General features: G+C 36.1%; 7 protein-coding genes across 7 annotated transcripts; 4 read left to right on the top strand and 3 right to left on the bottom strand.

The window, feature by feature from the left end:
• Nucleotides 1–199: 199 nt before the first annotated feature.
• On the top strand, nucleotides 200–2,740 carry LOC144445359 (sulfotransferase 1B1-like). The gene is made up of 3 exons (XM_078134898.1): nucleotides 200–427; nucleotides 1,995–2,139; nucleotides 2,619–2,740. Exons 1-3 carry the CDS (start codon nucleotides 200–202, stop codon nucleotides 2,738–2,740), a joined length of 495 nt encoding a protein of 164 aa, XP_077991024.1.
• An 8,815-nt stretch (nucleotides 2,741–11,555) lies between these two features.
• LOC144445983 (sulfotransferase 1E1-like) lies at nucleotides 11,556–15,210 on the top strand. The gene is made up of 5 exons (XM_078135639.1): nucleotides 11,556–11,623; nucleotides 11,791–11,935; nucleotides 12,468–12,562; nucleotides 13,006–13,195; nucleotides 14,367–15,210. The coding sequence occupies exons 1-5, from the start codon at nucleotides 11,582–11,584 to the stop codon at nucleotides 14,474–14,476; spliced, it is 582 nt and encodes a 193-aa protein (XP_077991765.1). The 5' UTR covers nucleotides 11,556–11,581; the 3' UTR covers nucleotides 14,477–15,210.
• Nucleotides 15,211–43,610: 28,400 nt separating this feature from the next.
• On the bottom strand, nucleotides 43,611–55,564 carry LOC144445358 (sulfotransferase 1E1-like). Its single transcript, XM_078134896.1, has 7 exons — nucleotides 55,499–55,564; nucleotides 52,701–52,844; nucleotides 51,362–51,621; nucleotides 50,559–50,703; nucleotides 46,628–46,722; nucleotides 44,488–44,677; nucleotides 43,611–43,720 (listed from the first exon to the last, which is right to left on the bottom strand). The coding sequence occupies exons 2-7, from the start codon at nucleotides 52,801–52,803 to the stop codon at nucleotides 43,611–43,613; spliced, it is 903 nt and encodes a 300-aa protein (XP_077991022.1). The 5' UTR covers nucleotides 52,804–52,844; nucleotides 55,499–55,564.
• Nucleotides 55,565–79,744: 24,180 nt separating this feature from the next.
• Nucleotides 79,745–86,126, bottom strand: LOC144446001 (BAG family molecular chaperone regulator 2-like). The gene is made up of 2 exons (XM_078135668.1): nucleotides 85,931–86,126; nucleotides 79,745–80,141 (listed from the first exon to the last, which is right to left on the bottom strand). The coding sequence occupies exons 1-2, from the start codon at nucleotides 86,124–86,126 to the stop codon at nucleotides 79,777–79,779; spliced, it is 561 nt and encodes a 186-aa protein (XP_077991794.1). The 3' UTR covers nucleotides 79,745–79,776.
• Nucleotides 86,127–86,824: 698 nt separating this feature from the next.
• LOC144445534 (ras-related protein Rab-23-like) lies at nucleotides 86,825–118,602 on the bottom strand. Its single transcript, XM_078135121.1, has 6 exons — nucleotides 118,377–118,602; nucleotides 97,600–97,877; nucleotides 96,568–96,653; nucleotides 93,382–93,538; nucleotides 92,986–93,152; nucleotides 86,825–91,940 (listed from the first exon to the last, which is right to left on the bottom strand). Exons 2-6 carry the CDS (start codon nucleotides 97,752–97,754, stop codon nucleotides 91,798–91,800), a joined length of 708 nt encoding a protein of 235 aa, XP_077991247.1. The 5' UTR covers nucleotides 97,755–97,877; nucleotides 118,377–118,602; the 3' UTR covers nucleotides 86,825–91,797.
• A 265-nt stretch (nucleotides 118,603–118,867) lies between these two features.
• On the top strand, nucleotides 118,868–135,021 carry LOC144445492 (ubiquitin carboxyl-terminal hydrolase 14-like). The gene is made up of 13 exons (XM_078135056.1): nucleotides 118,868–118,945; nucleotides 121,001–121,179; nucleotides 122,896–123,000; nucleotides 124,310–124,413; nucleotides 124,928–125,117; nucleotides 126,025–126,170; nucleotides 127,121–127,235; nucleotides 127,813–127,878; nucleotides 129,295–129,387; nucleotides 130,276–130,401; nucleotides 131,024–131,150; nucleotides 132,177–132,284; nucleotides 133,462–135,021. Exons 1-13 carry the CDS (start codon nucleotides 118,930–118,932, stop codon nucleotides 133,602–133,604), a joined length of 1,518 nt encoding a protein of 505 aa, XP_077991182.1. The 5' UTR covers nucleotides 118,868–118,929; the 3' UTR covers nucleotides 133,605–135,021.
• A 2,951-nt stretch (nucleotides 135,022–137,972) lies between these two features.
• On the top strand, nucleotides 137,973–139,637 carry LOC144445357 (uncharacterized). Its single transcript, XM_078134895.1, has one exon. The coding sequence runs from the start codon at nucleotides 137,973–137,975 to the stop codon at nucleotides 139,635–139,637; it is 1,665 nt and encodes a 554-aa protein (XP_077991021.1).
• Nucleotides 139,638–144,179: the final 4,542 nt, after the last annotated feature.

Here is a 144,179-nt window from a genome sequence, read left to right as displayed (position 1 = left end):
ATAGAAGTATTATTTTTTCAGGATTAGCATCAATTATCCAATTATCATTCTATGATTGGTACCATATATCAAATTATCATTTCACGATTAGCAATTATTTTCAAATTATAATTTCAGGATTAGCATCATTTATCAAATTGTCATTCCGATTATCAAAGTATCATTCATTCATATAGGAACACATTGGATTAAGCATATTATGAAACTGCTACTGAATAACGGAAATGTAGGCGATTCCATACCCGAGGAAACACGAGGCGGTCATTTGGAGGTGATAGTTACTGACGAAGATGACCATCCAAGTGTTTCAAGATTTAAAGAAGTGGGTCATCCTGACATGTGCGTTAATTTGGAGACAATGGCATCACCTCGATTCCTCATGACGCATATTCTACTTGATTGGTTACCTAGTCTTTCCAGTGCAAAGGTAAATCCTATAATTTCACCAGGCATGGATTGATTTGTTAAACCTGTACAGATGCAACTGGGAAATTTGTTTTCATCAAATAAGCTAAGATAAATTCACTAAAATTTGCTGTTTAACCATGGAATGTAAACTTAATTAATGTGTTCTGCACATACACATACATACACGCACACACACACACACACACACACACACACACACACACACACACACACACACACACACACACACACACACATACGTACCGGGTACATGCATGCATGCATACATACATACATACATACATACATACATACATACATACATACATACATACATACATACATACACACACACATACATACATACACACATACGTACATACAGTACAGCACAGAGCTATCCAAACAAGTTTGGAATTTGAAGGAAAGGAACCAACCATATAATATGAAGTGGGATATCATCACCCAAGCGGCTGCTTATACAAGTGGGATGAAACGTTGTAACCTCTGTTTAATTGAGAAACTTTTTTATAATCAATGCTGAAAAGAGTATTTTACTGACCATAAAATCCGAACTGGTCTAGAAATGTCGCCATGAAGGTAAATACTCGCTCACCAACTACTGAAGTAAATCGCCGCAAGGAATAGTTTAGTCGGACCATCTTGTTATTATGCAATATATACATACAAAAATTAAGTGTATGTACCGATTTTGACAATCCCAATTTAGTTGTCTGATGATCGCTAGAAGGGTGAAACCCTGAGTAACGACTTATTAGATTCTTATTCTTTTGAAGTGTCTATAATGCTCTGCTACTAATATTTGCATCACGCACCGTTCTTTCCAGCAAGACGCTTATATCCATATATATATATATATATATATATATATATATATATATATATATATATATATATATATATATATTTATATATATATAACTCGGTGTGAGTATCAATCTGCTAAGACAGTGCTCTATACCGCAGTGGCAGAGCGTAATATATACATGTATATATATACTGGAAGAATTAAATGACGTCCTCCTGTTGGTCACCAATTGGAAAGTAAGCAATTATCCCCATAAACTCATTGAAACCATTTGGTCATCTGTGTGTCATTTTACCGTCTGTCTAGACAATACTAGTTCTCTAGCAATATATATGTAAACATTTTTGTTCTTTATTTTGTCAAATCAGCTTTTTCAAAATAATTTTTAAAAATGCACATACAAATGAAATGCATGAAGTATTTCGTTGTGTAAAATACTATGTTTGTATATGTGCATGTGTTATGTGATTCAAGTAATTAATGAAGTTTGAGTTGGCAGATAGACAGAGGGTAAAATGACACAAACATGACCACACATGGTCTCAATGAGTTTATGAGGTTAATTGCTTACCTTCCAACTGATAACCAACAGGATTACTTGTCTGCTACATCAATTCGTCCAGTATATATACGATGTGAATGTCGTGATACAAGGCATTTCTAGACACTATGGCAATTCAATTCAATTTCCTGTACACTTATATTGATGAATACTCTTCAAATATCTTACGACTATTTTTCGTCTTTTCTTTACTAGGTTATATACCTTGCACGGAACCCAAAGGACGTACTTGTATCTTGGTATGCCATGGGTCTACTTTTGGACCCGGGGCGATCACCTGAGAAAAACCGTGAACTATTTGATCAAACAGTCGAGGGTTTTATTACTGGAACATTACCAAGTATGTTGACATCTGTACTTTAGTAACCAATATGTTTTATGTTTGATGTCATAAGGCACCATCATGCGTGTACACATATGTAGCATGTGCAACTACTAACATTCTGTGAATTTGAGTTTGAAAGGAATGCAATCTTTTCTTCATAACGCAAGAGACGGCAAGACATGCGTATTTGATTTCGTAGAGTACGATATTTAAACTAGAATACCAGCTAAAATAAAAGAGAATGAATACTGTCGAAACTGTTTAGCATATGTACAAATGATGTGTTCTGGACATGCTTACATGCAGGCATGTAGTCAGACAATAGCAGGCAGTACTAGTGGCAGGCGTGTGTTTGAGAGATGCGGGAGGCAGACATCGCATATATAGTGTTTACGTATTGGTAAAAGCCTGAACATATTATGTGATGATGTTGATATAGTAGGGCACATATTCAATTATTTTTTTTGTGTGTGTTTTGTTTTTCTGTTCAATAGTGGGTCTAGGGCTATGGCATGAACATGTACTTTCATGGTGGAAGAGAAGAGATGAGGACAGGATTCTCTTCTTGAAATATGAAGACATGAAGCGGGTATTGAATCATAATATCATATTGTAACAAGAAAGTGAAATATGAATCCATGGAGTGAATATTGTCCATAACGCAGGGATATCAAATTCTTGAATTCACATTGCCAAAAATATACAAATATTCTTTTTTCTGATTGATACAAAGTATGAAAGATACATGTTTGAACTAGTGGAATCATTCTTAAAATCAAGACGTGAATTCCTAATTATGTTATAAATCGTACTTTTCTTAATATAACAACATGGTAGGTAAAACTGTCCAATATTTAAAGAAATTGTTTTTGCGAATATTGATTAACCTAATTTGCATATAACGTTATAGCTCGCGCAGCGGCTCGATGACTAGTACGCTTGCGCGTCGTATATACTATGCGTAAAAAATTGGTGGTTATCCGGGGATGCATTGCGGGGCGCAGTGACTACGCATGCGCCTTCATATACTACGTGCATTCTCCACGCGCAACCGTATCATCGGCGACATACATGTAACATCACCATGCATTGCAATATTGTAACAGTAGGCCTGTTGGCACGATTATCGTAACGTTGAAACGAGTATCGAGGCATTACTGTACCTCAAGGAGAAATTGTTACACTATTTTGAAGTTTGATGCATGGCGGTACACGATATGGACCACTGATGACATAGCGCAGTTTAATTTCTGGGTTGTGCAAGTGTGGTTGTGACATTTATATTGTCGATAATTGATTTTTTTTACATGTTCTAAAAAGAATAACTACTTTCCTGTGTTTGTTGGTACAGTAACATTCCTAAATCATCGAGTTGAATTGAGAAATCGTGATGTTCGGCAACATGTCAACAAAACATTTGTCCAAAGACCAACGTATGTTGGTGGAGGGTCTATGATAAGTTGGCTGATTGAAAATGAACAATATTAATCTAATGGCTATGATGGTTTTTGAAACCAACAACTGCATAGAGTGTTGACATCTACCCTGCGCGAGCTTATGGGCTTTGCCTAGTTATGATATTATAATTTCAATTTTTTCTCATACCAAAGCCTTAGAATGAAACAATAGTTGACAAAGGTTGGTTTCAACCGGCTCCCTGTACCATGGCTGTTAGAGCTCGGGAGTTTATAACAGTTTGGAGGTCATGGGTTTGAACCCCTATTGAGAAATTGGGGTGCTCGTGTGACCTACCGAATTTTCTAAATATCATTATTTGAAACATCACTACATAATTATTTAGAGTAATTATTTTTTCCGATTTCAGGGTTTTTAATAATTCTTATATATATATATATATATATATATATATATATATATATATATATATATATATATATATATATATATATATATATCATCATCACCATTCCAGGATTTAAGAACTTCAGTTCAGAAGATTGCTGAGTTTATTGGGAAAAGTCCGTCAACTGAATTGATTGATAAGATAGTTCACCTAGCTACGTTTGAGACGATGAAACAGAATCCTCCGCCAGATCATGAGTTTGTCGCTAAAGGTGGCAAACTTAAGGTGAAACCTGGAGGTTCGGCTTTGTTAAGAAGCGGTAAGTAAACGTACTTTTGCATTGGTTGATGAACAGAGTGACAAGAAAATTCGTAAATTTCTTAAATACTAGCGCTGTGCTTGTAAGATCATTTAGTGATACGACAATGTATGACTTGATAATTATATAATTGTATTATTTTATACTATAAAGTATTACATCATATATCAAATGACCATGTGCTCATCTGTTCTCATGGTTCTGTTCTTCACAATTCAGTTGTGTTATACTCTATTCTGTTGCGTTCTGTTCTATCCAGTCGTGTCGTGTCCTGTCCTGTCCTCTATTCTATTCTATTCTATTCTATTCTATTCTATTCTATTCTATTCTATTCTATTCTATTCTATTCTATTCCATTTTGTTCTGTTCTGTTCTGTTCTATTATATTATATTCTATTCTATTCTTTCATATGCTATTCTATTCTAATCTTTTGAATTCTATTCAACAGGAAAAGTCGGGGAATGGAAAGATCATTTCACAGTGGCTCAAAATGAGTATTTTGACCAGCATTACAAAAAGTGGATGGAAGGAAGTGGTCTTGACTTTGAGTTTGAGTGATTCGCTAACTAGTTCGTTTCCAGTCACATTTGTACCTTAATTACTGACGCCCTCACAGGTGACATGTCATAGCTACATGTACTACTCATGATCATAAATTTACTAAAAACAATAATTAAAATACTAAACATAAACAATAAAATATAACGGAAAATGACTAACCATTAATGTAACGACATTTGAAAATAAAATTGATAAAATTGATCCGAAATATTATTATGAAATTATAATATTCACTTTCAGGTCATTAAACTTGTTCCAATACCAATTCTGTGTACGATGTATGTTTATGATGTTCCAACATCGAAGACGAGCTTTTTCATGAAATCATAAAGGTGAGAATAATGATGGTTGGATGGGTTAGTGAGTGAGTGAGTCAGTAAGTCAGTCAGTCAGTCAGTCAGTGATCTTTCTTTCTCTTTTTGAGACTAAGATGTTGTAAATATTTAGTATTTATGAGATGTGTCAATGGTTAATCGATGGGAGTTAGGAGGACAACTTTCTTGGTGTGATTCTAAAGTTTAGTCAAAAGAATTCAAGATAAGTCATGGTATTTCCATTACATTTAATGAACTCTCTGATTGACAATGGCAAGAAAGAAGACGTTAAATTATAATGTGGAGGCAGTCGCGTCGCGTGGTCCGGTGACAAACTGACAAAGGGTGTTTTATCCATGTTTTCTCTGATGACATGCTCACTGCCAAGGACGATGTATATAACAGTCTGGTCGATCAACCATGTTTGGAAGTGCTGACTGTGACTGTGCAACCCGTGAGAACAATCGTTAAAAAATGAACCGTTACATTAATGACAACTTCACTTTCAAAATAACCGTCACTGGAATTGTGCTTCTTTATTATTGTAGAGAGTGAGTATAGAATTACATGCGCAAATGAGCACTTCCAAATATGGTTGATCGACGAGACTGTATAAATGGATATTGCACTTTCTCAATCTTTCTTCCGACCATTGACTTTTGGACTCTAAATTCATTATTGGAAGTTGATCAGTGATCATCTGTTTTCGCTAGGTAATATGTACCTCCCTCTCCAATGTCAATTTACCGTAGAAATGTAGTAGACATTTCTTTGAAAATCAAATAGCCTAGATATTTGAAATTTAGTACGTCTGGTGTATGCAGAGTTGGTTTGTTTTGTTTCATATCTAGACAAGATCAAATGTCATCCATTGGTTGGTTTCGTTATTTGAAGCTTTCAAATATATTTAGTCTCGTGCAGGAGATTAATTTAATTTCAGTAAAAGTGGAGAAGATATTGAGAGAGCTAATGCTACAAATAACTATCTGTCCGTCAGTAAGAAAGAGAGATGTTTGGCAAGATAGTATCCTTTGGTTCGTATCATTAATGTGGGTGGGCTTATTTTCCACAAAGGGTCTTGAAAGGGCATCCAAATAACGCACGATGTCCCCCGTAGGGCAGTTACAAGCTGACGATGGGCATACCAGGAATATTAACCTTATATTGGCTAATAAATGAATACGGCTGTCCTAGGTCGACGGACTATAGGGTTACGTGCTTATGTTGGTAATTCGCCAGCGGATATAAAAGCGTTAACAATATCCATAATCTCGTAATCTTACCATCGGAAAACACATTGATCACCCCCCCCCCTTCAAAAGGTCTCGGAACAGGATGATTCCTCCTCCCCACAAAGAGAGACACTTGGAATTATTATACAATATGACGCTGTCTATAGGTTTGCCATTTAACTTGTTCCAAGGTCGAAAACAATCCACAAAGTATACAATTCACACAATCATCCAATAATTTGCAAAATGTGGTGGATGACAATCTCTACTTTAAGCAATTCTGAAATGATTTTTCCTGATCTGATCATTCAAGTCCAGTGTCAAAAATCATGGGTATAATAAGGGCATTGTGGGTTTCAAATGTGGGGAATTCACATCATTGTCACGGTGGTCATCTTCTCATTCTATTTTTAATTCCACACTCAATGTATAACATATTGTTTTTGTACAACGAATTTTAAGTTTTTGGATGTCTAAAGATTGTAAAATTTGCAATGAAAAGTATACACACAATTAAAATAAAACACATTTTTGGTGTTCGAGACAGAAAACAAATCTAAATTTGTTTCAACATATTTTATAATAAAAAGAAAGAAAATGGTTTACACGATAGTGAAAACGAATAATAAATAGTGTAAATTTCACAACGATTTGAATTTCAAGAAATCCATGTGATGCACAAGATATACATAGTTGGGATATGTACAGACAATGAAAAACGTAACTCAAAGTAAATAGTGTATTCTCAGCTGTACCTATATATAAACGTCATCATTACCGCCAAAAATTAAAAAGCTATGGTGTTGTGCGATCTGATAGCACAGTTTTGGAGACATCGGGAAAGATTAACATGTGCTCAGCGTATTTGTGACATTATTAATCCATAAGCAGGTGTCTGAACATTAAAGTATTGAGTAAACATTGTAAATATAAAGTCTCTAAAAATTAGTAAAATCATCTTCGTTTCGAATAAGAGTTCATTAACACAGTGGAGGTAAGAAACTCGCAAACAACGGCCTTTATATGGAGAAAGAGAACATTATACCGTGAAATGTATAACGAATACATGCATGCTACTAGGACTGCAATAAAGAGATGGAAAATAAAGGTAAAACAATCCTCTGAGATATAAGCGGATTTTACATCTTGGAGGACTGTTTTACCTACACCATTACCTCCAGACTAATACTCCGTAAAAAGTTCGACTATACTATATCGTACGAGCCGATTTATTTAATCATGCGCTTCAAAATGACACCAAACCAAATCAACTCACTGTATATCACCCCCATTTACCTTTGGTAAATGTTTAACCATGCATGTATCAGGAGTGTACCTCATAGTTACATACATGGTTCAACTGTCTGGGTCTCAAGTGTCGTCTCATTCTTAATATACAAATGACGTCAGAAAGGTGGAGGACGAAAGGTCACCTTCTGATCGGGCAGGAGAAGAGGCATACTATTACACGTATCAGGTGAGTGTAAACCTAAATATCACCAATAGCAATTGACCATGGTAGAGATATGACATTATTTTGTTCATATCTGTAAGCACATATACAAACTAGGTATATTGTATTGAGATGGACAAAGTCTTTAACAAAAAGTCTATACAAACAGTGTAACGCCTGGAGAAACTAAACTTGGTCATAGAATGCTTTCAAAGTCTAAACAGTTGGACAAAATTATGTATTCCGTTCGAAATAAGGCTAAGAGTACACGAAATCCTACAGTTAAATTTGACATCGTAAGCTCTTGACCTAACTCTTGAACAAAATTTACAGAAGCCATGCCAAGTAGACAGGTTATATGTAAGGCCATTATGTTGTGTTTGAATGAATACGCATTGAATGGCCTGCCATCTACCTTTAGGCCACCTTTCAACAGTGATATGAATTCTAACGATCTACAATCAAGATCGGAGTTGTATGGAAAGTGTAGTCTACACTACACCATTATGAATCAAACAACCTTTAGTTGTATTCTTTCAAAACGCGGCTCAGTGCAAAGAACATCGACTTATTGAGTCTAGTATTTGTTTGAGACTGCAACTTTAGTCAAAACAAAGATTGATATCAAATATCCAATCATGATCTGTTTACCAAACATAACAACCATGTCGAGGTTGGGTGACTTATTAGTGACCAGATAGGAGTGGTAAAGTGTAACTTACTTGTCTCACAGTTATAGATACATATAATTTAAAACCTACTGAGCAGATTCGGCTGAAATTAGGGAATATTTAGGGGTATATAGATCTATAACTATTAAGCAGATAATGATATCATCAGCGATATGCAAATTAAGTGTAAAAACGTGAACTTTGGTCAAAAACATATCTCAAAAAATACATGGTCAATGAGACTGGCATTTGATGAGATGTTTCTAGAAATATTATGCTGCAGAATTTGTTCGAAACATTTTGACACAATTGGCCCTAGCAACCATGACCACGCACTTAGCAACAACCAAATGCCATTGTATTTTGCTAAAATAACATCATCTGATTCACAAATTTAAGAAGATATCCCTAGCAACCATGACCACGCCCACTATAACAGTCAAACAATGGCGTATTTCACAAAGATAACAAGGGAGATTAATGGACAATTAAGTGTATACACATTCATAAAATGCATGTAAATGTGCCTAGCAACAAGACCACGCCTATAACAACATTCAAATGACCACGTGTATTGCAAAGATAACAGCAGGGATTAATATACAATGTGAATCAATACACATTCAAAGATGTATGCAAATATACCTAGCTACAAGACCATATCCATAGCAACAGCCATAGAAGATGGTATATCGCAAAAAGAACATTAGGTATTCATAGACAAGCGAGCGAACATTCAAAAAATGTATATGCAAATATTTCTAGCGTCATGACCACGCCCATAGCAAAGCCAAATGGTATTTTGCAAAGATAACTACAGGGATAGATAGGCAACTGGATAATCATTCAGCAAATGAACACCTGTGCCTAGCATGGATCAGCATGTGCAATAAAACATTTTTAAAATCTTTACAGTTGTGCTACACGTCATTGACATTGACGCTATTTTTTCATATTCCCTCTAATTATTTGCTTCACTAATTCTAGACTTGATTGACCTCTGACTGTTTCCGACGGGTATTAATGGCGTCAACTGATTATTGAACAATGCTTCGGGATTGAAGTCCTGACCTTATGTGTGTGATAACTGCACCCCCCCCCCCCCACACACACACAAGTCTGTTTTCATTGTAGACTACTCCTTTCAGGTATAGTTTGCCTCCCGTCACTTTCTGTGTACATCCCGAGGCTCTGTTAGTTAGAACCCATCAATATCTACTTGGTGTTCACTGCTGTTCGAAGGGGTCTTGTGCTTTGGAGCTACTACCAAGTTCCTGATTGTGCAGCGAGGCTTTGACAGTAACTGACTGTTATATATCTCATGGCTAAGACTGAGCATAGGGGAGCACAACCGTGTCAGAAGATTTAACTCAGTCCCTATCATCTAATTTAGTTATGCAAAAATACAAACGACTACAGCTATTGTATTTAAATGAACTGTTCATCTAATAAACTGTTAGTTCATCAGAATACCTGAGATTTTACATCCAGGTTGATATCATAAGTATTTCTGTCCTGGCCGACAACTTTCTTTCCATTTCTGCCATATCTCGTCAAATATAAAATCAATATAATTATTCCGAATTACATCGTGATACTCGGCTTCAATCTCCTTTCTGTAGTTTAACTACATGTCATTAAATTAACTCTTTTTTCTTGCCAATTTCAGAACAACTTTGGTAGGACACATTTGACGCGACTAAATGAAATGGACGACAAGGATTTCATTGTACAGTATCACCCAAGAGAAAAAGTAAAGAAGCTGAAAATACGCCCCGATGATCTGATCTCAATTACTTATCCTAAATCTGGTAAGAATTAAATATTATAATCTAATTCACTTGTCATCTTTTACTGATATTTCTTTGTTTTGAGATTATATCTTTCATTTCTATTTATCAGCTCCCAAACATAACAACCGTACCCATATGGCACAACAGTAATAATCAATGACCTTCATAAGTGTTTCTATACCGCCATGTGTCTGTCGTCGGACAGCTTTTTTTTCGACTTTCACTGATTGGTTATGTATGACCTTTACGCATCGTTTGATCAATTTTGCGTGAACGTAATTTTCAACCCGTACAGTACGCAGCATTTTGCGTTACCGCGCGAAAACTCTGACTATATTTTGCATGACTTCATCTAATGTTAATATTCTTTGCAATCAAGGCTTTACCACGCATGTATTTGCCATTACTTCCTAAAAACAATTGAATAATGATTTCTAGCTCAGGTTGCCAGGCCATCCACTTTTGTTAGTGCCATTGCATTGTATACTTTCAGGAACTTAGTGATAGCTGTAAATATAAATATAGATAGATGTTTACACTGAGGGGAATAAACACAGAAATCATGCATATTCATTATGCAACCATGGATATATTTTCAACCGACTGCCAGTACAGAGTACCCCACAGTAAAGATACCTTATAATCTCACGAAATCAACTTGATCTTACTTTGAAATCGCAAGAAATTGTAGGTGATATAAGATGACGAAATGACTCCCCAGATATAATATGTTCATAAACATTTTTTTTATTGTGTTGGGTTTATAAAGTGTGACTTGAAATGATATGTGACTTAACGTTCTCGGTTAAATGAAAATAAATGGTATAGATAAAAGTTATGCTGAGGGATTTCAACTCGTAGTAAGTGCTACATGTATTTTAATACTCGTGTAGACTTTAATTAACTGATTGTTGACTATTACACGATTGTCTATTTCCATATGGCATGCACGGTCAGTTATTGTATTTTGCAATTGTAAGTGGGATATTTGCAATATCTGCCAGTGAAGTATTTACTCTGAATACTGTGCGTGTTAACTTTGTTGTCGTATATTAAAATCAGTATTATTATGAAAGTATTATTTGGTGCAGGGACAAATTGGATCAAACACATTATAAGATTACTACTAAATAATGGGACTGTAGAAGACTCCGAATCGATACCTGAAGAAACAAGAGGAGGTAATTTGGAGCTTTTAGCCGCTGACGAAGATGATCATCCATCCGCCTATGCGTTTAAAAAAATGGGCCATCCTGATATATGTTTAAATATGGAGACTATGAAGTCACCTCGATTTTTTGGAACGCATATGAAAATCGATTGGTTGCCTGATAATCTTCCTAAGTCAAAGGTCAGATTTCATGATGTACTTTATTATCTGAATGAAAATTCAAACTTAATCATTCTTTTAAAAATCTTTTTAGATACATATGGTAAATCATTTTTTTTACCTTAATGTTCAAACCTAATCAAACTCCATTTACATTAACACACAAGTTTTCGTCTTCTCTTTTCCAGATAATATATCTCGCAAGAAACCCAAAAGATGTATGTGTGTCAATATTTTTCCTTATTCGATGTTTGGCAGCAGATCACAAAGTTGAGAAAGATCGTGAATTATTTGGTCAAACAGTTGATGGATTTATAAATGGCACACTGCCAAGTATGTGAACGATTTAAACAAATATGTTTTACTCACTGCATGATCTTTGATTTGATTTTTCAGACAGACAGACAGACAGACAGACAGACAGACAGACAGACAGACAGACAGACAGACAGACAGACAAAGTATGTTTACATACATACATATCAAATTATGTTTATTTCCGAAATACATTAAATCATTATGTACAGGTACAGTATTATTGGGTTCACACTGCATCTCGCAGGAAATATATCAAATTGCATTTGAACATGTTATCCACATCACAAGGCAGATGTAGTGTGTTAGTTGTTATAATGCTTGCATCGTTTTCTCCAGATATTACAAGAACCAATTATTGAACATACATACATACATACATACATACATACATACATACATACATACATACGTACGTACACATACATATATACATACATACATTCATACATTCATACATACATACATACATACATACATACATACATACATACATACAGATTGGAAATCAACTAACCCCATTTCATATTTCACACTTTTTGTCTTGCAGTGGAGCAGGGTATGTGGCATGAACATGTACTGTCATGGTGGGAGAGAAGAAATGAACAGAATGTTCTCTTTATTAAATATGAAGATATGCGACGGGTAGGAATATTTCCAAATACATACCATATTACGCACACACACACACACACAAACAAACACACACACAAACAAACACACACATACATTTTCTTACAGAGTTAGAATTTACGTGACAAATTGCATATCAGTAGAAAAGGGAGGCATATTTCAAAGTATCCACTACTTTAAATGTGTAGGAAAGTATAATAATGCTAACGTTCATATCAGCAATATTGTTGTCAAGAATGCAGCCCAGTCTCATTCGTTTGGGGATAGATGCTGTTTCTTCGTTTAAATCCAAAGAAGGACGTTTGATTTCAGACCAGATATACTTACACACTTTATTTTGATTTTTCATAAAGCTTTGTGCATTATACATGACTTTGCCAATTGTCTGAAACGATTTATTGTGTTTTTGAATGCAGCTCAAGTAAACTTGCAAGGTATATTTTGCATCTTTCCAGGATCTAAGATCTTCAGTTCAGGCGATTGCTGAGTTTATTGGTAAAAGTCCATCACCTGAATTGATTGATAAGATAGTTCACCTCGCTACATTTGAGACAATGAAAAAGAACCCTCCACCAGAGCATAAACTTGGGGCCGAAGTTATGAACCTTAATTTCGAGCCTAGGGAGTCAGTTTTCATCAGGAAAGGTAAATAGATTTATCATGTTTGTTTAGAGTTGGTTGAAATGAGAACACAACTGTCGCGAGAGAAGGACATTGGGTAACTTACTCCTATTTCATATCACTCCACTTTACGTGTCTAAAGCGTACAGTATAGTATTTACACAATTTCATCGACTTTGCATGATATTTCACTGGTTAGGTGCGATATCGAGATATTGCTAGAAAAATTATGCTTTTGTATTGAATATCAAATGAAAATTCGATACAGTGACATTAATTACAAGCATACTGTCTCAATCCTAGAGCATTAGTTTTTTGTTTTAACCTTTTCTTTTTTGAGGTTTTTATTCTTTATGTGTGTTTAGCACGCAACACTAGACTCAGTGCAAACCCAGGAACAATGAACAGCTCAAAAAACTAAAGACAAAAAACTAAACCCAAATACTACAATTGTTGCAAACATCTTCAACTGTACAAATTATGTTTATTCTAAGTAGATTTCAACGCCTACACCTTCGCAGGACTAAAGTGTATCCAAAGTCAGGGTCAAATACGAAAAAATTGTCAATTATACGATAAGGCTGTTTATCAAACAGTAGGCTGAGAATGGTGGTAAATGATGTCCCTAACTTGCTGATAATTTCCGTAGCTTTCGGCAAATTCAGAAGTTGATAAATGGAGAGAACATTCTATTAGAAAAATGTCAGTACAAGACAAGTGTTTGAAATAAAAAAATATACCAGACTTGGCACATGTAATACAACTACATTGATTGTTAATGAAATTGTGTACAATGTCCGAATAGTAAATACTATGGCTAATAATCAGACTTACTGAGGGGCGATAGTGATAGTTTTACAGTCAGAGGAATTACATAGGGTTTCCATGCTCAAAGAACTAGAACCGATTTCAGGTCTTGTCGGAACAAAACATTTGTACATAGTAAAGTTGGTTGCACTTAAATAATTGTAATGAATTATTGCATTTGTATATGTACCACTGTCTATTCTATTCTATTCTATTCTATTCTATTCTATTCTATTCTATTCTATTCTATTCTATGCTATTATATTCTTAGTATTCTATTCCACTCTTCAATTCTATTATTCTTTTTCATTCCACTCAACTATATTCTACTCTATTTTTATTATAGTCTATTCCAATCACATCTACTTAATTCTATTATTTTCAACAGGAAAAGTTGGAGGATGGAAGGATCATTTCACAGTGGCTCAAAATGAATATTTTGATGAGAATTACAAAAAATGGATGGAAGGCAGTGGTCTTGAATTTGATTTTGAATAACATCTCAGTGGACAGGAATTATTGAACTGATGCTGACAGAATAGAGAAGACGTCATTTCTACACTAAAACAACGTCTTTCAATACAATCAAATCACAGAAACAACAAGCTAGCTTGCTTGCAAACTTGAAAAATAACTGTAGTACACCCACGCGGGACACAATCTCTTTAAGGGGCGAGATCAATAGTTCAATGTAGGATAAACAAAAACCTAAATTCTTTTACTTTGTGAGTTTGGGGTTTGAGCCATTTTGGTTCCCATCCAATAAACTCAATTTAACCTTTAATAGATTTGTACCCCTAAATACAGATATTTGTAAAACATGTCAAAATGAGAAAGGGGAGCTTTTTTTTCTGTGGTAAATGCATGGAACTAGAATGAAATAAAGTGTTAGCTAAAGAATATTTCTTACTCACTACATACTGGCTTTATATTCATAGCATTACATATCACTACATCCTGCTTTAAAATTGATTGTGTGGTTTCACTTTTGGCCAGTTAATTTAGAAGGGGGTAACGGTCTGTGGCCTAAGTATAAGGATTTAGTTTCTTATGCTACTACTGATGTCACTCCTAAGGGACTCGATATGTGTTTTAGTGACTCTTCAATGTGTAGCAGTCTTTGAATTAATATACCTAATCGGGATACATTTTAATTACATACATGACTTTCTCCAGTCTTGAATGTTTTTTTGTTTGTTTGTAATGAGGTGGTAGTGAATGTGACTGTTGAATTTCCGTAGTTAGCATAACAAGTCTTCTGTATTCGAAGACATACTATTCAATACAACATGTATTGTGCTGTTAATTGATTTCAGATGTATGGTCCTAGAATTTTATCAGTGTAACAATTTGAATAGTGACCCTCTTAACAAGGTTAAAAATTACTTTATAGAGAATTTAAAACTGTCCTTGAAATAGAAGTTCAAGCTCAGACGTTCGTCAATATGTAACCTTAACTCTAACAATATAAGGGTACACATTGAAGGATGTCTGTAGGTATAACACTTGCGAAGGTTTTGAAGAATTCGCTATTTGACTTTGATGATGAAGGTCTGGGTCAAAGTGTAGCATCAGCCTTACAGCTTTGACTTGAGGAACATTGGTGCAGACATGTGAGTGGTGCCTCGAGATCCAAAACGGTAGGAGCGGTCATTTAAAGCAGGGTGAACTATATTTATATACAAGAAGACGTTTTTAACCGTCACTACTCACTTCCATATGTTGCTTTTTCAGCAAAATAAACGTAAAAGACCCTTTAGGTCTACCGAGAGTTTCACGGTTTACACATTATTTTGAGTTGGATTGTTTTATATATTTTAGTGGTCTAATTTTTCTGTAATCAAATTAAACTTTTTAAAGTTTTCTGTTTAATACAATGGTCCAAAGGGACCAAAATATGCTACACGAGAAAATGGACACTGATGATTCGAAGTTTCGTCCGTCGAAAATGATTTCTCGAGATCTAGAGATAACTTTTCGTTTTCCAAAAGCAAAAAAAAAAATATATCGAGATCTCAAGATAGTTTCTCGAGATAACTACAAGATATTATTACGAGTGCACAATATATATCTCCTCTGTTCCGAATTGAAAATACCGGGGTGAACATGATGTCAGTATATATAAAATGTGAGTGTTAGTGTTTTTCACTGCTAGTCATGATAGGTTAATATTTACATACATATAATGTAAGGTCATGAAATGTCCATGTTTCTCGATGTCAAGTTCAAATATGTAAAACATTACATTAAAATGCACGGAAAAGTTTACAACCTCTGCTTGAAAAACATAGGGTTATGGACCATTGCCTTTGTCTAATTGGGTCAAGGGGACTTGATTTGTAAGCACATTAAAACAACAATCACGTGCAGAGGAAGGCAAATACTGTCGCGACATGGTACATACCCGTACCTATTTACCTCGGTATATCAACTATCTAAGGTTCAAGCTGAGGTCAAACTGAACAGGTGTTGAGACACTAATGGTCAGACTGAGCAGGAGTTGACACACTGTCACACTAACCAGGTAAGTGTAAACCTATATATCGTCAATTAAATTGAACCTGGTGAACATATAATATTTTACCTCATTTTTAAACATCTGGTATGTAATCGTTTGGAAATGTTCAGGCAGAAAGGTCTATATAAACAACTTAACATTTGTAACAGAAATATAAATTAGTTCATGGAATACATTCTAAATGCTCTAGAAAAAAGCGACCATTGCACATAAATAAGCCTATAGGCAAACTATATATTTTAGTATCAGTTCGAAATTATCGTCAAAAACTGTACGACATGGGAGATTGAGAAAACATATGAAACGATGGTTAGACACTAGCACAGACTCCATGGACTATAACTCGTGTAAGCGGACTTTAGTATATGCGATATATGCAAATTAGTTGTTGTTATTGTATGCAAAACAATGAATATACTGTTAGAGTCACCTATATACGGGCAGGTTAGCTTTTGACCGATGACCGATGACCCGTTCCTTTACAGGCTTCAACATTAACAATTATCTTCAATACATTCCTTCTCTATCAATCAACTTCATTGATTACGTAGCCTATGTTTACTCTCATTTCCTTTGCACTACGATCCGTATCCAAATATCTGTTGCAAATGGCTGGGGGGGGGGGAGTGTAATTCAACTCGCCAAATATTTCCTATTTTACTCGCGTGAGGATATATTTTATATCAGGACATTATCCCCCCCTGTTGTTATGGTTTGCACACGTAAGGCCCGTCCTTGTGACTATAAGTACATGCTGACATTGGCCATTGCAGACTGGGGTAACGGTACGAGGTCATAGTGACACTTAATTAGGACAAAGTACAAACACTGAACTCATAGGTCATACATGTCACGTATACGTTTAGCAAAATAGCCGACGAAATCTGGGTAGTTTTATTGACAAAAGTAGGGTATATTTTAACGACAATTAAGTGAGTGAGATTGAGACAGGGAGTTGCGAAGAAAACATTCTTTATTTAAAAAATCGGGTCATGAACTACCCGTTATGAATGCAATATTCTCCAAGTAATTTCAGTTAACCATTAAGAAAATGATAGTATATTTTGGACTTAAGCCTTGTACATATAGGGCATATATTTGGTGGGTGGAGCTTGCAATTGTATTTGCCTAATCTGTATTACTAATGATTTTCAGTAATTAAAAGTTTACTTTCCTCCGTGGACAAAGTTACCATCCACATTCTATGTTATAAATTAGATGTACATGACTCTACAGTTACTGTAATTTACAGAGCTTTGTCGAGGATCACTTCCAACATATTAATGCAAACCAATTAGCTTGGTTACCCTGTCTTTCCAATGCAAAGGTAAATTATATCATTTTACTGGCACCGGGCATGGATTATATTTTTAAGCTAGTACAAGCTGCAAGTGTGACATTTTTATCATAAAATAAGCTAAGATATATTCACTAAAATTTGTTGTTTAACATGTAAACTTAATGTTTGCTTAATGTTTGCTGCAGGTACATACATACATACATACATACATACATACATACATACATACATACATACATACAGACAGACAGACAGACAGACAGACAGACAGACAGACAGACAGACAGACAGACAGACAGACAGACAGACAGACAGACAGACAGACAGACAGACAGACAGACAGACAGACAGACAGACAGACATACAGACAGACAGACAGACATACATACATACATACATACATACATACATACATACATACATACATACATACATACATACATACATACAGACATAGCGTATGTCACACACACAGAAACAAACAAACAAACAAACAAACAAACGAACGAACGAACGAACGAACAAACAAAGAATTATCATATATGACAGTATTAATTCTGTGTCAATTATTCTTTTATAAAAAATAACTTTTTACAATGAAAAGAATCTCTTCAAAGTAACGTAAATGTTCATAATTAATTAATTAAGTAATTACTTACTTAATTAATTAGGACTAATCATGCAATTCAATCGTCGTTTTCTAGTGCTGAAATAACGTTAACTAATTGACAAGAGTTATCTTCATCATCATCCTGGTAGGAAAGCTATAATCTTTAACCCCTAGCCCATCATATGAAAAAAATGGCGTATTTGAAGATGCAATTTCATATTTTATGAATGTATTCAATTATGTTTTTTTCCATTTAAGTCACTGTTATAAGCTTATAAGCTTGTCTTGTGAAGCAATCTTCTTTTCATAACACAAGGGATGGCAAGAGATGCTTATTTATCTCGTAGTGTACAGTGTTTAAACTAGAATACCAGCTAAAATAAAAGTGAATGAATACTGTCAAAACTGTTTAGTATAGTATGTACAAATAATGTGTTCTGCACGTGCTTACATGCAGGCACGTAGGCATGTAGTAGCAAGCAGGTAGGGGAGTGTGTGTATGTGGGGGGGGGGGGAGTAGACATCACATATATAGTATTAGTGTATACATATTTTTAAAAGCCTGAACAAAATATGTGGTGATGTTGGTATAGTACGGCACATATTCAGTTCGATTTTTTCTGTATGTGTGTTTTTTCTATCCTAAAGTGGGTCTAGGATTATGGCATGAACATGTACTTCCATGGTGGAAGCGGAGAAATGAAGACGGGGTTCTCTTCTTGAAATATGAAGACATGAAGCGGGTATTTAATCTTGATATTATATTGTAACAAGAAAATCAAATATGAATTAATGGAATGAATATTGTCCACTTCATGTGACGTAGAGATACTCAATTCTTGTATTCACATTGCCATAAATATACAGATGTGTGTTTCTGATTGGTACAAAGTACGAAACAGATATGTTTCAAATCGAATCATTTTCAAAATCAAGATTGGAATTCAAATATTATTTCAAATAACATCGTCATAAATCTCACTTTTATTAATATAACAAATGCATTTGTGCATATTAATTCACCTCATTGGCATATAATGTTATATAATTTGGACCATTTTCTCATATTAAAGCCTTAGAATGGAGGTCCGAGTTTCTAAATATTATTATTTGAAACACCACTACATGTTTCTGTAGAGTACATGTATTGTCAGATGACAGTTTTTTGGGTTTTTTTAAATTGAGACTAAAGGTCTAGTTCTCATCATTCCAGGACTTAAGAACTTCAGTTCAAAAGATTGCCGAGTTTATTGGTAAAAGTACATCACCTCAATTGGTTGATAAGATCGTTCATCTCGCTACGTTTGAGACAATGAAAAAGAACCTTCCACCAGAGCATAATCTTGGGGCCGAAGTTATGAACCCTAATTTCGAGCCTGGAGAGTCAATTTTCATCAGGAAAGGTAAATAGATTTATTATGTTTGTTTAGAGTTGGTAGAAAAGAGAACAAAATTATCGCGAGAGAGAAGGACATTGAATGACACTTCTATGTCTTATCCCACCACTTTATATGACTACACCATGTATTACATTATTTACACGATTTCATCGACTTTGCATAATATATTACCGGTTAGGTGCAATATCGAGATATTGCTAGAAACATTATGCTTTTGTATTGAATATCAAATGAAAATTCGATAAAGTGACATTAATCAGACCTAGAGCATTAGTGCTTCGTCTTTACCTTTTTTTTCTATTTTGAGGTTTTTATTCTTTCTGAGTTTAGTACTCAATACTAGACTCAGTCCAAACTCAGGAACAATGAACACCTCAAAAACTAAGGACAAAAACATTAATTATCAATCATACGATAAAGCTGTACATCCAAACAGTAGGCTGAGAATGGTGGTAAATGATGTCTCTAACTTGCTGATAATTTCCGTAGCTTTTGGCAAATTCAGAAATTGATAAATGGAGAGAACATTCTATCACAAAAAAAATCAGCACGAGACAGTGTTTGAAATTTAAAAAAAAAAACTATATCAGACTTGGCAAATGTAATACAACTGCACTGATTGTTAATGAAATGATGTACAATATCCCAGTGTTAAAGACCATGGCTAATAATCAGACTTACAGAGGTGATGAGGGGCGATAGTGATAGCTTAACAGTCAGAGGATTTACATAGGGTTTCCATGCTCAAAGAACTAGAACCGATTTCAAGTCTTGTTAGAAGAAAGTATTTGTATGTAAGATGTTTTAGTAAGTGGGTACACTTATATATCACGTTATTGAATTATTGTATTTCTATATGTACCACAGTCTATTCTATTTCTATTCAATTCTATTCTATTCCATTTCATTCCATTCCACTCTATGCTATTCTATTTTTATTATAATATATTGCAATCGCATATACTTAATTCTGTTCTTTTCAACAGGGAAAGTTTGAGGATGGAAGGATTATTTCACAATTGGTAAAGATAAATATTTTGATGAGAATGACAAAAAAATGGATGGAAAGCAGTGGTCCTGACTTTGATTTTAAATAACAGTTCAGTGGAAAGAAATCATTCAACTAATCATGACAGAATAAAGAAGACGTTATTTCGACACTAAAGCAATGTGTTTCAAGCGAAAATTGTCCTTACTTGAAATTGAAGTTCAAGCTCAGACGTTCGTTAACTTGTAACCTTACTTCTAACATTATGAGGGTACACATTGCAGGTATAAAACTTTCATAGGTTTTGAAGAATTCGCTCTTTGACCTTGATGATGAAGGGAAGGGCCAAAGTGTAACATCAGCCTTACAGCTTGACTTGAGAAACAGAGGTGCAGACATACGAGTGGTGTCTCGAGATCAAAAAAGGAGGAGCTATCATTTATAAACATAGTGAACTATATTTATATACAAGAAGGCGTTTTTAACAGTCATTTCTCATTTCCGTATGTTGTTTTCCAGCAAAATAAACGAAACGGACCCTTTAGGTCTACAAGAGAGTTTCACGGTTTACACATTATTTTGAGTTGGATTTTAAAAATATTTCAATGGCCTATTTTTTTCTGTTATCAAATTAAATTGATAATGTCTTTTTTAAAGTTTTCTGTTTAATACAATGGTCCAAAAGGGAGCACGATATGCTACACGAGAAAATGGGCACTGATGATTCAACATTTCGTCTGTCTAGAATGATTTCTCGAGGTAACTTTTCGTTTTCCGAAAGCAAAAAAAATTATATCGAGATCTCAAGATAGTTTCTCAAGATAATGACAGGATATTATCTCGCGTGCACGAGATATATCTCAAGCACACGACTTATCTTCTCTAGCGCACAATATATTTTTATTTGTTTTTGCTTTTGTAGCTGGCACTAACATGCTTTCATACATATCACGAGGTACGCGTCCCCTCTGTTCCGAATTAAAAATACCGGAGTGAACATCCCGTCAGTATATATAAAATGTGAGTGTTGGTGTTTTTCACTGCTGGTCATGATAGGTTAATATTAACATACATATAATGTAAGGTCATGAAATGTCCATGTTTCTCGATGTCAAGTTGAAATATGTAAAACATTACATTAAAATGCACGGAAAAGTTTACAACCTCTGCTTGAAAAAGATAGGGTTATGGACCATTGCCTTTGTCTAATTGGGTCAACGGGAAGTGATTTGTAAGCACATTAAAACAACAATCACGTGCACAGGAAGGCAGATACTGTCGCGACATGGTACATACCCGTACCTATTTACCTAGGTATATCAACTATCTGAGGTTCACAGCTGAGGTCAAACTGAACAGGTGTTGAGACACTAATGGTCAGACTGAGCAGGAGTTGACACACTGTCACACTGACCAGGTAAGTGTAAACCTATATATCGTCAATTAAATTGAACCTGGTGAACATATAACATTTTACCTCATTTTTAAGCATCTGGTGTGTAATCGCTTGGAATTTGTCGAGCAGAAAGATCTATATAAACAACTTAACATTTGTAAAAGAAAAATACATCAGTTCATGGAATACATTCTAAATGGTCTAGAGAAAAGCGACTATTGCACATAAATAAGCCTGTAGGCAAACTATGTATTTTAGTATCAGTTCGAAATTATCGTCAAAAACTGTACGACAAGGGAGATTGAGAAAACATATGAAACGATGGTTAGACACTAGCATAGACTCCATGGACTATTACTTGTGTAAGCGGATTTTAGTATATGCGATATATGCAAATTAGTTGTTGTAATTGTATGCAAAACAATGAATATACTGTTATAGTCACCTATATACGGGCAGGTCAGCTTTTGACCGATGACCGATGACCCGTTCCTTTACAGGCTTCAACATTAACAATTATCTTCAATACATTCCTTCTCTATCAATCAACATCATTGATTACAGTAGCCTATGTTTACTCTCATTTCCTTTTCACTACGATCCGTATCCAAATATCTGTTGCAAATGGCTGGGGGGGGGAGTGTAATTCAACTCGCCAAATATTTCCTATTTTACTCGCGTGAGGATATATTTTATATCAGGACATTATCCCCTCCTGTTGTTGTGTTATGGTTTGCACACGTAAGGCCCGTCCTTGTGACCATAAGTACACGCTGACATTGGCCATTGCAGACTGGGGTAACGGTACGAGGTCATAGTGACACTCAATTAGGACAAAGTACAAACACTGAACTTACATTCTCATAGGTCATACATGTCACGTATACGTTTAGCAAAATAGTCGACGAAATCTGGGTAGTTTTATTGACAAAAGTAGGGTATATTTTAACGACAATTAAGTGAGTGAGATTGAGACAGGGAGTTGCGAAGAAAACATTCTTTATTTAAAAAATCGGGTCATGAACTACCCGTTATGAATGCAATATTCTGCAAGTAATTTCAGTTAACCATTAAGAAAATGATAGTAGATTTTGGACTTAAGCCTTGTACATATAGGGCATACATTTGGTGGGTGGAGCTTGCAATTGTATTTGCCTAATCTGTATTACTAATGATTTTCAGTAATTAAAAGTTTACTTTCCTCCGTGGACAAAGTTACCATCCACATTCTATGTTATAAATTAGATGTACATGACTCTACAGTTACTGTAATTTACAGAGCTTTGTCGAGGATCACTTCCAACATATTAATGCAAACCAATTAGCTTGAAACCTATCAAAGAGAATCATCAAGCTGTCTGAATATAATTATAACTGTGACACAATGATTTTTTTTTCTTATTTCAGACTTAGGCTATCACACGGGAGCACCTCCTATTCATATCTGGCTGTACTCTCTGAGATTGATCATGGATGAAAAGGACACAGTTTCGCTAACATGGCCAATAGAAAAGCTGAGGAAGGTAGAAATACTGCATGGTGATGTCATTGCAACTACATTCCCCAAGTCAGGTAACAAACACATAATTGGAACACACTCATAATGCTTGCCTCTTATCTATGTCATTTGTGGTTTGTTCTTTATTTTGACAGTAGATATTCATCGTTCAGTATGTTAATTTACCCTTATTTGGTTCTATCTTTGCCTTGATCTGCCTGTCTGTCTGTCTGTCTGTCTGTCTGCATGCCTGCCTGCCTGTCTGTCTTTCTGACCATGCATTTATTTGAATGTCAGAGCATCATTAAATCTTAATTACTTGTTAAAATACAATGACATATATGCTCATTGTTTATTTTCTAATCAACAGTTTATAACAAATACGTAATGTGTCATTTGAAGCTTTATTTCTTACAGTATTTCCTACTGACCAAACTGTACTGTATTATTGCATTATATTATTGATGTACAAGAAGACTATTAGCAAAACCTAATCAACCCATGAAATTATATATATATCAAATCTAATTAGAATTAATGCTGTAACTTGACGTGTCAAAATTTAATAGAGAAAAATACAGACAGACAGCCAGACAGAGAGAACCATTCTGGTGTGGGTACTTTGAAGACATTCTTCACTCACTGATACGCGTATGGTTCTCCAATGATTAAAATTTTTCTTTTTTCTTTTTTTTCTTTCTTTGATATTTTTATTTTGTGAAAAAGGGATAAACAGTATTAAAAGTAACTAATATATTATTGTATTCAAGCTTGACTGATAGGATTGCATGGATCAAAGTACAAGAAACGTCATCGCTGATATATTGCATTATAGATGCAATGCACGGAAGATCCGTGTAGATTGAATAGCAGGTATTCTTGACACGGTCGTTAAACACGTGGATGTTATCGCCGAATACTCCAATGTTACGATCTGATGTAACTGGTGTAATGGGTCCAATGCCAATGTTGATATGATCAATTGGGTCTGGCAAGTGGCTGAATTTAGAAGGGGAGAGGTTATAGTTAGTTGTGTGTCATCTATTGATTTGTATCATAAACACATGTCTCCATTGAATGTGTCGCGGAAGAGTGTGGAAAAGCAAGGTATATTTCATTATCATCTGCATATTGATGAACTTCAAATTGTGACGACGTAATAATTCTCCCAGTGGTGTAATGTAAACTGTAAGCAAGAGTGAGGCCAAGTACTGATCCTTGTGGCACCCATGAGAGCTGACGGTTCACCTGTGATGTTTTCTATTGTTACTGTGGAGTCATGATGGGTGAATGGTTAGCGTGACCGCCATGGAATCTACAGCTTGCAGGTTCAAGCCCTGTCGCTGCCTGCTGTTTCTTTTTGAGTGGCTAAAGTCCTTGGGCAAGATTTGAACCACGACTGTGCCTCAGTCAACCCAGCTGTATAATTGGGGACCTGGTAGGATGTAGGTTGCAATGTGAAGGCTTAATCCTATGCACTGGAATGACTGCAATGGATTGTATGCTTCCCGGGGAGTTGAGGAAGATTGTTGTGACGTTCCGATCGAGCCAGGGGTAATAATTGTAAAGCTCTTTGAGCATGGCGTGGAAAAGTGCTATGTATAAGAACCCAAATTTATTATTGATACCTGTTCTTCAGATAGGCTGTAAACCATGGTTACGTATATTCCAGGGCCCAGTGATAAGAAGATATTCATTGGGAGCCTTTAAAAGGGATGTTTCTGTGCTATTGTGTTCCCGATATATGCTGACTGAAATGGTTTAAGGAGTGAACATATTGTGAGATTTTAAAGAAATTATCTCCTCGCGCAGGTACTTCGGTAGTTCTTGAGAATATTGTGATCCAGAGAAGATTTCTTGAGCAGTGGTGTGACGATTCCAAATTTGAAACTATATCATGATCAGGAGAACCCGGTTGGATGTAGTTTGCGAGCTACAGGTTGATAGTCAACAGAAAAAGACTTTTTTCCACACGTTCAAAGCCACCTGTATTGTCCACCACTGATAAACCGACGTTCTGATCACATTCGTTTGAATATAACTCCTGTAATGGTTGTAACTTGCGAAGTCATTGACCTTTATTATGAAATGGGATCTGGGCCCACTGTTTTAGGCCACATGAATCAATAATATCAGTGATTTACTTGGTATTAGAATTCTGAAGGTCATCAATATGAAAGTTGCAATTATATGAATTCACTTGCTCTAGCAGCGTATGGCTCCAAATGTAGTGAAGAATTGATGCAGAGTTAACTTGTTTTTAGCATTAGTTAGTGGGCGACACAGTATGATCAGTTTAATAGAGATGCCTTGGTATGTCAGAGTAGCCTCTGTTGCCTCAAAGGAGTTGAACTTGATTTGTAATTTCCAAGAAGACAGCTTCATAGATGACCTGAAAAAAAGTTTTAAGAGCAATGACACCACCTGGTAAACTGAGACGTGAGCTTTGCTTGAATGAGTGTCTTTTGACTATTATCAAAATTATAGTCTTTTGACTGTTATCTATTAACGATTAGCATCTATTATCAAATTGTCGTTCCAATTAACACGTATCATTCATTCATGCAGGAACACATTGGATTAAGCATATTATGAAACTGCTACTGAATAACGGAAATGTAGGCGATTCAATACCCGAGGAAACACGAGGCGGTCAATTGGAGGGGCTTGTCGCTGGCGAAGGTGACCATCCATCGTTTGCATCATGTAAACATTCGGAACATCCAGACCTTTCAATTAATTTGCTGACACTGAAATCACCTCGGTTCCTTATGACGCATGCTCCAATTGACTGGTTACCCAGTCTTTCCAATGCAAAGGTAAATCATATCATTTTACTGGCACTGGGCATGGATTATGTTAAGCTTGTACAAGCTGCAAGTGTGACATTTTTTCATAAAATAAGCTAAGATATATTCACTAAAATGTGTTGTTTACCATGGAATGTAAACTCAATGTATTCTGGAGATATATTTTTTTTACAAGTATCCATATTTGTTATAATGATACAATGAGCAATAAATATCTACCAAGATCTTGAAGACTTCAAGATTCTTGTCAAAAATGTTAATTTTGGGTGAAAAAAGTAAGAAAAATGACAGTTTTGGTCAAATTTACTAAATATGTGCAAATATTTTTTTGTAGAACATTTTAAATTTGGTATTAGCATACTATATACAAATAATATCTGCAAAGATCTTGTAGTCACCAAGACCCCCTACAACAAATTGACAGATTTAGGATCGGCCCACAGACTAATATGACAGTATTAATTCATTTCTGTGTCAATTATTCTTTTACAATGAAAAGAATATCTTCAAAGTTATGCAAATTTTCATCATTAATTAATTACTTACTTAATTAATTAATTAATTAAGACTAATCATACAAGTCAATCATCGTATTCTACTGGTGAACTAACTAATTGACAAGCGTTATTTTCATCATCATCCTGGTAGAAACGCTATAATCTTTAACCCCTAGCCCACCATATTAAAAAATTGTGTATTTAAAGATGCAATTTCATATTTTATGAACGTATTCAATTATGTTCTTTGTCGTTTAATTTAATAAGTCACCGTTGTAAGCTTATAAGCTTGTCTTGTGTGTATATAGTAATAATAATAATAATAATAATAATGAAGTTGTTTCTCTGGAGAGGACATTGGCAGTGCAGTATTAATAGCAGAGAAGAATAATACTCACACACACATATGTATGTAGATATTTTGATACACAAGACAAGCTTATAAGCTTATAACTGACAAATGAACAAACAACGAACAAACGAACGGTTCTACAAGGAAATACAACCGGATAATACATTTCAATTATATCTATGCCATCTAATTACATGAAATATATTTGGATGTCCTACTGACTCAAAATTAGTATTTTGTACAAATAGGCTTGGTTTGCTGTCCTTTGAAACATGTGCTAGGCCACACCCAAATTGCGACCTGTAGGTCCAGTACATCGCATATAGTGACTTAATTTTCGCTTGAAATTTAAACAGAACAAAACCTCACCTTAGACAGTAGCGTCTTCAGGGGACAAAGTTAGTTGGCCGCTGCTGTTGGCTATAATGACTCTGAGCATAAACTAAACTATACAAAACCTCTACATAAAGTTACAGACTAAAGCGGCCAATTTAAAAATTACTTCTGTACAGGTGTACGTATAGAAATCCAGCCAATCAGAGCAGCACTTACAATGTGAACGTCAAATATACGATGTGAATGTCATGATGTATTAATACAAGGTATTTAAAGACACTTTAGCAATTCATTATGAAATTATATTTATGAATACTCATCAAATATCTTATGACTGTGTTTCATCTTTTCTCTACTAGGTTATATATCTTGCACGAAACCCAAAGGACATAGTTGTATCTTGGTATGCCATGGGTCTACTTTTGGACCCGGGGCGATCACCTGAGAAAAACCGTGAAGTATTTGATCAAACATTCGAGGGTTTTATTACTGGAACATTACCAAGTATGTCAAATTTGTTGAAATTTGTACTATAGTAACCGATATGTTTTATCTAGCAGACTTTGATGTCATTAAGACACCACCATGCTTGTACATATACGTATGCAAAATGTACAATACTAGCATTCTGTAAATTTGAGTTTGAAAGGAAAGCAATCTTCCCTTCATAACAGAAGAGATGGCTAGAGATGCATATTGAATGTCGTAGTGCACTATATTTAATCTAGAATACCAACTAAAATCAAAGAGAATGAATACTGTCGAAACTAGTATGTACAAATAATGAGTTCTGCACATGCTTACATACAGGCACGTAGGCAGGCAGTAGCAAGCAGGCAGGGGAGTATGTGTGTGTGGGGGGGGGGAGCAGACATCATATATAATGTATACATATTGTTAACTGCCTGAACTTAATCTGTGGTGATGTTGGTATAGTACGGCACATATTCAGTTAGATTTTTTCTCTGTGTGTTTTTTTCTATCCTAAAGTGGGTCTAGGATTATGGCATGAACATGTACTTTCATGGTGGAAGCGGAGAAATGAAGACGGGGTTCTCTTCTTGAAATATGAAGACATGAAGCAGGTATTTAATCGTTATTATTATATTCCAACAAGAAAGTCAAATAGGAATCAATGGAATGAATATTGTCCACTGCATGTAACGTAGAGATACTCAATTCTTGTATTCACATTGCCAGTAATATACAGATATGTGTTTCTGATTGGTATAAATTACGAAACAAATATGTTTCAAATCGTGGAATCATTTTCAAAATCAAGATTGGAATTATAACTTCAAATGACATCGTCATAAATCTTACTGTTATTAATATAACATGTCAGGTAAAACTGTCCAATATTTAAAAAATGCATCTGTGCATATTAATTCACCTCAGAGCGGTAGTTTATAGCAGTCGGGAGGTCCGACGACAGGGTTTTTTAAAAATGAGATTATACGTCTATTATTTGTCAACATTCCAGGACTTAAGAACTTCAGTTCAGAAGATTGCCGAGTTTATTGGTAAAAGTCCATCACCTGAATTGATTGATAAGATCGTTCATCTTTCTACGTTTGAGACAATGAAAAAGAATCCTCCACCAGATCATAAGTTTATAGCTCAGCTTCTCAAACTTACTGTCAAACCTGGAGAGTCAGCTTTGATAAGAAATGGTAAGTAAAGATACTATAAATATTTACAGTTGGTCGAACAGAGTGGTATGAAAATTAGTAAAACTTCTTAAATGCTAGGGCTGCTCTTTTCAGATACGACAATGCATGACGCAATAATAAAATTGTATTATTTCATACTACACAGTATTATATGTATCATACATCAGATGATTTGTGTGCTCACCTGTTCTGTTCTTTACAATTCAAGTATATTATGTTCTGTTCTGTTTTCTTCTGTTGTGTTCTATCCAGTCGTGTCCTGTCCCGTACTCTATTCTGTTCTGTTCTATTTTATTTTATTTTATTTTATTTTATTTTATTTTATTTTATTCTATTCTATTATATTCTATTCTATTCTATTCTATTCTATTCTATTCTATTCTATTTAACAGGAAACGTCGGAGGATGGAAAGATCATTTCACAGTTGCTCAAAATGAATATTTTGACGAGAATTACAAAAAGTGGATGGAAGGAAGTGGTCTTGATTTTGATTTTGAGTGAGTGAGTGAGTGAGTGAGTGAGTGAGTGAGTGAGTGGGTGAGTGAGTGAGTGAAATGGAAGTGTTCTTTGAAAATATCCATGTAAGAATATATAATGGACTCTGGAATTGTATTTTACCAGTTCGTTTCCAGTAAAAATGTCTAACATACAGCTACGTATTGACAGCTGACACGCCATAGCGAGCATGTGCCTGCAGTACCGCATGACTAAAAAAATGAATTTGAATGATTCCCTCAGTGGGGAGGAATTGTTGAACTAGTACAAGCGAGAGAACATGAGTATTTTGACACGCAATAGCTGCTGTACCACTCATAAATGTAATAAAACAATAATTATAATGCTAATCATAAACAATAAAATATAACGAATAAATGTAATTCAATGACTAACCATGAATGTAATGACACTTAGCAATAAATGTAATAACATTTTGATCCGAAATACTATTATTGTATCCTTCACTTTCAATTCAATAAACTTGTTTCCACTTCTGTATATTCGTTGTACGTTTAAGATGTTCCAACATCGAAAACGAGCTTTAATGGTGAGAATAATGACGGTTGGATGGGTGAGTGAGTGAGTAGCCCTTACTGTTATTGATGCATATGAACCCTGAGGTGGAGCCAAACTTGATTAGCGAAAAACTATTTTTTTGACTCGAAATTGCCAATCTGTTTATTTATTTCCTGTCATTTTGTAATTGTAACTTACTTTAAAAATTGGCAATAAAATGAATGAATGAATGAATGAATGAATGAATGTGTGAGTGGGTGAGTGAGTGAGTGAGTGAGTGGGTGAGTGAGTGAGTGGGTGGGTGGGTGGGTGGGTGAGTGAGTGAATGAGTGATTGACTGAGTGATCTTTCTTTCTCTTTTTGTAAATGTTTTGTAATTTGTGCGATGTGTTTGGTTTTTACGAAGACAGACTTCTTGGTGTGATTCCAAAGTTTAATCAAAAGAATTCAAGATAAGTCGTTGGATTTCCATTGCATTTAATGAACTCTCTTGAATTGTGGAGGCAATCGCGTCGGAGATAAAGGGTATTTTATCCAGAATACTGTTTTCTCTGACGTCAAAGATGACATGCGCATTGCCAAGGACGAGGTATGTATGTTCATATTTCACTTTCTTAATCTATCTACCGACCACTGATTTTTGGACTCTAAATTTACTATTGGTAATCAATGGTCATCTATATTCGCTAGATTTGATGTGCCTCATTCTCCAACGTCATTTGCGGTAGAAATGTCGTACTATACATTTATATGAAAATAAAATAGCCAGGATATGCGTATTTTAGTACATCCGGTGAATGCAGAGTTTTGTTTCAATTCTGTCTCATTTCTAGAAGAGACTAAATGTCATCCATTGCTGGGTTTCGTTATTGGAATCTTTCAAAGATATAATTATAATTCAGTGCAGCAGATTTTTTTAATTCAAGAAAATTGAAGAAGATATTGAGAGCTATAATGCTACAAATGTCTGTTTGTTCGTCCGTCCGTCCGTCCGTCCGAAAGGAACATTCTTGGTAAGTTTCTTTACACTTGATTATAATTTTTGAGGTATCACATTCATCCATCGGCTAGATAGACAGACAGATGGTATACATGAAACAATCACAGTTGCTATTCGTGTCGGACTGACTAACATGACCTAAGTATGGTGTGACCCATGACATGATTAGGCAGCAAAATATGCAAGGGGTCAATCAAACCATAGGTTGTGTGGCATGTAGCTGTGATCACGGTGGACGAGGAGTACATTCCTCTTGGCAAATACAATTGCAAGCTCCGCCCGCAAAATGTATACAGATGTATTTAACGCTTTCTCTGATGAATACTTGGTCCAAAAGGGACCAAAATACACTACACGTGAAAATAGACACTGATTCTAACTTTAATCTGTGTAGACAGCTTTCTCTGACAATACGTATGTTGATATGCACATAAATGGCGTATCAAGGTACGTGTCCCCTCTGGTCAGCATTGAAAATACTGGGGCGAATATTACGTCAGTTTATATAAAATGTGTGCATTGGTGTTATTTACTGCAGGTCATGATGATAGCTTAATATTGACATAATGTAAGATCGTGAAATATCCATGGTTGTTAGCGTCACGCAATTTTATACACCTTTCGATGTCAAGTTCAAATATGTATTACATTAAAGTGCTTTGAAAAGTTATAGGCCTCTGCTTGAAAAAGGTACGGTCACGGACCATTGCTTTTGTTGTTTAATTAGGACAAGGGGATGTGATTTACAAGCACATGGAAACAACAATCACGTACAGAAGAAGGCAGATGCTGTCGCGACATGGCACGTACCGGTACTCATTTACCGAGGTATATCAAGTGTCTGAGTCTAAAGCGCCCTCACTTCAAACATTGCATACGTCAGAAAGGTCGAGTGTGAATTGATAAAGTTAGACTGAGCAGGAGTTTAGACACTGTCACAGTTACCAGGTAAGTATAAACCTACATATCGTCAATTAGATTGAGAAAATATATGAAACAATGATAAGACACTAGCATGGACTATAAGCAGTCTTTAGTAAATGTGATATATGCAAATCAGTTGATGCAATTGTATGCAAAACATGGAATATACTGTCATAGTATAAACCTATGTACGGGTAGGTCAATTTTAGACTAATGACCGATGGCTTTACAGGCTTAAACATTAAAATTTATCTTCAATAAATCCCTTCTCTATCGAATGGATCTACTTCATTGTTGACAGTAGCCCATGGTTACTCCTATTCCCTTCACACTATGATCCGTACTAAATTCATATATTCTTTGCAAAAGGCTTGGGGGAGTATAATTCAACTCGCCCAACATTTCCCATTTTACATGAATGAGGATATCTTTTATATCTGGACAATATCAACTCGTTTTGTTGTTTTACGGTTTGCATATATAAGGCCCGTCCTTGTGACTATAAGTGCAAGCTGACATTGCAGACTGAGATGGAAAGTACGAGGTCATAGTGACACTGAATTAGGACAAAGTACAAACACTGAACTCACATTCTCATGTTATGCATGGCATGTAGAAGTTTAGCAAAATAGCCGACGAAACCTATCGTCTGGGTAGTTTTATTGACAAAACTAGGATATATTTTAATCACAGTTAAATGAGTGAGATTGAGACTGGGGGTTGCGAAGAAACATCTATATTTTATAAATCGGGTCATGAATTAACTACCCATTATGAATGCCGTATTCTGCACGTAATATCAGTTAACAATTAAGAAAATGATGGTAGATTTTGACCTCAACCCTTGAACATATAGTGCATACATTTGATAAGCGGAGCTTGAAATTGTATTTGCCTAATTTGTATTATTAATGATTTTCAGTTAAAAGATTACTTTAAAAAACCATAACAATTCTATGTTATAAATTGATGGACATGACTTGACAGTTACTGTTATTTACATAGCTCTATCGAGGACCAATTACATCAAATTAATGCAAACCAATTAGCTTGAAACCTATCAAAGAGAATCATCAAACTGTCTGAATATAAGGCGTAAAATTATTTTTTTTTGTAGTTCCGATTACATTCAATTTCAAAATAGGTGGGGTAGGTAGATTTTTTATTTTGATTATATTTTTTTATGTGTGAGTGTCTAGTTCAGGTTTTCCATTGTTTTCCAAATGGTCTCTGTGTTGTTTATTTCTTCCTATCAGATGTACAACCATTACAGATTGGAAGAATAGTTTTGTATTGTCGTTTTAAGTTGATATCAGTTTCCGCACCCACTATTTCTTGCGAGACTTCACAGGTTTCGCGATTTTATTATTATTTTTCTCGAATGCGTAAAAAAAGTTTAGGATCGGCGTGAAAAACTAGGTTGGGTTGGGTAACCGGAACCAAATACCTTTTTTTATTTGGCCTAATTATAACTGTGATAAAATAATTGTTCTTTTATTTCAGACTTAAGCTATCACACAGGAGTACTTCCTATCCATATCTGGCTGTACTCTCTTTTGTGAAGAACATATTTAGGAGACTGATCATGGATGAAAAGGACACCATTACGCTAACATGGCCAGTAGAAAAGCTGAGGAAGATAAAAATACTGCATGGTGATGTCATTGCAATTACATACCCCAAGTCAGGTAACAAACACATAATTGGAACACATTCATAATGCTTGCTTCTTATCTATGTCATTTGTGGTTTGTTCTTTATTTTGACAATCGACATTCATTGTTCAGTATGTGAATTTACCTATATTTTGTTCTGTCTCTGCCTTGATCTGTCTGTCTGTCTGTCTGTCTGTCTGTCTGTCTAGTCGATCAGTCTGTCTGTCTGTATGTATGTATGTATGTATGTATGTATGTATGTATGTATGTATGTATGTATTTATGTCTGTCTGATTCTAATTTTAATATTTTTAAATCGAATCTCAAAACATACCTTTTTAAGGTATGATTGTTTTATTCACTTTCACTGATGTATTGTGTTTTAACGGTGTCTTAGTACTGTAAGGCGCTTTGAGATGTTTTTACATGGAAAGCGTTTGTCTTTTTAAGAAATAAATATTATTATTATTATTATTATTATTATTATTATTATTATTATTATTATTATTATTATTATTTTCTTTCAACCAGGTTTCAGTTGTGATTTCAGTTATGATTAGCACCAATCATCTAATTATTATTCCACGATTAGCATCAATTATCGAATTGTCATTCCAATTAACAAAGTACCATTCATCCATACAGGGACACATTGGATTAAGCATATTATGAAACTGCTACTGAATAATGGAAATGTAGGCGATTCAATACCCGAGGAAACACGAGGCGGTCATTTGGAGACGCTAGTAGCTGAAGGTGACAACCAATCTTTTGCATCATGTAGACAATCGGGCCATCCTGACATGTCGTTTAATTTGCTGTCACTGAAGTCACCTCGGTTCCTTATGACGCATACTCCAATTGATTGGTTACCTAGTCTTTCCAATGCAAAGGTAAATCATATCATTTTACTGGGCACCGTGCATGGATTATTCTTTTAAGCCTGTACAAGCTGCAAGTGTGACTTTTTTCATCAAATAAGCTAAGATAAATTCACTAAAATGTACTGTTTACCATGGAATGTAAACTTAATGTGTTCTGCACATACATACATACATACATACATACATACATACATACATACATACATACATACATACATACATACATACATACATACATACATACATACATACAAACATACATACATACATACATACATACATACATACATACATACATACATACATACATACATACATACATACAAACAATAAAGGAATTATCATATATGACTATTAATTCATTTCTGTGTCAATTCTTTTTTAAACAATCACTTTTATACCAATGTTCATCATTATTCAAAGTTATACCAATGTTCATCATTAATTAATTAATTAATTAATTAATTAATTAATTAATTAATTAATTAAATAATTAATTAATTAATTAAGACTAATCATGCAAATCAATCGTTGGATTCTACTGGTGAACTAACAATTGACAAGAGTTATCTTCATCATCATCCTGGTAGGAAAGCTATAATCTTTAACCCGTAGCCTACCATATGAAATAAATAGCGACAATAGCATTGTAGCACAACTGTACAGTTTTTAAAAATGTTTTCCAATATGCTGGTCGATGCTGGGTATAGGTGTTCATTTGCTGAATGAGTACCCATACAGTATTGAATGGTTATTCATTTGTCTATCAATTCCTATTGTTATCTATGCAATATACGTGACTATTTGGTTGTTGCTATGGGCGTGGTCTTGTTGCTAGACAAATTACATACATTTATAATACACCACCGATTGGCTGTTGCTTTGGATGTGGTTTTGTTACTAAGCAAATTTACATACATTTTTGGAATGTTCATTCCATTAACTATTAATCCCTGTTGTTATCATTGCAATATATCTGATCATTTAGCTGTTGATATGGGCGTGGTCTTGTTGCTAGGCATATTTGCATACATTTTTTGAATGATTATTCATTTGCCTATCAATTCCTGTTATCTTTGCAATATATGTGATTACTTGGCTGTTGCTATGGGCGTGGTCTTGTTGCTAGGCAAATTTACATACATTTTTGGAACGCTTATTCAGTTGTCTTTTAATCCCAGTGGTTATCTTTGTGAAATATCTCACCATTTGGCTGTTGCTATGGGCGTGGTCTTGCTAGGCACATTTGCAAACATTTTTTGAATGCTTAAACACCTCTAATAATGTTCCCACCAAATTTCTGACCGATCTGCCCAATAGTTTTTGAGGTAGTTTTTTGACCAAAAATTACATGTTTCGACTCAAATTGCACACCGGTAGTATGATCATTTTGATTTGAACAATTTCCCAACTAGACACCGTACCCAAGGTAGTACACCCATCAAATATCATGGCAATCGGTACATGCGGGAAATTTAACCTGCGAAACACAGTATGATCATGGAGGTCTTGATATGACTCTATTTTTCTTTCCCCCATAAAATGTGTGACTTCTTATTCTTTGTACAAACTGTTTTTTGGAATGCCCGAGGATTGTGCATCTATATGAACCTGTTTTAATCATAGTGTCTAAGATTTAATTCAGCTGTGCTAAAAACAGGCCTAGGTTGCCAAACAACCTTTAACAGATGTTAATCATTACGCCATTGACACTGGCATGTTAAGTAGCCCATAAAAGATTTAATTATTTCATTGCATCAATAAAACAAGAATCTTTCATTTCCAGGCTGAAATCAAAGCATTTTGTAATACAACAAATCATATTTCCAAACGTAAAATACACATTTCTGATGCGATCATTTTCACTAGAACAATTTCCCAACTAGACACTCAAGGTAATGAACCCACTAAATATCATGGCAATCGGTTCAGCGGTTTTTGACTTTAAGTTGTTTACACACACACACACACACACACACACACACACACACACACACACACACACACACACACACACAAACAGACAGACAGACAGACAGACAGACAGACAGACAGTGGCCTGTACTAAAAATGGCGTATTTAAAGATGTAATTTTATATTTTACGAACGTATTTAATTATGTTCTTTGTCATTTAATTTAATAAGTCACTTTTATAAGCTTGTCTTGTGTATCAATATATATATATATATATATATATATATATATATATATATATATATATATATATATATATATATATATATATATATATATATATACTCCGAGTTACAACCAAGAAAGAGTTCCAGTACTACCAAAACTATTGCGCTCTGCCACTGCGGTATAGAGCACTGTCTTAGCAGATTAATACTCACCGAGGTGTATATATATGTATATATATTTATATATATATGTATATATATACATGTGTGTATGTGTGTGTATTATGCTCTGCTATTAATACTGCATTGTCAATGTCCTCTCTATACGATGTGAATGTCACATATGATTAATACAAGGCATTTCTAAAAACACTACTAATTCATTATGAAATTATATTGATGAATACTCTTCAAATATCTTACGACTATTTTTCGTCTTTTTTACTAGGTCATATATCTAGCACGGAACCCAAAGGACATACTTGTATCTTGGTATGCCATGGGTCTACTTTTGGATTCGGAGCGATCAGCTGAGAAAACCCGTCAAATATTTGATCAAACAGTTGATGGTTTTATTACTGGAACATTACCAAGTATGTCAAACTTGTTGAAATTTGTACTTTAGTAACCAATATGTTTTATCTAGCAGACTTTGATGTCATTAAGGCACCATCAAGTGTGTACACGTATGTAACATGTGCAATACTAGCATTCTGTGAATTTGAGTTTAAAAGGACTGCAATCTTTTCATCATATCATATGGGATGGCAAGAGATGTTTATTTATCTCGTAATGTACTGTGTTTAAACTAGAATACCAGCTAAAATCAAAGAGAATGAATACTGTCGAAACTGTTTAGCATAGTATGTACAATTAATGTGTTCTGCGCATGCTTACATGCAGGCACGTAGGCATGCAGTAGCAAGCAGGCAGGGGAGTGTGCGTGTGGGGGGGGGACATCACATATATAGTGTATACATATTGTTAAAAGCCTGAACATAATCTGTGGTGATGTTGGTATAGTACGGCACATAACCAGTTAAATTTTTTCTGTATGTGTGTTTATTCTATCCTAAAGTGGGTCTAGGATTATGGCATGAACATGTACTTCCATGGTGGAAGCGGAGAAATGAAGACGGGGTTCTCTTCTTGAAATATGAAGACATGAAGCGGGTATTTAATCTTGATATTATATTGTAACAAGAAAATCAAATAGGAATCAAATGCAATGAAATGAATATTGCCCACTTCATGTAACGTAGAGGTACTAAATTCTTGTATTCACATTGCCAGTAATATACAGATATGTGTTTCTGATTGGTACAAAGTACGAAACAAATATGTTTCAAATCGTGCAATCATTTTCAAAATCAAGATTGGAATTCAAATGTTATTTCAAATAACATCGTCATAAATCTCACTTTCATTAATATAACAAATGCATTTGTGCATATTAATTCACCCCATTTGCATATAATGTTATAAAATTTGGACCATTTTCTCATATCAAAGCCTTGGAATGGAGGTCCGAGTTTTGAAATATTATTATTTGAAACACCATTGCATGTTTCTGTAGAGTACATGTTTTGTCAGATGACAGTGTTTTTTTACAAAAAGAATTGAGACTATAGGTCTATTTCTCATCATTCCAGGACTTAAGAACTTCAGTTCAAAAGATTGCCGAGTTTATTGGTAAAAGTCCATCACCTGAATTGATTGATAAGATCGTTCATCTTTCTACGTTTGAGACGATGAAAAAGAATCCTCCACCAGATCATGAGTTTGTGGCTAAGATTCTAAAACTTAATGTCAAACCTGGAGAGTCAGCTTTGATAAGAAATGGTAAGTAAAGATACTATGAATATTTACAGTTGGTCGAACAGAGTGGGAAGAAAATTAGTAAAATTTCTTAAATGCTAGGGCTGCTCTTTTCAGATACGACAATATATGACATAATATTATAATTGTCTTATTTTATACTACACAGCATTACATCATACATCAGGTGATTCGTGTACCCATCTGTTCTGTTCTTTACAATTCAATTATATTATGTTCTGTTCTCTTCTGTTCTGTTCTGTTTTGTTCTGTTCTGTCTGTTCTATTCAGTCGTGTCCTGTCCTGTCCTGTACTCTATTCTGTTCTATTATATTCTTTTATTTTATATTGAATTCTATTCAACAGGAAACGTCGGGGGATGGAAAGATCATTTCACGGTGGCTCAAAATGAGTATTTTGACGAGAATTACAAAAAGTGGATGGAAGGAAGTGGTCTTGATTTTGATTTTGAGTGAGTGAGTGAGTGAGTGAGTGAGTGAGTGAGTGAGTGAGTGAATGAGTTATTTGAAAATATTCATGTAAGAATATATAATGGACTGTGGAACTGTATTTTACCAGTTCGTTTCCAATAAAATTCCTAACATACTGCTGCATATTGACAAGTGACACGCCATAGCGAGCATGTGCCTGCTATACCACATGACTAAAACAATTGAATTTGAATGAGCCCCTCAGTAGAGAGGAATTATTGAACTAGTACAATCGAGAGAACATGTTTTTTTGACACGCCATAAGCTGTACCATTCAAAAGATTAAATGTAATAAAACAATAATTATAATATTAACCATAAACAATAAAAATATGACGAAAAAATTTAATAAAGTAACTAACCATGTAATGACATTTTGATCGGAAATACTATTGTTATATCCTTCACTTTCAATTCAATAAACTTGTTTCCAAAGTCATTTCTGTATATTCGCAGTACGTTTAAGATCTTCCAAAATTAAAGACGATTTTTTTTCATGCATGAGTGAGTGAGTGAGTGAGTGAGTGAGTGAGTGAGTGAGTGAGTGAGTGAGTGAGTGAGTGGGTGAGTGGGTGGGTGGGTGGGTGGATGGGTGGGTGGGTGAGTGAGTGACTGAGTGACTGAGTAAGTGAGTGAGTTAGTTAGTTAATGAATGGTATTTACGTAGACAAACTTCTTTGTGTGATTCCAAAGTATAATCAAAAGAATTCAAGATAAGTCATGGGATTTCCTTTGCATTTATTGAACTCTCTGATTGAGAATGGCAAGAAAAAGGGCGCTAAATTTGAATGTAAAGGCAGTTGCGTCGGACCGGAGACAAAGGGTATTTTACTGTTTTCTCTGACGTCAACGATGACATGCGCATTGCCAAGACGAGATGTGTAAATGGATATTTCACCTTTTCAATCTCTCTACCGACCACTGACTTTTGGATTTTTATTATTGGAAGTTGATCAATACGAAAATAGAATAACCAAGATATGTGTACTTTGGTAGAAAAGACTAAATGTCATCCACTGTTTGGTTTCGTTATTGGAATCTTTGAAAGATAATTGATCCAGTGCAGCAGATTTTTCAATTCAAGAAAATTGGAGAAGATATTGACAGCTATAATCTACAAATATCTGCCTGTCTGGCGATCTATCTTTCTGTCTGTCTGTCTGTCTGTCTGTCTGTCTGTCTGTCTGTCTGTCTGTCTGACTGTCTGTCTGTCTGTCTGTCTGTCTGTCTGTCTGTCTGTCTGTCTGTCTCTGTCTATCTGGTTGTATCACTGTCTGTCTGTCTGTCCGTGCGTCCGTCCGTCCGTCCGTCCGATATTGGTAAGTTTCTTTATATTTATTTGTAGTTTTTGAGGTACAGCATCTATCCATCCATAGGTCAGACAGACAGACAGACAGACAGACAGTCAGTCAGTCAGTCAGTCAGTCAGGCGATGTATATGAAACAATCACAGTTGCTAGTCATAATTGACTGACTAATTCCGGATTTTGATGGAATGTGCAGAACATATAGCCCCCTCCTTCAGTTTTTATCTACACAGAGTCTCTAAACCGATTCACTACCATCTGATTGGCAGTCAGATTTTAATACACCATTGATTAAAAAGAGAGATAGGTCATCACTATCATACCATCACTCTGTGTCTCTAACGTCAGCTTGTTGTAAATTTATGGAGCATGTCATTTTTAAAGGCATATTGAATCACTGTGAAACTCATAACATCAATAATGAAGTGCAGCATGCATTCGACAAAACCGTTCATGTGAATCACAAATCTTGGAAACAATTGACGACCTAGGTTACTATACAGACCGAGGAATCCAAAACGATATCATTGTGATGGATTTTTCGAAAAAACCTTCGACACACTCCCATGCCCATATGTCAAAACTAGCTCAACCAGGTATTCGTGGTTCAATATACAGTTAGCTAAAATCTGTTGTAAGCAAACAGTTGTTGTAGATGGTGCTAAATTCATAGCTGAAGACGAAGAAGTACATCTCTGGACACATCTGTCAGCAAGAGCTTTCTCACATTAACTTTTTACAATGACCTGTTCAGCGCCATAGAACAATTACGTCGAATTTAATTTTGGCGCACTACAAATTCTTTTGATTGATTGATTGATTGATTGATTGATTGATTGATTGATTGATTGATTGATTGATTGATTGATTGATTGATTGATTGATTGATTGATTGCATGCTTGCTTGCTTGCTTGCTTGCTTGCTTGCTTGATTGATTGATTGATTGATTGATTGATTGATTGATTGATTGATTGATTGATTGATTGATTGATTGATTAGTTGGTTGGTTGGTTGGTTGGTTGGTTGGTTGGTTGATTGGTTGATTGGTTATATTTCAAAGATATTTGTTCTAATCTACCAGTAGCGTTGAAGGACTAACACATCCCTACCCAATCTGTAGCCTTGCAGGACTAACATAGCCCTAGCCAACCTGTAGCATTGAAACAATAACACAGCCCTCGCCTACCTATAGCCTTGAAGGACTAACACAGCCCTAGCCTACCTGTAGCCTTGAAAACCTAACACATTCCTAGCCTACCTGTAGACTTTATAGGACTAACACCACTGTAGTAATTTAATTTCAATACGTTTAATAAATTTTGATTTTATAGATTCTTGTTTAAATTGTATGTTTGCATGCAATGTCGAGAACCAAAGTTTCAAATTTATAGTTGTTAACCTATGGTCAATGTTAATTGGCACGTCATTATACCGAGTTCAGGTTTTATATATTACAGGAGAACCGTTTGATTCCAACAGGCTACGCTGGGTGATATTCAGGATTTTCTTTTACAAAGGTTGTGACATGTATAGCTGCACCACTACGTATTATGGCAGCAACCGCTGGCCCTTCCTCGTCCCACACAGAGAAAAGACTAATCATAAGGTTAGTGGAGACAAGCATGTGTCAACAGTTAAGGGCACTGAACTTAGAACTTATTCATAATCAATTAATAAGACATTCATAGTACAGTAAAGCTGGTTTAATAAAACCAACAAAATAACAAGTTAAAATTGATTTAGAAAAAAATCAAACCAGATTTTCAAATCATCTCTTTATTACATGGAACCTTGCAGGGAAAAGATATTTTTAAAGAGCAAAAAAAGGTAAACAAACAAAAAACTAAATTTGTAAAGAAAGAAAGTAAACAATAAACAAAAACCTATTTGTAAACAAGTATGGCCAATTTCAAGCCCATGTGTCTGCACTTATGTTTCTTAAGGCAGGCTGTAAGGCTGAGTGTTAAGTTTTGACCCTGACCTTCATCTTCAAGATCAAATAGAGAATTCTTCAATAACTTTGGAAGTTTTATATATATCTAGAGACATCATTCAATAAGTACCTTAACATTGTTAGAGGTAAAGTTGCAATTTTGACGGACATCTGACCTTGAACTTCAACTTCTAGGACAATTTTAAAATTTGCTAAGTGACTGATTAACTTTGTTCATATGGTCACAATTCAAATTCTTACACTAATATAATGGGTAACCTTGCTGATAAGATTCTAGGACCATATATCTGAAATACACCATACATGTTGTGTTGGATGGTATGTCTCCGAATACAGAAGACTCCTTAAACTAATTATAACTACTGAAATACAACAGTCATATTTACTATCAACTCATTTAAAACACACACACACACACACACACACACACACACACACACACACACACACACACATTCAAGACTGGAAAAAAGTCAGGTATGTTATTAAAAGGTATAGATTTAGTGTCAGTATAAATTTGTTCTTGATTAGGTATATTAATTCAAAGACTGCTGCTACCCATTGAAGAGTGGCTAAAATGAAGGTCCAGTCCATTAGAGGTGAGATCAATAGTTCTTTGCAGGATAAACCACACAATCATTTTCAAAAGCGTATGTAGTAGTATGTAGTGCTTTGAATATAAAGGAATATAAAGGCAGTATGCAGTGAGTAAAAATGTTCTTTTGGTGACACTTTACTTTAGTGCAATGCATTTGCTATGAACAGCTTCCTTTTCTCATTTTTACAACATGTTTTAAAAATATTTGTATTTAGGGGTACAAAACATCCACTGAAAGTAAAATCTATTTTGTTAGATGAGAACTGAAATGCCTCAAACTGCCACCCACAAAGTAAAAGGATTTAGATTTTTTATCCTACATTGAATTATTGATTCGTCCCCGAGAGGTTGTGTCACGTATTGGTGTACTATAGTCATTTGATTTTATTGAAAGACATTGCTTTAGTCTCAAAATAAGATGTCCTCTCTAGTCTACTACTTCCACAATTTCTTTCCATTTAGATGTTACTCAAAATCAAAGTCAAGACCACTGCCTTCCATCCACTTTTTGTAATTCTCGTCAAAATACTCATTTTGAGCCACAGTGAAAAGATCCTTCCATCCTCCAACTTTTCCTGATGAATAGAATAGAATCAAGTAGATGCGATTGAAATAGAATATAATAAATAGTCTAGAATAGAATAGAGTGGATCCATTACAGAATGGAATGTAATAGAATAGAATAGAATATTGTAGTGATTAAACTACCATTTTTGGCATCATGGGAATGTCCCAGGTTCATTCCCTTTTAAGTTGGTTGTTCGCATGCGTGAATTCCAAGAAATGTTTTTTTCCCGGATTTTGGAAAAAAATGTGCTAGACCACTCATAATTAAACAATAATGTACGCCCTCCCAGCCCATAATGGACGAAAGCAAACTTTGAACGACATAATGGGCGAGGCGACAGCCGAGCCCATTATGGAGTGCAAAGTTTGCTTGAGTCCATTATGGACTGGGAGGGCATACATTATTGTTATTATTTTATAGTTTTGCCAATGCCAGTGAATTTGTAGCCCGAGAAACGCAAAACAACGTATAATATACTCAGCGCTGAACATCGTCTGCCATGTTCGGCCCGGAAGCTGAATACTAATCCTAGCGACACACGTACGTACATAAGCTTGTATTGTTATGCTCGTTCCAGGGCTGCGATGCCCAATAACGGAGTACATTATCAGTAATAATGTACAGCGATGACGTCACAAAATTCACTGGAATTGGTAATGCTATAATATAATAGAAGATAATAGAATAGTCAAAGAATATAATAATGCTCCCTCTATTGTTTTGTTCTCTATTCCACCAACTCAAAACAAATTAAAACATAAAGCATGCATTTACCTTTCCTGATGAAAACTGACTCTCCAGGCTCGAAATGAAGCTTTATAGCTTTGGCCGTCAGTTTATGCTCTGGTGGAGGGTTCTTTTTCATCGTCTCAAACGTAGCCAGATGAACTATCTTATCAATCAATTCAGGTGATAGATTTTTACCAATAAACTCAGAAATCTTCTGAACTGAAGTTCTTAAATCCTGGAATGATGACAAATAGCATAGTCCTCAAGTTGAGTTCAAATGCATTCATTAAACAAACTAAATTCAGACAGTGTGTAATGGGAACAACTCTATTTAAAGAATGTACATAAAATGTTTAAGTACATCTGGTCTAAAATAAATGAAACATCTTCCTTTCATTTTAAAGGAAGAATCAGCGTCTCTCTTCATCCAAACTCACTAAACCAATCGTACTAGGGCATTCTTGGACACAATATAGTGATTGATATGAACATATAACCTACATACTGTCTGACACATTTACCACAGACTTATTTACGTCACAGTCTTCTCATATCTTAAAGGTGGCTTCGGGTTATTGCAATAAAAGGATATATAGTCTGACGTGGTATTGTTATTTGAAAAATATAACTGTGTTCACTTAAGCTTCCCATTTAGGTTATTCATGTTGATATTCCGTACATGGCGCTATATTGCAACTAACTACAGCATGTTGTGGATACCTAGTAAGATGCATTCGTTTTTCACTGACATGGATTTTGTCACACAGTTGTTATCTCTGGTAATAAAATGTATGTATGTATGTATGTATGTATGTATGTAATTCATTTTATTTTTTTATAATTCATTTAATCTTAATTATTAATTCATTTAATCTATGTATGTATGTATGTATGTATGTATGTATGTATGTATGTATGTATGTATGTGAATAGGGAATGGTGGCTGTTGCATATAGTTTCGACTATACGTTGTCATGGAGATCGTTTCGTGGAACAACTCCGTCTCACCAGACAAAAGAATCGTAACTATCCTGTATCTGTGCATTCTGTTACTAACGATCATAGTGTATTAGATATGTCCATTTTAGGAATTTGTAAAGGCTTCTGGTAATGGGGATTGATTGAGGAGGAGGAAATCGTGTTCCATCTCGGAACGCTAGAACCCCATGGAATTAATAGATTAATAGATTCCCTAATATCTAACTACGCTTATTCTATCTTTCAGGCGTGTTCTGGGGTTCTTTTTGTGCATGTGACTTTTAGATCTTTCCTAGTGTATATTTTACCGTCATTCTATTCCATAACATTTAGATATACAGTCAAGTGATGACCTATGATAATTATATATCTTGCTTTGATATCCTATGAGGAAGAATATTGATTCGAAATGGCAGGTTTGCAATCTTTTATCAGGACTGTTCTATTCATTACTTTTACACTCATATGTATGTATATGCATGTATGTATGTATGTATGTATTTATGTATGTATGTATGTATGTATGTATGTATGGATGGATGGATGGATGGATGGATGGATGGATGGATGGACGAATGTATGTATGTATGTATGTATGTATGTATGTATGTATGTATGTATGTATGCATGCATGCATGCATGCATGCATGCATGCATGTATGTATGTATGTATGTATGTATGTATGTATGTATGTATGTATGTATGTATATGTGTGTGTCTGTCTATCTGTCTGTCTGTTTGTCTGTCTGTCAGTCTGGGTGACCCTTATTACCCAACAGATATGTTTCCAGCTCCGACGTCAAAATGCATTTTCTTTTAGTTTCGCCAGCCTTCATTAATTTTAGGAACAGTGTCCTGTCTGCCAAGAGTAGTCAAGTGACCGGACTGTCGACGTCATCTACAGTCAATGCGGTGGCGACGATGCTCGTTCATGAACACAGCATTTCTTTAAGGATAGAAGTTATTCAAATATGGGGAGGGTGTTTGATGAGATCGAAGCAATGCCAATTGTGTAAAGAAACTGGGAAGGGGTTTGTTACCACGAATTCAGCAATAAAGAAGGTAGAGAGGAGGAAAAGAAGAGGCAGCAAAACATGACGATGATTTTTAAGTACTTTAATTTTTTTTTGAAAATTACATGTCCCACCATAATTGCTAAGAAAACGCAATGAAGGTCACCCTAATAAGATTTGACAATATTCTTACCCGTCGCATATCTTCATATTTCAAAAAGAGAATATTCTCTTCATTCCTTCTCTGCCACCATGACAATACATGTTCATGCCATTTTCCATACTCCACTGCAAGTTAGGTGTAAAATATCAATACATACATACATACTTGTACTCCGGTTAAATGTCGACTGACGGTTACAAATGAGGCTATTGACCAATCAGGGAAAAGCATGAAGACCGGAGTATCAACTGAGTAGCAAATTTACCTAATATCTTTGGCGGGAGTGTATTTTATGTGTATGAGAACCATGTGTGTGAGATGCCATCATGGGAAGAGTGATTAGATGCAGACAATCATAACAAAAACATGGCCCCCTGACTGTGTGTGACCAGGAAGACCGATTAGACACAGACAGTCATAACAACAACATGGCCCCTGACTGCTACTGAACTGATAAGACTTGGTTCAGTTACTGAACGTTATTTTTAGTAATAGGTATATAATAGAAACCGGTGGAAAGATAAACAGCAAGACGGGGCCGCGTTGTTTATCTTTCCACCGGTGTCTATTGTACTTATGCCCGACAAGTTCACAGGATGGCAGGATTAGTCCATCCATAGACCTTCCACTATGGTCCATCTCACCCTTGCTAGACTAGATTAAGATAAAGTACACACTGTCCCACCTTGCCAGGCTAGGTGATGATAATACTGAAATAAAAGTGTACACATTCGGATGGGGACACACACAGCATGCAGTGTTCACGGCGAAACCAATAAGCCATACAACATTCTCTCCTTATACCACCATGCTCATATGAAGACCTGCGTAAAATTCTTTTTGAAATGTTTACCATTTCTTTTGAATGGAAATAGTTGTGCCCTCCTTATCGTGTAGTCACTACTCCATTCATGGTGCAGTAGTATGACTTATCTTTAATATTACTCTCCACAACTTTTTTCTCCGTAATTAAGTTCTCCTCGTAATTTTTGCAAACTATTTTGGTCCGGGCCGTACTCTTGTATTTCATTCTTCAGACAAGGGAGGCTCCCCTTCTATACTTCCATGGTTTCTGACTTCGCTGGATTGGTTTTAATTGAACTACAAAGGTCAACCCAATTCACACCTTCTAAATCCCCCTTTGTCTTACACTATCCAATACTGATAAGACTTCACCTGCAACTCAGACAAGGAGTTTGTTATACCATGGATGTATTAGTGAGACCCGCTACACAAACTTTAATATTAGCTCTGGTAGAGGACTGCTAATCCTGTACATTTCAGACACTGGGTCAACATTTTGACAGCTAAAGGGTATAATAAATGTAAACATGACCGCAGAGGGTATTTAGAAGATGAACAAAATCACAGTTTCTTGTCTGTGATAAAATGTATGCAAGTCGCAACTTCCAAGGCAGGGAGAAAGCGACGGTTTGGTGTTAGGGACCGGTCAGTTTCTTCGGTCTGGGGGGGGGGCGGTGGATTGGGAGGGGGTCATCCTGTTTTTGAAATTGGTAGTAGGGGGGTCATGCTGTTTTCAAAATTGTGGATGGGGGGGGGTCATTGTGTTTTGGATTGTGATTGAAGAATATATAGCCTTGTCTGAAATGTGGTACATGTAGATATTTGTTTTTCTCCCTGTTTCTTACATGAATTCTTTAATATTACTTATTAGTTCAAGCATAACTATAAATATACATATACATGTATTACCTAGCTACCACACTAGTTACAGAACATGTCATGTAAATGCTTGGCTGTTTCACAATCAGTGCTTCGCTTATGTTACACTTTTGGGGCAAAACTGAACTTGAAGGTTTCGTAATGGTAATCTTCATAGATAGTTTATAAAAGAAGTTAATCTAAAATGTTCCCTACTCGTCACTATGAACTTGTCATAAGGGATTAATACACTTTCTATTTGGACACTACATGTTATTGATACTACAAATCACCACTTCTCATCAGATTCCAGTTTCTATTATACACAAGGTATGACCACCTAAAGTTCTCTAATATACCGGTGACTTTACTATACATGTAATATTAATGCCACTATAACAATGTTACGAGCCCATATTTATGTGACATGGGAAACTCATTTAAAACTTACATTTACGTTAGCTATTCAAAGCTTGGAAATATTACCTCAAAGGCGATGAATAACCAAAACATTGCCTTAATAGAAGCAAACAACTGCAGATCTGCCAGGGGGAAAACACCCAAGGGCTCCCTCACCCCCAGAGGTCACTTATGCATTCAACCAACAATCAGATGCACCAACAACCTTTTTACTGTCATAATGGTATTAAACTTTTCTTAAATATTTACACCCAATTCTAATTTGAGATGATATTGTCTTTTAAAAATGTGAAATGTTTCCCAAGGTAGTCTAAAATTGCCTTAAACTCCAAAACTCCCCTCCTAATGATACTACCAGTAGATGTGCTGACCTTTACTACATGTATATAATGATGCCATTTAACTGTTTAAGAACATATTTCAATCCTATGTAAGTTATAAAAAATAATTTGTCTTGTAAAGCATGGATTATTGCTTGAAAGGGTCTGAATAGCCTAAAAATTGGCTTTAAGAGTAAAAATCCTCCAGGGCTTCTAGAGGGAGACCCCCTTGGACCCCCCACATGAGGTGGACATATCACAGTCTCAAACACTTCCCCTCTTACTGTCAAGATGCTATCAAAGTATATTTCAAAAGTATTTCAACCCTGTTTAGTTGCTTTTTACATGTTGGTGCTGTCTTGTAAAGCTTGGAAATTGTTGTCTGACAGGGTCTGAATAGTCTCAAAATTGACTTTTCAGAGTAAAAAACCTCCAGGGCTTCTAGGGGGAGACCCCCTAGGACCCCCCCCCCCCCTAAGAGATATACATATTCCCTGCTCAAGCTTCCCCATGCCTTTCACCGTCAAGATGCTATTAAACTCCTTTTGGAATATATTTACCCTGTGTAGTCAATAATTATAATTATGATAGTGCTAACCCGGGATCTTATAAAGTAGATGCAAGACAGTCAAGCAGACCACACTGAGTCACGATCAAAAAATACTTGTCATGTGAATATTATATATGGGGGAGGGGTCATCATGTTTTAGAATTAAGTGATGGGGGTCAGCCTGTTTTTGGTTTTACAGATAGGGGGGTCAGTGAATTTTTATCGGCCCAATTTAAGACCCCCCCCCCAGGCTGAAGAAACTGACCGGTCCCTTATGACGTCTGAGGACATAGATCAGTGGCAGGAAATACACTGTCCATTGTGATGTAATTGCTATTTTCGTCACAACGTATAGATGTTATGATATACGTGTGTGACATTGAATGTTGACACCAGCGTGTATCAATTTTGTCGGCTTTAGGCGTCAGTCTTCTCATCGGAAATCAAAACACAGACGATGAGTGTATGAAGTTCTTACTGGGAAGAACATATCACCACGAATGAAGTTCCCGGAGTACAAGATAAATGCCATCAGGGCAATACACGCCTCCTACGTTGGCATGTATTTACCCGGACGGCATTTATTACATACACACACAAATACATGTATTTATGTATGTATATATATATATATATGTGTATATATATATATATATATATATATATATATATATATATACTCTTTCTTGGTTGTAACCAAGAAAGAGTTCCATTACTACCAAAACTATTGCGCTCTGGCACTGCGGTATAGAGCACTGTCTTAGCAGATTGATACCCACCGAGTTATATATATATATATATTATATTACAGCGGTTAGGTTAGGTTATAGGTTATGGCTTACATATCCATTATTCGTCTGTCCTGCTTGTTGTCTTTCTGTCTGTCTGTCTGTCTGGTTGTCTGTCTGTCTGTCAGTTTGACCAGAAAATCAAGTCGAATACCACGAAGTGTACTGTCATAAGTAATATAAAAATATATATGATATATTTGTTTGAATCGTGTACTTACCTGGTAGTGTACCATTTATAAACCCATCAACTGTTTGAGCAAATAATTCCCGATCTTTCTCAACTGTGTGATCTGCTGCCAAACATCGAATAAGGAAAAATATTGACACACATACATCTTTTGGGTTTCTTGCAAGATATATAATCTAGAAAAGAGAAGACGAAAAATAATATTTCAATGTAAATGTAGGATTTAAGAGATGTGGAGTTTTTGTTTAAGAAAATGATATACGAAGAAAACGATAATATTAATTACATTTATATTCTCATCCACATATAAGGGAACCTGAGTAAGTACATGAGTGGGGAGGGCCAGTATGAATTAGTCGGGTCACTTGTTAAAAATTTATTCTCGTTAGGCCATAATTTAGAAAGTGGAATTAGGGAAAGGTGACATTTTACTTTTGAGTCATTGTATTATCTATCTTTTCATAATTTTGTGAATCTTACATCACACTACTGCCACCATAGTAGAGTAGTACATTGTAACAAAACTTATCAGTCCAATCGCAACTGACAACAATTCAGTGAATCACTTGTTAGTCTAGTATGACGACAATAGTGGGTCTCACATGCGTGAAGGGTGAACAGTGTGGTAAGATATTGGTGTTAATGTGGTTGAATGGGGATCCTGAATTGTTCCCTTTGATTTCGGAAGTGTGTTCAGTTACTCTTTGAGAGTTCTGGCCTTCAGCTCGACCAATTAGTAGCAAACCCCGGCATTGATTAATACGCTTCCTCCGGCCCTCCCTCTTGTATATGAACGTTGAACGTTTCCTTATGGGTATGATCAGAAAATCTTACCTTTGACTTCGGCAGATCATCAGGCAACCAATCAATTGGCATATGTGTTGCCAAGTATCGCGGTGACTTCATAGTGTCCATATCAAAACAGAAATCAGGATGACCAATTTTTTTAAATGCATGGACTGATGGATGGTCATCTTCTCCGGTGATTAAAAACTCCAAACGACCTCCTCTTGTTTCCTCAGGTATCGCTTTGGAGTCTTCAACACTCCCATCGTTTAGGAGTAATCTGATAATGTGTTTGATCCAATTTGTCCCTATATTAATAAATAATTGTAAAGATTCAAATTTTATATGAATTGTTTAAAAAAATCACACACGTGCAAAAATATTGTTAAGATTTAAAGAATCCTATCGTGGAGGAGGAGTACATTCCTCTCCGGAATGGAGTGCTCTCTACAATGTTTAAAAACCCATAACCATAATATTTTGTTCGCCGCAGTATTAAAAAGTCAATCTGATGAACGTATGTAAATCTTGTGTTTTTAAGTAATCATTTGCATAATTGTTAGAAACAAATACAATCAGCTGAGTGTAGATTCTGATGGGCATCGTCGACCATGGAAAGTTCATTGCTAAAAACTTTTGACTACATGTGCACTATAACCTACCAAGCTCATGAACAAGTTTGTTATCTAATTAGAGATTTAAATCGCACAATCAGGTCACATGATGAATCCATAATTAGGTGTCGTCATGAGAGTGTATTAAGGGCAAGTATCGTGGAAATGTGACCGGTCTACCCACGTACGTCAGATTCTATTAAAATTGGTGCTACTTATTTGCACACGTTACGTGCGTGGTGGGGCGTGACATAATACTAACATATTCAAAGAGTCATAGTTAGGGGACTTGGATGGACGAGCAAAAATAATTTTAAAAAAAGGGCTAGGGCTGTGGTAGTCCTTCAAGGCTACAGGTAGGCTGGGGCTGTTTTAGTCTTTCAAGGCTACAGGTAGGCTAGGGTTGTGTTAGTACTTCAAGGCTACAGGTAGGCTATTGAAGGCTGTGTTAGTCCTTCGAGGCTACAGGTATTCTGGAGATATGTTAGTCCTTCAGGGCTACAGGTAGACTATGGCTGTGTTAGTCCTTCAAGGCTCCAGGTAGGCTATTGAAGGCTGTGTTAGTCCTTCGAGGCTACAGGTATTCTGGAGATATGTTAGTCCTTCAAGGCTACAGGTAGACTAGGGCTGTGTTAGTCCGTCACGGCTACAGGTAGGTTAGGGAAGTACATATGTGGTTCTTTTAAAAAGAATAACAAAATATAATAACCTCGACACTAGCACAATATCATTTAAAATAATAAAATAATAAGATTGTAATATTTGATTCTTACCAGATTTAGGATATGTAATTGAGAACAGATCGTCCGGGCGTATTTTCAGCTTCTTTATTTTTTCTCTTGGGTGATACAATAAAATGAAATCCTTGTCATCCATTGCGAAGGTTTTAACTATGTTCTACCAAAATTGTTCTAGATCTGAAATCGGCAAGACAAAAAGAGAGGATGTAAGTTTTTTATGTGTAATTCATTTACAGGATATCCAGCTACAATGATATAATTCGAAATTTGAAATCATGGTCGCTGTGGGCTGTATAATCAGAAATGGAATAGAAAAGAAAATTGTCCGACAAGCCAGAATTACTGTCTCATATTACTTCCCGTTTCATTTTACCATTCATTGGTTCTGTTTTGATACCCAAAGAAAAACGACAAGGAACTGTAAACTCTACACTTTAAAAGGAGATCGTACTTTCTTGTGTCGTTTTGTCTATGTACATTAAATATGCAAAATCCTTTATAGGTACATTTAATGGTAGCAGACAATGAAAGTGAAACTTTTAATGTCTATATTCGATGTTGCACATTTGTTCATTTCATGTACACAAAATGTCACAAGAAATTGTATTCATTCAATCTCTCGAATATATTTCAAGTGTAACGTGTGCAGTTTCTAGTCTCATTATTATTATTAAACAGATCTAGAGCCAATGAACGGTAACATGCAACTGGGTGGTAACCAGGTGTAAACTTGATTGTCTTCCTTACAGTGCGATGAACAATTTCAAATTGTTAGAAGGCAATTAATATATATGCTTGTATACATTTATGCAAAATTCATGTCATTAGATTGAACTTGTGCAAACAATTTAATTTATATATGTGGCATTGCAATGAAAATTGATTCATTACTTGACAGTAAAAGACAAAAATAACGCCAATGGAATTGTAGCACAACTGTATTGTTTAGGCAATGATGTATTGTTCAGAAGGTTTGATCAGTATGACATTATTTTGTCTCAGCGGGTCGATTCATACCCATCACTGCAGCTATATATTTTGGCACACGATACTGTAGCTATGGGTGTGGTCTTGTTGATAGGCTATCCATTCCTGTTGTTACCTATTTTCCGACTTAAAATTTTAAAAGAAATTGATCTAGACTTATCTTATTATAATATACACCACTACAATGTATTTCACTTTGGTATTGGAGTGGTTTTGTTCCTAGATATCTATGTGTTCATTCTTTAATAATAATCGACTTCCCTATTATTCCATTTTGTTGTCTTAGGAACATATAGGCCAACCAATATTTGGCTGTTGCTATGAACACAGTACTGCTGCTAGGGATACATGTATCCATTTTTGTTATAGGAAACCGATGGTCTTGCTGCTAGGCATACATGAGTTCCTTTTCAAAATGCTCACCCAATCTATGCCTGCTGTTAACTATGCAGTAACCACCATCAGTTTTATGTTGCTATGGGCATGAACCTTTTGGTACTTTTGATAGACATGCGTGTGTTCATATTGGTGGGTTTATATACAGTTGCCTACCCATCCCGTTGTTATCATTACAATATACACATCATTTCACTGTTGTTATGAACGTGATGTTAATGCTGGACATATGTGACTTCATTGTTAGAATGTCCACCCCCTTTCGATTTTCATATACATTGGTGTTCTTTGCAATATACATCATCGTGTATCAGTTACTATGGCCGTAGTCTTGTTACTATGCATATTTGCAAGCAGTTTTTCACGTTTATCCACTTGTCTACTCATCCATGTTGTTACTTTTACTATGTACATTCATATACATTGGTGTTCTTTGCAATATACATCATCGTGTATCAGTTACTATGGCCGTAGTCTTGTTACTATTCATATTTGCAAGCGGTTTTTCACGTTTATCCACTTGTCTACTCATCCATGTTGTTACTTTTACTATATACAACATTATTTGACTGTTGCTATAGACTTGGTCATGGTTCACGTGTCAATATTTCTTGTAAAACATCTATAAATTGATACATCTAGAAATAACCCTTAAAATTCAGTCCTACCCAACTAATAGTTTTCGAGATAAATTTTATATTTTTAGATCTAATATGCATATCACTGATAGGATCACTGTGCCCTGAATGAGTATTAATCAACACATCACCAGAAACATTTCAAATTTGAATTGTCATCTCCAAACCATCATCAGATTATTGATTTTTTTTATTATGTGTTATGTAAATTTAAATGAAGATTACTACTAGAAAGCTACCAAATACAGATGTCCACCAAGCATTTTTGAAATCTACAGAAAAAATAGTTTTAGAAAAGTAATGTTTCATTTGGTACCTCATTTTGGTACCAATTGGCTAAAAATCAGGGTCTGGCTAATGGACTATATGCAGTGCGCTTCGTGTGTCGCGTGACCTGTTATCAGGTGACTTTCACGAACATATAGTTTGCTGACCCTACTCACCCTGCTCCGCCGATCACCTATTTTCATCAGATTTCGGTGTAACTTTCCATAATTTCGAAATACAATACCATAGAGTTTTAACATGTTCTGGTTCCTATGTCGGTCATACCTTGGAGATAATTTCAATCTTCACTGAATGACGTTTCCCTGTGATTGTGATGGTTAAGTTTGTACTTCTATCGTGTGTGGAATACAGACGATGACCTATAGTGTTTTCAAGGTCGTGTTGTTTATATGGACTCGGAATTCCTGTCTGAATAGTTGTAAACGAGTGAAAATACAAGAAAGGTGTATATATATTGATGTGTTCTAACAAAACATGCTTGCCAAGCTCAATGTAATTGACGATACATAAGATTATACTTACCTGGTGAGTTTCACAAGGTGTCTCAACTCAACTCAGCTTGACGTCGTTCTCGATTTCAACCTTTCAGGTGTATGGAATGTTTAAATTGAGGGCGCTTTAATAAATTCAGGAAGTTGATTTACCAAGATAAATGAGTTCAAAGTATGGGTATTGTGTATGTACGTATTTTTTTGCTCATACGCATGTAAATCACATCCCCTTGTCATTAGGTAAAACCTTGACCCTATCCTTTTTCACCAGATAGAGGTCATAAACTTTTCAATGTACTCTAATAAAATGTTTTACACATACATGTGTGTGTGTGTGTGTGTGTGTGCGTGCATACACACATACATACATACATACATACATACATACATACATACATACATACAGGTCAGTGACCATGTACATGTATACTGCTGCCTAACTTGCTCACTAAAACTCATCCAACAAAGTATGGGTGACACAACGTGTCCATCAACATGCCAACCTTAATTAAACATTTCACAAATCAAAGTTATTTTCAAAGGCACTACTTTTTGCTTTTTAATTGCGTTTATTGTGAATTCAAAAAGATAGGAAAAATATGAAAAGATAAGGTTCCCAGTACGTACATGTGTCAGACAAAATAACAGTAAATGAGAACTACAATTCAAAAAAGAAGCCAATTGTCTTCAAACTAATGCATGACACTGTTTTTTCTGAAAAGGAATTGCTCTGTTTGCTTAAAACAGTTCTAATGTTGATTATCACTAATTTATAATACGGGGGTACCCTTTTAATCTTGCAGTTCTTGATATTTTACTTTATAATAACTAGTAAATGGTTTAAAGTACAGAAAATGAAATGATCGACGTCCCTACAAGAATTTGCGAAGCTGTAAAATTCTGTGGGTCGAAATGGTTAGAACACTATCACTAGCAATGAAGCGGTGTTACATTACAAGATTTCCCTATGTTCTGTCAATGAATGTACACAAACCGTATAGTCTCAACATTGCATATATTATACTGTGTGCTAATTTCCGTTTGAAACTTTGCAACTTGGAATCTAAAGTCACTTTGAAAGATAACTAAAACCATTTGTGACAGTTCTTCTAACTCTACAGTAAAGATATGTAAAAATGTAGTTTCTATTTCGGAGGAATAAAGTATTCAGAAGTGATGTGTTTTCTTATATCTCGAATTTTGCACTTGTAATGGACAAAACGTGTTACTTGAATACTACCAAACCAGAGTGACTATAGTGTTTCATTTAGGAAGTTTGATGTTATTTAATATCTCATACAAGGATATTTAAGCAATAAACCACCACCTGGGTATGGTATTCCCCGAAGGTATGACCAGTTAACGACGCGAATGCGTATATGGTGGTTATTGTTGTTATATTAAACCAGTATATTGAAATTTGAAAAGAAACTTTTAAAAAACGGTAAAACAAACTACACGTTTGAATTGAAATGAAGTGTAGGTATACATCAGCCCCAGAACCAGAATATCTGTTGAACTTCCATTGTGATTCCATCCAATTATACGGGACGATATCACGATATGAACCCTGGATATGAAGTCAAGGACAAGGTCACTAAATTTATCTTTAAACGATGAATAGATTAATACTGTACTGCGTATACATGTAGTTTTGCTTAGTTTGTATAATGGTAAATTAATTTGTGAATGGCCGAAGTTAGATTCGGAGTGGGTCACTAATTTTTGCGCAAGGGATTGTAGGGTTTTTGTTTTTTGTTTTTTTTTGCAATATTAAATGTGTTGGTAGTCAATCGAATAAACAAATATTAAGTCAAAACTAAAGTGTGTGTAGTAGTAATAAAGGGAAGGGAACTCCGAACACCATCAATATCAATGTCAGTAAAGACGCAGTTTCAGGAAAACTTAGTGTGTTGAATTGTATTTGTGAACTCATCAGAATGTGTCGAGGGGAGGGGGGCGACACTTTTTTCATGCATGGAAGATGGGTGGGTCAGAATGTTTTGTGCAAAGATTTGAGGGTAGTTTATATATTTCATGCCACAGTCTTTTGCAAAACACCGGCCCACCCCCTGCAATTTCTGTCCAGTCCCTTACGTACATTGTCTGCCTCACCGTGTCTGCATTTTAGATAGGGCCAAGAACAACGCTGTAAGATTATGCTAGCTGAGCCGTTCTAAGGTAGTGGTTTTGAGTATGACGTAAAACTAACATTGATTTCGTGGGATTATATATTCATCACATAATTAAGTTTTTCCACATTTTTCCTCTATTTTGAATCGAATTTTATGAATACTGCATCTTTTCATCTTGCATTGTACTTTATTCTTCATCACGCATCAAAAATAGCGTCCGATGGCTATGCAAATTACGTAATCGTGTGACCTGTTATGAGGTCAATCTTACATGCCGGTTACACTGTGCCGTGGTTTCTCGACAGAAATTATCGGTTATAACCTAGCGATGTACATGTTATACCAAATTTATCTTTAAAACTAAGTAAACTTTGTCTGAATGCGACTTTTGTTCCGACATTTTAATTATATTAGCTCAGGATTACGTTCGGAGCTTTGAGCTCAATCGTACCGGCTGCGTGCCTACTAGTCCTGCTTGCAGACGCTTCAGGGGTCTATATTACTGACACGACCCTCAACACCGTCCTGCGAATAGCAATGTACTCGGCCTATTAAGACCACAAGCAAAATGCCTGTGCACCAACTGCAAAAGAATTACCTACCCAACCATCAAATATTAGCAATCGATCGAATATCTATGCCTTTCCCATTCCTCTGACATAGTATTCCCGAAATAGCGTCGAAATCGTACCTTTTCAAGTTCGAACCGAAATTTAAATAACACTCGTCAACACGGCCATATTTGATATCAGGAGTTAGATGAATAATTACCCAGAGACACTTACGCTGATTCGTACATAAGGAGCTGTGATTAAATTTATGGTAGAACTTAAAAAGTTCCGATTTCGAGAGTTTGGTCATCCGCAATGGGACTTTTGCGGTCAAGACAAGTTAAACCGGCTAAATAATTGATTTATTGCTAATATTTGACCACTGGGTGATTTTATACCTTAGTTACCAGTATTCTTGGTAAGCCCGTATTTCAAGGCTGGCTCTTTGCAAGCAGGACTACGAGCCTGCATACAAATTGTTATCGATAATCTAAATGTTTTTTAGATAGAATAAAATCTGTTCAATAAAAATACCTATGCGTATCGGACTCATGCCACCCAATGATGTATGTAAAGTAATGTGTGCATTTACGGTTTGAAAGTACATAATTATTACGACAACTTGATCGTAGCGTAGCAGGAACACTCGAACAGTTGAGGAAAAAAGTTCGGTAGAACAGGGGTGATATGCGTTTTTTGATCTGCCCTGTTTGACGTCACACAGTAGAAGATATGCACGAGCTTATGTGATAATATTACATATTACATAAGATAAAATAAAATAAAATAAAATAAAATAAAATAAAATACAGTTATTGATAGCGTGCAAGCATATAAAATGATACATTTTATCTCACTGTGATCACAAATCAAAACCACAGAATCAGAACTGTTACGTCATATAGTGAGATAAAATGTAACATTCCATGTTCGTTTGTACTATCGGTGTCTGTATTTTGTTTGTATAATTCGTATCGAAAAACGTTGTGTGAAATGTGAAAAAAAAACTTGCCGCCTTATTGAAAGTTTACGGTCTTTCTGGTTTTGTGAGATGGAATGAGATTTAAAATGTTGCTCAAAACATGAATATGATTTAAATTAGCGATGATACCGGGTCCATTTTTTAAACGAGGTTTCCTCTCTGTTAAAAATATCTGGTAATGTCTAGGGCGTTATTTTGTAATATTCTATAGCCTATTAATACAACTTAAGTAAAGCATTCGTTCGCGTTTCACACGCATTGTTTATGTTCCGTTTAGTTGTTGTTATTTGTTTACTCCCGTGCCAGAATATTAATTTGATACTCAGCAGTCTTACCCCAGACCACAGACCATACTCAACAGTACCTGTCATCAACAGAGTTTAGGTTCTGAAATAAAATGAAATGAAATGAAATGAAATGAAATGAAATGAAATGAAATGAGAGAATATAATCACTTAATTGATCACACAATAATCAATTAAATCATAATTATGTAATATCTAAAACAATATACAAAACATACGATTACTGTGTTTTTCTTTTGGTGATTTCCATGCGACTCTAAACCGTGTACACTTTGATAAAGTGCGATTAGATCACAAACCACAGCCCCTCCACCAACGGTCTATGCACAAACTAAATAAAAGGAACAATGGAATCGTCATTCCTAAAAGGAAAATTCACTCAATGACATGTCAAAAATAGTTCGCAAAACCAAATCACAAATGAAATACTCCAACTTATCTAAAAAAAATAGTTATTGTAATTAACAATGAACGAATTACGAAAGGGAAACAAAAAACAAACAAGCATGCCACAATAAATCACAATACCAAATACCATCCCATCTCCCCGCCAAAAAAGAGAACAATCAGATCAACATTTGTGAGATAAAACTGAGCACAACTTTTGAAATAATTCACCTTTACAGAAGAAGTAAAACAGAAGCGATAATGGTGAACACAAACGAATACATTCCTGCCTCAAGTCCAACAGCAGCGTTGTCTGAAAGAAAGGACAAAAACTATGGTTAATTGATGAAACAGTTGAAATTCTTAAAGGTGCATTCACAATATTCGATGTGATTAGCATTTAATTTGCGCTGCAAAAGACATCATTTATTTTCTCCGGTTCATATACACCGGTTCATATACCTTGTTTGAAGATTTTGCTACTCGTGGCCTGCTTGCCCTCCTAAAGTTTTATTGTGGTGTGAAACACACACACACACACACACACACACACACACACACACACACACACACACACACACACACACACACACATACACTGTGAAACTCCAATTTACAAATAATAAGTGGCAGTATTACTGTAAACATAGTTGGCCCACCTAAATCACACATGAATGTTACAATTTTGTATATCAGCACAGGGATAAATTTTTCATCGACTGTCATTTTTGTGTCAAAGATTGACACATGTAGGTATGCGGTATCATGTTATCGAACCGTATAATAGTATAAGTAATTACTGAGCTTATGAGACATTTGGTGTCCATTAGTACTGCCGTGCACTTACCAGCTACGCAATAATCCGAACTCTTTTTCCCAGTATAATCTAGCTCTATGCAAGACCTGCTGTTATTGGAGACGGGATCACTTTGTACTTCTAGCTCTGCACACACATGGGTAGCACTGTCACATCTGGATGGAGTAACTTTTAGGTTTACGATTTCAGAAGTGTATTGGTAATCGCTGTGCGGTTTAACACTCTTTTTAGAATTTGCTGGATAGGAGGTCTCAGTTATGCGGTCTCCCGTGATTGTGTGTACGTAATACAACGCTATATCTTGAATATCTCCACCATAGCCAGCAACATCGCACACGTGCAAATCGAATGTAATGCTAGTTGTTGTTCCACACCCTATTGGCGATGCAGGGCCAGTAATTACTAATTCACCAGCGGCAAGATCTACAGAAAATATCAATAGTTCCATCAACATCTTAAGATATGAACATCATGACATAATGAATTTTCTTTATTATTGGTGCAAGTACCTTCACCTTTCACGCTATATTACAACACAATTATTACGAGAGTATAGTCTGTACTGTACCACCGCGTCTTATACCAATGGGGCCAGAGGGGTTTACCGGACACGGCGTGCTGTAAAAGGTTATCAATATTTTTTGTAATCTATGGAATGATATCTAGGTGGTTTAAAATCTACTTCAGACGGTAGAATATATATAAAGTAATATAACAATGTACAGTGTTTGTTTGAAAATTTGAAATTTAGGGGTAAAATTATGAGATTATATAGAAATAAAAATTAATGTGAAAAGTGGCTGAATTGAAGGATTTTCATTTATCATGTAAGAAATGGAAACGAAAACTTACACCATCGACATAGTCACATTGACATCACGTCCAATGACTAATATGTACAATAACTATATCTTTATCTTTATGGAATTTGATAATTGCACATATTAATAAATGTTATAATAAATTGTTGCCTAATTCTAGGGAACCAACTGATCAAGGAAGGATAGTTTGGACAGTTGTGACTTTGTGAGAAATTTTAACATCTAATGAAGTTTGACTGAAATAATGTATTGACACGTTCCTTGACTGTGGCAACATTTACATGATGTCAATTGTTCACTGTCTGAATCAAGATAAGATGAACACTTTTGAAAGACTGTTACCTAATAGTGTGTCGACACTATAAGTTCATCTGCAAAGCTCCTACAGATACAACCCAAATAAAATGTTCCAATTCACACAAATAAATAATTTAAGACATACTTTTTGTTGTTTTACAAATGTATTTTAAAAAAAAACTAAACAACACTTAATTTCATCAATCAACAGTGCAATGATATATCAGACTCCTCCAATATTTCGACGATTAACAGCCATCTTCATCTGAATCTATAGATTAACGATAATTTTCCAGAGCGCCCCAATCTACCAAATCGATGGAATTTTTCATCCCCGAACCCCTACCTATTCCACCCTATCTCGGCAATAACAATGGCTGGTCCCTGCTAATTGTGTACATACCTGGACAGTTTGTGTTACTAGGTGTAGTAAGGTCAAGCCCAATACATGAATCATTATTATCTTGGTTTTCACTTGAAGTACCAGTATCATCAACTGCTATGATGACAGCACAGAGATGAGTGTAAGCTACAGTTCCACAGTCACCTGGGTCTGTTGTTGACATTTTGGATTGTTCGATGTTAAGTGATCCTCCTGCTGGCACTGTGATAGGCCCACCGCCATAGGCTGTATAGGTGTATATCAATTTACCATTGTTGCTCGTTTCGTAACGTTCACTGTCTATATAATGAAATTGGACTTCCTTCACTTCGCCATCTGTGTTACCAAGGTTACATATGTCCAGACTGAATGTGAGGTCAAGCGTTGCTCCACACTCAATTGTGGACTCATACTTAATTGAAAATTCACCGGCAGCTAAATCAAAGACTGTAATGTGTAAAACAGAAGTTGAAAGATTGGTTAATAGATGAATACATAAAAAAGAAAATCAGGCAGGCAGACAGGCAGGCAGGCAGGCATGTATAGACGGATGGTGCTATAAGCAAGGTATTGAATTTGGCGATAGATTTCAAAACCTTTGGAGCCGGCGTTATATGACACGTAATCACCAAAACATGCTCCCTATCAAATACGTAAATCCTCACAATCATTGATAAGAAATAAGACTTTGGAACTGTTTATTAAAGATACTCACCATTTCCTTCTGCACATGCTGCTGGTATCCATGACTGTATTAAGATTGCAAGGAATACAATTAATATACCCGAATCCCTGTATTAAATTAAAAAAAGAAATTGACTTAATACATATGTTTACTGTAGTTGACAACATTAGGGGAAAGATCAATTGTTCAATGTAAAGATAAAAAACCAAATTCGTTTAGTTAAACCTCATCCCATCCCACCCTATCCCCTTAAACTCAAGTGGCCAAAATTGAAATTTGTTTCAGACATTATAACCAATATTATAGCTAGTATTTAGTGGTGACAAATAGATCTTTCATTGACACTTACATGTATTTTAGTGCCATGCATTTATTATAACGAAAAATCTTCCATTTCGCAATTTGATGACATTTTCAAAAAAGAAATATTTGTATTTAAATGATGTTAATAACTGTTTCGAAATGGTGTTAATGTATATTTCATTGGAAGGGTAGATACGTTCATGGGGTTTGACCCCTTGGAATGGATTGCAAATAAAGTTATTCAATGTATGTCGAAGATGTATGTCAAAGGTGAATGACCAGAATTTTTTATTAATATGTTTACTCAGTTGCATGTATATCAAAGTGTTATCATATTTGGTTTCAAAGAAAGGCATTTCGGTTGAAATAGGAACACCAGTTGAACCTTGCCTTGTGTATCTTGATTAAGAAATGAATTTGAGACTATTGTAAGTGTGATGTATACATTTTTATCGGCAAGCAATGTGATTTGATAAAATACATTTTGTGACTGGTAATAATATAATATCAAAGCCCTTAAGCTCGCGCAGGGTAGATTCATTTGTGACCGGCTGCCTCATGATGATATTGTAGATAGCGCCCTCCGCATGGAGAATGCGTATAGTATATAGGGCGCGCATGCGTAGTCATTTTCAACATGTGTTGTTATGCCCCTCAGTGTGGGCATGTACAATGTAGACACCAGAATTATTTGTAACATGATTTTATTTGAATTGTCAATGATATTCTTCAACGGTAAAAATTATTTAATTTGCTGTCAACACTGACTGCATCAGAAAACTACATTGTGAAATCATTGTAATTAACAGCTCTAGCAACACTGGTTTGTTTTTTGCAAAGCCTCACTTGTGTCAAGTTCATTAATTTTTGCTAAAGAAATTGTCTGTATTGACTGTGTGTGTTGATCATACGTAGTGCCTGACCGTTTCTTGTTTATGGCCAATGATCTCCTTTTCCCCCTCTTTTAGCTTGCATGCAGCAGATCCATGGACTTGCACGCTTGTTTCTTAGAACCTACATGTGTTTCTCTAGTCATTTCCTGCACCACGCTGAACATTGCTAGAACAGGCTGAATTGGTGACAAAAGCATTTAATAGATGCCAACAAATTATGAAACCCTATAACTTGTCCAGTGATTCCACACAGTTTGTGGTCTAAATATGTACTTTTTTTGCAATCGATTTATTTTTTGCCATTGTCAACAAACATTACTTTGCTAGTCTCTGCAGGTACAAAAGAATTCTGTCCATAATAAACTGGACAATATTAATTTTCATGGCCTAATTAAAATCAATATTCATGATATAGCATAACATGATTTTTTTTGACTCAGTATAAGAAGTAGAATTGTTGAAATAATCACATCATATTGTGACATGTCAATATGAAGAATAGTTGTCCTAACATTTATATAAATATCAATATGAAAATGAATGTTTTTTCAACATTTATATAAAATCTCGCAAAGTATTTCCTCTTGTGCATGTCCAATGTCAATATATTTCTTTTACTTCCACTTGCACATTAACATTTCCCACAGTAGTAGTATTTGTTTTGTTTTTCATAGTACTATTTTCAAATAAAATCATGACAAAATTTGCAGTTCATTCAGTCACTCTAAACATAAAAATTCATGCAATTATTGACCAGTGATAACCATGATGTATGTTTTCTTGATAGAGTAAATAAGATGTATCACGGACAGCTGGTCCAGATTGTTTTGAAAAAGTAGTCAGTCTAGAAAGACGTCTATCTATTATTGCTAGTTTTCAAGACTTGTTGGCACCAAAACCAAACCGCTATCAGAGACGTGCTAGTTTGTACACAATATAAATCACATACTGTACTTTGGTCCTTATTTCATTGATAATCTTTCTACAAAGTTTCATATAAATCCATTCATTATTCTCTCAGATATACTGCAAAGTAATAAACAAGCTAAGGTAAAATGATAATATGTCTATAAACCAGCAACAGCATATACTTTTACTATATTGTTCCATAGACAAGGCTTTTTTCCTTGCCTTCCATTGTGCCGTACTGTGCCGTACTCAGATTAGATGGTGTTATTGTGAGAAATAATTTAACGATCAATTGTTACAATAGATTTCAATGGTGAAGAAATTTTTTATAGCTTAGCGCCGCCTAACCTTCCTAGCAACGGACATGCCGGGCGGGTATGATATAGATCGATCGTCTGGCCCATCTCGAGCTTCGATTGAAAGTGCGCCACCAACGTGAGCTATGGGATATGATCGGGGGGGGGGGGTGAACAAAAATTACCACCACACACTCTTCAAAAATTCAAAAGGTAGAGGTCAAAACTCTACATTTTAGCCATAAACAGAGGTCAAAATTCTACATTTTAGCCATAAACAGGGGTCACAACGTTCACGGCACTGTTCAAATCGTCTGAGTGATCTGGTCATGAGTTTTGAACACTTTTGATACACTTTCATATGATACGTACATGCTTCAGCTAGTTCATTGGCTGCTCGGGGGCCGGGGGCGCCTACTTCCGATACAGACGACTGAAAACAACCCGTGGAAACAACCTTGTTCAAAATATGGGGTCAAGAGTCGTATGTGCATTCATAGAGGTGGATCAAACCTCTTTAAATTTCAAGACTCAAAAGTCTACATGAGTCGAAAAGGGGGGTCAAAACTGCGGTACATACGTATAAACCGTTTCTATCCCCCGGGGGATATGATATTGTACTACAGAGAGAAACACTGGGTTTTCAAGTATTTGTATAAGCAAGAGAAGGGTCATGATCAAACCTCTACATAATGCTTTAAAATTCAAGACTCAAAAGTCTGCATGAGTCGTAAAAGGGGGTCAAAACTGCGGTACATACGTATATACCCTTTCTACCCCCCCCCCCCCCGATATGATATTGTACTACATTTTCAAGTGTTTGCATTGATATTTTTGTTGAATTTAAAGACCAATACATATACAAGGAAGCAAATGAACACTCATCATGTTTAAGCTTTATTGCAAAAATATGTAGTCGCGATCGTCCGCTCACTTCACACCGTTCACGCTGTATACATTATTTACACGCCTACGCACGCACGCACGTACGTACGTACGCACACTTCACATATAGAGTACAGGGTCTGTGTATGTTCTTTTGCAAAGTAGAAAAAAAACACGAAAAATCCATAGCTTTTTCATCGATGTGAAAACGGAACAAGGAAAACAAATAGTTTGTTTTTTCTTGTCATCGATGTGAAAGCAGAACAAGGGAAACGATTCCGGTTTGTTTCTTGTCATCGATGTGAAAACGGAATAAGGAAAACAAATAGTTTTTTCCATTTCCTTTTCATGATAAAAAAAATACAAAAACAAATCCAAATTGATGGCACGAAAAACGTTTTTCAACTTTGCAAAAAAAACGAAAAACTAATGGATGGTATACACACGAACCGTATAGTAGTGCTGTTTTTATTTTCTTCAATATTCGGTTATGAATATCCATAATCTTAGCTTTATTGTTCCGTGATGCCCGTGATCCGCCTAACTATAGTGTTTCTCTTGGTTTAGGAATTAACTTTACAATTCACGTATACACCTTGTCATATTTTAGTGGCTGCCTTTTTAAAACTAAACTAATTATAAATCGTCAAGTAAACATATACCGTACTGTGTTCTAAAACTTACTGTATGTGTTTCTATTCTATTTGATTTTGGAAAAGATTATTCAAAGATTAATTAGAACAGCAAAGATTGTTGTCGACAATCTAGGAAGGAATGATAATCGTCGTACTTAGTGATCACAAATTTACACTTTCATCTAATCTGTTTAAAATACTAATTTACTACTTACCATATGGATGAGGATTAGTGTATTTATTTTGGATTTTTAATTTACACAAGTTTATCATGGCTTTCTACTTGAAACATCAATGTGAAACAACATCGACAAAGTCTGTGTTTTCAACTAAATATTTTGCTAAAAGTTAACAAATTAAATGTGTAACAAGTTTATTGTACATACAATAGCAATCATTTTACATATTTATTTAATTATTTGCTGTGTTTTGAGATACAAACAAGGTTTCACATCGATTTTTCAAGTAGGAGGCCATAATATAATTGTACGTTTTAGAAATTAAATACACAAAATAAATACCAAATCCCTCATCCATATGGCCACTTGAAAGGTTTTTGTCCAAACATTTATCCTGCCATAGAAGTAGACGTGAAATTTTTTTTATGTATTCATGTCATTCTTAATTACCGTATTCCTTTGCATTATAAACTGTATTTATCTCGAAGTCTCGAAATACTCATAAAGACACATTAACGATAAAATACGTTACCTCATCATGGTGCGAATCTCTCTATATCACAACTGGAAAGAACCTTTGCGCAAAATATGAGAATTTCCTAACATTCATTCATCTTTTAAAGTATAACCGAGATAACAGAAACTATGTTTGATTGGCCTCGTTGGAATAAGGGGATCGTTTTATTTACACACTGCAAAGTACTGATTGGCTATATTCAATTATCTTAACATAAATTCTATGAATTCATAGTTGGATAGTTACCGGCTCGAATTTGTATTACTCCGCGGAATCCTTCTTGGAGCATTATGACGTAAAACTAACATTGATTTCGTGAGGATTATATATTTATCATATAATTAAGTTTTTCCACATATTTCTTTTTACAATTTTTTATTTTTTTTTCATCGTTTCATCGGGCTTTATTCTTCATCGCGCATCAAAAAATGGCATTCGACGGCTAATGCAAATTACATCATGACCTGTTGCGAGGTCAAGCATACGTATATCATACTGCACTGTGGTGTGGTTTCTCAACCAAAATTAACATAACCTTGCGATGTACATGTAATATCAAATTTTGTTTCAAAACGTAAGTATATTTTGTCTGTATCTACCTTACGTTTGTTCCGTCATTGTAATTATATTCGCTCGGGATGTGTAAGTTCTAAGCTCTGAGCTTGACGGAAAATCGGAAGTAAGCTTACTGGCTGCAAGTGCTACATACAAATTATCATCAATAATCTACATGAGTTTTAGATATAATAAAATAAAATTTAACTATGAATAACAGTACCTCTACGTATCAGACTCATGCCAAGGATGTATGCAAAGTAATGTGTGCATTTAGGTTTTGAAATTACATCATCATTACATCGTTTTACATTATTTGACGTCACACAGGTACACGTATTTATGTGATAAGTTGAATAATCTTATCTTTAACGCTACGAAATCATAGTTGTCTAGACTAGGGATGCACATTATTACTTCTGTATTGGAGGACTGTATGTGGGGGCTGTTCTTATCAGAAAGCATACTTTTCAAATCCTAGTAAAACCGAACCGAGGTTGAGTGAAATGTTTGTGTACGTTTTTCGCATGTGATTTAAAATTTTAACTACGTTTTTCAGGTGTGTGCATGCATGTGCGTGTGTGCAGAGAGAGAGAGAGAGAGAGAGAGAGAGAGAGAGAGAGAGAGAGAGAGAGAGAGAGAGAGAGAGAGAGAGAGAGAGAGAGAGAGAGAGAGAGAGAGAGAGAGAGAGAGAGAGAGAGAGAGAGAGAGAGAGAGAGAGAGAGAGAGAGAGAGAGAGAGAGAGAGAGAGAGATGGCATTTGGCGGGGATATTATACATTAATGCAGTAAGTGTATAGGACAGATATGAACTTTCTGTGGTTGTTATGAAATTATTTTTATACAAAGGTCATTTTTATCCACTTATTAGTCACACAGAAATAGCGTATATGGGGAGGGATGTGTTTTCTACTGTCCATGCTTTATATGAGCAAAATATCATTTTTTTATTAATTTAGCTCAACTGAAATGACATCGTCATCGGTTCAGAAGGTGTATTCATGACATAATTCGAATCTTTATTCGCTTATCAGTGTTCAATGTGATTGGGCAAAGGATCCTGCTGTGTTTATTGTATCTCTGCTATTGTTAGTGTACAGTTGTACAGTTGTGGCAAAAACGTAATGTCTCATGATGAGTAAAACAACAAGCCTACAATATTTTAGCTATATGCCTTACCTGTTCAAATATCGGACATTTCCTAAATTCAATAATAATTACAGAACCACCCCACGACCAAAGAAATGAAGTTCTCCAATTCCGTAAGAAATGACAAAAAATAGTGAAGCAACGCAAACGGGTAGTCATGTACGTACGTACGTACGTATGTATGTATATATGTATGTATGTATGTATGTATGTATGTATGTATGTATGTATGTGTGTGTGTGTGCGTGCGTGTGCGTGCGTGCATGTGTATGTATGTATGTATGTATGTATGTATGTATGTATGTATGTATGTATGTATGTATGTACGTACGTACGTATGTATGTATGTATGTATGTATGTATGTATGTGTGTGTGTGTGTGCGTGCGTGCATGTGTATGTATGTATGTATGTATGTATGTATGTATGTATGTATGTATGTATGTATGTGTGTGTGTGTTTTGTGTTTGTGTGTGTATGCACGAGTGTACATGTGTCCAAATTTACTTCCCAATATTAACGACTTGTTTGTGTATATCAGTTAGAACACCACAATTAGTGTTTGTGTTTGTGTTTGTGTTTGTGTTTGTGTTTGTGTTTGTGTTTGTGTTTGTGTTTGTGTTTGTGTTTGTGTGTGTGTGTGTGTATGTGTGTGAGCAATATGACAGGATGATCCTACATGTAATAAGGTATTAAAAAAATATGACTTTCTCAGTGGTGAAACACCTTGGATTCAAAAACTGGTACTACGAGGCAAATGAAGCTACAATTGGGTTCAAAAATATTACATCTGAAAAAGACTACTGAGGGGATAGGGCTGAAATTCGGTGGCGGTGTTTCTAGAAGAATCAAACCAGACATCGTCTCTGTGATACAGATTATGAAATTGATAGTTAAATGTGTTGGTAAGATTTTGTTTCAGGTTCATGGTTCTTGTTGCACATATATTCATCACCAATCATTGCCAAAACTGTACGGTTGTGCTACAACGCCATTTGGCGCTATTTTTTTTTTGAAGTATTATATTCCAATGTTTATATTTGATGTGTGTGAGTAAGTGACGATGTCGACATAGCGATATGCACTTTTGCATGTGTACATTAATTTAAAAGTATATGTGGAAAAAGTGTCAATATTTTTAAACGATAGGGCTAAAACAAAAACGAATGCTTCCGATAACATGACTTCAGAAATTAGGATAGGTAGGTCGAAATTTTAATTTAGTTTATTTATTACTTATTTAGTTATTTATTGAGAATTTCAAATTGTTTCAACTATAAGATAAGATACTCGTGGGTCTCATACATCTGTGATAGTTCAATGAGGTGTAAACGAAGTAATAAGGATGAACAATTGTGAACTAGACAAATACCACAATAATTCATATGCAGACTGTACTCTATAAATTCAACTCTCTGGAATTTGGTTTTTACAAGAGGTATTGACTAAGAATACTATGGCAAGTAAAACTTGCATTGAAAAAGAAGTGAATACTCACTAGTCTCTACATGTAAAAATGTTTAACGCCGGTCGGTGGCTTAAATTAGGGTCGGTCGGGTTATCTGAAACACACACACACACGTTTTCATTTTGACTGAATGTTTTGATATACCGTACACCTGTTCATATTCTAAATTCGCAAACACATCTTTACTGTATCATACGATATCCTGTACTGTATAACGTAATTACACACAATCACAAACATTTAGCATTTACATACACTATTGGTACATGTTAGGGAGGCCCACGGCTTGAGTACAAGACAAGACAAAACTGCATATTTGAGTTTATTATTCATTATTCAACCATTGACTCACATTGTCGCTATATTGTTGTGATGGCTATACTATGTACAGATCAATGTAAAAATTTCACACAAGTTTCGAATACCCACAAATGTGCGAAAATCTGGGCTCAAAATCAAGAATTATGTAATTTCCGGAAAATCTCTGAAAGTGTCAAACAAGACAAGGTAGCTGCTTTAGGATCAAATATATTTCGTTCAAATGACTCCAATTGATTTATTTTGTAATAAACTAGAAGATACTTACCTGTTAACAAATTCCTGAAATAAAATTGCCAGAAAAATGATGTGAAAGTAAAATTTATTATCATCAAAATGTCAATTTTATTACATGAAATGTAAGTGTACTTTTACAGATTAGCATGAATCAGCAAATAATTGATAGCTAGCTATATATTGATGGAAGATGACGTAACATCCGTATGCTTATGTAGCAAAACTAATGAGCGATCGAGTCCTTGCTTGTGGGGGAAAACAGACTGAAGTGAAAAGAAGAAGTAAAAAAGCTGAAATAACAAACAAACAAACACCTGCCTAACACAATTTCAAATTTATGAAAGGTCAAAATAAAGTTAATTATTGCCATGGCAAATGTTTGTATAATAGTAGGATGTAAAACTTCATGATTGTTTCAATTTGGTTGTTATCATCGTGCACCATACGTAATAATACAAAAGATTTGGCATTTTGCTGTTTGGGGATCACGCACACAGCAAGTAATTTTGTCGATACAAAGTTTATCATTATTTTCAGGTTAACTATTTCGTGCATACAGTCTGAACATATTTTTTTTTCGAACCTTATCATTATTAGCAAACTGAGATATCACATAGCACTTAATTTCAAACTATATGTAAATACTCATACTTAATTTCAAACTATATGTAAATACTCTTACTTAATTTCAATCTATATGTAAATATTCATACTTAATTTCAAACTATATGTAAATACTCACACTTATTTTCAAACTATATGTAAATACTCTAAGATTCAAAATACATCAGAATGGTTAACTGATAATAATAGCGGTAGAAAACGCTGACAGATGTACACTATATTTAGATGTGAAACCACATGAATTTTTTGTTGAAAACCGAAATGCCTATGTATTAGTGAGCATATAACTAGCACAGTGATAATTTCAGTTCATATCTCGGGAAAAAAATTCAATGCATCGATCACACACTTGGGTGTAGAAACTCATGATACAGGTCAAACAACCATAACATAGTGGGTAATGTTGACAACAAAATAATCAAACAGTAAGTTCAGTATGAAGTGCTGAGCCCAAAGAGCACAGCCTGGAAGGGGCTATAGGAATGATCCATGCCAGAGAGAACAGTGAGCATGTCATTGATTGATCGATTGAATGAATAAATGAATGGATGGATGATCGATTGAGTGATGAAATAAAACTTATGTTTTGTGTGATAGTGACCAATTGAATGATTGTTTGGATTGGTTGATTTTTGTGGTGATATAAAACTTTTTTCCCTCTTCCCCTGGCTAGTTTTCTCTCTTCTAGCTATATATAATTGACAAAATAAAGATGTGTAGCTTGTTCATTCTTCTCCTCTTATCTAAATTAAAACACCCCTAATCTCATAATTACCAAGGATCAATTACACCATGAGTACGTTTTATCTCTTATGTTCAGGGAGATTAAAACACCAAACAAACACTCCAACACGCACAAACCTCATTTGTGCATGTTGTCCACAGAAGAATGGACAATATGTCTTTATTTAATCTATAAAGAGAGAATTATATAAAGCTGAAAGAGAGAATTGAAGTTTCTACCGAAACTAATTTCTGTGAAGAGAAAATACTCACCTTTATTATACTACTATTGGGTTACCCTTTTGCTTTTAGCCTAACTTTGCAAAATAAAGTCGTGACCCCTGACCCACCTGTGGCTATCCCATGATGCCCCTTTTCCCGCCAGTACTAAATTTTGTCATATTAACAGACAAAAATACGGAAAAGTACACAAAACAGGAACTGTGGGGTGGTGGGAGGGATTCACATAAAGGTGAGTATTTTCTCTTCACAGAAATTAGTTTCGGTAGAAACTTCAATTCTGTTCATCGAAAATACTCACCTTTATTATACTACTATTGGGTTAGAATTTGTCAGCCAATTAGGAGGGGGGAGTTCCTGACATCCCAATTATACAATGTGCTGACTGACACAGACTGGACCCAGAGACTGCAATTCAGATGCATCCTGGGCCATATCTCTAAGATAGTAGCTTATAAAAGAATTAGGAGAACGCCAGGTAGCAGCTTTGATCACTTCTGCTACTGGAATTCCTGCATGTACTGCCCAAGAAGTTGAGATGGCTCTAACTTCATGGGCTGTGACCCGGGATAACCTTAAACTATCATCAGATGCTTCCTGGTATGCCCATCTGACTGTCTGAATAATCCACTTAGAAATTATGGCTGCCGAACAATCGCTCTTGTTGTCGGAGTCATAAGGGATGAAGAGACGTGATCTCTCTCCTCTGAATGAGTTTGTACGATGCAAATACCAACGTATGGCTCGAACCGGACAAAGTAATCTCTCTTGTTTGTCAGAACCTACCAAATTAGAGAGAGGAAGAAGGGTAATGGGGGAAGAAAAAGACCCCAGTACCTGGTTCTTTGCTAAGAAAGATGGGTGAGGCCTGAAAATTACTTGTGATTCAGACCAGGTAATTCTCCCCTTGCTCACATCTAAAGCATGGATCTCACTGCGTCTTCTGCCAGACGCTAAGGCCAAGAGGAAGACTGTTTTGAGTGTCATTGCTCTCAATGAAACTGATTGCATAGGTTCAAAGGGAGCTTTCTCCAGTACCCTCATGACTAATGCCAGATTCCACTGAGGGACCGAAATAGTAAAATTTAGGTTTAGGAGGACGCTTGATATGGAAATGCCTAATCATGCTAGACAAAACTTTATCTTGACCAAAGTCTTTGCCTCCTGTACTCTTAATGGTAGATGCAATTGCTGCGCGGTATACCATTATAGCTTTTACAGCAAATTTCTTAACATTAAAGAGATCTAACAAGAAGTCTGCAAAGTCTCTGGTAGTGATATGGATTGGATCAATCTGCCTTCGCTGACACCAATCACAAAATCGTTCCCATTTGCTGTTGTAAGTGCTGAGAGTACTTGCCCGCTGCGGTCTTGCGATAACCGCGGCAGAGTCAGTAGAAAATCCTTTCTGAACGAGGGATTTCTCGATAGTTTGAATGCGTGAAGACGAAAACTCTCTGGGCTGGGGTGAACAATGCTCCGACCCTGAGAGAGAAGGTCTGTCCTCTGTGGAAGCCGAATTGGGCAATCTACTAGAAGAGACAGAAGCCAAGGGAACCAAGACCGATTTGGCCATAGCGGTGCTATCAGAATAAGGACTACATCCTCCTCCTGTACCTTGCGAAGGACCAGAGGAAGAATCACTATTGGAGGGTAAGCATACGCTAATATTCCCTCCCATGAGATTGACAGCGCATCCCTCGCTAATGCCCTTGTGTCCGGAGTTGGAGCTACGAACATTGGCAGTTTTGCGTTGTGGTAAGTTGCAAAGAGATCCAGCAGGGGGGTTCCCCAGTGAGCGAAGACCTGATTTGCTACCTCCTGGGGGAGATGTCGTGCTCTTAGGGTTATGTCCCTCTCTTTGCACCAAAACATCATGTCCCAGAGCAGATAACAGAGGTCTGGTGACTTTGTGCCCCCCATTTGTTTACATATGCTACCACTGTCGTATTGTCGGAGTGGAGCAGTACGTGGCGAGCCGACACCAGAGTCTCGAATTGCACTAGGGCTAGAAAGACTGCCTTGAGTTCTAACCAGTTGATGTGTCTCTGACTTGTTACTCCCCCCCACTGACCTGAGGCCACCTGGGAGTCGCAGTGGGCTCCCCATCCCTCTTTCGAAGCATCGGTGAAAAGGGACAGGTTCGCTTTTTGATACGCTAGGGACCTCCCTTCTAGCAAATTGTTCTCGTCCACCCACCAAAGCAGGTGCAAGCGGAGAGACGGACGAATAGGAATCTTGAAAGAGAGGGGGTGTAATGATGGGCGCCAGCATCGTGAATCGGTACATGAAAATATGCGTCCTTTAGATCGATTGACGCCATCCATTCCCCTGGCTGAACAGCGGCGAGAATGGATCGCGCGGTCTCCATCTTGAACTTGGACACGGTCATGAATTGGTTCAGTGCTGTTAGGTTCAGAATTGGGCGCCACCCCCCCGATTTTTTTTTTTGGCACCAAAAACAGGTGGTTGTAAAACCCTGGACCTGCATTGGTAGCGTTCACCTGTCTGACTACCCCTTTTTTGAATTGCTTCTAACAGAGCAATCTTTTTTGCTTGTTGCCTGGAAGCACTGTGACAAAGGGGGACATTGTAAGTGGTGGGTGACGTTCGAACTCTAGGCGATAACCCTCTCTTACTATTGAAAGAACCAAGGAATCGTCGGTAATCAGCTGCCACTCTTTGGTGAATGACAGGAGCCTTCCCCCTACTGGTCCTACGCTTGATTGAGAGGGTGTAGTAGGGGCGGCAAAGAAGACGGGAGCACCGTCAGGAATGTTGCGCGAAACCACTTGCACCCCTCTCTGAGGGTGGTCCGGGTTTGCTGTCTTTGTTCGTCACAGACCACTGAGGCTTGCCTCTACCACGGCCTCGGGAAGTCTGTCTGCCCCGTCCTCGACCCCTCTGTGAACCTCGTGAGATGTTTGTCACAGGGGACTTACTACTGACTGGGGACTGTTTGAAGTTTGTATGCGGTTTCGAACGAGGAGTGTCAAAAATCAAATGCTCCCGCTGCTTTGCTTCGCTGGCACGGTTAGCTATAGAAGTCAAAGTGCCAGCAAATAGAGAAGGTTCATCAATCGGTGCTGCGCGAACTTCCTGTTTTAATTCTGTTGGCAACACAATTGAGTTACGACGCAGAAAAGCATCTCGCTGAAGGAGTAACAAGGCAGCACGTGACCTAGTCGTTTGCTCAGTCACGTGGCTAAGTGCTTTATTAACTACCTGCATCAGACGAAATATCTTCTGTGAGTCAGGATGGGCGGACCTCATCTCTGACACCGTAGTAGCAAGGAACCAATCGATAGAGGAGAATATCCGAAGGGATAATGCGTATCCTTCTCCTAACCGTGATAAGTGTTTATTATCAATGGTAGTATTCTTAAAACCATCACGATCTTGGTCAACAGCGTCAGCATCAGTGTCCAGCTCTGGAAAGTTGACACGTTGATCGGTTGCGTGGGTACGATAAGGTTTCCCTGGATAGCGGAACCAAGGGTACCTATTCATTCGCATTGGCGGCTGACCTGGACCCTTGCCACAAACCTCTGAGGACACTTTACCCTGTACTGAAGTGACCATAGCTGAGAGGGGGAGTGTAGCAGGTTGATACTCCGTCTGTTCGAGCTGGCCCTCCAATGCTAAGCTTGTCTCAGACTGTACCGAATTCGTTGCAGTGGGACGGGTACATTTATCTGGGAACTGTTGATAAACCCATTCAACGCATTGACTAAATGGAATATCAGCAAAGCGTTCCGGAGAGGGCGCTCTCCCCTCTGATTCAGAGGGCGGCGGTCTAACCCGATCGTCATCCGAATGGTCAGCGCCCCCAAGGAGGTCGCGATCCTCTGGGGCCGTTAAGGACATTTCATCGGGATCGCGTCTCCATAGGGATCCGAAACGTTCGCCCTGTAAGCGGCAGAAACGTGTCGGTGAAGACGAGGGAGAACGCTCTTCACGCGTTACCGGAATGCGTGGTCTGGAAGAGCGTCTCGGTGAAAGCGATGATCTACGATCCCCGCGCCTCGGTGGACTGTGCGAGCGGCGTGGGGAACGAGAGCAATCTCTGCGAGATCGAAGTACCCCTATGTCCCGTTCCGTTTGCGGATTGCGTGAACGACGGTGGCACTGGGAACGGTCATAAGGCGGCCGTGACCTCTCTCTATCTCTATCCCCTCCTCCCCAGGGACCCCTAGACTGATGGGTATCCATGGTGGGGGGGTAACCATAAGGTGACCAATAATTAGGTGGAGGCCAAAACCCTGTAGGTTGGCCAAAGGCAGTCCAAGGAAGTGGATTTTGTCTTGGATCCAAATCTGTGGAAGTTTCACCTTGTGGGTAGCCCATAGCATTGAATGGATATGGTAGCGTCCCCGTAGGAGGCCATGGTATCGACCTAGGATCAGGTGACTGATCATGTGATCCGCTAGCGGTAGGACGGGAAGTGCGTCTTTTGACTTCCGGTATTACCCCACGCGAAGAATCTAGACTATTCGACGGCATGGTTTGACGTTCACTGAACGACCCTTGAATGGTATGTGGACGGCTCGAAGGGTTTACGTCAGTTCGCCTGGGAGGTTCTCGAAACCGACCGCTATATTGAGGTGTCGGAGACGGAGAACGAGAATCAGCTTTGTAGGAAGAGGGGCTGTCTGTAATTACAGGACACTCTCCACTAACAATACCCGTATCAGGACGTCCCTTATCGGACGAGTCCTGCATAGGTCCACGAGAAACCCGTACTTCAGAACCCGTTGTGGTTAAGACCTCGCCCTCAGAAGGGCGTTTTGTCGTGGGAGAACCCACACTTACACAAGACTTACCTGAAAATTTATCTAAATCAGTGCTCGGAGCAGCGGAGGTCCGCTTACTCTGCTTTGATTTTGGTTTACGTGACGATTCAATAGGTTTATCGAATTCCTGCCACTGATCGTCTGCCCAATGACCGCATACAGTTTTGCATGGTGAAGTACGGGAACACTTCCGACAAGAAGGGCAAAATTTGTGGAGGTCCTCTATGTGGAAAACATGTCCACAAGACCCCTTCTTTTGGTTCGGAAGCATGGTTTGAAAACACGCTTTAAACAAACAATAGTCAAAAGCGGAAAAAGAATGAAACGGTCGTGTAACGGAATACAATAGACGACCGCTCAATACAAACAGAACAAACAAAGAAAAGCGAAGCTTAAAACAAGCACAATTGAATGAAAAGAATAAAAGAAAGGACTCAGCTGGGTTTCCAGGGACTTGGGTGCCACAGAAGTCAGCTATAAAAATCCACCAAGGCTTGAAAAGGCTAATTTGTCGTGAGCGAAGAAAATATACGTCTTCTTTCGCTCGCAAAAATTAGGACTGGCGGGAAAAGGGGCATCATGGGATAGCCACAGGTGGGTCAGGGGTCACGACTTTATTTTGCGAAGTTAGGCTAAAAGCAAAAGGGTAACCCAATAGTAGTATAATAAAGGTGAGTATTTTCGATGAACAGAAAAGTACCCCAGGGAAACAAGGGAAACAAGTTTTATATCACCACAAAAAAATCAATCAGTCAATTGGCCAATATCACACAAAAAATGTCTATTTCACCACAAATATTAATCATTCAATTGAGCAATCATACAGTCATTCATTAAATCGATCGATTACATGCTCGCGTTCCCTGTGCCCATGTCCGTGCGTCTGCCCATCTTTTGCCAGCCATATCTCTGACACCCATATTAAACTCAATTCTGATAAAACCTGACACAAATGTCAAACACTATAGTGTACACATGCAGGTCACTTAATTCGAAGACCTCGACCTTTATGATAGATGCAATTCAAGTGCCTAACACATCAACCTTTCGAACGAGGCACTGACCTTTGACCTTGACCGACATCTATGTTTCTGTTTCTATTTCCTCGGTATACGTATCACACCAAGTGATACTAAGGTCAAATAGTCAAAATGTATCTTTCTACCATAAGCTCATAGAGGTACCCTTATTTTTTGACAGTCTTCTTATCTTGAGCTTTATCTTGTAGACCTAATTTAAATTTGCTCAATAACTTTTAAAGTTTTGTTAATATGGTTGCATTCAAATTGTGTACACTAATATCATAATGGGTAACCTTTCTGATAAGATTGTAATGCCATATGTCAGACATCAATTTACAGTGTATACATAATTGTGTGTGTGGGAGGGGGGGGGGAATAGGGGGCATATGTCTTTGAATGTAGAAGACTTGTTTATATTATAATATAATCTGTAATTTAATTCAGTTCCAAACTGATTTTTCAAGTAGGAAACCACAATAAAATTGTTTTATACATTAAAAATCCCAAACAAATACCCAATCCCATATGGCAACGTTCACACCTCTGTATTCTCTGATGCTGAGACCAAAAAAAAGGAATGTTTCTGGTCAGTGCATGCATCACTTAAATACCCCCGCATCAATTTTGTGTGTATATGTTTGCTCATGATCAGCCCATGCTGTGCAGATCTGGGGGAAAACACAAAAATAACCCTCCCTACATTAACTGCTACTTCAGTGAATACAACTGTAGAACCAATTATGAACAAGCAAATGACATCTGCCGACATACTCACTTGCTCTAAAGTACTAAATAAAAGTATCACAACTATAGTTGGCTGTTGCTATGGGTGTTGTCTTGTTGCTAGGCATATGTATACATGCACAAAGTTTTTAAAAAAATTCTCGTCATCTCACTTAGACATATCCTGACCAGAAACAATTTTTTTCTTTTTTGGGTGGGGGAGGGGGGTGGGAGGGAGGTGGCTTTGCTGATAAATAGCTAAATACAAGCATTGGAAATAAAATCCACTAAACATTTAGCATGTTTAGCATATTTATTGAACATAAAAGTAGTTAAAAACATGTAAATATCTGCATACATTTTTTCTGGTCTCAATGAGCAAACCACTGATATATCTGTACACAGTACATCAAATTACAGAATGTATGCATTATAAAAATTAGTTTCATCTAAATTACATCTCATTTGCATACAGTTTCATTAATCAACAGTTAATGAGCTTTCCTTCAAAGCAGACTCAGTTTTCTTAATCAGTTGCATATAATCTTGAAGACGTTTTCGTATTTTCTTTTGATCATCCACAGTACATTCTAGTAATAGTTTCTGAAAATTTTGGTCAAAAGGTCCCGTTGCATCTGATAAACAAGCATTTAGATACAGTTCCACAAGATCCTTGCAACCAATCACATTGTTCTGAACTTTGAGTGATAGTTCTCGTAGCATTCGGTTGGTTTTGTCCAAAGCTTGCTGTTGGAGTTCACTTCTAATTGTTGAAATGTTAACTTCTACTGACAAACATCGACTAAGTATCCGTTCAAATGTGATCCCAAGTTCTTCTCTTTCGGCTTTCAATAAAGAAACCAGAAATGAATTAGTTTATTAATGCAAAATGATTTGATTTATTGAAGTACATATTAGGCCTAAAAAAAATTGTGGTTCCGATTACACTCAATTTTAGAATAGGTGTAGTAGGTAGATTTTTTTTTCATGCGTGACTGTCTAGGTTCAGGTAGTTATGTTTTCCGTTGTTTTCCATATGGTCTCTGTGTTATTGGTTTCTTCCCATCTGATGTACTGCCATTACAGATTAGAAGAACAGTTTTATACTGTCTTTTTAAGTCGATGTCAGTCTCCACATACACTATTTCTCATGAGACTTCACAATTTTTGCAATTTTTATCTATTTTCTTTTCGAATACGTAAAAAAAAATTAAGGTCTGTAAAAAAAAAATATAGGGCCGGCAGTGAAAAACTGGACAGAACCACACAATCTTTTTAGGTCTTACACTTACAGCGCACAAGAGATTTTAGCTTGCAAATGCTAAATGTATCAAGATCAGTGTAAGCCTGATCACAAGGTTTCATGTTGACATTGACACAATAAAGATAACACACAAACATCCCTTACACAGTGTCTGCTGTATATTGTGTTAAATGATAAAAAAAATGTGAATGTAATAAGTCATTGAGAATGACATATTGAACACATATTGCCTGGCCTATATTCAGGCTATAGCACCCGTTTATTACACCCGAGGGGCTGTGAGTTACCAGAGTCACGTGCTGTAGCCTGAATATAGGCCAGGCAATATGCGTTTTATAATATACCTCACGCTGTGAACTCGCGGTGGCAGACGACATCCTCAGAAGCTGCCATTTTGACCTGCTGTGAACGCGCGGTGGTCACGTGACCATGTAATAGTTGATGGAACTATTTCCCTAGGGAAATAGTCATTCTATTTTCCTATCACGTCACTGATTCTAGCGAATCATGGCACAGCATTATCACTAGGTATATTATAATCCCCGCTATGATTGGGTTTTAAGGAACTGGCAGTTTATGTTGTCATTTTCTTGATATCACTACTCTGATCACGCAACAACATTTGTGAGCCTATATCAAACAGACTTAGATATGTTGTGTCTGCTCGTTGGACATGGCACATGCCTACTCATGTTGTGTCTCCTCGTTGGACATCCCTTACACAGTGTCTGCTGTGTATTGTATTAAATGATATAAAATACTAATCAGACACTGTGTAAGGGAAGTCTCCGTGTTATCTTTATTGTGACTATCTCAACTTGAAACCTTGTGACCAGTCTCACTGATCTTGATACATTGTTTGGTAACATTTGCAAGCGAAGACGCAAATCTCCTGTACGTAACTTAAAAAAGAAAAATACTATGATACATAAAAAGTAATAGGCCATTCCAGCCTGCAAACAGGAAATTGATAATACAGCGCCCTCACTCAAATTGGGGGTATCATCACCTCACAGTACCATTTCTTAAGAGTTTTGTCCCTTGGTTATTCTGTAGAAGTGAAAATCAGGGATGTTTTTTATATTATTCAGACATCTAGGAAAGCAGCAGTGCTCTATGATTAACCGTGTAACCTATACCATGTATACCTCCAAGGTACACACAGACAGGAAGTAGAGCACCACCATGGCATTTTTGGAAAGGCCTATTAAACTATTACAGTTATACTTAATGTTGATGAAAACTTTTGATGCCAATGATATTGATAGCATAACAGTGGTTTCCTCAACATATACACAACTGTGGACATCATCAGACTGTGGATGAACAGAACCTGTTACAAACAAGGACAGTAAACAACTAAAATTGGATTGATAACACCTGGCACAGCAGAGTCTTGTATTATCATACATTACGTGGTTTGCTAAGAAACAGATTTATGGCCTCTTTATGTGTGGATGAGATGCCCAGGGGACCTTGAAAATTCTGTGTGAATGTAGACTATTATGTAAAGAGGCCATACAGCTGTTGTTATCAAATGATGAAATGTTATGCAAGTTTGTGTACTTCCAACATGCACAGGTGCAAAGTGTTATTAATCCGATTCAGTTGTTTACTTTCCTTCTTGGTAACAGGATCCATTTGTCCACAGTCTGATGTCAGCTGTTGTATATAATGTCATCAAGTTGTTTATTTATCATTCTTTAATAGTATAGGTTTGATTCCTGCCAAGAGATAGTTAATAGATTTGCACAATGTACCGCACATTAGTAGTAAATTTTTATCAACTTATCAACACCTCAGAAGTAAATAAGATAGATAGATAAAGTAAACATTTGTATAGCGCCAAAATCCAAAAATAAAAATTGTTCAGAGGCGCTTCACAAAATATATTTAAAAAAAAGAAACTTTCCATAAAATACACAAAGTCTAAATTATGCAATGGAAAAGAAAATGTTCCACAAATGTTCCTTATGTCTAAAAAAATCAAAAATAAGTTTTAGTTCAGATAATACGCTTAGAAATACGCTTCTCTAAAAAGGTAAGTCTTGATACTCCCTTTAAAAGATGACACTGTTTGACATTGTTTGATTTCCTGTGGTAATTTATTCCATAGTTCTGGTGCAGCAGTAACAAACGCACGTTTTCCATAAGTATGTTGAGCTGGGTTAATTGTGAGAAGAAATTTGTCCTTTGACCGAAGTTCGCGTACAGGCTCATACCGATTGAGTAGATTTGATAGATATGGCGGTGCTAAGCCATGCAGTGCCTTGAACGTAATCAGAAGAAGCTTGAACTTAATTCGTTGCTGTATTGGAAGCCAGTGAAGTTTGAACAGTACGGGTGTTATGTGGTTTGTCTTCTTGGTCCTGGTGATTAATCGCGCACATGTATTTTGAACACACTGTAATTTCCGCAGATACTTGAGTGGTGTACCATGTAAGAGGGCATTGCAATAGTCAAGTCTGGATGTTACAAATGCATGAATTAACATCTTTACTGCATCTTCAGAGAGATATGGTGTTATTTTACTGATGTTTCTTATATGATAATATGCGGCCTTGCAGACTTGGTTGACTTGATTTTCCATGGACATTCGGCTGTCAAGAGTTGTTCCAAGGTTTCTAACTGCAGTGGATGACTGTATCTGGATTCCTCCAATTTTCATGGTTGGTTTATCAAGTTTACTGATATTTTTACTTGAACCAAAGAAAAGTAACTCTGTTTTATCCGGATTTAGTTTCAGCAGGTTTTCATTCATCCATCTTTGGATACATAGTACACAGTGTTCCATACGCAATATGTTATTGTCCATGTCTTTTAACTTGAAACACAGATAGAGTGTGGAGTCATCTGCATAGAAATGAAAATCTATGTTGTTCTCTCTTAGTAAGTCACCAAGTGGAGATGTGTAAATTGTAAACAGAATCGGGCCAAGTACTGATCCCTGGGGAACACCATACTGGAGAGTGTGACATTTTGATGATGTATCATTTACTTGTACTGTCTGTTGACGATTTCTGAGGTATGACTCGATCCATGATAGTGCAGTTCCTGTAATACCCATACGATTTTGTAGCCGAGAGATAAGGATAGAATGGTCCACAGTATCGAAAGCTGCAGAGAGATCAAGCAGTACCATCATCACGATTTTACCATTGTCAAGTGCTGAAAGAATGTCGTTTTGTACCCGGAGAAGTGCTGTTTCTGTACTGTGGTGTGTCTTGTAAGCAGATTGCATGGGTTCATCTAACTTGTTAGAGTGTAGATGATCATTGATCCTCGTCGCAACGACTTTCTCAATTGTTTTCGACAGGAATGAGAGGTTGGATACTGGTCTGTAGTTCTTCATTATTTCTGGATCAAGATTTTGTTTCTTTAGTAGTGGCTTGACTATGGCAGTTTTTAACTTGTCAGGTACACATCCAGTAGAGAGTGATAAGTTGACAATGTTGACAAGGGATGGTAGTAGATCATCAAGCACTTGTTTGAGAATTGACGTTGGTATTGGATCGAGATTGCAACTTTTATTTGGTGATCTTGTGATTATTTTTCTCATAAATAAAGAAGCTTTTATCATTGAAGGCATCAAATGGCACTGACACCAGACCCCCCCCCCCCTCACCCTAAATGAACGAAGTTTGCTTGTTGAGCTTGTGTGACATTGTGCGATCGTCCTTAAGTATGTCATTGATGGGCTCATTCCTGAGGTCAAATATGTGTGTTTTTGAATTGTTGCATTTTCGGTCATTTAAATTTTCAAATCACTGCATTTTTTTCATGTGTGTTTTTGTAATCTCCATGTCAACGGTGGGTCTAAACAATACAAAATAGTTGTGTCTTCATTTGAAAACAGGGCCTTTGACTGAAGGATTTAATGTAGATTATGCTCCTCACTCATTTGCCTGACAACCAATTGAGTATGATATATTTTAATAATTTGTGAAACATATTTGCTTTTTGTATTTGTTTTCTACAATCTCTCTCTCTCTCCACCGTATATTCAAATGGCTTTCTTTAGCATGACGTTCTGTATTTACCACCGAAAGCAGTAGTTTAATACAAAATGGAGTGTTGATATAAACGTGATGATGTTATCTAAGAGAGAGAGAGAGAGAGAGAGAGAGAGAGAGAGAGAGAGAGAGAGAGAGAGAGAGAGAGAGAGAGAGAGAGAGAGAGAGAGAGAGAGAGAGAGAGAGAGAGAGAGAGAGAGAGAGAGAGAGAGAGAGAGAGAGAGAGAGAGAGAGAGAGAGAGAGAGAGAGAGAGAGAGAGAGAGAGAGAGAGAGACCCCACACATATACATTATAGCATATACATGTAGTCTATGTTGATCTACAAAGTTAATTATAAATAATATTAAATGTATATGAGTAAAGGAGCCTTTGAACAGTAATTACATGGGGTAGGGCCGGGGATGATTCACTTTTTACTCGGGGCTGATGGGAGGGTCATATTTAGAAACTGGAATTAGGGGAGGGGCCCATTTTACTTTGACTCATTGTTTTGTCTAACTTGAAGCATTATTTTATGATTTTGGCATCCTGTCACTGCCACTTGTACATCCCATTGCTGCGAAATCAATCAGCGTACATCAGGTTGAATGGGAATTATGTTACTTTGAATAGGCCTTACATGTATGTTACATCATAAGGGGAGACCTTATACCTCCAAGGTTATAATGTATACATATATGTACATGTATATGTGTTTTTGCTTTTAAATTAACATTGGGGAAACCCTGTATGGTCGAAAGGAGTAAAAGTTACATAGTTTCTCATACAATCTACCATAATTTTGTCTGGGTAAAAACTAGGGAACCCTGATAGATTTTAAATACCTGCTTATAACACATTGGCCTTATCAAAAACACAGATTGCATGCATACATGTATCCATTTACATGCATGTATCCATCCATCCATCCATACATACATACATACATACATACATACATACATCCATCCATCCATCCATCCATCCATCCATCCATACATACATACATACATACATACATACATACATACATACATACATACATGCATGCATGCATACACACACACATACACACACACACACACATACATACATACATACATACATACATACATATAAAGGTGGAGGGTCATATTTTAGAGAATGGAAATTGAGGAAGGGGTCAATTTTTAGCACAACGGAATTTCCGGGGGAGGGTTACAATTTGTGCAACAGGCTGAACAGCCCAATTCTGACACCCCCCCCCCCCCCCTTTCAATTTCGAGTCCCGATAACCAGTTAAGTTGCAGGGCATCGTCTGCAGGTACGTAGGAAATGAATGATATAATATTTTATTATAAATCATGACTAAATGAGTAACACTTGCGAGCTGTTTACCTGCCGTGATGAGGTCCATGTCTTTATGTGACTGAACTGTATGTAATAAATTAAGTAAAACATCTCTTTCTTCATCCAAGGTTCTGGCATGGTCTCTCAGAGCCTCGACTCGTTTCTCGATGTGATCCAACATTGAAATCAGACGATCGCCTTTCGACTGCGACGATTCCGTCTGGTCAACTTCCGAGTCAGCCATTTTGGGTCCCTGTTACAATGAACTATGAGGGCGCAATTCCTCGCCTAGTGTGCCATTTGTAATCAGTTTTTGGATGACTCGACAATGTATTTTCTAGTATCTATTGATGTTTGGTGAGATGAAACAAATTGCTTTTTCTTCTTTTCTTTTTGTGTGTGTGATAAGATCAAATAACTCTTCACCAAGCAGCCATGAGCACTGCTTTTTAACATGTTACCACAGTAACACAAACACACATTATATGGAAATTAATAGCCACAATTTAATTCCAGTCTGTGTTATTGGATCTGTTAGAACAGAAGGATCACAGACCAGAGAAACTAGCTTACACACATGCTAGGCACTGACAATTACTGACAAGTGTCAGCCGTGTTGAGATCGACACACACACGAACAGAGAACATGCATAGCAAATAAAACCAAGTCAGTGGTACAAGACGCGCAGTAACACATACATACATACATACATAGATAGATATATACACATACATATATACATAGACACACACATATATACATACGTACGTACGTACGTACGTATGTACATACATACATACATACATGCATGCATGCATGCATACATACATACATACATACATACATACATACATACATACATACATACACAACAAACAAACAAAAAATACACACACACATACACAAACAGAATTGCACCTTGTAGCTATTACATTTGTTGGAAGATAAATATGCATCTTTATTAAGGACGACTGGTATGTGGTTCCCAGGTAAATAGAGTACAGAATCAGTGAACTTTTGTACAAAAAATGTCACGCAAACAACATCAAGAGGGCAGCATTAAGAAATGTGCCCCAGAATATCTGATCAACACTTCTGCATTATCAAGGTATATAATGTCTAATATCCCATAATACTTTCAGATGTGTGAGGACTTATACTATTTGTTGAAGGGTTAATCCTGAAACATTATTTATTTTCAACGACTTTGGACATTTTATCTGATCAAGGTGTTCATACAATGAGTTTACGTCGCAATGCTATATAACCATGGTAACCATTATATCAAAATACAAGAAATTATAATCATGTTCTATAACCCCGGCTGTACGAGACCTGAAAGAAAGAGTAAGATCTGAGCATCACCTTAGAAAAAGTGAGCAAGTACTAATATTCAACACTTGTTACTAAAATTGTTCTCTTTCAATAATAATTCTCATAAAGGGCATATTTATGGAAAGTCTCATGTCGATGTAAATCTGGAAGCTTTTTCTGTAGTCATGGTTACCCAGCACCCCTCTGAGGGCGCTCTACTACCTGCCATAGAGGACAGTGTTCGACATGTATGGTTAAGGAGCATGCAAGTGACTAAGGCCACTTTTGATGTTGGTGGAATAGTGTGCAAAATATTTTTGATACATTTCTCAGTTTAAACAAAAATATTATGGACTATGTCCCTTTCAGAACATCTCTGGGTACATTTTCTTCAATTCCTTATTTTCTTAATTCCAAAAAAATACCATATAGGAATGCTGGGCTTGTTCTATCTACTACTGCAGTGTGGGGGTATGACTTTCCAAAGTGATGGGGCAATAACACTCCAAACGTACAAAAAAAACAGTTCACAACTCTTTCTAAAATCTTGAAATAGAACTGCCTGAAAACCACACGCCATAAAAGTTCAACGTAAATTATCCGTCAGATATCTGGTACATTTTTTGTACAAACACAATTCGTTTATAAGCATTTTAAACATAATATATTTGTATGTAATTATAGCATAACAAAGTTTAAATGCATAGTTCATTTGAAAAAAAAAGAAGACGACATACCACGAATAAAATTCAAAAGTAATATAACAACCATTGTTTTGTTGAAATCGTAATACACGCTGAACAAAATTCTTTCCATCTGGCTAAAAAAATGTTACCCTAACTTTTTATATCCCTAGCACACTGTGGAAGATCTATTTAATGAGCAACTAATCATGGTCTTAAGGACGCCAAATCCAAATATGCAGATGCTGTGCTTCTTGCTGAGGCTTGGCACTACAATTCTTGGTGATATCAACTGTCACTAGAGGGCGCTATCCAATATGACACATCAACACCCACATGTTAATTCTTGATGTATTCATTGTCAACCATGGCATGCTTTTAATTTCCAAGACTACAAACTGAATAACTAGTAACTTAAGGGGTCAATGACATATTTTAGAATCTGCAAATTTGTCTTTATTATAGAAAATACATGTCACATAAGGGGCCTTGTTAGCTATCTGAAATGAAAAGACCCCCTAGTATTTGCAATTTTACAATATATAATAACCAGCTGCACAAGGTGTTAAATTTAAATTGAAGAACGTGCAGGATAATTTTTCTTAAAATGTAAAATTGTGATGCCACAGAGATGATATCTAGTTACCACTGTACAATGGAGTATAAATTATTTTTTGTATTCTGTTGTGTTTTTATCAACTGTCATTTTAATTTCCCCTAGTGGGATGATTAAAGTAATTCTGATTCTGTGTCTCATACTAATATTCTGAATTCGCTTGCAAAAGGGCTTTAATGGCCGAGTTTAAATACCTCAGAGGTCAATGTCAAGAAATTGGACTCAATAGGCCATTCCAGACTACAAACAGGAAATTGAGAATACAGCGCCCTCACTCAAATTGGGAGTATCATCATCATCATCATCATCATCATCACCTCATAGTACCGTTTATTAAAAGTTTTCACAGACAGTTCCTTGGTATTCTGTAGAAGTGTAAATCAGGAATGTTTTTCATATTGTCAGACATCGAGGAAAGCAGCAGTGTTTTATGATTAACTGAGTAACCTATACCATGTATACTCCCCTAAGGTACACACAGACAGGAAGTAGAGCGCCGCTATGGCAAATTTCAAAATGGCCTATTGAACTTTATAAGTCTGTCGTTTTGTTAGAAATATCGCTGCAAATCTATCTTACTCTTTGAGGGAACAGGACGACATATACCACAAGAAGGAGATTTGAGTCACAGTACACTGGCTTGTTCGAGGGACAAATAAACTCTGTTAAGAAATATCAAATTTAAAAATTGCTTTTCACATCAGTTTTGGCAGGATTTTCATAGCTAAGTACCTGGCGTACCCTTTGGATACTTCTTCAAATTATTTTTTTCTTCTAAATTTTCAAACAACCCTATCAAATGTAAGTATTTTTTGTCCCCATATGTGCACCTTCCCAACATGTGTCACGAGTCATTCTTGTCAATTGGTGTTGATCACAAATAACATTCTGAATATGCAAATGACCACGAGAACCACTATATGCAAATAAATATAATAGCCACAATTATGCAAATGATGTCACAAATATGCAAATGGTCATGTGAGTTATAATTATGCAAATTAAGTCAATCATATGCAAATAGTCATGCGAGTGGAATTTTCCATTGTTGTGTGTGTGACTGGACACCATTGACCCGAAAGTGACAATGTTTTTTGTTGTTCTTCATACGTTTCCTTGATATGGTTGAAATCAGGACATGATTAAGCCTATGCACCAGACTCGATTATCTACACAAGGTGACAAACTTAACATGTTGTAACTGGACACGTCACATATAATTTTCCACAAGTAACAATACTATGATTCAAGAAACTGTTGAACTAAATATGCAACTGATATGCAAATGAGCACATTGTTATACATATTCAGTACTAAAGGGGTACAAAAAGCGGCTTTTACTTTGATTAGTTTTGCATCTCAAGGGACTTTTTTCAAGAAATTTGATTTCACGTGACTTTACAAGTCCGTAACTTTGTCACAAATCTCATCTTCAGTCTTCAGAATTACGAAGCACTCTATAATACTATTCGATAACATAGTGCTCAACACTACCAAATGCATGAAAGAAGGGGTGGAGAAGAAGTCAAGTAAGGTGTACCGAGTGGTCAAAAAACATCCCTGCTGCAAATTATTGCCAACACAAGGGTGGGAAAAACAATTGTATTGTAATTGGTATGTGAAAAGGCATCAATCAAAACATCACAGTGAGTGCATTGCTAGAAAACCAGACAGTACGGCACAAATCTTGACTACAAAATATTCTGTCACAAACTCTCGTATTTACATGCATTTACTTCAGATTTGAGCATTATAATTTTCTCAGTCTTTTTTTCTCTCTTTTGTGATTTGAAGTGTAACAGATACTGAGAAAGACATAATTTCAAGAATGAAGTCCATATTTATAGTTTCTACACATGTACAAAATGTAGAAAAAAAATCATATCTATATTTCAATACTGCAAATAAAATGAGTATGTCACTTTCCCGCTCAAACCCTCACAAGGTAAAGTTACTTTCTTAGAGTCATCGGAATTAGAAGCACTTTACACTAAACTCAGAATCAAATTTTTAAACATCATTAGGGAAAGTAGTTATATTGAGCATTAATACTAGAACTTCAAATTCGATAAGCCACTATTGGTAAACAAGGTGCAAATGGACTCCATTTTTTAAAAGCAAAAAAAAAAGAAGAAAGAAATGTTACATATCACTGTTGAGGGAGCATCACATTTCTCAGTGGCACTGCACTATATTCATATGCTTAACCCCTTAACCTGGTAAACTTTTGATTGATTTTTGAGGACCCTGTAACTGTGATGCTAAAGATAGTGTTCTGGTTTGTTTTCAGTTGATGTAGCTCCGATAGCGACAACACTGACTAAAAACCTTACAATTATGTCTGTCCCTGTATGGGTGACACTTTCATACGAAAACCACACTGAAATTTATTATTGCAAAAGAACTACACTTTTGACCCTAGCAGATGAGAAACAATTCACTTTGTCGTACCAAAAAAGTAACATTGCTGTAAAAAAAAAAAGGCAACTTAAAAAACATCAAGTTGCAGGTGGTGTTATCATAGCCCTAACCCGGATTGTGGCCAATGACTAGTCTGTCTCAAAATGATTACGAAGTATGGCAACTGGCTTTGTTTACTAATTTTCAGAACTTAAGCTTGCGCTAGCATTTCTCACTATTTTCTTAAGACAACCACGAAATGCTATGAGTATACTGTGAGTTCATGTATTTTGCTCATTACCTAACAGGTTTTGTCTCTTTTGACTCGACTTGGGCACTTTGATTTTTCTGAATGACGAAAAATATCAAATTATACCATACACGAGCCAAATTTAACAAAAAATATGGAATATATACTCTAGTAGTTGTACGTCATGACAACGCGTGTCGTCGTTACTGGCTCTGCTGTGTTTGAAATATGACTAAAAATGTTTTAAAAATTGTCATTACTTTCCCCGATTTTTCTTTGATATTACTGGCACTGGTACAATTATGCTATTCTCGAATATATTTTCTTCACTCAGCCGGAAAATATTCGTGAGCTAAGGGTTGTCACTACTCGGCTAGAGACTCGTAGTGACAAAGCCCCTTAGGTCGCTCATATATTCCTGTGGCTGAACGAAGAAAAATATTTGGATTATAACATCTCAATGTATTTACATGTACATGTATAAGAGTCTCATAAACCGAACCCAAACCAGGTTATAAAATAGTTCCTGTGCTTCTATTCCGAGACAAGTTGCTAATTTTGCAAAATGGACATAATTATTATCATTATTATTATTATTACAAGTTACACATCTATTTGTATGTTTTGCATTGCAGTATATAAAACAAATATTCAGAGCTTAAAACAAAAACTCCTCTTCTTTCCAGACGTTCTTTGTTTCGTTGGTTTTAATTGTATTGTACTTCCTGTATCCTGGTTAAAGTGTTTTGAATTAGTTCCTGATGATGTGGTTCCGGCAGTGTCAAATATACTTCCTGTAAGAAGAAAACAAAAGGGAGGCTTCAAAACTTAGTTTTCATAATCAGTGTGTTATAGCCCTGTCTCTACATGGAATGCTGAATCGGTCTGAAATTGAATCAAAGTTGGCTCACTTGTTCTGACGTACACAAAAACTGGTTTGGATCAATTTAGATTATTTTGATCAAAATCATGTCCGGGCTCGATTCAAAGATTCAAAACACGCAATTCAATTGCTTAGTTTTCTCATGGGAACAAAAACACAGTTTTGACCAAATTAACTGAATCGATTTTGATTTGATCCCCGTAATGCCTGGGTGTATGTGGACCGTCCGTTTTGGATTTCGGTGGTCAACAGCATTGGTGGTCAATATTTAGCCACTATCAATGTTAGATTCATATTATCTCTGATTTCTCATCACTTAATGTTCATCAGCTGAATTTTTTTTGATATGGAAAGCTTCAAAATTTCTGAAAAAATTCCTGCTGCTAGTTTTTTCTGTAACATACAATCTACTGAATTCAAATAACAGTAAACACTTTGGTCATGAATAAACAACACTTCATACATTTTCAACACATGTAGCTTAATTCTGTTTTGCTTTGAAAGCAGCAGAGGTCTGCAAATAGACCACTGAAAATTAAATTTAGTGGTCCGTAATGAGAATTCAGCAGTCATTGGGGATCACGACCACTGCTAAATTTGTGTACCACGAAATACACATTCATGTACATGTACATGAGTCATTTCTAAGCATTATTGCCAAATGAAAGAAACCAAATACTATATAGTAATCTGAAACATCTGCATCAACATTTTTATTCACTCTGTCATTAAAAGTATCATAGACACAAATCTGTGTAACATAAAAAAGCTGAAATGGAAGTACTAAAATTTTATTGAATACACACAACATAGTTTTAATAAGCTGAGTCTTGTTCACTCGTGACAGATGGAGCTGTTTATGATCATACGCTACAAAGTCACAAAGTGACGTGAGCACAGAGAATACTCCTGTAGATGCTCTCGTACCTGACGCACAAGTTTGAAAAAATACTCACCAATTTTAGTTTGCGATGAGGGCGTCTCGTCTGCCTCTGTACTCTGTATTCGTACTAAATACCTATCTGTTAAGTACCTAAACACATCATTTACATTCAAATCTTCTTTCACAGACGTTCTGTAAAATCTAAGTTTCAACCGCTTGGCAATGTCGTCTGCTTCCTCTCTGTAAATAACAAAAAATCTAATATTAAGACCTCTGAGTAGTTAAGTAAAAATACTTTCAGGAAAACACTCAATAATATTGTACAGGTTTATCTAACCTTTGACTTCATGACAGATAAGTCCATATTTGTAATTTGTATTTTTCTAACAAAAGGAAGTGAACTGGGGATTAATAGTAATACATGAATAAAAACATAATTTCAATATGATGAAATTGTTGAGAGACTTACGGCGATATAACTGCATCATCCACCAAATCTATTTTATTTTGCACCAGAACCATAGGAATGTTTCCTACTTCATCTTGCACTTTCTTTTTCCAGCTTTCTATGGCTTCAAAAGAAGCACGATCTACTGTTGAAAAGGCTAACACACAGGCTTGTGCTCCTGTAAAAATAAGCGTAAAATGTTGTTAATGATACATGTTGTGTCTAAGGCTTGAATGACACAGGGAAGTACAGAAGTTTTGCACAAACTACGGTAGATACCTTCTATTTATAATGTTTTCAATATTGAGTTGTTTTCTTGGAGAACAAAGAGGGCGCTATTTACTGTCAGATCCCGATCTTTCTTAGTTGCTGGCTGTGTGTCAGTCTGATGTCAACACTGGGGCAAGTTCAGTGTTAATAACATTATGGCTAGTGCAGGCATTAACCCTTTCAGTTGCTGACACATGCTGTTGAGGTGTTGCCAGTCCAGTGAGTGTTAGCCGAGTTGGCAAGTGATATTTGAGATGTATAGTAATATACTAGGACTTTCAGATAAACTGCGTACTTCCTCTACCCGTTTATTACAAAACTGTTGTTACCTATTTTAACCTTCACGACCCACATGTATAAAGAGAGGGTCCTATGATATCCTGATATACACTTTTTAATGCCCTCTCCCCTTTCCCATTTTCACTGTCAATGTAACATACATTCTCAAGTTAGCTCTTCCAACCTTACACTACAAAGATAGAAAAGAGATTCATATACATGTATGATGATTTCACAATGAAGTTAGTAACCCCTAATCCCTATTGTATTAACTTTCACATGACAAACCTTGTCCCCCCCCCCCCCCGCCCTTAAATCTCCATTTATACTGTTAAACATCTCCCATACAAGATGAACTTGGCAATCCAAGGTTAACGAAGGTCATTCAAATAACACCTTTTATGCATTGTCTTGTTTTGACCACCCACTCACAACACAAACATAAGACAGTACCAGATGTCAGTCCTACTAAACAATGGATCAATATTTGTAGATTGTTGGAACCACTAATGGTATGTCTTGCTTTCATTGATTTCTACAAATGTCTTGATCTGAAATCAATATCTGTCACCCTAGCGACATGATAATGTACAATTATATTGATTGTATTGTGTGTAAGTTTTGCCACTGATCAACTTGCTTGTTCACTCAAACATATTTTTGCATACGTGATGAGCACTTAATACTTCCCACTTAGTGATCAGTGAACATTTTATAAAATATTTCTAATTTGGAAGAACTCGACTTTCATGCAGTTTACATTTATAGGCAAATACATGTTGATATTCACATTCCCACAGTCTAATATACTGGTCTCCAAGTTTACACAAGGCTAAAGAATGTCATATCAAACAAACATGCAGCAACTTATAATATCAGCCCTGTCACGTCACCTAAATCGATTCAGTTACAATTAGTTCAAAACCTGTTCTATGCTCATGAGAAAACACAGTAAAAGATTTGAATCACCTCACTTTCACTGTTGCATCTGTTTCAAACTGAATAATTTGAGTCGGTTCAAAACCACCTTCTACATATGTACGGTCGTTTTGAACCAAACTAAATTTTAATAGTTCAACTTCTAGCTAGTTTTAGTACATATGGGGGACAGGAAAACCAACTTTTTTAAATTCAATTTGGAACCAATTCAAAATTCCTTGGACAGGACTAATTCATTGCCTTCTTTACATGGACTCGCAAGTTACTGAGAAATAGTTTCTCCTTGGAATTGACTTTAAACTGTATTAACCTACCCAATGATTTGGAAAACTTCCCTCATGCATACAATATTGTCCTTGTTAGCCTTGCAAACATAAGAGAATTAATGATGTGAACCACACTGGGACTAATCTGATGAATGGATGAAGGTCATGTCATTCACAGATATCTCCTAAAGATGGTAATTATACGACTTGCACACAAAGAGGTTAACAATAAAGTAGCCTTTGATCTGTATTCATGCGATGTGGACACCTAGTGTTATCCCTTTGAAAAGTCAAGAAGTTACTATTATAGCTAAATTGATGTTGGCTTGGTGTTTCGAGCACTCTTGGGGCATTACGTTTTTGACACAGAGCTAGACATATTTCGACCCTACCGATAGACTAACGATATCATTGACCCAACAAACAGCAGGATCCTTTGCCCAATCACATTGAACACTAATAAGCATTGCTATTCTTTCAAAGTGCAGTAAAAACAGGCTTCTAATAAAAACATTACACATGGACTTGATGATTTTAATGGCTTCAATTGTTTATTTTCTAACTAATAATCAGCAATTAAACTTGACTACTTCTACATCCACACTGTGTATGGCACCTATGTAATTGTTTCTTCCGCATTAGAAGTTGTCGTCTGAGGGCGTGTATAAAATGTCGTGATGTATGAGTGAAACACAAAGCCTACATCATTTTTAGCTGTATTATAAATTCATGTCTATATAGAGAATATAGTGTGCCAAGATTTCGAAGCTAAAATACTACAGTCATGTACCCCTAAAATGGCACAAATTGAACTTATAATACTTATGACAAGTGAAAATACTTACAAAAGACTTTGATTAAACTATTCTTGTGTATAGTATTAATATTGATGCCTGCCTTTTTTTCTATGACATTACAACTTGTTTTCTGACATTTTAGAACTGTTGATTGCATAGTAGGGAGTTACTGTACATTTTTTGATATGTATAAATTATGTCTTCAAATCTTTCATAAAAAAACCTGCTTTGAATTCAGTTAATTTCAAGTGATGGTTTAAGTACATGTATACAATTAGAATACCGTGAGTACTTTTAATATGCAGAAAAAAATCCCCCAAAATATATAAACTTAGTTTGTGCCTTAATTATTCTATTCAAGGATGGTCATACTACAAAATAATGATGTTATTAGGTATTTACGAATATTCGAAAAGTACTCATCACCGGTGTCTGCATTGGAAAAAATTTACTCTGGTGATGATGACAATGCAGACACTGGTGATGGTATTTTATGAATATTTGTAAATAACTAATAACGTCATTATTTTGACTATTATGACCATACTTGGGAATAGAATCTTATTATTATTAGCTCCTTGAATATTTTTATTAGCTCCTTGAATGAAATATTAGCTCACAAGTGGCAGTGTTTGTGTCCCTAATAAATGACATACCTCTGTAATAGGATTTAGTTATGGCATCAAATTCTTCCTGCCCTGCAGTGTCCCATAACATTAACCGAACGTCTTCACCATTGACCCTAAAGAGAGAAAGGAGACGACTTAACGATCTCACCAAATGTCATGAAAGCATGCACTCTAGACAATAAAATACCACTTAAAATAACATTAACTGAATGAAAACTGCATAATGTTTAGACAGAATGTTTTTTTTAACACCACATTCCACATCTTTGTTTTATAACAATAGCCTATTTGACTGTTTAAGTATGTTGAAGTTGTCAGAGAATGTCTCCACAAATGACTTGGAATTTCTGCATTTCTCTGGACAGTAAATTCTCCAAGTAATGGTTGCACAAAAGAAAGTAAGGAGAGGAGGGACATCATGAGGCAGCATTCACAGGGGGTGACACTACATGTACCTATTTCTATCTAGAAGGACATCCTGAGGCAGCATTCATAGGGGTGACACTACCTATTTCTATCTAGAGGGACATCCTGAGGCAGCATTCATAGGGGTGACACTACCTATTTCTATCTAGAGGGACATCCTGAGGCAGTATTCACAGGGGGTGACACTACCTATTTCCATCTTGAGGGACATCATGAGGCAGCATTCACAGGGGGTGACACTACCTATTTCTATCTAGAGGGAAATCCTGAGGCAGTATTCATAGGGGTGACACTACCTATTTCTATCTCATAATACACATGTGTGGTGCATTGTCATCTTGCCATTAGAGACACTGATTTTTTCTGATTCAACCGATATATGAGGGCATCATATTAAAATTGTTTGGTCTGATAGCATACTTATAAGTTATATAGGGTCTGTCTCATAATGAAAATACTATTACTACGAATAATAAAGGCCAACCATACATTCATCACTATTTTTTCTCACTTGAAATTGATGAAAAATGGTACTTTGTGATGTTTTAGATTTTTCAGGTAGCCACACAAATTTGAGTTCCATGCACCTTTACTGTTACATCTAGGTCCAACAAATGCTAGTAAAGTACTTACTCAAGTTGTCTTTCAAGGAAATCAACTCCGATAGTCTTCTTGTAGTCTCTTGTAAATATTCCCTTACAATAACGCTGTATCATACTTGACTTGCCCACTGCTCCATTGCCTACCACCACTACCTTTATCGCAACTTCAATTTCTTCCTCTCTCATAATTGTAAAAATGACAAGTGTTCTTTTAAATACTTTTATATATATATAATATATTTCTATCTATGGAATAAGCTTCTGGTTGGCTGTTGACTCACTATGTGATGGAGGAGGTCTTCACAAGACCTGAAAGAGACAAAAAATGAACATTATATTTAATACAACATTATAAAATATTTTGATCAATTATCGTATTAATTTTGATCAATTCTCGTATTCTGTGGTAAAATAACCCTGGAGTATCCTTAAATATATTTATCGGGTTGGTAAAACACTAAAGGCCATGTTGCAGATAATAATCCCGCCATTGATTGGAACTATGCAAAGATCATCGACAGTGAATGGCACAAGTTATCCTGGCAAATTAAAGAATCTCTCCACATCAGAAACAAAGATGTAATGGCAACACCATGAACAGAGATAAAGGAGCCATGTCCATGTACATGTACATGAATGTACCAAACACATCATTTCCATGATCACATCTTTGCTGCACTATGACACCTAGTGGTAAAGCCATCAAAAACAGACAGTTTGTCAAAGCCCATGGACTTGAACATTCAAGCAAAAACGCTACTCATAAGTAATCAGAACCCTTGGTCATGATACAAGAACTACTTATTTGCAATACTAGTAATAGGGAAGCATTTGGAGATCATTACGAATGATACAAGTCAGAAAGAGAATCTCAAACTCTGTGGTATACACATACACTGTGAACCCATGAGAATCTACTACGTAACAGTAATATGGAAACTGAACAAGCCATGAATTCAAATCAAACTATGTGTACTAGAAAAGGGGTAATTGAGGTATGAAACTGGTCTATGATACATGTACAAATGTACCAGCCATTTTTGTACTCATATTTACATGTACATGTATCATACAGGTAATAAGAGAACTGACAATACAGTCAAATTCTGCCTTTATTCAACAGTTGAAAACATATGTTACTGTAGTATAACTTATACACACAATATGTATACTGTATACGATCATGACATCATATAATGTATCACATGTCACATGGTGTATCGCAGGACCTATGTTCACAATTAGACTGTCGACAGTAGTTCGTGCCTTTTTTGCTATGTTTCATCTAAAACAAAGTTGTCGCCTCGCTCCGCAGCACTGAATACTAATGCGTACTGATAGGAACTGTGATTACTGAAATATAAAATCGCAAAAATTGTGATCAGAAGTTTCTCACGAAATGGTGGATGCAGATACTGACATCAATTTAAAAAGACAATATAAAATTAAACTGTTCTTCCAAATTGTAATAGCTGTACATCTGATGAGAAGAAACCAATAACACAGAGAACATATGGAAAACAATGGAAAACATAACTACCTGAAGTAGACACACCTGACTTAGTGACTTACACATGAAAAAAAATTTAAAAAATGAAAATCTACCTACCCCACCTATTCTAAAATTGAGTGTAATCGGAACCACGCAATTTATCTTAGGAATTACTGTAAAATGTCTGCAGGTATGGTATTATATTTCAATGAAAGCATTATGCAATATTTTATATACACAAATACAAAAAAAATCTCCCTTTTGTACCCCTCTCTATGATCAAGCCACAAAAAAGCCATACGGTAGAGAAAGGAGTAAACTGTATTTAGATATAATGAATGTTTATTTTCAGTATAATAGTGTGGCGACAGGCAGTCAGGTGTAGTTGAAATGAAATTACAGCCTACACAATACAGGCATCACGATCTCATAATAAGTCAGGATTGCTTTACACAAACTAAAAATAAATCTTGCAAAATTGCTGCAGGCAACGAACATTCACCCTAAATGACACACTCTTGTGATTTCTGAGCTCTCTGTTGATAACATGATTTTTTTTTGTATATCTTATATCAGTTTGCTTTAGTTGGTACCAGATTGGTATCAAAACAGGAGCAAATACTCAAGGCAAACTGTAGTTTCTAAATATCAAAGTTCAACCTTCAATACATAAAATTGTATATGTACTACATGTACATGTAGGTTGAGTTGTGGATAGATTGCATGGCTGGTGTGGATGGGATGAGAAGATGTGTTTGGTATGTTGGTGGGCCAGGTTGAGTCTGTTGGGTTGATGGGCTGGGTTGAATTGGGTGGGTTGATGGGATGGGTTGAGCTTGTTGGGTGGGTTGATGGGCTGGGATGAATTGTGTGGGTTGAACTTGATGGGCTGGGTTGAATTGGGTGGGTTGGTGGGCCAGGTTGAGTTTGTTGGGTTGATGGGCTGGGTTGAATTGGGTGGGTTGATTGGATGGGTTGAGTTTGTTCGGTGGGTTGATGGGCTGGGTAGAATTGGGTGGGTTGATGGGCTGGGTTGAATTGGGCAGGTCAGTGGGCCAGGTGCAGTTTCTTGGGTTTATGGGCTGGGTTGTATCTACATACATGTATATTTACATGTACACATTGATACATACAGGTTACGTGGATGGATTCAAATGGTTGGGTAGCTTATAGATGGAAGAGATTGAAGGAAAGGGTAGGGTAGTGGGATGGAATGGGATGGTTGAAGTGGGTACCCAGTGGGTATATTGGGTGCATGGTGTATATGTGCATATAACATTAATACCATACATACATGTACCACCAGCCAAAGAAAATACCCGTGACCTGCATGTACATTTTTTGTACTTATAAGGGTTGTCACTACGAACTGATAGAAGTACATCACACTACAAGAGTACTGACAACCGTTAGGTCACAAGTATTTTCTGGCTGAATGAAGAAAAATATTGGAGAGTAACATAATTATACCGCCGCCAGTAATATCAAAGAAAAATCTAAGAAAGTAGTGATAATTTTGAATGTTTTAAGTCATATTTTAAACACAGCAGAACCAGCATGTTGACTCGTGTTGTCGTCACATAGAATGACCAGAGCATATATTTCATTTTTTTTTTTGTTTAACTTGCTTTGTGTATGATATAATGTATGGTACACATAATTGTTGGTTTAGGTACACAAGTGGGATGTAAATGTATGAGATAAATAGATTGACAGGGTGGATGATTGAGGTGTGAAAATTGACACTTTCTTCAGTTTCTTCCTGTATTCTTCTACCAACAACCACTGAGATGTATATATACATTGTATTTTAATTTATTCATTCAAATAATTACTTCTGAAACTCTCTTGTGATGAAATCAATTCTATAGACAACACTCTACAAATATGGACATTGTGACATAGCCTTTAGAAATATGCCAATTAAAGGTTTGCGTACATTTGTATAGTGTATATACACTATGAATAAATTTTACAAATATTTGGAACTAGGGATGGTATTCAATACACAAGTGTGTATGACGTGTGAGTACTCAATACAGGATAAAAGTTCTCTTAGGACTCTTCAACTCGTATTCAATTAGCTGAACACAACATTTTTATAAGGAGAGGGACAGACTAATGGATTTGTGGCTAACAAGAGATGTACAGCTCACATGAACTCATTTGAGTCATTGTCCATCGATGTGTATGAATGACTCAGTGAAATCTTAAAACAGGAACTCAGTATTTTTGCTCATGTAATAAGTTAGCATTATTCATATACATGACAATTTTTATATGATATCTGGTATAATACAACTTATATATATATGATAATATATGATACGGTATTATGATATAATATACATGTACATTGTACTAACTACGATACATAGTCTAATTTGACATGATACATTGTACGATATATACATAATATAATATAATATGCCTAGTAGACAATATGATATGTAACAATACATACCGGTATAATATGATATGATATACATGATAATATTGATACATGATATGATATGATGATATTGATATATATGATTTGATTTGATATATGATATGATATGATATGATATGATATATGATATATGAGATATGAGATATGATATAATATAATATAATATGACATGATATGACATGACATGATATATGACACAACATGAGCCATGATGTGACAAAAGATTGATCTAGGTGCTGGTTTGATCTCTAGCATTACAAGCTGTTAGTGAGATGGTGAGCACAATCATGGTGCACTGCACAGATCGTGATGCAAACAGGCTAGCAGGGTTTGCATTGCGATGGTAATTGTTAGTGAGCCAATATACACATGTACTAAGCAGGTGGTTTGCAATGTAGCCCTTAGGAATCTTTCTTTACATCAGTGTATACAATTGGTATTAGTATTAGTATTATTACGGTACTCCTGTCAGCTGCTTTTGGATTCTTTAAAACCTTATTTCGATGTTTTATGAGCATGACGTAAATGTACAATGCCTGTGGTGGAAAGGAAACGAGGATTCATGGTTGACTTGGTGAACTGCAACCCCATGATTAATCCTTTTGACACTATACAGTACAACGCCTCATGTAGTCTTTTCCCAATTTACTACTAGACATGTGTTACCCTACATGTAGTTTACTACATGTACATCACATGTACATTAGCCTGGCTTTTAAATTTTGGTTTCCGATTTAAAATCCCCATCTGCATGGGTTCCACGCTACATGTACGCATGTATGGGACTGGTACAGTGTTATACAAAATGTACATGTAGTGTCAGACTGTTGACCTGGTGTTAGCATCTACATTAAATGTACAATCATGTATTGTACGAAGCTAAACGTAATGCCAATCCAGTCAGCAATTGCAGTTATCTAGAACAGTTTACTGTAGTGTGATGTACATGTACGTTATATACTGGTATACATATAATAGTACACTGAGTCTCTGTAATAATCAGAAGTACATTCAATTTTGTATTTTAATGAGACAAGTATTGATATTGCCAATGTTTAGGAATTTGGGAACTACAAGCATGTACGGAAAGGGGTGGGGGACTTAACAAGAAAGGGGTGGGGGAATCTGGTAACATGTAGGAAAGGGATGAGGGAATCTGGTAACAGAAGGAAGGAGGTGAGGGAATTTGGTAACATGAAAGGGGTGAGCAATCTGGTCGGAAAGGGGATGAGGGAATCTGTTAAGAAGAAGGGGGGGGGGTCTGGTAACAGAAGAAAGGGGGTGGGGGAATCTGGTACAAGTGTAATATACAGATTTCAACATCTTATACCATAGCCTGTGTACACAATGATCTATGATTTTACTTTGCACCACACTGACAGTACATGTAATTTTAGTTTGTGTCGATCCATCTTAATGGACCAAAAACCTCGATTGCCAGAGTAGTACATTGGAGGATACATGTAAATCACATTTAACCCTCAATCTCCATTCAAAAAAACAGCTGTCCCTCTTAAAAGCTCTGAACAATGGTTCTTTGGTTATGGCAATACAGTTACAATGTACTGTAAACTGCATGTAAATATACGATATATTTTGTTAGGACAACACAAAAGTAGTCCGTCTTCCATGCTTGAGTTATTCTCCCACAAGGAATACCAGTTGAACACTGACCCCAAGTCTCTCCTGTGACTACATGTTCTGTGACTAATGAGCCAGAAAATTCTCATCTGAGAGATGTGGTATGAATGAGAAGGATGTGACCCAAGAACTATAAGGTACAAACACAGTCGGTCACCTAACCTGAATGAAATTATTAGAAGTCAGTGACCTTTGAACAGGATGTACATTATATACATAGTGGTACCAAATCTCATCACTGGTCATTAATAGAATCTGAGTGCTTTGATTACTTTTGTAATGCTCTTGTTATACAATTCTGGTTGCCAACACAGTTTCTAACTAAACCACTCTGGATGCCAAAGTGGTCTCTAACTAAACCACGTCTGGTCAAAGTCTCTCAATCAGCACAAAAAGTTGTTCATCCAATCAGTGAACCCCAACTGTTATATTGACACAAACAGTGTATGACTACATTGTATAAGTAGCATCCTAAGCTGACAAATATACCATATTTGGACATTACATAACTGTCCCAGTAAACACTAACTTTAATTATGAGGAACTGTGCAATTGGTTAGAATTTTGTGAATGATTAACAGAGACATGATGTTAATGACTGTGTGGGTGGCTGTGGATGAATTTTAAATTTCATCTCAGGACTTATAGAGTAACAACTTTGACTATACGTGAGTGGAACTTGAAATGTGAATTGTAACAATTCCCTATTGGGACTAGACTATAGCCTAGAGGTAAAGAATACACTTGACTTGTCAGGCATTTATGATTTATGGACTTTGGACATTTACACATCAGACTATCCCATAGGACACTTCAAAATACACCACTTAGATAATTAAAAAATTTCACAATTGAATAAAACCATAGCAACAAGTACAATTAGTTGACAAGTGGGACTGTTTCAATTAAATAATAATTAATACACATTCATATAAATTGATGTAGGCTTGGTGTTTAACTCATGTGACATGACATTTTCTACATACTCTCAGACAACTTCTAAATGCAAAAGAAACAAATTAGTGAAGTGCACAGTTGGATGTCAAAGTAGTCAAGTTGTAATATTTGATAAGGCAGTCCTTTTTCTTATAAAGCTTCACCTGTCTGTCAAGTAACTTGAATGTTCCATATCATATATGAAATAATGGCACAATTGCATGTGTACATTGACATTTATAGTTGACTGCTTGGCATTACCTTTTAAAACAAGCGTACATTAAAAAAATCAGTTATCAAAGAAAGCTGGTTTGGAGAATATACATGTATGAACCATTACTTCAACTTCATGTAGCCATAGCCTTTTTATGGTATATTCTGTTCAATCAAGGATATGAGAGATTGAATGTAATATACTGTAAGCAAGTTGCAAACAGGCTAAGTTGCCCAAGGATGGAAACAACAGTGGTTTGGCCATGTCACCCCCTCCTCTCCCCTCTTCCTCCAACCTGGATCACAGACACACACACAATTATGTATGCATGGAAGTGTGGAGGAGAGGAGATGAGGGAAACCGCATGCAAACTGGAGCTACATTATATAATATCAAGAAGTGGACTAACCATGATTTAGCATGTTAGATTGTACATGTATTACTGAGAAGTGCAGAGGGTGGGGGTGGAAAGATCAAAATGCTCCTACATGGTCTAATAGCTCTGGGATTTAACTGACCTGACATGACATAGAAGTTTATTGGAAAGAGAAGTATTGATGTACAACAGTAGACAACAAGATACATGTAGATGGATTTCAAGCCAACAGACTGTACATAATTCATATGTACATGTATGGCTATTGTGTGTGATCAAATATATCAATTTTAATACCCCTATTAAATGATGACAGAGACCCTTTACGAGCAACATGTGGAATTAATAGTTTGGCATACAGTGTGTCTTTCACTGATGTACCTCGTACATGTAGTTTAGAAACATTGCTGGGTTGACACATCTAGGCACATATAAATGTAAGCTCTGCCCACATCTGAATCGATTCAAAACCAAATCAAACTGAATCGACTCGGTTAAGTCGGTTAGAAATCAAATTCGGCCCTCACTAGTAATCTAGGCAATAGATTTCGAATCAACTCACTTTTACGTTTGAATCTGATTCAGTTTTTAACTGATATGATATGACGAATGAAGGAAATGCAATAATTATCAATTTAGAATAAATTTAATAGCCATTATTTCTAAGTTAAAATCATTTTCAAAATACAATACATGATTGTACAACTCAGTACTAAAATACCTTACATTTAAAATTACCTTTGCCCAAAGACTTGCTCTGGCTTGAAAATTTTTCTTCACCAGAACATACATGTACATGTACTGTAAAGCCAGTATGTCAAGTCAGATAGCCAAGTCTCTGCTAAATAATTGCATGCATCTTGAGAAGTACTTCTGTAGTATGTAGGCGTACATGTACTCTTCCTACAGCTGTGTTGACTTTTACAAAGAAAAGACTGTGTCTATTATTAGTTTGTGGTGGGAAGATAGTATGAGACTATGACAACTGCCTGAGGCTAGGGAATTTTCCACACCATCATTCTACATGTACATAAGATGTCTGTCTGGAAAAGAATTCATTACCTAACTAAATTATTTATCAAATGTGGTTGCTTGACATTTTCTATTTTAATGTCTACTGTGTTTCTGACATATCTCTATTTATCCGTTTTACATCCATCCATTATGACTTTAACACAAGGGTTTACAGTACAACAAATTGTGACATTTGAATAAGCTAATTTGCATAATTATGTATCATCGTAGGCAAGTACAGTAGCACTGCAACTATACACAAATTATAAATGTGTGAGTATGTTAAAATCAATGATAAATACTCATTCTAAATAAATTATCTTTAAAATAATTTCAGAAATTTGTCTAATGATGGTCACCACAGAGCAGCGTTAAAGTCAGTGTTGGTGAGGTAGGAAGAAACCGGGAAAACCTGCATTCTGTCGGGTGAAACTGAACATCAGGCTTCTCACATACAGACCGGGTTACTTGTTTTTATAATCACACCGAAATGATGCTGGATGAGTTCAAACCAAGCCTGCAGACGTACAACAAGGTGTACGAGGTAAACACTCAACCACCGACAACCCAGCAAATATATGTAAGAGTATGCATGTATGTATACATGTATGTATCGCATAAAAATATGTAGCATTTTTATATATCATGTAACATGTTGCACACTATACAAATATACACGTTGGATGTGTGTGAAAACATAAATCTAGTTAACCAATTGTATGCATGTCAATTTGCATACAAGTGCATGGAAAACACACCAAATACATATTAATTTATAGCAGATTCTATTTTTTTATACATAAAATGAATTAATATCATAGTATGTTTCATGTGAAATATGTGGCACATGTATCAATCATGTCAGAACACATAGTACATAATCTACATATTTGCTTCATGAAAATCTAAAAATATCGCATACATTTTTGTAAAGGTAATAATTTGCTGTATCTTTCCATATATAATCTACACAATATAACATGAAATGATAATGGCACTTTGTAGATATAGTAACTAAAATACATTTGATATTTATCAGCAGATAATAAAAATGAAAAGCCATAATTCCTTTTATCTATGAGTACGAGTACACATGTATATTACATACCTACAGGCAATTGTTGATGAATATTACTCTCTACACCTGCCAGACAGAACAACCTCATGGGAAATTAAAGTAAGTAATTTTACACTCCAATATCCTAACTGATGTCATCACACTATCTACTTAAGAAGTTAAAACCCATCCGTTTATAATTGTACATTAATTGACAATTCGCTATGACGTAAGAGTTTAAGACAGTATGGTAGAAATATGGTATGTTTGAATATTAAGTACTTAACTTAATACATATCTTACGTATGCCTAAAATAAAGTTGTGTGGTTCCTATTACGTTCAATTTTCGAATAGGTGGGGAAGGAAGATTTTCCCTTTTTTGTCATGTGTGAGTGTCTAATTCAGGTAGATATATGTTTTCCATTGTTTTCCATATGGTGTCTGCATTAGTGGTTTCTTCTCATCAGATGTACAGCCATTACAGATTGGAAGAACAGTTTTATGTTGTCTTTTTAAGTTAATGTCAGTTTCCACATCCACTATTTCTTGCCAGACTTCACAATTTTCGTGATTTTATTTGTTTTTCTCGAATATGTAAAAGAAAGTTTAACGTCGGTGTGAAAAAATAGGTGGGTTTGGGTAACCGGGAACGAAACAGTTTTTTTGTAGGCCTAAGTACTTATAAATGTCTTACTTTAATAGCTCAAATGATTTTGAGAATATGTATATTCAAATTAATAATCTATAAATAATGGCCTTACTTTGCCATACAAAGAATTGTCACTTTATATATTCATGAACTCTGGCGAATTCTCACTTCATTATTAACAATTTTGAAAATGCGAGAATGAATATCTGTGGACTCTGGCGAATTGTCACTTTATCATTAATTGTTTTGGAAATGCGAGAGAGAATTGGATGTGTGAAAAGGTTGATTTAGTTTCAGGTGTGAAATTAAGTGTCAAATATACTACATGTTCTTTTCCAACTACATAGTGATGCTCTGTGATAACATACATGTAAGTAACTGTCAATATTTCACATTTTCAGATTTTGGACCGTTTCGATGTACACGGCTGTCCAATATTTTTCTTTTACAAATTTTGTTATCACTCCTACAATCTGTATGGCATACCTGTTTTTTAGTTCAAAAGGTTGGCCACGTCACCTCACATGAACCCTCTCTCTCTGGGTCAAAGGGTAAACCACTTGACTTCATAAGACCTACTAGCTCACTTAAGCATGCTCAAACAAAGATCTCATCTCTGCATCATAGAATGAATGCATTGTATTATCATCAATGCATAGATTTTACTGTAAACGTTCTTTTTAAATTCTATGTATTTGGACAGAAGAAAGCTGATATTTTTTATAAGGCTTCCCCTACCACACCTACATGAGTGAAATAAAATTGAAGCAAGAATCAAGTTTCCACACAGCCTGCCTAACTCTAGCTAACTCCGACTTATTGATTGTGCAGTATTCTGCAAGGCATGTGTGATTGCTGTATGCAATAAAACATCCACTTAATGCATATTTTGATATTCTCCCACCTGGTTGAAGACATCGCTGTCTTAAATGCTCCAAAGTTCGATACAGAAAGAGTTTTATCCCTTCAGTCGTCAAATTGATGCTAAGTTGTAATTGTGTAGGTTGTATTTGTTTTTACTTGTTACTTATTTGTTTTGTGTATTATACTGTTTTCATTTATTCTGTGCAGTTGTGAGCTGTAAACTATGTATTCTTTGAGGACTAATGAAGGAATAGATAATAATGGTAATAATAATAATTCTGGATAATGCAAGTTTAATATTTTCCCCTCTATGTTCTTGTTAGGGCAGTAAGTTAAATCTACAAGAGTTCCTCGATCATTTTACCAGAGTTCACGTCACAACAGTGATTTGATGTACACATGTACGGCAAAAACCATGCCACTTTTACTGTACATCCTCTTTCTGTATATCATTAGCACGGTTCCATAAAATTAACAAACACTCTGCCCCTTCTCTGTTACCTGGGTCTAAATTTCAAGTAAAGAACGGAAACAGCTTCAGCTAGAACGTTTTTATCACCAAACAAGATTACAGTGCTGTGTACGTATTTCTGCAATAATCGTGACAGAATAATTGAATGAAATAGATATACTCAGATGTGGTAGGTTGATGCGATTTCCTGTTAAACTTGTCACGACACAGCCCCCAACTAATGTGATTATAACAAAATTGAGAGCCACCAACAGTAAACATATTGTACCTGCTGTAATACTCTTTGACGGTTAGCTATATCATTCCACCTTAACCACAGATTTCATTGCTGACATGTGCAAGAAAATCTTATCTTCAATCGATCTCACTCTTGTTCATTTTTATCATGTATCTAGATTGACACTGATGCAATGCACAAACTCCTTATCGGATTGCTAGCCTGCTGTTAGCTATTAACATGACCTGGTGCAGATATTAACCTTTCTAGCTGATTTGATATCAAGCTGCTGAGATGTTAGGGATGATCAGACAATGTCACACAAGCTTGAAACAAGCAAACTTTGTTCGTTTTTGTTGTTTGTTTTTTTTGTTTGTTTTTTTGTTTTTTGTTGTTTGTTTTTTTTTTGGGGGGGGGGTTCTGGCATCAATGTGATTGCTGAACTTCCTTTTCATACATGTACTTCTAACCAAGTTTTGAAAACTTTCATGCCTTCAATAATAAAAGCTTCAGTATTTACTACTGAGATGTTGATAAGTTGATAAAAATTTACTTCTGATGTGAGATTCAGTGTTTGGGTTTACAGTATATGCAGTACTTTGATTTGTTCACCATCATCTCAGTAAACAGGTTCATAACATAAGGTTGGAACTTCGTGTTTACCATCATGTTTTGGTGGTAATGGTGTCATCGCTACATCATGGTTTCCAAATTACATCATATATACAATACAAATGTAAATATGTGCTGTCCGTGGGCGGGCGGGCGGGGGGGGGGGGGGGGGGTAGTTATACAACACAAACGATGTTTGACATTTCTTTCATTGAGGTTGTACGACATTGTGGGATCGTCCCTAAAAAATAGTGGAAGACTGCTGTTTATTTTAAACTGTAATACGTCACTACATGTAACTCAAGGCTACTTGACTAGTTGGAGAGTGATTCTGAAATTCCATTCTCCATGCAGTCAGATATTATACATTCAGGTACATTCCAGTGAATAGAAATTTCAATAATTGTGACGTGGTGTATTATGCTATGTTTTCACTTCTGAAAATACAGCTGCAGGATACACTCTCTAACACTTTCAATAACACCTTTATGTCCCAACATCCATTGTGAGGCCATGTGGTTCTGTTATACATGTATGTCATGTATGTACATACGTAACATACAGCGTAACAAAAAGCACAAATAAAATATCAGAGTTTAAAATGGTATTACATACATGTACATCTGTCACTACTCATAAAAAAAATATGTACATGTGTAGCATATCATATTTTGACTACATGTATATTACTATGGCTTTGTCATCTAGCTTTTATTTGCCAAAATATTAATAAATTCATATTTGATTACAAAGTACATCAATACCTTGGGCTCTGGGGTAGATTTTATTTTAGGACAATACATGTATTTGTGATTGAAGTACAATGCGTGCTTATCCAAGTTATACATGTCATATATTGCCTTTTAAACAAAATTACTCATACACGATTGTAATACGTTTTCAAATCAACATAATGGACAAAGTCATATATAATAAAAGTTATAGCCCACAGGTATCTACCGTACATGTACATGTACTATCTTTCATTTCTTCAGCAATAACAGTGGACTGAACAAACGACAAGAATATATTTATATATGTGCATGTAAGCTAGTGATTATCTAGATTCCAAACTCTATTCTACAAGTCAATAGGGAATGTGCAATCCAGACTGAGCATGCTCAGATGCAAAGGCCTATGGGATTATCTGTGGTTATTGTAATACCTAATCTGGAGCAACTGATAAAATAAACCTCCCACAAAGGTCAGGGCAACTATGAATTGATCATTTGTGGTTACAAACAATGTAACATTATTGTTTACAATGCTAATTGGTTAGTATTTAATATCACATTTCACATGATGCAACATTCAATATGGCGGGTTTGCAAGTTCCCTATTGTCAATTCCCATTTGTTGTTGACTAATATTTGAAGTCTATACTAGCAATTATACCATGCACGAGACATTTAGAAAAAATATATGGAATATATACTCTTGTCGTTCTACATCATGACAACATGCACCTATGTCACAACAATGTATGTCTACATTGTATGTCATTGGTTCTGTTGTGTTCAAAATGTTCATATCGAAATATGAGTCAAAACGTTCAAAATTACCATTAGTTACTTACAAATTCCCCGATTTTTCTTTGACATTACTGGCAGTGGTATAATTATGTTCTTCTCCAATACATTTCTTCATTCAGCCAGAAAATATTCGTGACCTAAGGGTTGTCATGATGAGTCGATACAAAGCCCGCTCAGGTTACTCATATTTTCCTTGGTTGAATGAAGAAAATTATTCAATTGGGAATAACATCTAAATAGTACATGTACTGCAAGTTTCATTTCTTCAGCAACAACAGTGAACTGAACAAAAGAAAGTAATACAGCACAGGAATGTATACGTACATATAAAGCCAGTGATCAGCTTAGCTCATCTACATTCCAAACTCTATTCTACAGGTCATTTGTCAGGCCCATTTGTTGTTGAAACATTTGTACTAGCAGTATAGCACCGAAAGGATCAAATTCCTTGCCAGCAAATTTTTCTGACAAAATATTTCAGCTTTTATGGCTGGTACCATTTTTCACTAACAGCGTTTTACTTGTTCGTAAACACTTGAGAATTTCTACCTGTAGTTTGGAAGAGACTTAAATACAACCATTACTGATTTTTTTGTTAAGTATTTTTTCATGAGTGGGTACCCGGCTTAAGGACTACTTTCAAGAGTGAGTTTAGGGAATTCTTCCAGAAACACTGGTACATGTATGAAGCCAGAACAGATGTATTACTATTATATGTATATCATTCTGGTCTAAGATGAAGCTATTGATTGAAGTACATTGTTGCACCAGTAAAATTAATGCAAGTGGAGTGGTTTTTGAGTTTTTGCATCTGATTCCATATTTTATTTTACTGCATAAGTTTGAAATGCTACTTTCATTTTAAGCAAGAAATGTTGTGAAAATACTCTTGGTACACAAGGGCCTCATGTCTCTTAGCCCGGAACTACATGTTCATGTTCATGTACACCACTATACTTCTTAGCCATGAACTTTGACTCAGTGTGTGAGCTAAAACACTTGCCTTAATTCAATTGTGTTCTCTACAAGAATAATGTTACAAGGGTAGTACAAATCTAAGTATGTACAATATCCCCGCAACTTCACCAGTTGTTTTACCCATCAAAATTATGTGTTTTAAAGTGTGGAAACTGAACAGTTTTGCCATCACACTCAGTATGTTACCTGGTTTCTGAAAAGCTTGGTAAAAAATACTAGGGGGTTGAACTCCAGAGTCCATATGGAGAGTTAAAAAAAAGCCCACATCCATGCTGGGTTTCATTCAGAGGAAAACAACAGAGAAGACAGCAAATGGATGTTGTACAAGAGTTCTGATTTGATGGACTCCAGACTGCCTCCATACAGATAGACTGTAACATACATCATATATTGTTCAGCCATATCAGGCTTAATACTGGCTGATATAGTGTGGCACTAATGTCTGTATCTTACAGACTACCATACAGGTGGTTACAGGTGGAAAGAAAATGGCAAATGGATCCCAATAAAGGAATGTGCATGTATACTTTCTGTTTAGCCATTGTACAAACATAACTGGAAGGATTTTTAGGAAATTTTCCAGCAAGTTACACAATACACTGTACATGTATGATTACTATAAGCTAAGTCAACAATCAATAGGGCTTCCTCCATTTTGCTTCCCATGCTAATCTTAATTCAAACTATACATTATTGATTTTTTGGAGGGTAGCATGGATGTCAGTGAACTTTGAATAAAGTATAGAATTCCTCTCAGACTTTGGAAGCCAAATGTCAGTTTAGTGTTAGCCCTTTCAGTTGGTAATTTTCAAAACACAGGTCTGTGAGGTGTTGGTGCCAGCATGGTATACTTCAGTATAATGCTACACGTACAGGTAGCCAAGGCTAGCCATATTGGAAAGTTAATAATCAGTACTGAAATTTAAATAGCTAAATGAATGAACCACGTACACCTGAAGACTTCCCTTACATAGCAAATTGAATGAATTTGAAAGAAGTATAAGAAACATATCTTTGTCACCATCAGTGGAATTTGAATACATGGCTATGGTATCAAATAGTGAATGGTTATGGCAGAATGAACACAAAAGTTTAAATTGAGTTGTTCCTTCACATGCCATGTTTATTCTGGGAGACTACCCATTCGTAAACAAAGTCTCTAATACCAATTTGACAGAGAAATGAAAGAAACACAGCAAGATTTTGTATTGAACCAAGATCTTCAAATACCGGTAAATCCTTCCTTTCAAACTGAGTCCACAGATCGTTCTTCAGGGATGTTTATAATTTATTTATAACTACATGTATATATCACCTGCTCAAATGAGACTTCATCATAAAATCTCCTATCTACATGTACACCTTCTGAATACATTCCTATTAATTACATAGGTGAGAACCTAGCTAAGGGCGACCATTCTTAATTCTATGTTCATTATGATATGACTGACTCAATATTTCTTCCCTTTGGTGAAATAACAAAAAAAATTGATGCCTTCTCCAACAGGATTAGGCCTAAGAACAATTTTGTGTAGTTTTGATTACACTCAATTTTTGAATAGGTGGGATAGGTAGAATTGTTTGGGATTTTTTTTTTCATGTGTGAGTGTCTAGTTCAGGTAGTTATGTTTACCGTTGTTTTCCATATGGTCTCTGTGTTATTGGTTTCTTCTCATCAGATGTACAGCCATTACAGATTGGAAGAACAGTTTTACATTATCTTTTTAAGTTGATGTCAGTTTCCGCATCCACTATTTCTTGTGAGACTTCACAATTTTTTCGATTTTACTTTTTTCTCTCGAATATGTAAAAAAGTTTAGGGTTGGCAGTGAAAAACTAGGTGGGGTCGGGTAATCGGAAGCAAACAATTTTTCTTTTTGTTGGGCCCAAGAGAAAATCACACCATTGCTAGTATGATGGCAAACCAGATGAATGTATATATCTAAGAAAAAAAAAATTGTTTATAAGTGACATTTGGGAACTTTGAATAAAATTACAACAAATGATTAAAATTTCCTACTGACTTTATTCAGTCATTCAGACTGTTAAAGTAAGATTATGAATGAAAATATCACCAACATCATGTACATGTATACATAAACTTACATGTACATCTTTTTCTACAGGCCGACCAACCCATCAATTTAGGGACCTGGGTTTTATGAGGAAAAACACAGAATGAAATATGGGTACTACCCTAATGTCAGTAATGCTACCTTGGTGTATTCTAACAATAGAACAATAATGTGTTAACTGTAACTATTAAGTAAACCTGTTGACTTGATAAAACATTATCACATGCTGTCATATAGGTATACAGGGACCATTATTGAATTTAGATTGTTTGACAGATAAATTCTAACTGATAACATCCAAACCATTGGTGTGGTGAGTCAAAATCTGATCCCGATCCAATTCAATTTACTTGTCCATACCTGTGGTTAATTTCAATTTTTGTATCTATTTTGAATTAACTGATCCGGATTGAAGCCTACTCTAGGTGGTGTTTTCGATCAGGATCAAAGTAATTCGAGTCAGATCACGATCCGTTAGGTCTGGTGAGGACATGTACATGTATGTGCGTATTCGAATAAATTAGCTTGATAATAAGTAATCCGAATAGAAGCTGGTACATGTGTGGACAGGTACGCTAATGTAATTCAAATCGAATCCATCTTTTAGTTTTTTTTTAGTGTAGACGGAAAGTGGATTTGATGTAGAATAAAGTAATCTGGATCAGTTTAATTCAAATTGGATATCTGGATCAGATATATGGTCAGGGCTTTAGTTAGTTGTCATACCAGTTATGTACAAATACAATACTAACTGTAAAGGAATAAAAATCTACAGGTAAATCTTAAGACCCTATGACTCACTATCATATCAGGAAGTGTATAAATATACATACATGTATTGTCAGTTGCCATGGTTACATCAAAACATAATGACTTGCACATATTGTTCTCTATCTTGTGGACATGGGATAAATATTGACATTGTGTCTGCACAGTGCAGGCTATGATGAGTGCTTCCTAGGTTCATAAGAATTATGATCAAACACACTCCAAAGTCAGCTGTTATATGTTTGGCTGTGTTGTTTAACTTTTAACAGTTGTATGTTACATTACAGATAGTATATTTACTTTACCCCATGTACGTTTTACTGTGTAAGCTATGATCTAGTGATCATACTATCAACCATATAATGTAGTTCACCCCATTTAAGATTAAATATTGGAACTTCATGAACAAAACACACTGCACAAAAAATCAAAAAGATAAACAATGAAATTATGATTCAAGAGTATCTTTGATTGGCTGTGCCTATTGTTATCAACAGTATAAATCAGAGTTACATATACATTTGGGGTCTTACACTTGTACAATGTGAACATGTACATTATACCAACCCAAAACAATTGAAAATAGACTACATGTATGTAGAAATTGTAATACAAAACAAGACGAAGAACACCATTCATGATACATAACAAACTATATATACATTTGTACCGGTACAAAGCAGAGATAAATTACTTTAATGTAATTTATATTATCACTTCAGAATCCAATAGTATAGAAAAGAAAGAATTCAAATTTACAATGTAATGAAAACAAAACAGATTATAATTGCTCTCTGTGTATATCTAAACTCATGTAAAAATATTCAATCAAGAAAATTGTTTTACTTATACACTTACAACATTGGCCTATTTCATTGTAGTGTTCTTAATATCATTATTACACTTAATTATCCAAATAGAATTGTCAATTTTCTATATGGTTGTAATAAAGCATATATCTTTAATTTATTTTATGTACTGTACTCCTTAGTGTGTCCTCCAAGCCAATTTGAAGTGCCACGTTGAAACACCAAATTTTAGTGTTCCCCTATCTCTTACTATTTGGTGACTAAAAGGCCAGTTTCTATCATACTGACCCACAACAACAAAATTTGGCTATCAGGGCACACTAATTGCATGCAACTTTAATAACCCAAAGGTATCTGTAACTCTCTAGCTAAGCTTCGGAATAAAAATGGCCACTTTACAGTTATTACCAGAATATCATTTTGTCATTAACAGGCAGCACATGTATGTGAAAAAACAGCTACTTAGACTAACTACATTGTACAGTATTCTAATAACTTAATAAATTCACAGCAATATTATATCACTGGTATGACATAGCTAAGTTACAGACAAAATTTATATTTTTCAAAAATCTACATATTGCAATATCAATCATCATTCAATGGGATGACATATTACATTACATCATTTATATTTTGCTATTCACCACCACCTTATCAATCATCTTTAGTAAAACATGTCGTAATATTGCTTTGTTGAAAACCTACTTCAAAATTTAACCTCATTATTATCACTTTGCAGATAAACACACAGTTTGGGGAATGCAATTTGCAACTGATACATTTCTCATTCACCATGGCACCTTTAACCATGGGTCTAAAGTAAAGTGTAATTTTCTTTTTTATCAACATTAATCTGTCTCCATGTTGTGTGATTTGCAACTAATGGAAAGGTATCACAACTGCATATTTTATAGTGTGTATTTGTAACTAGGTTCTGAGTAGGTAAAGTCTATCTGAGTTCCATAGCTGCTATAGTTTTACTAATGACATGAGTGTCATAAACAGTGGGAGGTATTTGTGAGTAACTGCAGGTGAAATCAACCATCAAGTTTCATAACATTTTTTTCCCAGGGTTCCATACTCAAATTATGCAGCTGTTAATAATTCTCAAAAATCTATCATACACATATTTATATGTATATTAACTTTCTAAATTGACTATTTCAGAAATGTTGTTGGCTAAGTAAGAGATTCTAGCCTGGTATGGTTCAAGCTGCTTACATCATAAGTCTTTTCATGGTCTTCTATATACTTTACCAGAGTTTGCATGATCACCAAACTATAACATATACGATGAATCCAGGATGATGTACATGTAGGAGGGACTCATGTTTCTGTAGATTGTTAGTTGGTGATTACATGTACATGTATAATAATTAAATGTAAACCTTCATGTATACAGCAGCATTTTGCATGTTCTCCCATGGAATTTCACCATCAGCGTTGTTACTGTTAGTCTTAGTTAATTTACATAACCCTATTTGCTTTCAGAAAATCGAAGCACAATGTTCGTAATGAAGTGGCCTGGGGTCTGGGGAGACATTTCCTGCAAGCACTGAATTGTGATATTGGCCTCACTGACATGTTATTATTTAAATATTACGCTATACTATGCTTTCCATAGCATGACGTAAGTAATACATTCTGTAAAGTATTTAATTTATCATTATCATAAAGTGATTTCACTTTCGTCCTAGCATTAATTAATCCAGAAAAAACTGACATCATTAATATATTCTTCTCTTAAATGGTGGTGACCTTAGATGGTAATGGGTGGAGGAGCTGAGAATGTATTAATTCATGTTTTTAATTCATTTCACTGATGATCCTTTAAATTCTGGGGTATTACTATTATTTAATCTGTTTATTAAAATTGCAGAGGTCATTGACAAGCTGTTGATTAATTATTCAATTAAGCTAATTAGTAAAAATAATACAATGGGTACACTAATGGAGGTATTAGTGATTTTAGTAATTATCTCCATGACAACATACAGCTATCTAGTCTGTTTCATTAGAATTCAACTGTCATTGAAATTTTTATGAAAAGCTGTTGGTTTTGTCATTGGAAAATAACTCTAGGGGTATAATCATTGATATGTTAGTCTTAAATTAAAGTGCCTAGGAAGGAAAGAACTAATTATTGACTGAGTGGTACGTCCAGTTATCCGACTGTCAGATTAGGCTTGGGATCTCGAGGTATGGCTTGTAAATTGTTGGTCCTAAAAACAATGCATCTTGCTGGAGGCCATTGCCTGCACAGTTTGCAGTAACACATAGTTACAATCTGTATATTCATGCCTGACTTGATCAAATTAATGACTGTGGACGTTGGTGCACTTTGTTCCGACCACAAGACCGACCCGCGTTGTCTTCTCGCTGGTGATGTCATCAACGAGTCGTGCCAAGAAAATTGTTCAAAATAACACGGAAAAGTCCATAAAAATGTAACACTCGCAAGAGTCACCAAACCAATACCGACACTGTCTGTCAAATGTGATCATTATGAGGAAATACCTCTCATGAAATTTATCAAACCCAAGTCTACTACAATTTCTAACTTGTGTTCTGGATGGATAAATACAATATATGCCGTCGCTATGTAAACTACAGCTGATGGAGGCAGTGTGTCATGCGGACACTTACCGTGCAGTTCATGTGTTGTCACCGGTATCTTTTTCTGTTGTGAATGGCAGTCTTTCCAAACTTCTTTTCCGTGAACAGAATAGCGGTTTCACGCCTTGTAAGTTGCGAGTCTAGTTTGGAAGTGGACACTGGAACGACGATGAGATAAGGAATGTGGTTATCACGAAAATCCAAATTTTTTGAAATGGTTTGACTGCGTTTTGATCCTTGGGTGGTTTCTGTCGAGCCGATGTACGTCACGTGACTTCTGTCATTGGGTGCCTAGCAGCCCATAATATTTTCTTCAGAAGAATTGTAACTATAAAATCAAGGTTAATGTTTGAATAAAAATATTGGCTTTTCACCTCATGATTCAAGTTTTAAGTTTCAAATGATACATTTTGTGTTTGATGCTGTGTGAATTTATCATGAAATCAACGTTTAGAAGCCAAATACAAAAAAGAAATGTTTTATAGTACAATCTCCTTGGAGAAAAGAAGTAGAAAACAAACGACAACTTCCTGTCTGCATTTGGCAGTTTTGAAAGTCATTGAAAACCGAGAAATTGAGCAAAATGCCCATTTACAAAGGTAAGAACCGTGATTGAAGTTTTCCGCTTTCAATTTACTTAATGGAAATCGCTTTGAACTTTCAAATTCTGTACAGAGAATGCTAGCTTCACGATCATAGCGTACTTCCACGCTGTACTGTATCGCACGTTGCATGACTGATTCTGAAACAACCCATTGTAACTAAAATGTTGTCTGCAAGTCAGTGTTTACTAAAAGTTTATATTGAATCCGTCGGCACATTTGCAGTGCACAATGTTGTGATTGTAAAGTGTGATGGTGCATGTGTTTAAACTTTAAGCCCCATGTCTGGATGTATTAGTGCGCAAAGAGTTCAAAGACAGATCATAAGAGAGAACATAAGGCCTAATATACAAAAAAATTGTGTGGTTCCAAATAGTACAATGTACTACCAGGAGTATATATATATTTTTTTGTTATTTTTTTTCATGTGTGAGTGTCTAGTTCAGGTTTTCTATTGTTTTCCAAATGGTCTCTGTGTTGTTTATTTCTTCCTATCAGATGTACAGCCATTACAGATTGGAAGAACAGTTTTATATTGTCTTTTTAATTATTGTCAGTTTCCGCATCCACTATTTCTCGTGAGACTTCACAATGTTTGCGATTTTAATATTGTGTTTCCAAATATGTAAAAACGAGTTTAGGGTTGGCTGTATGTGGGGATGGGGTCTGGTAACCATAACCAAACAATTACTTTTGTTAGGCCTAATGTGCAAATTATTGCAGGAACTTTCAATGGTCTACAAAGGCCAGTGTAGATAAAAGGTAAATTGGCATAAACAAAAGAAGGTATTCAGTCATCCAGAATCCTTCTCACTTATACATCTATGGTCTATGAAAAACTGGTGATACTAAGGACAAACAATTGAATTAGTGAACATGGAACTGAAGTACCCCTCTGTCTAACTCATAATGAAGACTCAATACTTTGTGTCTCATCAACATTTCTTCAGACATCTCACCTCAAGATATTTCTCACAACTGAATGTCACTAGTTCACCACCAATGTAAAACTATATTCTCATATTCTAATATGTCATATTTTAAGCAAACTTCAACAAGTTCTTTCCTAAAAAAGTATCTTTCTTTTGTTTTCACAAAGACACACCATACAACAATGTGCATTTGTCCATGGTTTGTCTTAGAATTATAAAGTCAGGGGTTCAAAATAAGTTAATATGGTTATATCTACATGTACATGTACATTTTGTATTTGTGTGATTTCACATTGACCTTCAACTCTGGATAATTACTAACACATGAAGTTGAATTGATCACTGATGTGTATCAATGAGTCAGCAATACACAAAGTGATAGTCAACAAAACCTGATATAGTCATGCACTAAAGTTTTTAAAAATATGTCCCACTAACACACTTCACAATATTCATCTGTTGTGAAAGGTGTCAACAACATTTGCACTAAATAAGAAAGGCCAACTGGATGAGTTATTTACAATGTGTGTACATGTCTGTTGTGACTACATTGTACATGTACTTTGCCCTTGCACTGTCCACCAAATTCTCAGTACCTGCAATAGCTTTTTACCTCATGCTAGAGGGTCAAAATCGAACAAGGTCGGCTTATTTTCATGTGCACCTATAGTAGTGGAATGTGAAACATGTTGAGCGGAAGTTGTAGGTCGACCAAGAAATAAAATTTTCATTATGTTTATAATGATGTGCCTAGGCAGTAATATTGCATGCAGGTACCAAGAATTGAAGTGTGCCTGACACATCGAAAATTGTCATTTTGCCAATTTTCCATGTGTCATTTTGCACTGAGCCTTTACAACTATCTTCTCAGAACATTGTTCTTACATTATGTACATGTATACAATGTATCTAGCAAGTTTGATCAATAGTGCAATTGACATTTATCTTAGAGATGTTTTCTGGGACTGACATGCTTTTGCCAAATTTCAATACCTGTCCCAGACATATAGGTATTCTTTACTTCAAGCTGGAACAATAACTTGCTGTCTTATTAACTTTGTGAATACTCTGATACACATTCTCATCTAGTGCTCTCTTTCTCTCTTTCTTCCTTTTTCAGTAAACGTAAAATGGGGTAAAGAGAAGTTTGAAGATGTGGAGCTAAATACTGAGGAATCTCCTGTGCTGTTCAAGGCTCAGCTGTTTGCTCTGTCTGGTGTACAGCCTGATAGACAGAAAGTGATGATGAAAGGAGCTGTGCTCAAAGATGATTCATGGGGTAAATTTAAACTCAAAGATGTAAGTATCATGTCAACTGTGGCAGGCCTCGAAATTCGTTTTTTTTCCCTGCCCAACCAAAATTTTACCTGCCCAATTCACCTTTCACTAATTTTGTTACTAGTCCTTTAGATCAAGTCTTCTATGGTAAGTACCACTATTGAGCCACCTGTCTAATGCCCTGATCGCAACATAGCCTCACTCTCTGGCCCATCCAATACAATACGTAGTAACGCATCTAAATGAGTCGATACTCAGTGAACTGCGGCAAACGTTCTCTTCTCTTTTCAACCATTTATATTCTTTCTCCCATTCTTCACAGAATTTTCGCTTTCTTTTCCTGTCATCCTGCTTCCAAAACGTTGTCGATTTGCTATCTCCGTCATCATCTTTGTGTGACTTTTCAGTCTCTTTCGATGTACTTGGTATTACCACTAAATTATCACTCTCCCTCCATACGCAACTTCCCAGCTTTCTCGCCGTCACCACCCTCACTTTCTTTTCTTTCTTGCTTCTTCTTCTTTTCATTTTGAGTATCATTGTTTGAAGACTTCGTAAATCCAAACTTTAATAAGCTCATGTTTATTCAACAGCTTTCATTTAATAGTATATGTAACGTCACTTCGAGGTCAGGGCCCGCTGAGACTTCATGAACACATGACATATGGCTGGTCACATGAGTGAAACACATGGTTGCTATTGATATGCAAATCAAACCAATACGTGCCTATGACGCGAATGTCCATATATGGAGAGGTTGAAAGGTCATTGCATTCTGGCATTAGGCAATGCGGAAATGAAGAAACTTAGGTTTGATCGAAACAAGCTAAGTTACAAGAGACAAATCGACAAAAAATAAAACCCAAAAACGATTGCGATAACAATTATTGACCAAATTAGAATATGCAGTTTATAATAAAGTATTCCAAAAAAAACGCCGGCCCAACTGGGCAGGTGTGCATAAATTTTACCGGCCCAGCACCACTTTTCACCTGCCCTGGGCCGCTGGGCTGGCGGGAATTTCGAGCCCTGTGTGGGGGTGTACACTGTACATTTGAAGGCTATAACATACTTATTTGTAACACACCTAATCCATTTCCTATGTTGTGATTTGTCAATACGTGGTCACATGGTATGTAGAATTTTTGCACTGTTCAGCGTAAATGACGTTTACTGGTCTACAATTTTGTGATGATGCCTGTTGGCATTATCAATTATAAATTATGACTGATGACAGCATTCGTGCATTCACACAAGTTTTTACAACAGATAAAAATGGTGTCACCTTCTGTTGGAGGAATAGATGTTAGCGTAAAAACTTCATGGATTTACAAATTTCTGCCGACAAACTTGCCACCTTGCATCAAAAAAGCTTTAGAATGAACATTTAGCTGGTAATTATTAAGGAGTAAACTTATACAGATTCCTGTGTTGTTTTTTCAAACTACACATATCTGACATCCATGACAAAAATGTGAGCCTTCGTTTTCCATAATATTAGGGTGCCTTCTTATAGTGACACTTTTTTAAAAATCGTTGCAAAGTTGGTGAACAACTATTTAAGAACAGAAAATCTGAATTGATCTGAAAAGATGTGAATGATTAGTCACGATTTATCCATCTACAATTTCCTCTATTTTTGGACTTGTGAGTAAGTAATGTAGAGATCACATGACATAGATGGACCAATGACTGTAAGTTTGCCTTTTGACTAATGTTGTCATTACTGCCTCACAGGGTGCTTCTATTCTAATGATGGGTTCAGCTGATGCACTACCCCAAGAACCTGTACAGCAGACAGTCTTTGTAGAAGATATGACAGAAGAACAACTTGCATCTGCAGTAAGGAAACACTTTCAGTTCTTGTTTGCTTTTGAGCAATTTCTCTACATGTATATTGATAGTTATACATATACAATGTTACTCAGGGAGAAAGGTATAAGAACAGCAAATATGAGGTATCTGTATTTGCAACAGAAACATCAGGATTGTTTTCAATTTTTGGAATGTGTCAGATACATGTACTTCAAAAAGTAAGGTGAAAAACAGTATGATGCCCTCTGATGATAACTGACAAAATATTTTGTTGTGGGTCAAAATGGCATAATTAAAATAGTTTTTTGTGTGAGTCACCATTTACTAGTACTAGAGAAGAGTCAAAGTTGATGTGTTACAGGAAATTATGTGAGTGGCTCATCAAATAGGCATAGAGGGTGCACTCCTACCCATCATAACGAATTTAGTGAAAGTAGCAGGTAAAATGTTGAAAAATGAAGCAAGTGATTGATTGTCTTTTGTCAGTTCTTGTACCCTGTACATTGGTCACCTTACAAGTACATGTACATGTACATGTATTATGCAAAAAACATCTTGAGTCAGTTATTGCTTAAAGAAACACCAAAAATTTACTTGTCGAACAGTATTCATGAGTCTATAGAGGGCGCTATAACTCTTATTTTTATTTTAAAAAGCAGTAAGGCTATATTTTCACCTAAATATTTTCACCAAGAGAAAATGTTTCCATTGTATGTCTTCAATCAGTTCCGAAAGACTAATTTTGATATTAAATTCAGATTCCCTTTAAATGTAGCCATATGAAAACCAGTTTGTATTCAAGAAGCCTTATTTCATGCATGTTTGTTGAAATACAATGTAGATGTTACAGTTAAAATGATAGAGGTTTAGTGTTTCACTCATGTGACATGACATTTAATGCACACCCTCACTGCTCAGACAGCTTCTAATGCAAAAGAAATAGTTACAGCGGTGCCATGCACAGTGGGGATGTAGAAGTAAACAAGTTGATATGTTGATTATCACTTAGAAAATAAACAATTGCAGCCACTAAAATCAAGTCCATGTGTAATGTTTTCATTATAAGCTTGTTTTTACTGCACTGTGAAAGAATAGCAGTGCTTATCAGTGTTCAATGTGATTGGACAAAGGATTCTGCTATGTTTGTTGTGTCTGTTATTGATAATCTAGAGTTGAAATCCAAATGTATGTCTACATGTAGCTCTGTGTCAAAAATGTAATGTCCCATGAGTGAAACACCAAGCCAATATCATTTTAGCTGTGTAATACACATAGGAATTTCTGTCCTTAACAATTATTCCACAGCTGATATTGATATTATCTTATTCATTTTCAGCTTGATTTACCTGCTGGTCTAACAAACCTTGGTAACACCTGTTACATGAATGCCACTTTACAGTGTCTAAGATCTGTACCTGAACTTAAGGATTCCTTGCAGCAGTAAGTCTTCACCTAATATATTATAAACCATAGTAATAACTACTTAAAACCTTTTCTTTTAATTTGTTTACATGAAAAATTGCAACCCATAGTCAGTTAAAGCAAGAATTAAAACTGAGTTCACTGTGCACATTTAACAAAAATAAAGGTGAAATGTTATCAAAATGAAGCTATTTTATATCCAACATGGCTGCTGAACATTGTGTTAATGCAAAAGAAAAATAGAAGATTGTCGATTGCCTTGAAAATGAAACGGTGAACACCAAATACATGTATCATGTATTGTGTCAAAGGACAATGAACATGTTTTCATATGGCAAAGTTTTGAGCTATTTTTGAGGAACATTGTTCCCAAAGCACATTCTACATGTACCTGAAATGTCAAGAATGAAGAGCGATGGACTTGCTATACAATAGCTTTTGAATATTAATAAATAGAAAAGGCGCTTTAGAAAATAAATAAATAAATAAACTTTAATAGATTCACATTTACTACTTTTGTTCTCCTCTTTAGATTCCAAGGTGGTCTTACTTCTGGTGATGCCATGGAACCTGCTCAGTCAATCACCGTGGCGATGCGGAATTTGTTTAAGGAAATGAGTAAAACATCAGCATCAATACCTCCCATTGTAATGCTTCAAGTATTACACATAGCCTTTCCACATTTTTCTCAGAAATCTGAACATGGAGGCTTCCAACAACAGGTATATATCAATTGATATGAAGACTGAGATTCTATTCTTGATTGTGGAGGGAAAGGAGACTGTAAACAGAGTGATGTTCTCCTTCATTTACCATACATGAGCCATTTAGAACAAAAAAATATGGAATATACCGCTATACTCATTCTACCTCACGACAACACGTGTCTACACCACTGGTTCTGCTGTGTTCAAAATATGAGTCAAAATGTTCAAAATTACCATTACTTTCTTTGATATTACTAGCACTGGTATACATGTAATTATGTTATTCTCCAATATTTTTCTTCATTCAGCTGGAAAATACTTGTGACCTTAGGGTTGTAGTGACTGTAGTGACAAAGACCCCTTACATTCATATTTTCCTTAGCTGATGGAAGAACTACATTGGGGAATAACATCTAATTGTCCATATTTCCATGTACTAAACAGACTTTTGTGTTCACATTTTTCAGTTATGTATTTATAACAGTCCCATCCATGATTATTATCATTCACAATGTACAATGTACAATGCCGGAAGGGATGGGGGGGGGGGGGGGGGGTTAGGCTAGACTAGCTCTAAACTATTTCTTGACTCCCATTTGCACTCTCTCTCTTTCTTTTTTTTTTTAGTTCTATTCGGGTAAATAAACCAATTTAAATTTCTGACCTCAGTCATCACAAAAAGAGACAAGTCCTTAGAATAATCCAGACAACTATATTCATATAGAGGAACGAATACCATTCCCAGTAACAAAGTCATATACTGTATATTTCAAATTGAGAAGACAGACTACCCTGGCATCACCAAAGATTTCAAGAGAAATGAGTCTTGTATCCAACTCAACAAAGATTGTACCTATCATTTACATGGTTAAACACTGTATTAATGTACCATTTTCTTCTACATTGTATATCTATTCCGTAGGATGCAAATGAATGTTGGACCCAGGTAGTTCGACTATTGCAACAGAAACTTCCAGGTGAGAGTATGCCAGCTACTTTAGACCAGGCCCAGGCAGCGGCTGGAAAGAGTTTCATAGATCAGTATTTTGGTATTGAAATGGCAAGCACGTATCCTTTACATTGATTTTTGTTCAGAGTCAGTGGTGGTATATTTATTATTATTTATTTCTTGTAAGTAAACGCGCTACACATGCGTCTCAGCGCGTTGTACAGACTGTAGTTTAAAAAATTGCAATAAACTAAAGAAAATAACAACACACAAAAAGGGGCTAGGTGTAAAACTGGCCAATTAAAATAATTCACAATGTATAAAAACTGACAAGTTATACATGTGGAGAGTCTTTGTCAAAGGGAAATATTAAGGTATAACTCAGTTGATTTTATCTTAGAGGACATTAGTCTGGATGCCAGTGTAGTAGCTCGCAAAGTGGCCGTGTAGCGGCTCAATGACTAGTACGCATGCTCTTCCTATATACTATGCCAAAACAAATTTGGTTTTACCCAAGAATGCATTGTGGCGCAATGAGTATGCATGCACGTTCTACATGTATATGCTATGTGAATTCTCCACGCAGAGGGCGCTATCTACAATATCATATGTAGGCACATATGAATCTACCCTGTGTGAGCATGTTGGCTTCGCCTAGTTATGATATTATAAAATCACCTCTAACCCGGGGGTCTGGTCTAATTGATGCAATCATGAACCAAAAGTTGTTCATGCAAATTAGTAGACCCCAACTGTTAAAATGATGTAAGCAATGTATAAGTAGTCCTGACCTAACAAATACAATGTGTCAATGAATACCATATTTGGGCATTATGTAACCCCCCCCCCCCCCCCCCCAATAAATACTAAGTTACTATTGGTTAGAAGTCTGTGATTAATTAACAAAGAGATGGTTTGGTCAAATTTTGGTAGGTAGGTAAAATCTATCTGGATTTTCCGAGTAATTTACGACAATCCCAACAAGTTATGAGACATTGTTAGGAAAACCAGTCTGAATGATCTGCAGTCAACAAATTTGATCTTTTTTGCCTTGACATATGTAATTCAGACTGAAGTGTATAGAAGCTCCAGAGGAAGAAGAGACCAAATCTTCTGAAACATTGTATCAACTTAGTTGTTTCATTTCACAAGATGTTAAATATATGCATACTGGTCTTGTTTCGGTAAGTATGGACGAGTAGCAATCTGATTAAAATCTGATGTAAATGTCAGCTAATCGTTCATTGCTATTTCACCTTCGTTATTTTGCCTGAATTGACCTTCTTCGTACATGTTTACATTTTTTAGCCCAATCACCTCCTCTACATCTGAACTGGTGCACATGCAAACGAATTTCTGCTCAGTGAGACACACAGCCAATCAGGTTGCGTCTTACTTGTCATGGGCATACGTGTATGCATTGAATATCAACAAACATCAACAAACATTGAATATCAACAGGAAGTCCAGTAATTGAACTTCCTGAGCCGAAATACAATGGCTGGACCTACCTTTACTACTACTACATGTCGTTATTTGTGCACACACGCAACCGACAACGTACAAAGTATTTCAACTGTAAAAACATTCAGTACATCAAAATCAACACCACAATGTGGGATACTTTTAACCAACAACTAATAATTTATACAGTACATGTACATGTACATATATTTTCTTAAATCTTGAAGTTATCTTTGTTTTGCCTTTACTATTATCAATTTATCAGTAACGTTCTACTTTCTGTTCATTACTTTTCAGAGGATGAAGGAACACATAGAAAAAAACTCTCCATCACTAAACAGGAATTCACAGTACTTAAAAGAGGTATTGCAAGATAACTATATTATATAATACAGTCATGGTTTAACAGATATAGCACAAGGGGCTCAGGCTGAGATAGTTACGTTTATCATGAAAACACATCGTCTAAACAAACAGACAAAGAACAACATATAAACACTGACAAACATGAACCACAGTGTAATTACACATCAATATCAACAGCAACAACAATTACAATATGTTTTCCTATATGTGAAAGGGTCACTTTTTGTTATGTCTCTACAGGGACGTGACTGATCCCTACCAAATGTGAGTCATGTCTTTTGTAATTGTTGCTGCAAAGAGAAATTGTTGATATTGATTTGTAATTACCCTGGCATCCATGTTTGTCAGTGCTTATATGTTGTTGTTGTTTGTTTGTTTGTTTAGTCATTTGCTTGTTTTGTGTCTTTACGTAAATATAACTAACTAAGGCTGAGTCTCCATATGGTTAAAGTTGCCTGTCTGGAATCTGCGGGATGCAGGTTTGAACCTCACTGCTGCAGTTTTGTTCTGCGTCGGTAAAATCATTGAGCAAGATTTGAACAAAGGGTGTGTTCAGTCAGCCCAGCATAAGAAGTGGGGGCCTGGCAGGACAGAGGTTGCTATGTGAATGCTTTAATCCTATGTGCTTATAAAAGGTTACATTGGATTGTATACTCCTCAGGAGGAGTTGAGGACGTATAAAGGGCCATTGTGTCACTATAGATCTGAGCTAGAGGTAATCATTGTAAAGCACTTTGACCACAGAGTGGGAAAAACTAATAATTGCATGGATCATACATACCTCCATCACAGTTTGGCATTTTTAATCAGTAATTACAAAGTGACACCAAACAAGATACTAGTGTACATGTATGGTTTAAATTTTTGAGGGGAGAAGTTTTTTTGAATTTTTTTTGTAATTTATCTTTAATATTATTGTCACTGAAATTAATAGAATTAAACAGAACATGACGTGTGTTGGATGTTCCACATGTTCCATGAACTTAAGACGACTGTTCTAACCCACCAGACTTCATTTCTATGAATAAGCACCCTCATTTATTTGCACTACATATAATGTATGGAACGTCTAATTCAGATGCCGGGTTAATCACTAGGGGGCGTTTGAGATAGTACAGACGCTAGATTATATTTTATGTGTTCGAAACCTCGGTGAGTAGTGCACGTTATGTCTGTGCACTGTACATGCTGATTATTTGATTGTATGTTATAGGTTATGTATTTGCACACAACTAGTATTTAAATAAAGCATATTTCAGAAGTTTTTTTTTTTAGGAATCCGACAATAAAATCTGCATCTGTCTGAATACAGACTCAGGAAAAATCTGCTCTTTCAGCTATTCATTCCAATTTTCAAATCATCGATATATTTAAATGCCTGACTCTTTGCTTCATTTCTTACCCATATTTTAGTCAAAAATTAGCCGTCTGCCAGGGTATCTGACAATCCAGTTTGTTAGGTTTTACTACAAAGAGAAAGAAGCTGTGAATGCAAAGATTTTGAAGGTGAGTGTGTGGCTATGTTTTTTAAAGGGGAAAGTTCAAAATTGTGGGATAAAGTTTTTGATTGGGAGACGTGGGATTATACAGGAATGTCCGCCACAAGACTGTATATAACATAACATATATTTTAATGATTAAAGTCGATCATTTGGCAAGTTGAGGCTGTTGTTTCATTCACTAGATAAGAACACTTTTATTGCTGAATACAGCAGGATTGTGATTGAAGAGAGTTTTGTTTACTTCCATTCAGCTTTTGAATCTTTCCTCTATAACAATCACGTTGTGTTCATCAGTAAAAGTGTTGTTATCTATCAATGAAACTTTCCTCAATAACAATCATGGTATGTTCGTCAGTAAAAGTGTTGTTACATGTATTTATCAAGTACAACAATAACCTGAACTTGTGACATGATCAACTTTGATTGTAAATGTACATGTTACATTAGTCTCCAATATTTTGATATTTGTTTCATACTTTTATTTTTATATTTCATAGTTTGTTAACAATATTTTATTTAACTTTTTAATAAGTACTGTAAACCTATTTTTGCGACAAGAAATTTTGTAATTTGTCAGTCTTCAGCTAGACTAACTTTCACTAATTACAAGACTGGTACATTATGTTCAGATAGTTCTTAATTAAAGACTAACTTTCACTAATTACAAGACTGGTACACGGTCTTCAGCTACTTCTCAAAGACTAACTGTCACTAATTACCAGACTGGTACATTATGTTCAGATAGTTCTTAATTAAAGACTAACTTTCACTAATTACAAGACTGGTACACAGTCTTCATGTAGTCACTACTCATTTTTTGCATTTTAGTTTTCCAGCAAAATAAGCAAAAATTAGTCTTTACAGAGAATGTTGCAATTTTCGTATCTTCCAGGATGTCAAGTATTCCTTAGCTTTAGATGTCTTTGATCTTTGTACACCGGAATTACAGAAGAAATTGACACCAGTAAGGGAAAAATTCCAAGAAATTGAAGATAAAAAGGTAGAGGAAGAACAAAAGGTGAGGCTAGTCATACTGATTGATAGCTTAAATTTGTCTGTGTACCTGAAGTAATTCCACTCGTATACACAGAATCAAACAATATTACAAATGTGTCACTAAGTACTTGTATCGGTTCACGCACACAGACACACACAGATGCAACACATGCACATATACTATTGGTATTTGCGCAGATGTGCTACAACTACACAGAAACCAATAAGAAACTGGACATGCTACACTTTATGATAGCAAGATTGAATGAGTACAGTTTCTTGCTACATTTTGTCTAAGTGAAATGAACTACACATGCCACCAAATAGACATCAAATAAACACCGCAAAGGCCACATCCTTCATCAGGTGTGTGATACTAAGAAATACATTGGCGCCCAACTGTCTGCATAGAGTTGCAATACATTTAAATGGCTTATTTCAGTTAGACTAAATGTAGCAAAAATGCATGCTTGCTCTTGAAGTGTGGCATATACAGTTTCTTGTTGGTTTCTGCGTGGTTGTATCAAACAGAAAAGCTGCATAGTATTTTGAAAAAGTCTATGTTATCACCCACTGTCAAACGCTTTCCCTTGTTGGATGTTTTCTTCTTGCAAAGTACAAAAGCTACTCTGCTTTGTTAACAGGCCAAGGAATCAGCCAAGAAAAAAGATGATGGCGATGGTGGCAAAGAGAAAAAATCTACCGAACCTGAACCTATGGAAGTAGATAAAAAGAAATCAACAAAAATAGAACCATTCTCATTTCCTGATGGTGAGTCAGTGTGCAATTTAAAGGCCAAAGCTTCAATCCCAGGTTCTCACAGTAAATCAAAAGTAAATTATAAATACTGTCCACAGGCAAAGTTATTGTCGTGGAACAGAAAATATGGATTATATATCCTAGTTGGTCTAAATCATGACAACCCATGTATACATAATGTGTATGTCACTGGCTCTCTGTGGTGCTTGAAAATGAAATATCAAAACGTTCGGATCGCCATTGTTTTTCCAGATTTTGTATAAACTATGCTTGAGGCTGTTTTTCCAGATTTTGTATAAACAATGCTTGAGGCAGGTACATGTATAATCATATTATTCCCCAATAGTTGTTATCAGTCAACTGGAAAATCCTCATAACCTAAGGATATGTCACTACGAGTTGTTGGATGAGTAGCGACAAAACTCGTTGGTCACAAGTATTTTCTGGCTAAATGAAGAAAAATATTGGGGAATACATCTAACTGTATCACCCCAAATATAACATACATCAAATTACATTGTATATCGTCTAATATATTACTGCTGCATCATTTGATATATCACATATCCTGTACCTTGCTTAAACACAGAACTGCCCTATATATAAAGAGAATTATGGCTAATCTATGCAAATGCGGGAAATTCAAACTGCTGTACAGATCACTAGCTTCTGGGCCTTGTTTTCAGCATTTTTTTCTGTGCTCCGAGAAATGAACAGGTCATGAATCATGTACACATTGTTTGTGAATGTGGTAGGATGGTAACTTGATACACAAATTAGTTGAACCTCAATCTGTTTGTTTCATTGAATGTAAAAACCTTTCAAAATGAGACAAATTCCCCTGCAAACAGCTATTTAGATTGTGTGTCACTCAGGATTCAAATATGCGACATTTGCATGTGAACAACCCAGATAGGGAATGTTTATATTTTGGTGATTACTTGCCAGTGAATAATCACAAGTTTTCCACCTCCAAACATACAGTCAGTCATTTGAAATATTATTACAATATTCTTATTTTAAATTCTATTGTTACAGACATTGGCTCTAATAACAGTGGTTACTATGAATTACAAGCAGTCTTAACCCATCAAGGAAGGTCTAGCTCCTCTGGTCATTATGTGGGCTGGATTAAACGGAAGGCCGGTAAGTTATTTATATATGAATGATTAAAGAGGCCATATGGATGAGGATTGAGCTGTTTATTTTGGATTTTTAATTAATAATGAAACAATTTATCATGGCTTCCTACTTGAACAATCAATGTGAAACAACATATGTGTAACTCAATAAATTGGAAAAGATTAATAAAATGTGTAACATCTTTGTTATTGTAACACAAATTTTACACTCTTTTTAACTTTTTTGCAACATCTTGAGTTCCAAACTTTAAACTTTGTCATTGTTGCACCACATTGACTTCTCAAGTAGGAAGTCATGATAAAAATGTTTTATAAATTAAAAATCCAAAATAACTACCCAATCTCATCCATATTGCCACTTTAACGAGTTGGTTGGACTAAATGGAATGAGGTGAAGCTAATATATACCAGTCATGTACCTATTGGCAGGCCACGAGTTCACCATCATACATCTGTTAGCTCGAGGAACTGTTGATCACCACAACACAGTTTGTTTCTCATCTCAAGGACAGAGCCTGAGGGAAACAGGCTGTGTTTCATCTAGAAACTACGTATGTGGGCTCATTTTCTATGATCTCTCTCTCTCTCTCTCTCTCTCTCTCTCTCTCTCTCTCTCTCTCTCTCTCTCTCTCTCTCCCTCCCTCCCTCCCTCCCTCCCCTCCCTCCCTCTCTCTCTCTCTCTCTCTCTCTCTCTCTCTCTCTCTCTCTCTCTCTCTCTCTCTCTCTCTCTCTCTCTCTCTCTCTCTCTCTCTCTCTCTCTCTCTCTCTCTCTCTCTCTCTCTCTCTCTCTCTCTCTCCATGTACAGTCAACTGAATATAATCTACTGAAAATCTAGCTAAATCTCCTGCTGGAGAAAGGGTGAACAGCTCATGTCAGTATTAATCTATTACACACTGACAGGCGCTTGTCATTGGTTACTTTGTTCAGTTTACTATAAGTCAGCCTCCAGCCGTCTTAAAGTAAGTCATGTGAGAAAACGATGACATTATCACGTTTATGTCAACATTCCAATAGCATTTAACTACTGTTGTTGGTAGTTAGAACTGAATGTCATGCTAAAGAAAACCATTTGACTACACAATGGAGAGAGATCGTTGAAAAGGAGCCCACAAGTGTAGTTTTTAGACTAGGCTGTGTTATGATGACAAAGATGTACAATTTTGATTTTAATCTCCAACAGATGAGTGGTTCAAGTGTGACGATGATAACATCTCAATGGTATCATCAGAAGATATTCTGAGGTTATCTGGAGGTGGTGATTGGCATTGCGCATATGTACTCATTTATGGACCACGTCGACTTGAACTTGAAGTAGAAGACTAGCTGTAATACTGAGAAGCAACGAAATGTAAATGCACGTTGTGAGAATTGACAAATAATTGCGAAAAATGAGTGATAGTTCTCGGAGACAAAGCTCCTGTTTTCTATGGACAAGAAACTCTGAGTTTGTATAAAGCAATGTTGGACTCCTATTCAAATGAAATATGTTGTTGCCTTACATTGTGGAGTATTTATCATTTTACAAACAACATAAAGGACCTTCGGTGCTATTCTGTGGTTCCTCATAAAAACTTATCGTGAATCACCAACGATGCCATCATTTTCACTCTATTTCAACACTTCAATCAACTGGTTTGATTTTTATGTATTACAGTGCTTCAAGCCTTGGCTGGCCTGATTGGCAGCAATCCATATAAGATACATATATTACCCAATGTGAGGATTTGTTTTAGTGGCTTCCATTTCAAGATGGTTGCTTCTATTTGTTAGGTATGCAAAGCGTAATGCTAGTGTAGAAATGGTCTTGTTATAAGAGGAGCTGTCTGATTGGCCACTAGGTTGTAGGATAATATGCCATATGAGAGTATACTACATCTGTTCAATGAATATCAGGTTAGTAGAGTGCAAAGGTTGAAGTGAAGGAAAAGTGAAATATTGGCTATTCAAGATGGAGGTATTTAGTACTCCTCTTGTAATGTACCGGTATACTGCCCTCTATAGTTAACACAGGTGTAAGACAGCTAATTTAAATATTCATGGTTATTGGTATGTAAATAAATAAATGAATGATACTCTTTCTCAAAGTAACAGAGGCTGACCCCTCTAAATATTTCTGCGCACCCATTGGTACAATGCAGATTCCAAGTATTGCGACATGGTATGTCCCAAGTTTGCCAGTATTTTACCTCTCGAGGTTACACGATTTGTCTTGGGCCAAATAAAAACTAATGTGTTTCCAATAACCTAGGTTAAGCCATCACCCTAAACATTTTTTTTTATACATGTGGAACAGAAAACAATTAGACATTCTTTGTCTTCTTGACCTTCATGCACGTCTATCCTCAGTGATGTCCACACATATTTCATCAAACTATCACAGAAGGGGTATTCCGACCAATATTTTTCAACAATTAAAGAGATAAAATAAAATGAAATCCTGACCTGCCTCCCCTATCTTCTGAGGCCTTGTTATCGGAAACACACAATTATTTTTTTTTTTTTTTGCTTCATGGAATATAATTTTTTATATGTTTTTGACATCGCCCTCTCGTAACAGATTCAGAAAACTTGGTTAACTGGTAATTACAATTTTCATGGCTTTAACATTTAAAGCTACAGTGTTAATGAAAAAGTCTTGTGGCAGTGAATTGCATAAAGTAATGGTGATAAATTCTAATCATGTAAATCTCCCAATTGATTACTCTTTACTGCTGATAAAATGCTTACGACGTGCTATGTAATGACATTGTTTATGAATAAACACATGTATCAGTACCTGTTTGTTTGTAAATAAAACATTAATCGTTGTACCAAGACTTGATTTGTGTTAAGTGTATGGAGTGTGCTACAGTTTGTGGAACTTTTGCTTGACTTGTACATTACTGTAGATTTGTGCCTTTGTACAAAATTTAGTAGTCGGACACATACACACACACACATATATATACACCCCCACACATTCTAACCCAAAGCAAGACTATGTAGTATATAGTAATATTGATGTGTGGACCTGAAATCCCTATCATTTCCAGTGTAGGACAAAGCAGTGCTTCATGCACAAGTAGTAACATAGCAAAGGTAACCCCCTCCCCCCCCCCCCCCATTGGGATACACAGACATGAAGAACAGCGCCCTCACAGTCAGTTGTACAAAGGACAATTGTACAGCACCTCTGAACTCTACATCATAGTGGATACTGGCACTTTATAAATTCACTGATTGATTGATTGATTGATAATTGTGCATGTCATCACCGGTAACTTCAAATTGTAACACATTCCAAATTTGATGTCAATATCAGTCTATTCAGACAAAAACAATCATATATATATATATAGCATAGGACCTGTAATTTATGTGATATATATATAATATATATATATATATATATATATATATATATATATATATATATATATATATAATTGACTGGATGTAGATAAAACCACATAAAAGTGCTCAATACGGGTAGTAGAGCGAATTATATACAGGTTTTGAAAATTTGAACCAAATTATATGCTATAGACCCTACAGAACTGTTTCGTGAGGTGTTTATTCCTCACTCATCAGGGGTAGAATGGAATATAGTATCTGCGTTTCCTTAAGTATTAAGTATAACGGTAAGGAAACGCAGATACTATATTCCATTCTACCCCTGATGAGTGAGGACTACGCACCTCACGAAACAGTTCTGTAGGGTCTATAGCATATAATTTGGTTCAAATTTTCAAAACCTGTATATATATATATATATATATATATATATATATATATATATATATATATATATATATATATATATATATACATATGTATCCTTGATGGTAATTACACACTGAACCTGTTTCTGTTTCCACAGTGCTAAAATGTATGTATGTATGTATACATATGTGTGTGTGTAAGTGTGTGTGTGTGAACAACTTGGAGTATAAGAGTAATTCAGGGTGTATCAAATTGATCTTGAGTAGTGTTTTTATGCTTCACTAAATAGGTACATACAAACGTACACACTTCCATTTTAATACATAAATGAAAGTGTAGACATTCAATATTGAAGGTGATATCAAGTGCTATCTCATGCAATGCTAAATTTTCTAACATATTAATTTTTTTCAATGACAAAATATTTCGCGCCCCCCCCCCCCTTCAAACCATGAGAATTTTCATGGTCCCCCCTTCAAGCCTCCCATTTTTTTCATGCCCCCCCCCCCCAATTTCTCCCCAGCCCCCCCCCCCCCTGCCGTAAATTCTGTCCGGTCCCTAAAAGACAGTCAAGGTAAGCTAACCGCTCGAATGGATAGACCAGAAACTGACTGTTACTATGAAGGTGGCGACATGGAAGGTAATATTAAATAGTAATGGAAAGGACATTGACGAGCCTGTTGTCACTAACGTCACGTTTCGGACGCGTCCGAAGCTACTAGTGTTTTGAAGCCACCGACGACACTGTGAGTGACGTCAATACAAACAAGTCAACTTCAAGTATCTTCAGAGATATCGCCAGCAAGTTTCTTGTGAAGGGACAGTGTGACGAGCCAACATATGATGATTTTGCCGAAATGATAAATGCACTATTCAGAGATGGTATCTCTGACGAGAAATATAATGACTTGATTAGGAAGTTCAATCGACCATCGAACTGTCAAGGGCTGCCTAGTGTGAGATAGAGTCAACCAGTTGATTTGGGACATCATACGTCCCGAAACTAGAAGTTTGGACACTAAGTTTCAAGCTGTGCAAACGTCACTTGTCAAGGGTTCAACCTGTGTGGCTAAACTGGTTAGTGCACTTGCCAAGTATAAAGAACACCCATCAGATATTGACAGTTAGTGAACTACAGAAATTGTTAGACATTGGCACATATTCGCTAGCCTTATTAGGCAATACCAATCGCCTCATTACATGTAACCTTAGAAGAGGGGATTGTATGAAGGCAGACCTAAAGTATGATTACCTACACCTGTGTTCAACTACAGTGCCATTTTCAGAGCTGTTAACGTTGTTTGGTGACGATATCACCAAAAGAGTTAAACTTTAAGATAATTATACAAGAAGTTAACAAGGCAGGTAACCAAATTGGTACTTGGCAACAACGAGGCACTAATTACCGTGGCAGAATTAGAGGCCGTGGTTTTCGATACAGAGGTGGAGGTCGTACAAACCACAGAGGTCAATATGATAGATCAAAAAACAACTCACAAGGCCAGAGAAATCAGGTTAAGCAACATTCCAAGTAATGGATAATGGAAGTGCAACTTCTGTATTACCTGTAAGTACTACTACTACTACTACTACTACTACTACTACTACTACTACTACTACTACTACCACTACTACTACAAAACAAGCTATTTTTCAAGCAGGTAGACTGACACAATTTGAGTATCAATGGCGAGATATTACCAATGATGAAAGAATAATTAATATTGCAATACATGCCCATATTGAGTTTATTGATAATAAACCACCAGTGCAACTTTATTTACCAAGTTTATCATCCTTCAGTGTGGCTGAGGAAGAAATTATTAGTACTGAAATATACAAGTTTCTGTCAAAGAAAGTGATCGTGGAATCACAACATTGTGAGGGTGAATTCATTTCACCAATTTTTGCGGTACCTAAGGTGGTACACATAGAATGATTCTTAACCTGAAATGTTTGAACAATCATGTGCAATATCATCATTTCAAAATGGACACATTAGAAACAGCTTTAAGGCTGATAACACCTGGTTGCTACATGGCATCTGTTGATCTCAAAGATGCATATTATACTGTTCCCATAGCCAAGGAACACCAGAAATACTTATGGAAAGGACAATTGTTTCAGTATACCTGCTTGCCAAATGGGCTTGCATCAGCCCCTCGTATGTTTACTAAACTCCTAAAACCAATGTATGCTACATTAAGGAAATTGGGCTATACTAGTATGGGCTATAGTGATGATTCTCTTCTTGTAGGGAGTGGTGTCAATGAATGTAAACAAAACATTTCTGATACTGTGAATCTATTGACACAGCTTGGGTTTATTCATCACCCAGATAAATCTGTACTGGTGCCTACCCAAAAACTTACCTTTCTTGGGTTTGATATTGACTCTGTATCAATGACTGTCACCTTGACACAAGGTAAAATTGAGAAAATGATTACTGAATGTAATATGTTAACGAGAAAAGATAGCGAATCAATACGAATGTTTGCCAAGATCATAGGCCTTATGATTTCCAGTATACTTGGTGTCGAGTTTGGACCATTGTACTGCCGATCTCTCGAGATGGCAAAAATTAAAGCATTGCAATGGCAAAATGGTAATTTTGAGGCTTGTATGGCCATAACCTCTAATATGAAAAAAGATCTGGACTGGTGGGTCCGAAACCTGCCTCATGAAAGACGTTCCATCAGTAAAGGAAATTCAGACATCACAATTTGTAGTGATGCCTCCACATTAGGCTGGGGAGTCAGCTGTGAAGGAAAAAAGGGTGGGGGCAGATGGGTGGCTTGGGAGGCCAACCACCATATTAACTATTTAGAATTACTGGCAGTATACTTTGCTTTGAGGTGTTTCGAACAAACATTTATGAACAAGTATGTGAAAGTGTTGTGTGACAACACTACAGCAGTGGCCTATATTAATAATATGGGTGGTGTCCGGTCAGTAGAATGCAAAGATATTGCTAAAACAATTTGGCTTTGGTGCAAAGAAAGGGGCATATGGCTTACAGCATCACATTTACCAGAGTCACTAAATATAGATTATGAATCAAGGCAATTCAATGCGCAAACTGAGTGGCAACTTAATCCATCTATATTTGCACTCATTATGAAGGAATGGGGGCTCCCCACTATTGATTTGTTTGCTAGTAGATTGAACAATCAGCTCCGTCACTTTGTGTCATGGAAACCTGACCCAGATGCAGTGCATATAGATGCATTTACAATTAACTGGAAGTCTCATTATTTTTATGCATTTCGTCCCTTTAGTGTCATCGGAAGATGTACACAGAAAGTTGCAGTGGACCAAGCAACTGGTATACTGATCACACCACTGTGGCCAACACAACCGTGGTTCACACAGTTATTGCAAATGTTAGTGGATCATCCACTTCTACTACCAAGAATGGACAACCTGTTGAGGTTTCCAAATTCTCAGAGACTTCACCCATTGCGGAAGAAACTGCAACTGATAGCTTGTCTTGTGTCAGGCAATCACTTGAAAAGCAAAACATATCTCGAGGGGCAACCTCGATCATCATGGCATCTTGGAGACAGGGCACCAAGAAACAGCATGGAACGTACACCAGAAGGTGGCTACAGTTTTGTAGTAAAATCAAGACAGATCCACTTCATCCAGCTGTAACACAAGTACTGGACTTTCAACTGAACTATTCAATTCTGTAATACGTCACAGTGCCTTAAACACAGCAAGATCAGCGTTATCTGCATTGTGTTCAACTAATCAGCAAAGAACAATTGGGGCACACCCACTTGTTGTTAGATTCATGAAAGGAGTTTTTAACCTTAGACCTACCGTTTCCAGATTCCGTCATGTGTTGGGATGTTAGCAAGGTATTGCATTACCTCAAGACCTGTTCACCAGTAACTGAACTTACCTTAAAGGCACTTACCTTGAAACTAGTTATGTTACTAGCTTTAGTAACAGCTGCACGTGGACAGCCGTTGCAGCTGTTAAACTTGAAATACATGACACAGGATGAAGGTTCATATACCTTTACTTATGACACTTTACTCAAATAGAGTCGACCTGGATTTACTAACCCAGTAGTAGTCTTGCATACATATGAACCAGACAGACGAATATGTGTCTGTGATACATTGAAAGAATATTTATTACGTACTTAGAGTACTCGCATTAATGAATACCAACTTCTTATAAGTTACGTTAAGCCATATAAAGCTGTATCGAAGGCTTCAGTAAGTCTGTGGCTTCGTGAAGTTATGACTAGATCAGGAATAGATATAGTCCATGAGCCAGGGGGGTTGATTGGTACCAAAATGAGGTACCAATAGATATTTTTACCCGTCACTAATAATGATGTTGCAATGTTAAAAATGCTTGGTGGACATTCCAAATGAGTAGCTTTCAGAAGTTATACGGATTTTTAGATTAGGTACAAGTACTCCACAATTATTAATAAATGGTCCCTATATTGTGTTCATTTTGGCATTACCTACCAGATTTATTGGGCTTTTGCAGTTATTACCTACACTGGTAGATATTATCGTTTGTATAATAGGGAGTTTTATGACATACTACAAGATATCGACTATAGAGGGCGCTATTTCCTCCGTTTTTATTATGCGCTAAGGAAGGATGTGCTAGTTTCCTGTCTTTGGATAATAGTACATTTTTGTGATCAAAGTGACATGTTGGCTTTGTTTTTCTTTCAAAGATAACATCACACTAAGGTAAGGATTACATAGACTCTATTTTACAAATCCTTTATAAGATTAATATTATGAAAATAAGTGCAAAAATGAATGAAGGTTACAGTAGATCCTCCAAGACCATATATTCATCCTCCAATAAATGTTTTCGACCTATGTTACATGTTATTTCTCTGCTTTGCATATTAAACTGAATTGCAATTGCAATTGCAATTCATATAGTGGCTTAATGTGTTAATGGCTGAAGAATAGGATTTTTATTTGATATTATAATAGCTGAGAACTCTAAAGCCTATGCTTTCAATTGATGAATGTACAGTCTACGTTATTCTCTCTGTAGACGTCTTCTCAATATCGCTACAATGTTATAATTTTCCAGACTTGTTGGCACCTTGGTTATACATTGTATCCAAAGTCCTATCCATGTGCAGTGTTTGATAAGTACAGCACAGGCAAAAAAACACCCCTGATCAATAATCATAAGAAATTCTCCTTGCCCCTTGGAACAAGTACTTTTCAAAACAACTTGTCCAAGCCTTGAAATCACTTGCCCTGGGCAAGTAAATGGCCATTATTTCGAGCCCTGCATAGCATATGTGTTTCCGTTCTTTGCCTGGTTTCAGAGCCAGATATACAAAGATATACGTTATAGGTCTACATAAAAACCAATCATGGAATTGGGAGATAGTGAGTATGATCCAGAGATGCCAAGTAATGCAAAGAAACCGAAAAAAGATACAGAAAAATGCATTTTATGCAATCGTCAAAGTCCCAAGAAATGAGCTTACTAAACCAAAGGATTTGTCTTCGTGGCTTAAGCTTTTGGATGTTGCCAAAATACGAAAGTTTGCTCCATTACTTCAATACCAAACAAGCACTGATGACATCCCTGACATATTGTATGAGCTTAAATGTCGGAAAGAATTCACACATAAGAAGTCATTGGACAAATTACAAGCTGCCAATGCATCCTGTGTTGGATCGACTGACTCCAGTCAAGAACTAAGACGTACTCAACGACAGCCTGATTGTAACAAGGAGACAGTTTACCCAGCCAAGTGTATATTTTGCGAACGACCCAACAAATATCCCAAAGGTAGTCGAATACGTGAAAAAATAATTCAATGTGTTGACTTGCGTGCAGACGGCAGTATTCGAGATGCAGCAACCAGAATGGTAATGAAAGAGCGGACAGAGGATGAGATGAAGTTAGACAAACGGATACTGGCCCTAACAGCACATGATATCGTTGCAGCAGAGGCACATTATCATAAATCATGCTACATTAGTTATACCAGACTAAGGCCAGAAATAACATTTACTTGTCACAAGCATGAAGATAAGGAGACATATGCTTTGTCCGAATCGTCTGCCTACAATAAACTGTTTGATTATATCAGGACAAACTTGATTGGAAAACCACATGTAGCAAGAATGACAGATCTTACCAATACATTTATTTGTTTCATGCATACCTTGGGTGTCTCTGATGTAAAGACACACTCAAAGAAACACATGAGACGTAATCTGGAAGCTGAATTTGGTTCAAGTCTCCATATATTCCCCAGTGATAATGGTAGACTTCTTGTACTGCCAGACAATCTTTCAATTGAAAATCTGGCTCGCGATTATATCAGAAAACAGGAGAAGCTAGATGGCTATACCAGCCAGGCTAAGGTACTAGATCACTTGATTTCAAAATCAGCACTACATCTACGGAATGAAATCAGGGAAGCCAATTATGAACAACCTTGGCTACCATCTCCATGCGATGACAAGTATGTTAATTCACCCCCAATTCTCAAACTCTTTCTATCAACACTGCTGACGGGTGAAACCAATTCCTCTACCTTCACACCCCGTGTCCAAAGGTTGGTTTGGTCATTTTCTCAAGGTCTTATCTATGGAGCAACAGCTGGAAAGGTACTGACATCTAAACATATCCTACTACCCTGGGCTATGAAGACCCTGACTGGAAATGTTGAGATCATAAGAATTTTGAATCGTCATGGGCATGGCATATCATATACTAGATTGGAAGAGATAGACACAGCCTTATGTATTCAGAAGTTGCAAACACAAGATGAGAATGATGTAGTACTACCATCTAATATATACCCTATAGTTCCTACTGTGTTAGCATATGACAATATTGACAGACAGGAAGAAACCCTCAGTGGTTGTGGAACCTCTCATCGTGTCAATGGTATAATTGTACAGCCACAAGTGTCTGCAGCGCAACTACCACCACAGCAAGCCCAGATGCAGAAGGACAAAAGACGATCTATTCTTCCATATCCTAGTATACTACCCCACTACAACTCTGGGGAAAGAAGAAGTCCCCCACCAATCACCCCGCTCCACCTTACTGGAGAACAGATAAGGGAAGCAACTTCTGCCAGATATAAAAATATTGTTTGGTTTCTTGCACGTCAGAGCAACACATCCAATCAGATTGTCAGTTCATGGACTGGCTTTAACATACAGACCAATGATCATAAAGCAGTCAATCAAGACACAATTGGTTATCTTCCAACCATTAATGCCCCAGCTACTCAGATGTCAACAGTGTATCAAATACTGGACCAAACAAAAAAAATAATGAATACACTACAACTTCCTGAAATTGTCTGCGTGTTTGATCAGGCTCTATATGCAAAAGCAGCAGAAATTGTATGGATGAACCAGGACCAATTTAGTGATGTTGTTCTCAGAATGGGTGCCTTTCACACAATATGCAATCTTCTCTCAATAATTGGTAAGCGTTTCAGAGATGGAGGTCTGTGTGATCTTGCAGTAGAAGCTGGTGTGATTGCTGAAGGATCAATTAGCCATGTTCTTGATGGAAAGCAATACAACCGTTGGGTGAGACTTCACAAAATCATTTATGAAGGTCTCCTTAGACTGTTATGGAAGGGATTCCAGCCATGGATAGAAGAATATCATGCCAATGAACTGCCACAGTTACAGGATAGTATAATCCAAGTCAATGAAGTCAGCAGTAAACCAGATCATCTTTCGCTTACAGCTGTCGTCCAAGATATATCACATACAAGTATCTTGGTCTTGTTTGATGAGTATCTGAAGCAGTTACGAAATTGGAAAGGACCTGTGGCTTCTTTTTGGGTATCATACATAGATATTGTAGATATTTTGCCTGCACTGCTGAGAGCTTCTAGAGAGGGGAACTGGCAACTTCATCTGTATGCTATCCGCATGCTTATACCATGGTGTTTTGCTTATGACAAACAAAACTATGCCCGGTATTTGAATTGTCTGTATATCATGCACAAATGACAAGGCTATCAGAGGATCATCCATTTGTGTGTCAACACTTAATGAATGGTGGATTTACAGTTCAGAAGGGTGGCAGCAACCCATTTGGCAGAATACCTGTAGACCAGACCATTGAGGAGACTGTAAATAGAGATACACAGACCCCTGGTGGTACTATTAAGGGCTTCAGCCTCAAACCAAATGCAGTATCCAAGTA

Source organism: Glandiceps talaboti, chromosome 14 (genome assembly GCF_964340395.1).
Source record: "Glandiceps talaboti chromosome 14, keGlaTala1.1, whole genome shotgun sequence".
In the NCBI taxonomy this organism is placed as follows: Eukaryota; Metazoa; Hemichordata; class Enteropneusta; family Spengelidae; genus Glandiceps; species Glandiceps talaboti.
Note: the sequence above shows the minus strand (reverse complement) of the source record. Positions and strands in the feature narration are given on the sequence as shown.

What these genes read in the sequence shown, in the direction of transcription:
- LOC144445534 (XM_078135121.1), bottom strand. Translation starts at nt 97,754, where the DNA reads ATGAGAGAGGAAGAAATTGAAGTTGCGATAAAGGTAGTGGTGGTAGGC. An exon ending in GATGATGCAGTTATATCGCC is followed by an intron (nt 93,153 to 93,381) that starts GTAAGTCTCTCA and finishes TGTTATTTACAG; the next exon opens with AGAGGAAGCAGACGACATTG. An exon ending in CTCATCGCAAACTAAAATTG is followed by an intron (nt 91,941 to 92,985) that starts GTGAGTATTTTT and finishes TTCTTCTTACAG; the next exon opens with GAAGTATATTTGACACTGCC.
- LOC144445492 (XM_078135056.1), top strand. An exon ending in GTAAATTTAAACTCAAAGAT is followed by an intron (nt 121,180 to 122,895) that starts GTAAGTATCATG and finishes ACTGCCTCACAG; the next exon opens with GGTGCTTCTATTCTAATGAT. An exon ending in ATGGAGGCTTCCAACAACAG is followed by an intron (nt 125,118 to 126,024) that starts GTATATATCAAT and finishes TCTATTCCGTAG; the next exon opens with GATGCAAATGAATGTTGGAC.
- LOC144445358 (XM_078134896.1), bottom strand. Translation starts at nt 52,803, where the DNA reads ATGGATGACAAGGATTTCATTTTATTGTATCACCCAAGAGAAAAAATA. An exon ending in AATTACATATCCTAAATCTG is followed by an intron (nt 51,622 to 52,700) that starts GTAAGAATCAAA and finishes TTATTAATATAG; the next exon opens with GGACAAATTGGATCAAACAC. An exon ending in GTCAGTTTTCATCAGGAAAG is followed by an intron (nt 43,721 to 44,487) that starts GTAAATGCATGC and finishes TCTATTCATCAG; the next exon opens with GAAAAGTTGGAGGATGGAAG.
- LOC144445983 (XM_078135639.1), top strand. Translation starts at nt 11,582, where the DNA reads ATGAAAATCGATTGGTTGCCTGATAATCTTCCTAAGTCAAAG. An exon ending in AATATGAAGATATGCGACGG is followed by an intron (nt 12,563 to 13,005) that starts GTAGGAATATTT and finishes GCATCTTTCCAG; the next exon opens with GATCTAAGATCTTCAGTTCA. An exon ending in GTCAGTTTTCATCAGGAAAG is followed by an intron (nt 13,196 to 14,366) that starts GTAAATAGATTT and finishes TATTTTCAACAG; the next exon opens with GAAAAGTTGGAGGATGGAAG.
- LOC144445359 (XM_078134898.1), top strand. Translation starts at nt 200, where the DNA reads ATGAAACTGCTACTGAATAACGGAAATGTAGGCGATTCCATACCCGAG. An exon ending in CTAGTCTTTCCAGTGCAAAG is followed by an intron (nt 428 to 1,994) that starts GTAAATCCTATA and finishes TTTCTTTACTAG; the next exon opens with GTTATATACCTTGCACGGAA. An exon ending in TATTACTGGAACATTACCAA is followed by an intron (nt 2,140 to 2,618) that starts GTATGTTGACAT and finishes TCTGTTCAATAG; the next exon opens with TGGGTCTAGGGCTATGGCAT.
- LOC144446001 (XM_078135668.1), bottom strand. Translation starts at nt 86,126, where the DNA reads ATGGCTGACTCGGAAGTTGACCAGACGGAATCGTCGCAGTCGAAAGGC. An exon ending in CATGGACCTCATCACGGCAG is followed by an intron (nt 80,142 to 85,930) that starts GTAAACAGCTCG and finishes CTTTATTGAAAG; the next exon opens with CCGAAAGAGAAGAACTTGGG.
- LOC144445357 (XM_078134895.1), top strand. Translation starts at nt 137,973, where the DNA reads ATGGACACATTAGAAACAGCTTTAAGGCTGATAACACCTGGTTGCTAC.